Source organism: Gossypium hirsutum, chromosome A05 (genome assembly GCF_007990345.1).
Source record: "Gossypium hirsutum isolate 1008001.06 chromosome A05, Gossypium_hirsutum_v2.1, whole genome shotgun sequence".
In the NCBI taxonomy this organism is placed as follows: domain Eukaryota; kingdom Viridiplantae; phylum Streptophyta; class Magnoliopsida; order Malvales; family Malvaceae; genus Gossypium; species Gossypium hirsutum.
This window is the reverse complement of record NC_053428.1, coordinates 11,501,825-11,623,223: the sequence shown is the minus strand read 5'-3', so window position 1 is coordinate 11,623,223 and position 121,399 is coordinate 11,501,825. Positions and strand designations below refer to the sequence as shown.

The window sequence follows — 121,399 nt, the reverse complement described above, 5'->3', positions numbered from 1 at the left end:
CTCCATTTTCTGTTATATGATTTGATTTTTCCTTGTCCTGTATCATATTTTATGGGATTTGCTATTTAGGCAAAGGTTATCATGGTCATATTTCAGCCAGTCATTAACATTTGTTTCAATATAGACTAATCAGATGGACTTCAGCTTTGGAGAAGAGTCAGATCTTAGTGAATCTGAGATCAATGAATACAAAGAAAAACCATATGAAGAGATTAGGTCTGGGAAGTACAAACTAAAGGCCTTAAGTGGTAACTTAAGATGCCCCTTTTGTGTTGGGAGGAAGAAACAAGACTACAAGGACCTGCTTCAACATGCTTCTGGAGTGGGTAAAGGATCTGCCAACAGAAGTGCAAAACACCTGGCTTGGCTAAGTATTTGGAACTTGATTTAGCCAGTGAAGCTGACGAAACCTCGCGTCCAGCTCTACCACAAGTTGTGAACCAGACTCCAGAGCAATATGTCTTGCCCTGGATGGGAATAATCATGAACATACTTTCCGAGTCAAAGAATGTAGATGAGTTGCGTGATAAAGGGTATTGGTTGAACTGGTTTGTTAAATACAAACCTTCAGATGTTAAATGTTTCTGGAATGAGGAAGACTCCACCGGACAAGCTGTTCTAACTTTCACTAGTAAATGGGTTGGGTTTCTGAATGCAACTGAATTTGAGAAAGCTTTTGAATCTGAGCATCACGCTAAGAAGCATTGGAATGGCCGACAAGCACAGCTTGGTTCTAATAAATATGGTTGGTATGCACGTGCTGATGACTACCATTCCGACGGGCCTGTTCGGAAGGTGGGAAACTACAAACCATATCTGGCATTGTCCAAGAAACCGATCAAGATAGGAGTTATGTTTTGGCAAAATTGGCAGCTGAAATTGACTTGACAAATGAGAATTTAAATGAATTACGGTACAAATACAATACGACTACTACGTCCTTAAGCAGAACCCTTGAAGCGAGAGACAGGCTGCACCTCGACTTTATTGAAGGTCGACTGTTCTAGTTTCTTTCTTTCATATATTTAGTTGATCGTATTCGGATATGCCTTCTGAACAATGTGACATGCATCACTTTCAGATGCCTTCTCTTCTTGATATTATAAATTGGACTGTGTATTTCATATTATTTTCTTCGTATTTGTTTGTTTAGCTGATGCCATTTCCCAATCAAAACGCATCTGGGTTCTTTTTCGTTTTTTTGAAAGACATTCATGGACTCAATTAATCCATTATGATTATAGAATCAGAAATTTTCATGGTTTAAATAAGACACAAGTTAATTCCATTTTTGTAAATGGAAATTTTAGACTCGAGAGGAAAGCTACAAGTGATGGAGCATCTGAAACATGGTGGTGCTGCGGTAAAGGAGAAGATGGAAGAACTGAAGAATGAGTTGAAAGAGAAGGAAGAGAAGGAAGATGATCTGGAAGATCGGAAGGCGACAAACAAAGCTCTTATAAACAAAGAGTATCGAAGCAATGTTTGCTACAAGAAGCAAGGAAACTGCTAATTCAGGTACTGCATATTTGTTCTTTTGGCTCAAGACTGAATTACATTGGCCTAAGCCTTGTAGTACTAGGTAGACTCATGCAACTGGTCATCAAATCAATATTGTTTTCCTTCGCTATAGGGTTTACAATCGTTGTTGGGTGCTCGAAGTAATAATGGGAGAGCTTGATCCGAAGGCTTTTCATGACACTTGTAAGTAATGATTTCTTCCTGCTGAAGCAGAAATCCAGGCGGCTACTCTTTGCTTATCGTGGTAGGAGAAACTCCAGAATCCAAATTGGCATCTATTCAAAGTTATAATGGAGGGAGGGAATCATAAAGTATATCTAGCACAGCCTAAGTCATCAAATGGTCATCAGTTATATTTTAATTGTGGCTTCGGCCAGTATCAAATTGTTCATGGATTATACTTGTTGAATGTTGGCCAGCCATGCAGCAGCAAGAACTCTTGATGCACAACCATGCAGCTGAAGCAGTGTTACATGCAAGTATGACTGAATTGCATGGTGAACTTAACTTGGTTTGATGATGTATAAACACTAGTTGACTGATATGCTTTTTGTTAAATTAAATATTTAAATTATTTTTTTAATTATTAAAATTAAATTCATGATAATTATTTAAATAGATAGATGTAGCAACGAACCTTGAACATGGGTTATAAAACAGGCATGAATATACAAAAATATTTAGTTCAAAAGTCAATATGCAAACCAGTTATCTACAAAGAGGGATCTATTTCCAAAGTATAAAAATTAAAGTAATTTTACACACTTCCGTAAATATTTATATAGCTGTTATTTTAATGACCTAATCGTTGAATTTATCAATGTAATTGTTCTTATCATACATGAAAATTTTCAAAATAATCTGATATTTCTATCATATCGATCTAAAATACTCTATAAATTAATATATATTGAACAATTGAATTTTTTTTACATAAAACAAATAGTTAGAAGTTTAAAATTTACATCAAATTTGACGTGCATGATTCACATGAATAGACCATGAAATATAATGATTAGATCTTTTAAAATATTAATCATATAAACAGTTATTAAAGTGTGTAAAAATATTTTAATTTTTACACTATATAAATGGATCCCTCCCATTATTTATAATTAATTATTATTTAAATTTAAAAACCTAATTTTTTTTAATGTGAATTGGATGCAAATATGATTTATAATTAATTGTTATTTAAATTTAATGTGCTACATATAAACTTACATTTTATAAACCTATATATCAAAATAGTAAAAAGAAAAATTTTCGTTTATTTTAAAGAAGTCTTATTTTTTGTATTAACTATTCTTTATTTTATATCTAACTATTATAATACATACTTAATAAATAAATATTTTTTATGTTATTACATTAGTGATACATCTATAAAATAGCATATTAACTAACTCATAAACTAACTTCTTGTAAATATAACAAGAAACTAATGTGTCATAATTTATAGATATATAAAGCATCATATAACTAACATACAAATTGTTGACTGGAAGTCAGACTTTATTTTCTTTTCGAAATTTTTTTTGAAGTATAATCTGTTGAGTGCCTACGAATTTAATGATGGAAATAATATACTTAGGACATTTATGCTTGATTTTTTCTTCAAATTTAGTCTCTCAAAAGCCGGAACACCTCACCCATGAAAGAAATGTGATCTTTTGGCCAAATGTTACCATTCTTACGCATTAATGACACTAAAGGGCAAGGGTTCCAATTCAGCAAAAAAAAAAAAATCCCCAAATAGGATTCATAATATGCTTCTTCTTCTTTTTTATTCCCTCTTCTGAACATATTTGGTAGTTAGACATTAGGTTTTGGAAATGACATGACATGTTAGGCATTAATCACCTCTTTCTTCGGCCATCAAGTTACCAACTGTCAAATTCTTGTAATGAGTCAACTCGTTAGACTCCGATGACTTCTTACTCTTCTACATTATATAAATCTTTATAATAATGTGATTACTTGAAAATTAGACAGTGATCCAGAAAAGGAAAATAATTTGACGAAAGAAAATGACGATTGAAATTTATTTAAGGTGGCATACTCTATACTTGTCTGTTAAATAAGACCTGAAAGCCATTACCTACTTTTTCATTTGATTTGAAGTAACCCTAACATTATTCTTCATTTAACTTTGTTTTTTAAGGTAATGTATGAACATTTGGATTAAATTTTTTTTTAAATGTAACAATAAAAATCCAGGACAACAACAGGTGTGATTGCTAAATTTACAATAATTTATATCCTCAAGTTTAATATCGTCATGAGGTGGCTGCTGAAATGTTGAACAATGGGATTTTTATTCATTACACCAAAAATTATTAATTATTGACCAAAACGAAATGTTGAGATGGAGTTGTTTAAACATTATTTTATTTTTTTTACACATGTTTTTTGTTCTTATAATATGGTTACAACATATCAAGTTTTGTCTTTTCTGAAAATTATCTTTAAAGAATGCAAATTTAATTTGATTATTCCGTTTCAAGATGCCAAATTTTGGTATTCGGTTGTTATAAAAAAAAACAATAATTAAGAATATAGATATAAAAAATGATTCCATACACAGCTTACTTATAGAATATAGGTGATTCGAAACTTCTCATGCATGTATGACTAAAGTCATTGTTAAAATATAAATTATAGATAATATGTTCTAAAAATGCATAAATTTAATTTATATAATATAATTAGAATGTAAATAAATTAATTTTGAACTTTCATGGTTTCGTAGTTTAGAATTGTTGGTTGATTTCAATAAAAAAGAAATCCATTATGAAATTATGTAATTTTAGGGTAATATAAACAAACCACGTAGATATTGAGGCTTTTTAGTCTTAAAAATCAAGTAAGTATACATTTGACTTGACTTTCAACAGTAATTTCGGGAAGAAGAAGCCGAAGAAAACAATCTCCGGATCTGAAATTTTGAACCACACAAATTCCCTAAGTTGCCAGTCCAGGACGTCGTCGTCTGTCGGTGTTGCTTCAAAAACAATAAAAAAAAGGGGGAAATAATGGCTAATAAAATCAAACTGAAGATATTCTTTGTTGAATTTCCTTCTACAAGAACCACAAGGAAAGCAGTGATTGCTGCATTTACTTGAACTGTACCCTCAATTTCGATTTCTTGCGGCAAGTTTAACAATAAAATTTTTAAATTAAAAAAATATAGGTAGATGTTGACATGGAGTTGACAAAACTCATCAATTTTGACTCTTTCATTTAAATAACTTTGACTAATGAAGCACATTATTTTTTTTCTTTTTAATTTTATTTTCTGGATTATTATTTTAACAACGATGGAGTCTTGTTGAGAAAAAAGAAAATCTCTTACCAATTACAATCTAGTCTTTGTGTGTTTGCGTAAACTCTTTTATATATTTATTTTTTTAGGGGACATTTTTAAATTTTTCATTATGATTTATATAACTTTTATATAAAATATGTAAAAGTAGAACATAACCTACTCAGACGTCTCTTTACTGCAGTGAAAACACACATATATACATAAATAACTTTTATCTAATAAATTTATATGTTTAATTAATAAAATTTAAGGTTTGATTTTCATAGTATTTGTGCTTCAAATATTATCATATATATAAATTTTTACTAAAAAAAAACTCTCGTAATAATATATTTTTTTAAAAATTTATCAACTAAGTTGAGACCTAACTAACGAGTGACACCAACTATAATAAAGCCATAGTAAAACTCTTGATTAAATTGGCATCACTTATCAATTGAATCTCAAATAAGTTACAAAATTACTAAAAACTCGTTATTTTTATAAAACAACAAATATTATTTTAAAGGTATTTTTATTTTTTATTTATATAAAATATGAGAAATATATATATATAATGAAATTTGAAGTAAAAATATCGTAATATTCATTATCTTTAACTATGTTTTATAAATAATTTGAAATAAAAAAAATTATCGTATTTCACACAAAATTATTAATAAGAAAACATGTAAAGTTTAACAATTTTCAAACAATAACTTATATTTATATTTTTTATTGCCTAAAAATTTATTTGCCCTCCAATTTTATAAAAAAAAATTATTTTTGCACTTTTTTTTATCTCTTTTAGTCTTTAAATTTAAGTTACTTGTAAAATCACTTCAAAATGGATAAAAAAAAGTTAATGTCTGTTAACTTCGTTGACGTGGCATACACATGGATTGTCACGTATTGATTTTTTAAAATTTTAAAAAATTTAAAAAAAATTATAAAACTTATTACAAATTATTAAAATATATAATTATATATATTTTTAAAATATTTGTTTACTGTTAAAAAAATTAATTAATTGCTCACGTGCCATACAAGTGGACTATCATGTGAATGCCACATCAAATTAATCGATGTTAACTTTTTCATCTATTGTAGTGTTTATTTTAGTGTTAATTTGATAAATAATATAATTTAAAGATTAAAATAAATAAATAAATAAATAACTAAAATAATTTTTTTATAAAGTTGAAGTTGGAAATAAATCATTATTTTTTTATTTATTAATGATGGGCCGGTCATCAATAAATTGAGTTTGAATTTTTCCTTGCATTTACCGAACATTTGAGTAGTTTCCAAGAAAATTGAAACATTTTGAAAAACTATACCTACTTTATACCAACAAAAATTATACGCATCTCGGAAGCTAGAATTGGAAAATTCTGGTGCCAGTTGTCGCAATTTAAAGTAATATGAATCATGTAAAAAAAATCTATTTATTAATTTTCAACGAGATTAGGTTGATTTGGAAAATATAAAATAAAACTAATTTATTGGATATATAGGTCGTTATTTCATTTTAATTTTATTAATTATTATTTTGAGACTTTGGTGATCACAATTAGGGGTATTGAAATGGGTTGGTTTGATAATTAATCGAACTGAATTACTATTAATTGAATTACTTAAAATGTAAAAAAAATTTAATCGTTAATCAAATCGAATTTTTTTCAAATAAATTAATCAAAATAAAATGTTTCTGTTAATTCAGTTGGTTAACTGAAATTTATATGTTTTTGTCTTTTGGTTAAAATATGTATAAAACATATAAAAATGCATGCTAATATTTATTTCCTTTTTTTAATAGTTCAAAAAATATATTATATATTATTTATTTATGATTAATTATTTGATTTTGAACCGAATTAACTGGTAATCGAAATTTTAAAAAATCATTAACCGACCTCCAACCGAATTAGATTGGTTCGGTTGATTAATTCAATTTTAACCGAACTATAAACAACTTTAATTTAATGATAACAGTTTAAAAGGTAAGTAGCACAACTTAAAGATATTATTGTTAACTAATATTATTGTTTAGATTTGAATCTTATTGTTAACAAATGTGATATTCTGAAATCATTCTAAATATAAATCCTATAGATATTATTTAAAATTATTTTAATATAAATTGGAATATATTATAATTTTAAAGTTTATTTTTTGTTTAAATTGTGAGGTGACATATTATTTATAATTTGGTGTAAAAATATTAGTGCATGAGAAGTCTTTGGCAAGGAAGATTGTGAAAGAAAAAACAAAGCAGCATAAAAATGGTCGTGTTTGATTTTTCTTATTACTTACTTTCAATTGTTTTTTCTTCAATTTATTTAACTTCTATTAATACAAACTTGTATATAACAATGATGAAATCATGTTATCTTAAGTATACTTCCCTCACTTCTGGTTTTTCGACCTTTTGTCTTTCGTAAAGGAAAAAAACACGACATTAGTGTATTTTATAAACTTTAGTTTTATAAACTTGTTCTCCCATTAATTTCAATTAAAAAAATAAATTTAAGGAATGAAAATAAAAAAAAAAAGTAAACGATTGTATAAATATGATATCAAACGATAATGTTAGTTCATAAAATACTGTCATGACGTGTTTGGAGTCCTTTATTAGAGCTTTCATCTGTCACCTTAAACATTATCATCCTTTTTCATTAATATTGTAATAATAAATTATGTAAAATTATATCTATAAAATATATAAAAAAATTGATGAAGTTTTGGTTAAAATGAAAAATTGAGTTTTTGAAATTTTAATGTTTAGATACAAATCTCATTATTTTTTAAGTTATTTTAGATTTAAATTTATTTTTATATATTTTATGTAAAAAGATAAAAGAGATAAAATGCTCTCGTAATTAAATTTATTATTTATTGGGTTGAATTTGATTAACTTGTTAAAATTATGTAAAATAAAAAACTTTTTGGGTGTTGGTTTTTTCTTAAAATTAAAATGTCGACCAAATTTTAGAAATTACTGTACTACGGTTGACAAATTGAGTTCATTTTCAACCTTTTCAATTGTATTTCATAATTTCAGTATTGAAGAAACTTGTAAATTCACAGAGGCGGTAGGTGAGACAAAAAATATCAAAAGTTGGATAAATAAATTTATATAATATTTTAAAAGGTATTATTTGATTTTTTTTATTTTGTAGATAATTTTTTAGTATATTATTGTTGGTTTTTTTTAAACTTAAATTTAATTTAAGAATAAATGGTAATATCTCGACAGGCTTAGGTTTATAGAGTTATAAATAATTATTAGTTTCATTATCTAAAATAATATAAATAACAAAAATAAATTGGAGTTTGTAATGTGAGCAAATTTCTTTTTTATGTTATCTATATTTATTTTATTATTTATTAAAATTCGAATCTACATATTTTTTTAAAAAATACAATATATTTTACCATATTATTAAACTATTTTAAGCAAATCTTGGATGGAATAGAGTGGTTTGTGAGAGGGAACAATTGGAGAAAAATAATTACGAAAAAGAAAAGAGAAAAAGGCGATCCAAAGTGGGGGCATGACATGAGCATGACATCATTTCATTTTTGTTTTTTTTCTTTTTAATATAATATTATATTGAATAAAGAAAAAAAATTTATCATATTGAATTAAGAAACTATTGAGGCAATATAGAAATTGGAGTAGGTATATTTGTTCTGTTTTTAAAGAAACTAAGCGAATTTAATGTTAGATTGCACCACATGGTCTTCACTACATGTATTTCTAAACGAAACATGCATTTAAGAAATAGACATAGGTCAAGATTAAAACACAAATAATACAAATATATCCACCAACATAGGTCTTTTTCTATAAATGACCAAACATAGATAAGAAAATTATTAAAATAAAGTATAAAGCGTAACATCATGTATTTTATAATACTATAGATTATACGAAAAATAATTAAAATAACTTTCACAATATTTAATAAATTGGTTGAGTTAATTGTCAAATAACTAAGCCCTAAAATATAAGTAAATATTTAGTTTTTGTTGATTGCATTTCGTAACATTTTCGTTTACACTTTTATGCATAAACTTTTGAAGTGATTTAATTATCTATCAATTTCGATATTTATAATTATCGAAGTAGTCTTCTAAAAACCATATTTTTAGAAAAAGATTCTCGCAAACATAAAATGATGAATAATATTAAAATACACTATTTCAAAGTTTAGAAAAACCCAACAAAATCCACTTTCCCCTAGAGATGCAAATTAAGGTTGGTTGTTTGTGAATTGTAAATTTGGGTATGATATTCGGACCGCTTAACTCAACTAGACGTTCACTTGTACGTCATCAGTGACATCGCCACCAATTTTCTTCTTCCTTTTAAAGAAAACCCTCTAATCTTATTTGTTTAATTTCAATGCTTGGTCAATATGTGTAATAACACAAACAAAGATATTAATGGTCCAAATACATTAATTTATATTATTTGAAACTTATATTCAAGGTTAAAATTCAGTTATTCTGTTTTCAATTTTATAAACAATTTAATTCTTAATTTTTATATACTATATAATTTATATTATTTGATAATTAAATATATAATATTATATTAAAATATGTTGAACTCGTCTTAGAAATTTACGAGAAAAATATATAATTATTACAAACTAAATAAAATATCATATTTTAAAAAATATTAAAATAATAATGAGTAAACTAAATGAGTTGGCTATTTTCGTAAGTGAAATTCTACTTTTTCATATTTATATTTTTATCTGAACAAAGTTGTATATAAATGATTATCATATGTAATCAATTTTGACTAGGATAAAAGTATCATCAAGATTTCTATATTAAAAGTTTAATTGTATTTTATTTTTTTTATTAAAAAATATAAGTAAATTGATTTTTGTAAGTTAAATCAATTAGTTTGTTAAAAATTGATTCTTATATACATCGCACGTCACATGTAATTATCTGGTTATTTCATCAATCACGCCAATTTTTATAGTAGAAATTGATGAAATTTTTAATATAAATAACTAATTTGCTATTTGATCTAGTGTATAAGAGCTAATTTGCTCATTAGTACATTCACCCTCCGACTTGCCTTTTACTCTTGTCTTGTTAATTTTGTTTTTATTTTTTAAACTTGACAATTAGATTTGCTTTGATACATATGTATATATATTTTCTTTATTTTGAAACCTGAATTTATGAACTATATCAATTTTGATCTCTGAACTTAAACAATATTAAAATTTGATAATAGAACAATTCAAATATAAAAATAAAAATGTATCTAATTATAAGTTAACAAGAAAATATATAAATATCAAAATGTATTTAAATATTAAATTTAAAATATAAAATAATATTTTCTTTCCACTGATCTGAATCATCCATGTTATATGTATAGAATATTTTTAACTTAATGACACCTTGTGTTGTGCAATAAAGCTGGAGAGAGAAAAGGTTTTGCCAAAGACAGAACTTAATGACATCTAATCAATTAATAATAAAATAGAATATAATATAATAATTATATAATAGTAATTGGGTTAATATTTAATACTCTTAGTGTATTTTTTTTATTTCAATAACAATTTTAAGAACTTGTGATATATCTCTTTTTAAAGAAAAATATTTTTAATATTTTATTACATATCTATAAAACTCTATTTGTAAAATTTAAAAATTTTATTAATAATATTTTTTCATAATAATTATGTACAAAAAAAAATTATATAATGATTAAATATTTTCAAAACTCACATTGTTTACTTTTGTTTTATTATTTACCAAATGTAATTATACAACTTTGTTTTGCTATTTATTTCCAGCTCTAAATAAACAATTTTAACATAAATTCGTTGTGATTTTAAAATTATATAATAATAAAAACGTATTTTTAGTCACTTCATTAGTAAAACAAATTTTACTAGATACGCCTTATATATTGTTTCCGGACAATTCTCTCAATAATTAAAAAATTCATGAATTTTATGATAAGATATATTATATTTTTAAAGAGAATTATTTATTTTAACTTTAGAATCTGACATACCAACATGAGAAAATAAAAACTTTTTTTATTAAACTTAAACTTTATTTTTTTTATATATTAAATTTTTTGTCACTTATAAGAAGTGTGCCATAATATCCTTTTATCACTTACATAGTGACTTTTATATTTGAAAGGAGTTTTGGCATAACCGACTACCAAAGCATGAAGCAAAATCCGAAAATAGGCACTGACAAAAATTGGAAAAAAAAAATCAGATCTCCCATCCCTTTATTAAATTATATAACTATCATATGCAAAAATTGGTGTGGACAGATTTTGCTATTTACCCCTATCAATGGATATGTTTTTTTTTTCATTTTTCCTAGTAATTATGTAAAAGAAAAAAAGCAGAAAAATTCAAAATTCTTTTTATATGATAAATTTCCTTGTCAGCATTGTTAACAATAAACATTGATTGATGTTGGTTAAGACAAAAATTGTTAGTCTACACCCATAATGAAGTTTGTGAATGCAAGAATGGTGCAATTGTGTCTGTAATAAAGTAATTTAGAAGAGGAAAACGATCTTTTGTTACATATTATTACAATGGAATCATTAATTAATTAAGGTGGAATCATTTCTCCCTCAATAATATTCTTTCACGTTGAATTCAGATTACAAATTTAGTATGAAGGCCAATATTCTTCAAATTATTGTTAAATCCACATTTTTAGCATAGGCAGAGGAATAATAGCATCATTTCAGTGCACAAAAAGCACGTGGGCCATTGTTCCCTTTAAAATCAATCAATATTGCAATATAACTAATTATGATTTGATGTGTTTTTTTAAGAGGTGAATTTTAAAATTACATATAAATTTTAGTTCATACATAATATTATACATAAATTTTAAATTTGTATAATTTTATATATGAAATATTAATTTAACTTTCATAGAATTATTAACACAATTATTACTATAGCATCATTTTAAGCATACGTATTACAATATAAATAATTATATATTTTTAACATAAAAATTAATATATATATTTTAAATGTATATAATTGAATCAAATAAGTTTTATGTATTCATTTCAATTACAATCAAATTTTCATATATATAATTGCATCAAATCAAATTTCAATATATATAATTGTACCAAATTAAAATTTATGTATTAAATTACACATTAAATTAAAATTATTATATAAATTTGAGATTTATAATGATTCTATATTTTTAATATTTAATGTTTAATATTATTTATGTTGTATTGATATTACTTTAGGTTATATTTTTCGTATATGGAATCAAACCTAATCCATCTACTTACCAAATTCCCTCTCCTTAAAAAATTGTAAAATAAGCAAAAACAGAAATATTTAATACAAATTTATAATATAATAATAGCTTGCCGGAAACAACGTAATACATCACCCCAAAAGGGTATTGAAGGAAAAATAATAATAATTAACGCAAACATAATCATGATTTTAATTTTATTTACATACCTATGAAGCCACCTTCTCCTCTAATTATTGTTTTGCTTTTTATATTTATTGTAAATACATTTTTTAAAATTTACCTTTGGTTGGTGGGAAGGGTAAATTTTTTTGGCTTATAAATATCGACGCCTGTGCCAATTGGCATCCCAGCAAAACAAAGCATCAAAACCCCAAGAGTTTCACCTCAACAAAACACCTACAAAGCAAATATGCCAATTGAGAGCTCTTCCACTAATGGCCCAACCGTCTGTGTCACCGGTGCCGGTGGCTTCATCGCCTCCTGGATTGTCAAGCTTCTTCTTGAAAAAGGTTACACTGTCAAGGGCACTGTAAGGAACCCAGGTTGGTTGCTTTCCATTCTTTTTAATCAGTCTGAAGAAAGAGATTTTGCTTGTTGATCTTTGTTTGTGTTAATTTTTTTTTTACTGAAACATGGATTTTGGTCGTTGGTTTTCTGTTTAGACGATCCCAAGAATTGTCATTTGAGAGAGCTTGAAGGAGCAAAGGAGAGGCTATCTCTTCACAAAGCTTACCTTCTTGATTACCAATCTCTTAAGGAAGCCATTAGCGGTTGCGATGGAGTTTTCCATACTGCTTCACCTGTGACTGATGATCCTGTAAGTTGTATTTTTTTTACTTTCGCAAACTTTTTTATGTCCTGTTTGTTTGTAGAGAAAGTATGGTGAGGAAAAAAAAAAAAGAAGAATTGATTTTACTTCCTTTTGTCGAAAAAGTTGAAAGTTACAGCTCAACTAAGATGGAGATGAAATGCACTAGATAATGCTTTTTTAACCAAAAATATTTGGTCAGCTTGATTTGCCAACACAGTGGGCCACCATCCCAATAGCCTAAATACTTTATACTGTCAATTTTATCACCTACTCTTCTGATTCTTGTACTTACAAATTTTTCTATCAAATTTTTTTGTTCGTAAAATTCCGGTCAGATCATTTTCAAGTGAAAAATGTTGGTTGCAATTCTTTACAGAAGAATAACATTTTCCTAGGAAAGAATCATTCCTTCACAGTATTCGTTTTATTACAATCAATAAATGAGGATTTTGAAGTACAAGATGTGTTTTTCTTTTATTTTTTTAATGTAATATGTATACTGATGATTGGTGGTTGGGGTATGTTTTTTTATTAATAATAAATAAATAAAAGGAACAAATGGTGGAGCCGGCCGTGATTGGGACTAAGAATGTGATAATGGCAGCGGCAGAGGCCAAAGTTCGACGTGTGGTGTTCACATCTTCCATAGGTGCAGTGTACATGGACCCCAACAGGAGCCCTGATGTGGTGGTCGATGAGTCTTGCTGGAGCGACCTTGAGTTTTGCAAAAACACCAAGGTCACTTGGATTCTTCCTTTTAATTACTGCTTAAGGCAAACTCTAAACTTTTCCCATATATAAACTACCTGATTAAGGGTCCATTTGGATCCTGCTACTCATCACCAAAACCAAAACAGGATTCAAAATAAGGAAATATTGGGAATTGGAAATGAATTAATGATTGGTGCATATACGATATTCAAAATTGCAGAATTGGTATTGTTATGGGAAGGCAGTGGCAGAGCAGGCAGCCTGGGAAACAGCCAAGGAAAAAGGGGTGGACCTTGTGGTGATAACCCCAGTTTTGGTGCTGGGTCCATTGCTGCAACCAACTGTGAATGCCAGCATTGTTCACATCCTCAAGTACTTAACCGGCTCGGCAAAGACCTATGCCAATTCAGTTCAAGCCTATGTTCACGTCAGAGATGTCGCATTAGCACACCTTCTCGTGTTTGAGAATCCCTCTGCCTCCGGCCGCTACCTCTGCGCTGAGAGCGTCCTCCACCGTGGTGAAGTGGTTGAGATTTTAGCCAAGTTCTTCCCAGAGTATCCCATCCCTACCAGGTAAGTTTTTTTAGTCATCCAATTTGTTTTTTTTTTCCCATATGAACAATGACAAAACCGGTTCAGAAACTTCAGTCAAAAATCGACTGCTCCAAATGTATAAGTGGGGCAACCCCTTTGCTGTTTGAGATGAAGCTGATTCAGCTCTTTCAATCGGCAATTTGGGTAAAAATTATAACAAACATGAGGCATAATCACAATTTGTCAAAGATTAATCTTTTAATACAAAGAAAATAGTCGTCTGATTTTTTTTTTCAAATACAGAAATTGAAATTCTATTTCCAAGTTGTATTATATCAAAGATTCTGTTCATAAAACAATGAAATAATGATATGCATGACATACAATATTAATGGAAGAATAGGGGTTATTTTAGTTTAATTAATTAATTGATAAAGTGAACAAAATCTGAATTCAGTGCTAGCTAGTTGTTAATTGCATGTTAGTTTGTGCCCAATTGCATACTTTATGTATAGAATTATCTTAGTGGACGATCTCGTTTATTTCCAGTCTCTAACCTACTACAAATTTGCTAGGTGTTTTTTACTTGCTTTGAACGAATTCTCACGGGAGAATTTGAATACCCACTCTTCAGATAACCATGTATAGTAATATGTACATGTTGTGATGATTTGGAGAAGTTGAAGATGTGGAAAAGTTTTGGAAATTAGATTGGATATGCATCTTATTCATTGTTGTAATTGGCTAACTTGAAATTGTCAAATTGCTTGATGTATGCTTGCTTTGGCAATCTTACCTAACACTGGAAAATTTAACAAACAAACACCTTAACCCTCTGCTACACTTCAAATAGAGTTTATCCACAACGTGTTGACTGGTACATTTCGACCTTGTTGTTGTTGGAGGATAGTGACAGGAAGAATTGGTGCCTCTTCTTCAAGCATTAATCTAGTCCAGGAAAGTTACAAGGGCTTAATATGGGAATAGACTAGATAAACCATCTTTCAATATTGTAGAGCAACGGGGGTGGGGGTGGTGTGGGGTAATGGGTGCACCCACCAGCTTTGAAAAAATGACAAACATGTCTACCTAATTCTCCACGACGAAGTGAAGTTTTTTTCTGGTGAAGCTGAAAGTTGATAGAAATTGTGGTTTAGAAAGGATCTTCACCAACCCCATATGTCTTTGTCAGCTAATCTCAAGAAAGTTGGATAAAAATGGATATTATATTCAATCCACCTACTGAACTTCAATCATGGAGATTTCGCACTCTAGGGCAATTTACTTGTCTTTATTTAAACGGAAGCTTTCTTTCTTTTTGAAATATTCAATGGATTGTAATCTCGTGCTGCAGAAGCAAGGACAAAAATGGGGTCCCCCCTCAACTTGTTCCACCACCTATTTATTTATACTATTTTTGAGGATTTCATGCAAATCTTCTAAATATTTTAGGGGTTTTGTGTTTGAATGGAATATATATGCCAAGTGTAGAAACTAAAGATAGTGTATATGGAAAAGCAGGTGCTCAGATGAGAAGAACCCAAGAGCAAAACCCTACAAGTTCACGAACCAGAAGCTGAGGGATTTGGGGTTGGAGTTCACCCCGGTGAAGCAGTGCCTATACGAGACGGTGAAAAGCTTGCAAGAGAAAGGTCTCCTGCCTATACCAGCGCAACACCAGGAAGATTGTGGCCTTCGTATTCAATCTTAAGCCTTGTTCTCATACACTTAATACTCCTGCTTAGCTTACCTACCATTATTAAGGGAACCGAGACATGCACCCTGGATGGCTGGCATTACTGAATGCCAATGTGTTGTGTGCCCATTTTGTGTTGTCGTATCTAATTAATAGCAAAAATAGCTTATTGGACCCAATAATCTGTTGAACTTTTCCATCTTCTAATTAATCAATTATTTAAAATGAAATGTGTGGAAAATATTATATTTTCATGTTTTAGTTGTTAAAAACTTCTCACTCCTCTCTTTATCAATAGCTAATTAGCAACTCACGGATTCTAATGTTCTAAAATTTTTTAACTACTCATCAAATTAGTTACTAGTTTAATAGTTTTGATCCTTAATCTAATAATCATATTTAAATTTTTATAGGTTTCGAGTGATTCACTTAAAGACCAATTCAATAATTTTTCCCAAATTGATATACTAATTAATTCCGATCCAATCATATTCCAACAACATTAGCAAATTCGTATTTATATAATTTTAATTATATTATATTTGTTTATTATATATTTGTTAAAACTTCAATATAAATTTATTAAAATCATTATGATGATTGGAAATATTTTTATTAATTGAAAATTAGAGGCGAATCTAGGGGGCAGGGGTCCAACCCTTCTAAAATAGAAAATTGTTATTTTGGTTCTTTAGAAATTTTTAAAATTTTAAATTAATAAAGATAAAATTTTACTTTAAACCCTTAAAATTATAAAAAATTGATTTAATCATTTAAAAATTATAAATATATAGACTATTAAAAATTAAAATTTCATTTCGGCTCCTTAAAAAAATTTCCAGCTTCTCCCTTATTGAAAATATATACTGAAAAAACTATCTTTTTAGTAAATAAAATGAAAATGTAGTGATAGTTATAAAAGGTTTTAGTATAATAATGATTTGAATCTAGACTATTTTTGGAAAGGTGTGTAATACCCCGACAATTTCTATAGTAAGATATTATCCTTGATATAGAAAAAAAAAGAAAATAAGTGACAAAAAGGGAAGTTTTGAGTCATGAAAACATTGGGAAGTAAATTATGATATCTTGATTTAGAAAAGGACTAAATTATAAAAGTGTGAAAAGTTTTGTTGCCTAAGAGTAAATACTCAAAACTTGAGGGGTTAAACTGTAAATATAAAAAAGTAAAAGGACCAATAGTTTAAATATTTTAAGGGTGGAATGATCTAGAAACTAAGGAAAATGGATGAATTAGGACCAAATTGAATAGGTGACGAGCTATGAGGGACTAAATTACAATTTTACCAAATTAAATGATGACCCAAGGATAGAATTTTAAAAGATAATAAAGGGCAAAATGGTCAATTCAAAGAGAGATAAATCTAGAAAGTAATGATGATGTTGATGATATTTTATAATTATTTAATTAAGATAAATATTATTTTAATATTTTAATGAGACATTTTACTATTTATTATTATTTATTATTATTTTATTTAATATATAAGGAAGGAAAGATGAAAATTTCTATCATCTTTCCATCCATGCAATTCACTTAGAAGAAAAGAGAAGAAAGAAAGTTTTCTTTTCTTTACAATTTGGTCCTTCCACCAAAAATCCACCATTTTAACTTAGAAATTAAAAGAATTTCCTTAACTATCAAGAGAGAAAGATGACAAGGAGACTATGAGGAGCTAGAATATCAAGTTAGATTCAAGAAATAGAAGTTGGAGGAGAGAGAAAATTAAGTTAAAGATTGAAATCAATGAGATAAGGTAAGAACATCAAGATTTCAATATATTTTTAAGTTTGATACTATTGAAAAAGCATGGAAATGATGTTAATGTAGAGTTTTCTTATATAAGATTTTATGTTCTTGATATGTTAGTGAAGAGAAAATAAGAGAAAGTAATGAGAAATAGTGTAGAGAAAGAAAATAAGGTTGTTATAAACATGGTAAATAAATATCTTGCACTAAAATAGTTTTGGATAACAGTAGTAGGCTAACTTTGAAAAATCACCATAAATTTTAAAAATCGAATTAGAGGATGAAAAAATATGAAATTAAAGCTTATTAAGTCTAGTTTCTTATAGAAGAAACGGTATAGCAATGGAATTTTTAATTACGAGATATAATAAATTTTGTGAGATAAGTTCAGAATGATTTTGGGTTCCCCTATTCTGACTTTAGAAAATTATTAAAAATTGGATAAAAATACTTAAGAGCTTGAATTTATATGTTTAAAATCCTTAATGAGTCTATTTTGAAGATAAATAAGTGGGAACATCATCTAAATCTCGTACGATAAGATAATTAATTCTTAGCGAAGAAGCGTTGAAACTGTCAGACAGCATAACAGGGGTAACTTTAAAGAATAAACTGTACTTATTGGATAAACAAAAAAAATCTGAAAATTTTATAGTAAGAAGATATCTGAATCTAGTTTCAGGGAAAATTAGCAGATCTTAATTTGGAGTTCTTTATCTTAAGATAAAAATAATCTAGTGACTATGATACAGATGGACAGCTTTGAATAAACATATAAGTAAATAGTAAAATTATATATAATGTTACTTATAAGCATGTTGTATACATTAAGGATGTGGAATGGAGAGAAGGAAGAGGAAAATATATATGAATATTCAGCTAGTATGGTTAATTTGCATGTTATAGGCTCAAGGACTAAATTGAATAAAAGTAAAACTTTGGGGGTAATTTTGTAAAAATGTCAAAAATGACCAAATTGAAGGGAATGAATTGTTTTATTATATAAATTAATAAATTGAATGAAATTATTAATTTAAGATCGGGTGAAAATTGGGAAAATGATAAATTACCAAAATGCCCTTAAATCTTGGTATTTCTGCAATTTAGTTAGGTAGGTTCGTATAACTTGAATGAGCACCTAAATATGTCAATTTAAATATTGTATTGTATTTTATATGATATTTGAATTGAATATATGAAATGTATGGATGTTGAAATGAAGAAATAATCCATGTTCTGAAATTACTTGAAAATGATAAAAATCTGTTTGAATATTGGGTTTTAGATGGATATAGGTGATTTACTAAATGAAAGAGTTCCTGCATGTGTTGCAGAAATAGATAACCCGGACGGTTAATCTGACAAAAGCCTTCTCGAGAATATAAAGTGAATAAGATTTGTTCCTGATTCACTATGGTAATTTAAAGTGAATAGGATTTATTCATGATTCACTACGGTAACTTAAGGCGGATAGAATTTATTTTTGATTCACTACGGTAACTTAAGGCGGATAGGATTTGACCTGAAAAGGTAATCCTGATTCGCTACAGTTACATGATATATGATTCCTTATGATAACTTAAGGTGGGTAGGATTTGACCTAAAAAGGTAATCCTGATTCACTACAGTTACATAAGATGTGACTCGAGAGAGTGCTCGATGATTAAACGTCCTAAGGGTTATTTCTGAATATGAATTGATGGAATATGGAAATGTACGCTTCGAGTGTACTGTTGAAAAATCCTTCAAAACTCCAATGATTCAATGGATAAAATATTTGATATGATACGAGAATTATAATATGAAAAGGATGTTACATGAAACATGAAAATGAATACTAAATTATATAAATTAATTGAAATTATTTTGAAAATTTCGGAAATGCCTCGTATCCTATCCCGATCTCGGGTATGGGTATGGGGTGTTACAAGGTGAACACCTGACAATAGTCGACAACTTAGAGTTCATATTATATTTAAATTTATGATCTAGTATCTATACTTTAATTTTACATAATTTGGTTTCTTTACTTTTAAATATAATCTCTCAATCTAAATAGTTAACACCCTTAATTATTTCTATTAAAATGTTAAGGCCGATTTTTTTCTTCAAAATATTCATTCCAACTTATCATGTCAAACTAGATTTTTTTTGTTTTTTTTTTGTGTGTGTGTGCTATAAATGTGTGTGTCTTTTTTTTTTAAATCATGTCAATATTTTAACAGAAATAGTTAATGGTGTTATTGATCCAAAAAGAAGCATCAAATTAGTTGATCTACGAACTGAAACGGACCGGACGAATTAGACTAAAAAATAGATTTAATCGATTTTTTGTTTTTAAATAATTTTATTTTTATTTTGATTTAGACTAATTTAACCTCGAGTTTAGTTTTGAAAATCTTACTTAGAGTATATTTTAATTATTAAAATTTTACTTTATAATTTAATACAAATAAATAATCAATTCAATACAAAACATAAAATATAAATTAAAAGCATCACATCTCATTTTTCTCAACGAATAATGCAATGAAAGGACCGAAATAAAATTTAACGTTAAAAAAAGGAAACATGATTACAAAATAAATTATTGGTTTTCATTAAAAAGATTTCACTGGATATAAAATTCGAAGTATTTTTCTATTAAGAATAGTGGAAAAAATATTCATTTTTAAACTTCAAACTTAACACAAAGATTTCCTAGTTGAAACGATAGATAAGGATTTTGCTAGTTTAATAGAATGAAATAAAAAATAGAATCCATACTACTTTATATTAAGGGAAAGTGAAGGATTGTTTACTCTGTTAAATTTTTTTATGAAATTCAGGTCCATTCTAATATTATTTTATCATGTGAATACTAATTGAGTTTTTTTTTTAATTTTAAATTATCACGTCAATAAATTTAACAAATAAATTTTAATAGTAATAATAAATAGACGTTTATTTTTAAACTCAAAAAAGTCAAAGGGACTATTTCCTGAAAGTAAAAATATGAAGACTAAATTCTAAATATATGAATAATACAAAAATTTAGAGCATATTCCAACCTTTAAATTTTTACTCTATAATTAACAAATATATATATATTTATCCCAACACGAAAGAAAGCGTGGATGAAAATCATACTAGCTTGATAAAAAGATGCATCAATGAAACTGGAATTTCACCGTTCTATTAACAAATTGTAGGTATTGGTTAAGGTTAAAAAGAAAATGCTGTTAAAACCAGTATTTTGAACAAGAAGAAAGTGTAATCCATTATCAAAATATTGCACAAACAGGAGAAAGCCACATTAGAATCGGCAAGGTTTTCCGATTTGTACCCTTTTTCCTATCCTTCCTAGCGAGTAAAGCCCTTATTCTACTACTCTAAACGAAAACACGAAAAACTAGAGTAAAACCTGCCTTCACAATGTAGATAAGCTGGTATAGTCTGTTAGTCAAATGTCCTCTGTCTGCCGTCTCTGAGGTAACTGCATGCTTACTATATCTTCTCGAGGGAGACAGTACATTGATGTGTTGCCCGCATCGTCAACCATATGTTGATTTTCGGATGTTAATGCCAGAAGGTGCGTTGCTTCTTTGTTAGGCCGGAATACAAGGTATGCTATTGCAGCCAAATAGATCGCCACCCCTGAAAATCCAAATATTCCCAGAAACACAACTGCCACAAGCTCCCAGTGATTGTGAAGAAGCAAGTGGATGAAGTTCGTCATAAGATAGTATATGTTTATGCCCATGATCAGGGATCCGATGATCCACGTGATAGCTGAAACCTGCACACAACTTATCAGCTAACTAGATTGTTCGATAACACAAACCCAAGTATCTGAGTTAGGAAGTATCCCAATTCCCAAATGCTCAACTCCGTAAGATCACAGCAATATCAAGTCCCCTAACTCTATTTACAACTGAGCCTAAACCCTCATAAAACATAAAATAGTCAAGAAGATTACAATCAAAATAAATTCCTAAATAACTTGGTCTGTTTCAGGTAGCTCCCAATAATGTGTTGATAGCATTTAAGACAAAAAAACTCTCCGGGAAATTTCAGGTCGAACCAATCAGTTGAGCTAAATAAAATCATGTAAAACTTTATGATTTTTAAAGATTCTCAGCCAGATAATTTTTGTTACTGTTTAGTCAAGCAACTTTCCATAGCAAAGTCGGTTATAATACTTGTATCATATATGTAACTAAGATAACACCTTAGCCATAAATTGGGAAAGGAAGAAATAGTCTTTACCGCAATTGAGTTGACATATGCTCCCATTTTCGTCTTACTGCTGGTGAACTTGAGAAGCGGAATGAGTGCGAAAGGTAGCTCAAAGGATAATATCATCTGCAAACACAAAATCAAGGTATAACTAACTTGCTGGTGATGCAAACATAAATCATGATGCCTTTCCTCCATAACTATCAAAAGTTCCCCTCTTTATATTCCAACAGCTGACGATATCTAGACACATGTGAATACAAGTAAAAAGAAGAAGACGAAGAAGAAAGAAACAGAAAGCATTAAGCAAGTATTTCATACTGAAGCAATGATAATTAGCTTTCCAGCCCCAGCAGAGCCACCAATGATGGCAACAATTAAACTAGGGACAATTGCCAAGCATCGAGTAAGCATGTTCCGGATCCATGGTGTTAGTCGTAAATCAAGAAAGCCCTACAGAAAAGAAGGGGATCTCAAAGAGGGAGCAAATAAGATACGCAGGTTAAAATGCTACCATAGAAATAACAACTATCAAGTTACTTTGAGAAACAAAAAATATAGAAGGAAATGAAAGAGATAGAACAGAAGTAATTTTGTTCTCAAAGAGAAACAATAATGATTAAACCTGGTTGACACTACCATATCAAACTAACCCCTTAGTTTGTTTATGATCAAGATTTATTTAATCCGTAACCAATGGACCCATGACAGTCTAAGCTCCACAAATTAATTTTTACCAAAGTGATAAAAAGGCTAAGTTTTATAACAATAAAGTGACAATTTCTTTTAACTTTTCAAATTTTCAATATAGAAATGCTTAAATTGTTCAATTATGAGAACTTAAGGAAACATGAGCTGCAAAAGAATGCAGCATACAATAACAGAGTACCTGCATTACATATTGGCCAGCATATGTTCCCGTTATAGTAGAACTCTGACCTGATGCCAGCAAAGCAACTGCAAAAAGTTTTGAACTCCAACTGCCTAAGACATTCTGTAAACAACAATATAAACCATATTCAAACTCCAAATCGAACATGGTCAGGAGAGCGCAAATATGATCTTAGGATAAAGAAACATAAGCACTATTGATTAAAACTCAAAAGAGCCAGGGAAGTAAAGGGCAACTAAAGAAATCATAAAATGGCTTGGAACCACATACTCTTAGTAAGAATGAGGCCTTGTTCAGGTCTAAATCTTCACAACTATCTTGATCTTCTTGATTCAAATTTGATGAATTGCAAACTGCACCACTTACAGAGATAACTGATATGTTAATGAGAAATGCCACCATTAAAGCGAAGCCACTTTCTATCATATAAAATCTGCAAGCCTCCTGCAGAAGAAGTAACACATCAGATGTTGCTCATTGCTGCACATGACAAAAATCATCACTAACATGAAAGGTTTCCTGTTGTGGTGAATAATATCTTGTTGATTTTGTTTTTGCAAAATCAACTTCTAACCAAGTCTTTCAAAGAGTTTACTACTTGAGCAATTGATTATGAGCGTCGACAACTTTAACTGACTTCATTTGTTTTGTAAACTATACCATTCACCCTTCAAGGGAGGCTGATGTTGTACCATTCTCAATCATGGTTGGCATGCAAGCACATTTGGATCACATTTCTAGTTGCAAAAATGGAAAAGCAAGTTCAATACTAATCTGGTTAAATAACTTAAAATTCTCCTAGAAATCACCTTAATGCCCCGGACGGATCGAGGGATTTTCCTGGAAAGCACCAGTGCAGAGTGGAGAAAGAGGTTGTGCCTGCAAAAGGGCACAAAATCCATCCAACAGATTAACAGTGCGCCATATGGAAGGAATCACTAGAAACTCGTAAGAAGAAAGACACCTACGGCATAACCATAGCCCCAAGGAGTGAAATTGCTAGACCGGTGGCACCATTTCCTTTGAGTTGAGGAACAAAAAGCCCATCAAGAACTTCACTAGCCACAGGCTTCGCATAGTTCATCTCCGCAAAAAAGCACCCAGCAATTGTAAGTACAAGAAAAGCGATTAAAAACTCAAGTTTCCTAACCTGAAAAAAAAAAAAAAAAAAGAAAACAGGCAGAAAGGCTTGCGCTTAGTCCAACCAATCAAAATCTTGGATCAATTAAACATTCCAAAAAGATGCTTATCATTGGTCCGGTAACATAGAAAAACAAACCAGAAAACTGCAGTAAGACCTAGAAGCATAGGGCAGACAAAACATACCCCATATTGCTGCAATGCTAGAAGAACCAATGTACTGAGCCCCGTCAATAGGACACCAATCCAAACTGGGATGTTGAAGAGCATGTTTAACGCAAAGGCTGTGCCAATCACTGGACAAGGAACAGATCAAAAGCCAGAAGCAGTGAAAACAAATGAGAATTGAAGGAAAAAAAAAGACGGATAATAAGCCCCAGATTTCAGTCCATTGCTTCCCAACCAACTGTTATCAATAGCATTAGAAGGCCATTACACAAATGAAGTGGAAGCTTTATGAATCAAGCACAGCTCAATGAACATCAAAATGAATTGAAATGCCATATAATTTCAAATGATGATACAAAATATAGTTTTTTGTCTTATTTCACTTTTGAGATATTTCCAATTACATTAAGATCTTCATCAAGTGGCAATGAAGAACTCAGCTTGTTTAGCTTTTAAGATCTTATGGTCACCTTCAGGAATATCACATGCAACAATAGCGATTTCAGCAAGAACCCATAACACGAAGTTTGGGCCTCTAGGATATTCAGTTCTACAGTGCTCTGCTAAATGCTTCCCTGCAACAATGAAATCAACGCTAAAATGAAAAGAAATATCAGTAGCAAAATATAGAAACGGAAAATATGTAGTAATATATACCTGTGACAACACCCAAATTGGCAGCCAGGGACTGAATAACAAGAGCAGCACATGAAGCCACTAATATGATCCAAAGTAACTGCAAGAAAGATAAAATTAACTTAAGAGAAACCGAGGAAGTAAAATTTTGGAATTTTTCGAAAGAAAAAAAAGGTAAAATAAGGAGAAGCTAATATTAGCTTCGCCACAGGTACTCATCGTTAGCAGTGTCTATTGCAGCTCAAACAGGCTACAATAAGGGATACGAAGTGGCAAGTTTTACATAAAATGGGAAGACTTCCCGAGTATTGTCAATTTGTATTCCGAATCTCCACGAATGGGACATGCTATCAAGTTGTCTAATTCTGTCCAGAAAAAGACAATGATTTACAAGCCAAATAACTGCAGTAGAAAGTACTCACCCCATATTTGTACTGCGCTCCGGCTTGAAGATCAGTTTCAACTGTAAGACAAAGATAGTGTTAGAATATATGCTTAGGTAACTTTTTCAGAATACAAAAGAAAACTTATAATGGTCTTACAATTTCCAGGATCGATATATGCAATTGAAACAAGGAATCCAGGACCCATGTATGCAAAAAAGTTTTTCCAGCTTTTCCGCTGCATAAACAAAATGCAACTAATAAAAATTTATAGTTCTTGAAAGCATTAAATTATTAAACATAAAACCACAGTAAATTCTAAAATAAAAAAATACCATGAAAAACTTGTCTTTTAGTAATGACAGAAATTTATTCAGAAAAAGAAAAAAATAATGTAAATTTATATATCATGGTCCAGCAGGAACCTTATAGAATCCAAAAAAAATAATACCAAATTTCTATTAACCAGTGTGCAGTTACGAAGAGCAATATTCTTAGCAGACTAGATAATCTGTAGTCATTGAGGACCACACAGAGGCACTCTGTTTACAACATCCACAAGCCTCTAACATTTGGATCACTTCGGATAATCCTGATTGATAATTCCTTTAATGAGTAAAGATTTCACACATTGTGAAATACTCTTTCCTAAACAATAGCAATATTGAATTGGTTATGTCTATGCATATTTAAAGATTTCTCAGGCTACACTTTCATTGCACTTCTTAGATGAACTAACTAAATAGCAAAACTGTGATTCAATACTTGTTCTATTGGCTGCATCAAAATACATAAGAAGACATAGCGATAAGTGAATATGAATACAAAGTTCACCAGGAAATAGAAGAAACAAGAACTGAACGCTTTGTTAGTTTAAAATTGTAATCTTCAAACCTGGTGTCTTGAAGGAAATTATAGTGAAAGATAAAAGAACGCCGCAAATATTATCCATGATTTAAACATAGTCGTTCCAGCTGAGTAAGAGGCTAATAAAATAACGCATCTTGACAACAAAAGCAGACTTCGCTTAAGACTTTAAGCAAATCATAGTATGTCATGCAAATTTCGGAATCCATTGATATGTCATGCAAATTTCGGAATCCATTGACAACTCATCTCATCAGAGATTAAAATCAATATCTTAACTAAACCTTTTATGAAGTAAACAATTGAAAAGCTCATCCTCAGCTAATTCTTAAACTGGCGACCAAAGATGAAACTGACCGTCCTTCCTACATATACAACCCGTATTGTAAATTTAAAGTTCCTTCTAATGAGGACCTACATCTTCAAATAAACCCGCATTTGAATAAGACCAAATAATTCACACTCAAAATCTCATGTCAGTTTAGTCTTTCTCCCTCGAAATCTTAAACGGTGTTTCGACAAGACTTCCCCCCTAACTTAATCCAGCCAAGTTAATGCTAAGCAACTGTAACACCCTTTTCAACATTTAATAAAAAAAAAGTTTCGACGATTCTGAGGACCCTATAATTCGAGAAAAAGGAAAAAAAAGTATAAAAATTATATAATGGGAAAAAAAATCAGACTCACGTCAGGCACCACAATTTGATTAGTATCTGCATTCTGAATCAGCGGGGCATTTGAGAAACTCCGGTTGCCGGTGCTAGCTATGAACTGCGGCTGCCCGGAATTAGATCCCATCATACGTTCTTTTTCTTCTCTACCGTATCTGATTCAACTTAAAAAGCAAAAATATTAAAAGCCAGTCAGCAAATTAAATAACAAATGAGCATTAAAGTTGAAGCAGACACAAACTCGTAGTAGAAACCAAATAGTTTAAGTAGGAAAAAAAAAGTGTTTGATCCCCATCTGATGACGAAAAAACCAAAGGCTTAAAAACGCATGATGGTAGACAAAAGACAGATGAAAAAAAAAACCCGCAGCTTTGAGATTGAATCTTCAAATGTCGAATAAAAACAGCGTTCGAACTAGATAAAAATTGCATAAAAGGAAAATCAATTTTCTTATCATGTCAACAAACCAATACCAAAATGAAAAGACAATATATATAAATATAATGGTTATATCATGTGGGTTTATCTGTAAAAAGGGAAATCAAACAATGAAATGAAGATAGAATTTTTTTTTCTAGAAAGGCAAATGAAACTGAGCAAAGAAGCAAGAGTGAAGAACCAGACAAACCTGAACCTAAGAAAAAAGCGTATATAGGAAAGGAAGAGAAGGGAAAATCAGAGAGACGCAGAGTGGCTTTTCCTCTCAGTTTCCTTTCTCCTTAGTAGAGTATGGCTTTCCCTCTTCCTATTATATATAGAGAGAGTTTTTGTATGAATTGAATTCTTGCCTTTCTTAAAATTTAATACTGTTTCTTCGACAGCAACTTTAGGCTTTTGTTGCTTAGCTTTGACTTTTTCGTGGGGGCTCTTAGCTCTACTCCGCAATCTATAACTATTTAATGGTGTTGTTTTTTTTTTTTTTTTTGTTTAATTTCTGGAACAACAGAAAGGAGATCTTAGAGTTTCTTGTTTGTTTCTGGCACACTCTCTTTACAAAGTACAAAAACTGAGGGTGTTATCCTCTCAGTTCGCTTCTATAATAGTCCTGGTGAGCCCACAATATGGACCAACCACGCTCTCATCCTACACCTCTTACGACTTAAGTTTGATGAAGGCTAAACTAATTTTAATTTGAAGTCAGCTATCTGTCCATAGGTGGGCCAAGATCCATATACAACACATCTTCTTTACATAAGGTCCCGTCCACCATTTGAAATATTTTTATTTTTCTTAATCACATTTACATCCAATTTTGTGTTTACTATTCCAAAAATACCAAAAGTAAAAAATATTAAATATATTTAAACATAATTAAAATTATTATTTTCTCAATCTTTCTCCCTCTCCACACTACAATTGATAAAAGGTTTTCTAATATCTTGAGAAAAAAAATCATATTGAATAAAGACAATCCTTTCTCTTGTTTATCAATTGTTTTGTGTCAAGATTGAGAAAATAATTACTATAGTTATAGTTTATTTATATTTAAATAAAATTATTCATATTTATTTATAAATTTTTTAATATTTTAAATTTTAGTCATTAATGAGCTAACATAATGTGGATTATGCACAAGAGATATGTATTAATTGTACATCAAAAATATATTTTTTTAAATAAATAATCTTTTTTATTGTGAAATAATAATTGTTCGAATTTATAAAAAATTTATCCAAAACTCTATTTGTAAAAGTTGAGTGTATAAGATAACTCTTGAATAAGCAGAAATTAATGTATTCTAAGGAATCTCATCTTCCTCAATAAAATGGTTAAGTTTTATTTATAAAACATCACATGCTATTAGGCTTATAAAAGCCGGATGTATTCATGCGCACAACAACTGAGTCTGAAACAGTAGTTGAGTACAAATCACTTGATTTTCCTTCTTTCTCAATAACTTCTATTCCTTTCTTGGTTGAGTGTTATTTTCGTTAATTCAGGATTCACTTCATTTTTCTAAATTAAATTAAATTTATTTAGGGTTTACTTTTTTTCTAGAGAACATCCAAAAATTCGTGTTTCATTATCCTCCTCTCTTAATCAAATCAATTTACATTTGTTTCTTACTTAATTTTTCGTTCTATTTGCTCGCTGTTTCTTTTAAAAGCAGATATACTTGTTAAATTCTGGAATATATGCTCTCTGCGAATTATCCTTATATAAAGATAATGCCAATCATATCTCAAGTGATGATCCCAACTCTTATGTTCAATCCTCCTTTCATATTTTTACAACAAATTGTTGATATAAGGAGGATGCTGTAACAATTTAAAACAGTTCATTGAATGGGTGGATGATTAGAATATGAATATTGAGGGAAGTTCAGAGAGAAGAGAGTAGAACAAAATTGAGAACTTTTTGACGTGTAAATTTTTAAGGTAATTTTTTTTTATAGTTCTTGAAATACTACATATTATCTATGTGTGTCTTGAACTTTTTATAAGCTAACCGGTTAACAAGTGACTTATAATCGCAGATTATTTGGAATAAGTATTTAATTAAAGTTGTGATTAGACTTGATAATGGGCCTGGTCATCTCAGCCCGGCTCGAAGGCTCCCCAAAATGTGGGAGGTTTGGGCAAAAATATAGGCAAAAAAAATGAGCTTTGACAAAAAAATAAAACCTGTTTAAAAAATGAGCCGGGCCTCAAGTAAGGCATTTTTTGCCAGAACCCGGCCTAACCCTGCCTGAATCTACTAAAGGACAAATTTTTTTTTAATATTATTCTCTTATTGTTTGGTCCTTATTTTGCTACTATTTTACTATTATGTTGTTACTATTTTGTTGTTATGGTTTAGATATTATATAAAACTTATTTTATTGTTAATTTTATTATTATTTTAAAGACATTTGTTAATTTTATTATTATTTTAGAGACATTTGCTTGTTAAGTTGCATCTATCTTAATGTTATTTAAGTATATATATATTTTAAAATTTATTTTAAATTTGTTGGAAAAAATTTATTTTGATATTTTTAGTGTTTTTGATATATTATATATTTTTTAAAATTATATAAAAAATAATATAAAAATTAATATGGGCGGGTCAAATTAAGCTCTGATTTTAGCATTTTTATTCAAGTCGTACTTAGATAAAATTTTAGACTTATTTTTTGTTGGACCAAACTCGAACCTAGTAAACGAGCCGAAATCTTTATCTAGGCCCGGCCTGACCTATGCTCAACTCTAGCTGTGATATGTTTAAGGTGTGAATGAAACGTTGTATCCATGTCAAATAAATGACTCCAGTCGTTTCGGCCCGGCATCTCAGCTACAATCCAAGCTTTCCTTTTTGTTTTTCTCATGTTAGGATCATGTATTTGTCCCTTTGCCTCTTCAAAAATTTAAAATGGCACACACATCAGTGCAGTTGACCTACATTTATTTTAGTTACTTGCAATCGTTGAAAGGAAATGGAAATCTAAATTTTATGGGATTGACATAATTATAGAAGGTTAGTTTTCATTTCATTTTTCTTCCTTTGCCCTATCAGATGATGTAATAAGTTGACTTTAATTTATTTTTAAGTTAAAATATGTTGTTTGTTTTTGTATTTTCGTAGAGTTTGACCTATAGTCTTTATATTTTAAAAATTAAAAACTTAATCTTTCTTTTTTTAATTTAAAAATTTTAATTTAATCATTAAATTTATAAGTATTTTTTATCAAAATTTATTAATTTAGTATGTTAATTAAGCTATTTTTATATGACATAATATAAGATTATGAGAAATAAATATATTAATTAAGTTGATAATTTTTAATAGAAATTATTAAAGAATAATAATTAAACTATAATTTTTAAATTAAAAAAATAAAAAATTAAATTTTTTTTAAATATAAATATCAAATTCTATAGAATTGAATAGCATAGTTTAACATAATGTTTCTTACCTTCCATCAATTAACCTAATGTATTTCCTAATGTATTTCATATTTTTAAGTTTAATATTATCTTGTTAGATTATTTTTTATTATAGATTTTTTTACACTAATAATAATTTTTTAATTTCATAATCGAAGTTAACAATTACTACGTACTCAATTTTTTATATTTAACTTCTTTATTTCACTCATAATATATTAAATAAATTTGTTTGCTTCATTATGAATGCGTACCTTCTTATTTGTATTATAAAGTTGATGAATCGAACGGTGTAGAAAGAGTTAGATGAAGTGCAAATGTAAAGAGTTAGCAGTATAGGATTAATCCCCAGTAATATTCTCCAGCGTGTGGGCGAGGGAGCGTGACAGGTTTAAAAGACAGCATGGGACCGCTGCCGCATCACGTCAACCAAAGATCAAAACGGGACCTCCCACAGAAAAACGACCCCATGATTAAAAGAAAACGACAAGTGGCAAAGACAATAAGAGGTTTATCCATGGGCCCTTTGGCTGGTTGTAGTTGTACTTATAACGCACACCACCACCATTTCTTAGATAACATCAAATCTTTGACTTCTCCCACTTCCTTCATCGAGAGAGAACAATAAAGGTTTATACTGATTTTTTTTTTTAACTACAACAACAATTTAATTAATATAATTTGAACTTAGATCATACTTAAAATGATAAACATTCAGATCATCAAAGACAAACACTCATATATAATGTATACAATAAATTATCCCATCCATTTTTTCCGGAACTGTTACGCTACACGATCTAGTAACACATACCTTTTACCCTTTGATAGCTAAAAATATAGATAATATGTCCATCTGGCACTAACAAGAATTTGTTCGAGAGCAAGACAGGATAAGAAATGTAGTCAAAAGAAGGAATAATATTATATTATGAATAAAGCTGGTTAGGAAATAAAATGAGAAAATATTATGATTTAGTAGAATAAGTTGATGTATTTTCTATTCTGAATTAATAGTCTCCATTGATATATAAAATAATAAGGCCAAGTGGGGTTTACAATATCCATCCAATTCATGCACTATCTTCTCCCCCTTCCCCCCTTTTTTCGTGGAATATTGTTTTCTCTACTGTTGTTGGAACGCTGCCATTTATGCACCATTCATGTATAATTTATGGCAGTCAGTTTCAGTACTCGTGCTCCCTTTACTTAGACCTGCCACTGGTTGTGAACCGTCCACCAATTATATCAAAACAGAAATGAGGTATTCCACTACACAATTCCCCTTTTTAGGGCTTTGTTTTCTAATAGAAAGAGCTTCTTTTTTGGTTTGTGCAAAATTTTGAGACATATATTAATTAACTAACAAAGTGATGATTTGTTCTGTTTAAGATTCCCTTGGAAGGAGAGCATGAGAGGCCAGGGAATGGTGTCAACTTTAATGCCTTTACATCTCCATTAGCATATATGCTGTCTTTATAATTATGACTAGGAAAGCCACAAAGTTAAACATTTTACATTGAGTTTGAGATTAAGAAAATAATTAAATTATGACCTTTTTTTCTATATGCAACGTTTTCTTTTTTATATATACTTTTGTATATATGATGTCATTAAAAACAGAGAATTTGGGAAACAAGTGAACCGCTTACCTGCCCCTCCTATTGGCTTTTTAATTATTATAATTTATATTATAATAAATCCCACTTTTGTCTTCTTCTTCTTCTTTTTTTAATAAGAATAAGGGATAAGAATTGTATAAAAATTGAATTCAAGATTGGTACTAACAAAAAATTTAATAACAATTTATTTTCCACTCCTTGTATAGTTCAGCTAGCTCCTTTTATTCACCTGTAATTATATAGTTTGATGTTATAGTCAATATTGATGTTCTAATGTTCAGCAAAAAAAGAAAAACATAAACAAACTTTTAGGGCCCTTCCTTTTTTTTTAATTCTGGGCTTCACCTTTTGTACAAACATAATTCAGTTTTAATTTTTATTTTCTTAAAAAAATTATCAGGGTTATCAAAATCCTAAATCAGGGATAACAGGAATAAATGGCAGTCCATCCCAACACGAAGTAGTGCCCGTTGGAAGGCACAACCAATGGCTGAAATTGTGCTTAACCCTTGGAGTTGAATGGCTACAGTATCAGTATACTCACCCTTTCAGCAAACGACTTCTTCAGTTTAGCCACAAGTCCAAGTGCAGCAGAAGCCCAAGTCTCCTACAGCAGGCCTTAAACTGTTTAATTACTGATTAAAAAAATCAAAAAAGTTAAATAAAATATTAAAATAATATTTTTATAAAGTTAAAAGGTCAAAAAAATCATTATGTCATGTTTAAATCATCCAATTTAATTTAAGGGTCCGACCCGCCAATATATTAATCTGCTTTGAAAAATAAACTTGAAATCAATTGTAAAATTAAACTTATCTATTGATCAATATTTGTGAGTTATCTAAACCTTTCTAATGATATGGTTTAAAATTTCTTTAAAATATTTTAGGTTATATGATTGAATTATCATAAACAAATAAATAATTATGGTATAAATATTTTTAAAATTAAATAAAATTTTACAAATATTTTTATAAATTATTAGATAAATAGTTTACTTTTGAATTTTTCGTATAAGTTTATGATTGTTATTTTTTTTCAAATATTTAAATTTACATATGTAACCAATTAAGAATGTTTTTACTTTTTCAATCATAATATTTTTGAAATATTATAAATTTTATAATAAATAAATAAAATAAATTAATTGATACGTACAATTAAATTCATAAATCATACATAATTTTTATATTTAGCATCTTATCAACAATGTTGTAGATAGTTAACCACTAGCAAGTAGTATCATTTTTTCTTACGAACTGCAATTGTGACTTTATGGATGTTGATCTGTAGGAAATTATATCTCGACAACCATGAGCTAAATATTTTCCAAATATTCAATTTAAGTTTAACATTTCTATCTTAATACTAATTACCTTCTTCACTTTTAATATGACTTTTTGTAGCTTAAAGGTCAATTCTCTTGTATCCATCAATTATTACATATAATTACAAAGTTTGGAGAAGCTTAAAGATTAAATCTGCATTCAACGTTAACTACTATCTTTATTTTAAATTGAATTTTAAATCATTTTAATTATATCTTTAGAATATCAAGATTATATCAATTAAGTTATTTCGTTATTAAAATAATTATTTTAGGTAATATAATTTAATGACACATCATATATTGATAATATGCTAATTTGCATGATTTTTTGTGTTTAATTCGGTTAATTTTTGAATTGATCCCTGTTGAATTAGTGCATTTATATTTTAATATTGTCAGGGATGCAATTGGGGCGCTAAGAGTCAAAAACGAGCAAAAAAGGACCAAATTGAGACACAATCAATGAAATGAGGCCAAATAAAAAATGTGAAGAAAGCCAAGGAGTCATCAGATTTTTTTGACTTTGTAAAAGCCAAAAATAGAAAAAAATCTTATTTTATTTTTTATTTAATTTTAATTATATGTGGAAAAGATTAAAGCCAAAATTAGTAAATACCGACACATTTAATTTCACATTTTGATTTTAATCTAGAATTGAATAGAATTACCTTCTTTTTTTCTTCCAATTTGGGTGTTAGCATTCCGTTGCTTCCATTTACATTTCTTTGTTCTTTCTAAATTAGTCTAATTGCTTTCCAAGTACCTTTCTTTCCCATTCTTCACCATCATCATTAAATCACCTTTCAAAATCTACAAAACATGAATAATTTCATGCTTCACTAAATTCCATCTTAGCTTTAGGCCGATATTCTTTTTGGTCGAGAATCGTGAGATACATATCCATACTAAAAATTCTTTCAATCGGTATTCATATTTTTCCTAAGTATCAGGATTGACAACTTATTCCTTAAAGTTAACTCGATTTCAAGTCAAAAAGTGCACATTGGGTTGGAGCCGTGTTTGCTGACAGTTGGAGAAACGAGTCGGCCGTGCTATATTCGGATCTTCGAGAACAAATCAAGGAAGAAGTGATCGGGTTTAAACAACCCACGCAGTTAAAGCCGTTAATTCGAGTTGGGTTCTTCAGAGCGTAAGGCTACCAGAATCTTGAATCGAGAACACGTGTATCTCGGTTAGATTATCGGTAAGGGTTGGTTTGCAGGTCATATCGTGATCAGCTACAAGAGGAAGAATTGGTGGTTAGTGTAACACCCTTTAACCCCAAACTGTCACCAGAAGAGGGTTATGGAGCATTACCGGAGTTTACAGAATAATTACACACAATTCCATTATTTTCTTATGTTTATGTCAAAGTTGTCTTCTTGAGCAGCAGTCACTAAAATATTTATAACTAGAGCTACGAAACTTCAAATTAAGTTCCGTTAATTTTCCTTAAAACTAGACTCATACCTTTCTACCATAAAATTTTCAGAATTTTTAATATAGCCAATTAGTACAGTTTATTCCTCAAAGTTACCCCCGGTCTGCTATTTGACAACTTCAACCCTTTTTTTACTAAAATTTAATTATCTCATAGCATAGGACTCGGATGATGTTCCCGTTTATTTCTCTTGAAAATAGACTCATTAAAGATTCTAAGCATATAAATTATAGCTCATAATTATTTTTATACAATTTTTAATGATTTTCCCAATTCAGAATAGGGAATTCCAAAATCAATCTGACATTGTCTCACAAAAATTCAAATTCATATCAAATTAGTCAAATCCTATTTTATACCATAACCAAACCTAAATTTATTTATTTCATCCTTACATTTACAATTTCAAAATGACACACACATAAGACATCCTAGGTACATGCCATTACCCATAATTAACACACTTTACCTCATTGAATTCGGGATCGGCCTGGGATGCTGATTCAACGTTCTATCTTTACTTTACCTGCGCACAGAAACAAACCGTACGCTGAGTATGGTATACTCAGTGGTATTTCTATAATCCAAACACTTGATAATATAACAATTAAACTTAAAATCACAATAACAAATATAACTATTCATTTATTTATTTTATAGATAAGTTTCATTTACTTACCATAAAAATTCTATACAAGCCATATAACAAACACAACAATATATTTGCTCAATTCTTTTCATTTGCTTACCGTATAAATTCTTTACAATATATTCACAATTCATTTGTATTCACACTTTACTTCTTAACAATATACCATTTTAATTCATTCTAACATCAATCATCATCTATTTGAACTTCACTCATTTCATGAACCTTTTGGTTCATGTTTTCAATCTCATATCTCAATTTCAATTCTCAATTCAATTTCTCATTTCATTCCAATAGCTCAATCAATCAAATTCACTCGATTTATCTTTTCACTTATTTACCCCTATTAACAAGACCCGGACTCTGATAGATACACGGATTCCTCCCAAACACACCAGAATATCCAACCCAAACACACCCGGAATATTATAAATCCTCCCAAACACACCAGTATATCATATCCTCCCAAACACACCAATAATGCATTAAATGCCTCTTCGGATAAACCGAATAACAGAAACATCTTCTCGGCCGAACTACAAATCTCCCCATCACATCACAAATCCAATGGAATGCCATTTGTATCCAATCTGGTCCGATACTGTTAATAGGGTATTTGATTCACTTTCTCAATTTAATAAGTCTTTCATCAATATACCATTCTAATAATCACATATATTCATATCAATTCCCTCATATTTCCAATCAATATAATTTTTTTTCAATATAACATTCATTCAATATTCAAATTTTTACATAAATCATATATATATATATTATATATTATATATTTCAATCAAAATGATTTCAACCAATATAAATTTGATAAATTCATCACATACCAAAATCAATCCATTTCAATTGTAAAATATCATAATTCTAACACTAACAATTGTCATCTGTATATAAATATAACAAATAATGACTGAGTTCGGATTATAGAAATACAAACCGTATTTTCTCGAGCTAACTCCCGTTGTCTTTGCCATTTTTCCTTGCTTAGCCGAGATGTCCCGAGACAACATTAGCTATGGGAATTAAAACAATTCATATTCGTTAATTCTCTACTAATTTATATCTAATTAATAAATTTTGATTCAATTTCTACTTTAATTTCAATTTAATCTTAACTAAATTCACTTACTTTTTCTATCTCAATTCATACTTCATTTCTATTCAAATTTTGTCCAAACTCAACTTAACAATTAAAATTTCAGCATATTTTCCTAATTTCGAAAATTTCATCAATTTAGTCCTTTCAACATAAAACTTATGAATTACTTTACAATTCAATCCTTATTTCATTTCTAACTTGAATTCCTATCAATCTAACCCCTAATTCATTTTTTTATTCAACATGAACAATATTTAGAATTCTAATAACTTTCAAAATATTAATTTAATTTCATCAAAACTTTGTTCTAAAGCTTTTAAAACATCAAAATTAAGTAAAATAGGCTAAATTAACTTACCTATTAAACTTCCAAACCTTCAAATCCTAATTCTCCCTTTTTCTTTTCTTTCTCCTTTCTTTCTTTCCTTCCCCTGCTTTTCGTTTGCCTATTCTGTTTCATTTCTTTGTTTCCTTTCTCTTTTTCTTTATTTATTTACTATATATATATAAAATATAATAATAAAATAAAATATCTATATTAAAATCTATTTAATAACAAATATTTATTTAACACTTGTATGCATTTTTTATTATTACACATGTCACAAATTTTACCATACATTTGTCATAATTTAATATATTTATTACATAAAAATCTCATAATATAATTATTTAATTAATAAATATCTTATTTAATATTAAATACTAATATTACAATTGTACACACTTATATTTCACATTTGTACCAATAAATTCATTACAATTGTCATTATTTAATTTATTTATCAAACAAAAATCTCATTATTTAATTATTTAATTAATAAATATCTTTTATTCTAAAATTAAGTAAATATACAATTATATTCCAAGTGTTCAAATACATATATTACACTTGTACAATTTTATCATCACACATTTGTCTTTATTTCAATTTATTTCATAATATAATAACTTAATATCAATTAAATAATAATAACCATAATAATAAATTAATTAATTAATATAAGAAAATCCTAGAGTCTTCCATCTTTTGCCGCCTAAATTCATATATTAGGCATAATTGCCTATTTGGTCCCTTTTTATTTTCTTTTAATCTACAATTCAACTTTCATCATTTATTCAATTTAGTCATTTTTCCTAATTACTCTTAATTAAGCTAAGTTCACTTAATTAAAACTCTAATTAACCACTCGATTAACTTCATAAATATTTTTAATAAATATTTTCTAATCTATTTTTCAGAAACAGTGATCCGAAAATATACCTTTCTAATAACCTTAAAGTTCGGGTCGTTACAGTTAGAACGTTCTTAATTGCTATAACCAGCTTATTGTTGGGAAGAGAAAATTAATTTTTAAGGATCGATTCAAAAATTCAAAATCCATCGAGTCTTGAGCTAAGGCTTATTATTTTTTATTACAAAATTCGAATTTATTTTCCAGTTTAATTTCCAATTTATTTATGATGTTCAATTATTTAATTTCTAAACATTCCAAAACTCCCCTGACTTATTTGTTTATTTTGTTATAGGCCCGTTTTGAGTCATAAGCACGACTTTTGCCATGACAAAAATTCTAATCACAAGTTAAATGCGGAAGTTGATTATAACATCCAATCCCTGTGGACTTGACCCTACGGGTCTCTTACTACTATTTAGAGTTATTTTTGTAGGAATTATTTTTTATGGTTTCAACGCCCATCATATATGTAATATGATTTAGGGTAAATTACAAAAATAGCTAGTTTTGTTTGCCTTAAATTATATTTTAGTCACTTATGTTTGAAATATTACGTTTTAGTCACTTACGTTATTGTTTTGTTACGAAGTGATCACTCTACCGTTAAGCTTCGTTACCTCCCTAACGATGGTCTTATATGACAATCCAAATGTGTTTTAAATGCCAACTTGGATGTCCTACATGGTAGCCCAAATTAAATTTATTTAATTAAAAACCTATTTTCATCCTAACGACTGGACATCCAAGTTGACATTTAAAATCTATTTGGACTGCCACGTAGGACTACGTTAGGGGGGTAACAAAGCTTAACGGTAGAGCGACCAATTTGTAACAGAATGATAACTTAAGTGACCAAAATGCAATATTTCAAACATAAGTGACTAAAATGTAATCTGAGGCAAATAAAAGTGATTATTTTTATATTTTGCCCTATAATTTAAAATAAAAAATTTAAAAGAAAAATGAATGTTTTAAAAATAATAGGTTTGAGGTTTTCAAAATTTTTACAAAAGTTTTAACTTTTACTCTTTTTTCTTGGTTTACGTTTGAAAGTTATGTAATAAAATTCTGTGTCGTTTTACGACTCTAATAATGAAAAGACTTAATTGATATAACAATAGTTTGGGGATATAATTAGAATGTTTTAAAGTTTGAAGATAAATTTAGAATGAGGGTTATAGGGATATCTAATGCAATTAACTCTTTTTTAATCTAATATTTGTGTTTTTTTTATTTAAGATGTTACCTAAGTTCGATAAAAGTTATACATTTTAGTACACAAAGCTAATGTTGTTAACTTTTTAATATACAATTTATTTTTAAGGTTGATTTCATTAAAAGTTAATTAAATTTTATTAAATCCAACACTAAAACTTACAAAAACACCATCATATTCTTTTTAACAAAATAGGCATAGAATTAATTTTAAAATTAAATTTGTTGTATTAAAAAATCATTAAAATTCAAACATGCCATCAACGTTGGTCAAATTAACACCATTGTGTTTTGTGAAGGGGTAAGAAGCAGTTAACTAATATCAAAAGGGTCCTTAGATGCTTTCAAGCAATGTCTGGTTATAAAGTCTATTTTGATGAATCTTCCGCTATACTATTATAAAGTCAATAGTATTATGAGCAACTTTTTTTTTGGAGCGGCAACTCTACTAAAAAGAGGAGGCATATGGTTAGCTGGGCTGACGTTTGTGCTCCTATTCAGTCCGGTGGTTTAGGTATTGTCTTAAGAGTTAAAAACAAGTCACTCTTAACTAAATGGCTTTGGAGATATGAAAACGAGGGCGAAAGGCTATGGAGAAAGGTGCTGCAAGTCCAATATGATCCTATTTTGAACAATATCCTACCTTCTGTTTCTGCTTTGGGTAATTGATCATGGGTATGGAGAAATTATCACAAGAACACTTATCCCCTGAGATTCGAGCCACAATGATTTTTCCAATAATATTGTACTTTGTGTTGACGATGGTGGAAGTATTAATTTTTGGTCAGATAGATGGATTGGTAATCTGTCGTTAGAGCTCCGTTTCCCTAGGACTTTTTCTTTAGCAATCAAAAAGAAGGAAAGGTCATTGAATTCGGGGATAGGTCTAATGGTGAGTTGGACTTGGAACATCGAACTCTCAAGACCAACCTTTGATTGGGAAAAGCAACAATGGGAGGAGTTCTTGCAGGTTTTTGACAGTGCATCTTTGAATCGGTCTACTAAGGACAGTGTCAGATGGAAACCGTCCAGCTGTGGCAGCTATTCGCCTAAGTCTTTTTGTAACATGTCTTGGATAGAGCTTACCCAAAGGTTGAATACAGTAAATATGTTTGGGCAGGGTATGCTCCACCAAAAATCGAGATCTTTGTTTGGAGATTGTTAAAAGGTAGAATACCCGCTAAAGTAGAGCTTGCTAAGAGGAATATTATCCCATCTAACGCTTGCTGTTGCCCATTGTGTGGTTCAGAAAAAGAGACTATTTATCACTTGTTTTCTAGTTGTTGTGAGTCTTGGGCTATTTGATAGCATTGTGCTTCGTTATGAGAGATCCTCCAGGTGGCCCCAAACAACCCTGATATGTTTTTCATGGCATAGATTCCTGCTATTGACCCCAACTGTTGCAACAAGATCTGGTCTATGCTATTCTTTGTTGTTGTTTAGTCCATTTGGTCTCACAGAAATGAGATGATCTTCAATAACAAAATATGGGATAGGTTTCAAGTCATTGATGTTATATTTGCTAGGGTTGCTTGGTGGTTCAAAGCTAAGTGGCCTGACTCTAAGGCCTCATTCGATGACATTTTACGCTTCCCTCATTGCTAGATCATCCAAAAGATGGCAGTCTCCGCAGTCTGGTTTCCTTAAATTCAACGTTGATGTGCTGCATAAGGGAAGGACGGCCTCGCAGGTATTGGAGGTGTTTTTCATAACGAACTTGACGAAGTTTTGATGTCTTTCTCAAGAACAATCCATGAAAATGATTTCAACACAGCAGATGTGTTTACAATTAGAGTCGCGGTTATTTCCTTCACTGAATAAGATGGTTCATCTCGCATAAGTTTATCAGTGAATCAGATAGCTTGAATTTTGTCAATTAGATAAAAAATGTCGTTTTAATACTTTATCATCTCAAAAGCTTTGTGGACTACATTCTTATCTTTAAAAATCCTAATTATCTATGGAACATTATTCACATCAATAGGGAAACCAACGAATTTGCGGACAAACTGACTAAGGATGGTGCACTTAATGAGACCATCTTAAGTTAATGTCGCCTATTGCTTTGAGTATCAATTTGCAATTGAAGGGAGTGCTTGAGAGCTCCCTGGAGAAATATTTCTCGTCTTTCTAACTCGAGTACTAACCAAATGATTTTATGCTTTGTATTGATTTATTTTTGTTTTTTTCTCTAGAGTTATCTTGCCAATTTGTTCTCTATACTCGTTGTTGTCAATATAAGATCATTTCTTTCTTTTTAAAAAAAAAGTTTTAACACTATTATAATTTCATAATATAACATTTGTCAAATATAAATATTACATTAGACCAAAATATATATAATCACGGCTTTAAAAATATTACATTAGACCAAAATATATATAATCACGGCATTAAAAAATATCAAATTCGAATAAATTATTTGCTTATAAAACATTCCATCAAAAGGAAATTAAAGAGAGGTTAGAAAAAATGGAAATAAATCATAATGGGAAACCAACATGCTTTTGTAGGATAAAACATTGTTAAAAGCTTGTACATGTAAAAACAAAAAAAGAAAAGGAAAGGCATAAAGCAATAGGAAGAAACTTCTCTATAGTTAAAATATAGCACCGTGCACTGTTTTCATACTATATTAGCAGTGTTTAAATCTATGATTAAAACTACTTTATTGGCTTCAACCTAAGGGATGCTCAGGCACTCTTGGCCCGAGAAACCACTGGATCAGTTCCGTTGTTCGTCTTTTTCTTCTTTTCATTCTGGCCTATGCTTTCTAGGACCCATACAGTTAAGGACCATAATTCTAACTTCTGGGCTATTGATATAATGGATCAAAAAAGGGGCTGATGTCCGTGAGCCTGATATTGTTTTGTGATGGAAAGGTGCATGATTTGTCGCTGTTTCCTGATATAACCAAATACCAAATTGTCCTTTCTTTTTGCTTCAACCAAACTATCATCCATCACCACCCGGCCACCTGGCTAGAAACCGTAACAAAGTATGGCTGGTTATTAATTCAAGATTAACATCATCATTTTAGGCCCTATTTTGGAGTCATCACTCATCCAATGGTTCATCAAATGACCACGACGTAAATTAAAAGAGAGACATGCAACTAACAGCAAAAACTAATATTGGAACTACCATTCCTCATTCTTTGATACTAAAATAATCAAACTACCATTCCTAGCTCTTTGAATCTGTAAGTTAACCCCACTAGGTTCTAATCATTTTTGTTAATTATGATATCCTATAAATTTTAAGTTAAAAAAGTTCTCCTATCCCACGCTACAAATTTCTTTGTAAAAGAAAAAACCATATTTTCTTATTATCATTAATTACTGTAACAGCTCATTTACACACACATATATATATTCATGTACATATTTCATTAGCCCATGCCTCAAAACATGGTAACATTTGCTCATATTATACGTCGAATCAAACTAAACTAAGTAGACTAGCTAATACTGAGGCATATATAATTTAACAAACAAAAACTGGTTTACCGAGGCACAATTATTTGCGACAAAGAAAAGATTCCCATCTAGCTTGAGCCTCTTCCTAGCGACAGAAGCCATGTTACTGACAATTATTTTCACCTTGCCAACTCCAAACTATGTCTGCAAGGGCTGGCCTTAATTCTTCCTCGTAAAACTTGTTGTACTCAAGAGTGTCACCCGCGGACTTTGACAACTCCACCACTGCTACCTCCGGCGCCAGCTCGAAAACCTCCGCTGTTACCGCTAATTTCCCTTTCCTTCCTTCCACTTTGCCTTGCATCCTAACCTTGAATTCTTTCGTAGCTAACACCCTAAACTTCAACTTCTTCGCCGTGGATACAACCCTCGCCAGGGTTACCGAAGCCGAACACTTGAAAGTGAATAAAGAAGCTGGCTTTCTCTCATCTTCGAACAGATTCGACAAGTCAAACCCTGATGACATCGATGAAATCAATTCAAACGCGTTGTAAAATGGTGGCGGGGATGACTTCGTGGTTACCATTTCCAGCTCTCTATTGCTCTCAATCCCATTCTTGTCGCCGTTTTCATGTTCAACCAATGATGACATAGTCTTCGAAAATCCCTTCCGGAACCAGGGATTGCCGAAGATCCCCGGAACAGAAATCCTCTTATCAGGGTCAGCAACGAGAAGCTTAGAAATTAATCTCCGTGCGTCGTTTGAAATCCAGGGGGGAAACTCATATTCTGCCTTGAAAATTTTCCTATACATGTGCATAACATTTTCGGCTTGGAAAGGCAAAAACCCTGTCAGGAGAACAAACAAAACAACCCCACAAGACCAAATGTCAGCTTTGGCTCCGTCATACCCGTTCTTCCTCAAAACCTCAGGAGCAACATAAGACGGAGTCCCACATTGTGTGTGAAGCAACCCATCGTTTCTTAGCTGTTCAGGCAAAGCGGAGAGTCCAAAATCAGAGACTTTCAAGTTGTCATTCTCGTCCAGTAGCAGATTCTCAGGCTTCAGATCACGATGGTAGACGCCTCGACTGTGACAAAAGTCGACTGAGCTGACTAGTTGGTGAAAGTATTTCCTGGCTGAATCTTCCTTTAACCTTCCCTTAACTACCTTAGCGAACAATTCACCACCTTTGACGTATTCCATTACGAAAAAGATTCTTTTTTTGGTAGCCATAACTTCTTTGAGCTCCACAACATTGGGGTGACGAACCAGCCTCATGATTGCGATTTCTCGCTTTATTTGCTCCATCAAACCTTCTTTCTTGACTTGGTCTTTGTTGATAACTTTGATGGCTACACTTTCTTGGGTGGAAATGTTTTTCCCGTAATAGACCTTGGCAAAGTTGCCTTGCCCTAATACCCTCCCCATCTCCAACTTCCCAAAGATGATTTTCCTCGATCCATTCTTCTTCAAGCTGATAGTTCGATTCACACCTTGCTGTTCCATGTCTCAACTAAACTTCTCTCTAGTTAGGCAAAGGGAACATTTTTTTTTTAAACTATAAGAAAAGGTCATTTGGCTCACTAGAAGGAGGACACTTCCCCAGGGAACCGAAATGAGATATGGCTTGAAAATTTTTGGAATTTCTGAGGAGGTTGATTAGTGGGTGAAATAGGGGGAAATTGATGGGAAAAAACACTAGCGTTTGGGAAGGACGAAAACAAAGCAGTGATCGGTTGTCTTCTATTATAGCCATTGAAGGACATGAATTTTTGGGGGACTGCGGAAGGAGCGCCAAAGCCCATGGAAATGGAAGTTATCAGAGAAATTAACTACAAGGAAAATCGTGCCAATAAAATAAGGGACACGTAGAAAAATATTTGTGGGGTAAAGTTATATAACGACAAAACTTGGACTTAGGTCTGAAGCTTCCTCCTGTGTATAACCCTATTTGCCAAATGAGTACCCAATTCGACGAGACCCAATCTGAACGGCTCGATTAAATTGTTTATGTTCTAACCGATATCATGAAGAAATAAAATTTTACTCTTTAGTTATGAACCACTCGGCTGATATCAGTTTAATTATATGGATATTGGGTCTAAATTATACGACCTATTGCTTGTAACTTTGTACAATAAATGAAACTATGACCTTTGCTTTTTTTTTTTTAAATTACAAGAGGGAGGTAAAATCTTAATAATAATGTGATTAGTGCGGATCAGATTCATACTACATTTATGGCGGTATACATCTTAATTATTAGGCCAACATACAAGGTTTAAGTATGACAACCTTTTCAATTCATAGTTATGGATCCAGGCATCGCATATCCCATTTTAATTAAGATTTTAAGCAACCTCTTTGATTAAAAGTTGATGTTACACATAATTTAATAAATGTATATATAATCTCTAGTCACCTAAGTAGTTAAGAAGAAGAAGAAGGACTTAAATTAATAAACTAATTAATTGCGCCCCATCAATTTACTGTGTGAATGTGTGTAAATATTCAGCCTTTTTTGTTTTCGTTTCCTTTCTGGATTCATTTGAAGAGGAGAATTTTAGAAAATATATACCATGAAATTGAAATACTGAATTTGAACAATTGTGGCATTTCGGCTCTTTGGAATATATCTGGATTTTGGGCCTTTTGAACATTTGGATATCAGGTCCAACTCCCATTTTAATAGATAGCAATAATAATAAAGAAAATGATATAGGTTGAGAAAGCCGAATCAGAAAAGGTTATTAATTAGCAAACGATTTATAATTAAGATTTAGTTTATAACCAGGATCTTGCAGCAATACCTTTACTTAATTAAACCCTTACTGTTACTGGGTTTTTTTTTTATTTCTCAAATTCCTAATCAGTTTTCCTATTTGATGGAAAGACACATTAGAACAGAGATAACACATTTTATTTGACTCAATTATTCAACTAATATTTTTTTGTACTAAAATAGTTTACCATCTTGTATTCCATTCTTACTTGAGAATTTATAATTTATATCACCAACCTTTTACTTCATGAGTAAGATTAGAAATACAACTTTTGAATTTTAATCAAACAAATCATCTTTTAAATACATATAATTATAAAAATTCAAAATATAAATTTAATTTGTATAATTAAAAATTATAGGAGTGAGTATGATTTGGTTCGGTCCAAATCATCTATGATAATTCAATTCAATTCGCGACTTTTTTTTTACAATATTTTTGAGTTTTGGACTTATTTTAATAAAATTATCTATGTCTTTACAACTTTTGAACATTATTTAGTAGTCTTTTAAGTTTACTTTTTTTTTTAAAAAAAATTCAGTATAAGTTTTAATTATATTTATTATTATTTTAATATAATGTCTAAAACTATTCATATCCCTCTTTCAACCCATAATGTAATTCAACGCACTCAAACTCACGTTTTCATTAGCAATAATGTCACTTAACTTTTAAGCTTTCCTTTTTGTAAAAATGTGAAAGAGAGTTGTGAGATGTGTGATCATCCGAATACAATAAACGTGCTTCATATGCTCATCATCAAACTAATACTCAAACATCCCTCGTGTGACTACTTACTGTTCCTATTTCGGCTGGAAACATTTTTTAAAGAAAAAATGTGATGCACTTTTGAATTATTTCAGTAATAATTATAAAGCTAAAAAAATAACTATTAGGAGGAAGAAATATAAAACACAAATGACAAAACAAGTTGAAGGAAGAACGTAACCAAAGTCGTCTAGCGTGCGTTGATTTACAATTAAATTTGGGACGTTTATGATATTAGAATTGGTATACTACATTAAACATATATCAACAGAATACAAATTTATTTGGTCCCCAATAATTGGCTAGTTTTTAATAAATATATCTTCTTTTAAAAATAAATGACACAAGTATTTTTACGTACGAGGAGAGTGATTGACTTAAATCAATATAAATTCGAGTGATTTTTGATCATTCTGTAAATTTTTTTATATTATTACTATTTTGACAATACAATCATCTTATTTCATGCTCCATTCATGTAGATTATATATGTTAAGTTTGGTATAAACTAAAAATGTCTAACTATTCCTTTTATGTAAACAAAAAAAAAACTTTCAAATGTTAAATATATATTAATATATTGACAATATTTTACATCGATATGATAGAGATTCAAAATTTTACATGCATTTCAAGTATAAATATATTGATAAATTCAACATTTGGATATTATTAAAAATATTAATAATATAAAAAGTTACGGAATGATTTAAAACCACTCAAGTTTTATATGGATTTAAGTAGATCCCTCCTCTTTTTGTTAATATATATGGTACAAGTAAATAATTATGTTGCAATGTGTTGGGTCAAGACCGAGAAATTTGGACACAAATATTTACGTAGGAAACCCTCTATGAAGAGGATAAAAAACAATGGGTAAAGAAAACTTCACTATAACGGCAAAAATCGAAAAGGGGAGTACAAGATGAAGAAACAAATAAACCCTGAACTTGAAATACAAAGTTTTCCCCAAGTTCTCACAAATTCTCTTAATTTTTTGTTGTTGATTTTCTTTAACTATCTAGGGTTGTTAAAAGACTTATTTATAGCTGAAATCTGTGTAAAAATATGACAAAAACATCTCTAGAATAATTAGAGTTAGACTAGGCAAATATAACAGAGTTTAACAAGGAGAAGAAACTCAGTTAAGAAGGGAACACATCGCTATGTCGTGACGTCGCGTTTGGCTTGTTGGTACTAGTGTGTCGTATCGTTGGGACATCGACTCTTCCTTATAATGACGTCAACTCTGTTTTTTCTAAAATGCGAGGCACAATCCGTACAATAAATGAGAGAATGGAGTTAATACTAAACTTCATATTAATTAAGTTGAAATTAATACAAATTATTATTAAGAAAATAAATTTAGATAGTTAGCTATACTAATTAAAGATATCAAGAGCAATTAGAGAGTTGTAATAGTAAAAATATGAGTTATTCTTTTTAATTTGAAGACATAAATTATTTAGATAGTTTTTACAGTAAAAAGGTGTTTTTTCTACATTTTAAAACAATAAAGTAAAACCTAAAAATGTATTTATTTTTAACACTATTTTTTTAATTTGTAAGATTTTAATTAAACTAACGTGACTTTATTCATCAAATCAAACTTAATACATACATTCATAAAAATATTATGGATATGAAGAAAGAAAAAAAAAAGGAACAAGACAAAGAAAGCAGATGAAATTCATAATAAAGAAAAGAAAGTTGGAAAATTCAAGGGGGAGAACTTGACTGAGGTGGAATCGACCATATAACTAAGATAATTAAAATGATGGCGAAATGTTGGGTTCTTTCCCCACTGACTCCTCTCGTAAATATTCTGTAATTATTAAATTACTTAACTACTACTTTCTTATATGCATCATCAGAATACCATGATATCATGCATGGCGTCATTTTTTTTTTGAAACTTCCATTAGGGCAGCCATGCATGCATGTCTGTCTTTCTGCATATGTCATTGTTAAATCAAGAAAATGACTTGGTAAAGTTTTGGAATCTTTGAACTCCATTTAATTTAAGTATCATTTTTATATATTTACTTAAAAACAATATGTATAGATTCAAAATTCAAATATTTTATTTTTGTTTTTTTTATGCTAAATCATGTTTGTTAAAAAATATTAAAATTTTAAATTTAATAATTAAAGTTCAAAATTATATATTTCTATATTAATAATAATGTTGGTATTATTAAATTGAGTTAAAAATATAAATTTATAAAAAAATTGGGATTAAATTAAAAATTACGTTTAAAAGTTTTAAAATGAAATAATTTTTGGAGGAGCTAAAAATTAAATTTTCTTTTTGTTGATCACCGGAGGGAATAAATGTGTTTAGGGATTCAATCCAAAATTATTACATTCCAAACTCGATTGACTCAATTCCCCAAACAAATCCTACGTCATAAATAGTGTGTAAAAATTATGAATTGAATTTCCACTCATAATTCCTTTTATTTTTATTTTGTAAAAAAATAAAAAAATTGTAATATTGTAATGAAAGTTTTTAATTATCTACTAACAAATATTAAGTATAATGACAAGGTATAGTGCACTTTTAAGATAGATTCAAATTTTGAAGATAACATTATTTACAAAGCAACTACAACCCTAAATATAGATTATAAAATAAACATGGAAGTTGAAAAACAAAAGAGAAAATGTTTTATAGGAACAAAAAAAATAAAGATAAAAGTTGCTTTTGCTTTTAAATTTGAGATAAATAGTATTTAGTGTTTGAAATAGATAAATTTTTTTAATTTAATTTTTTAACTTTGATTCTGTTAAAGTATAATGAGGTGACATTTTGAGATTGTTTCACATTATTATTATCAAATTTCTTTATAATTTCTATATATTTTTATATTTATATAAAAAATTAAATTTAAATGCCAATATGGTATAATCTCATAGTGCTACATTATCACATCTGATGAAATCCAAGTTTAGTATCAACTTGAGAAAAAATACTAAATTTCAAGACTAATGTGAATTAAAAATAAGTTTAGAGATCAAATTGAAAAAATATTGTCAAGCTTAAGGATTAAGGTTTTGCTTGGTAAAATGAAAAAAAACTGAAAAGATGAAAAATTTAAGAGGTAGAAAACTAGAATAATGGAAAATATATATTTTCTTTCTGTGAGTGTGCTTGGTAGGAATGATGGAAAAATGGAAAGAAGTAATAATTTTATTTTTATCAATTACTTGGTAAAATTAAGAAATGAAAAAAAAAATTAAATAAATAATTTTGTACTAAAATACTCTTTTTTCTCATTTTATCTTCTCTTGTAATCTTAAAATAGAAGAATTGATTTTTATATATCAAAATAGAAAATAGTAACCTCTCCTAATTTCTTTCTTCTAACTTTTTTTTCTTACCTAATACACCAAAAATTCATTTTCTTTTAATTTTTCTTTCCCTTATCTCATTTTTTCACTTTTTCTTTAAAAAATATACCTTAAATGTTAATTTATCCTTTAAATTTTCAATAAGCCGACAGGAATCTCTAAAGTACCTTGAAGTCAAACTTCCTGTTTGAAGTTTAATACGGGAGTGCAGAGTTATGTGCTTTCTTTCAGAAAGGGTAAACGGTGGTTTTGTGCTGTGCTTTTTATAAATTGGAACTTTACGGCCCGCTCCAACTTTTCAACCACAATTCCAATTCAAAAACACGTGCAAAGAACTATGGCCCACCAGACTACCTATGCAATGCATCAGTGTACAGTGTACTCCGTTCTTTTCCATTTCCATTACATACATGTTATATAAATAATTACTTCTTTTTAATTAACTGATACTTTATTGTTGATTGCAGTAGTTAATTTGATAAAATTTAATTGATAATAGAAAGTTAATATATATAAAATGATAAATAAGAGTACGACACTTTTTATTGTTAAATATTTATTTGTTTATAATATTTTAATCATTATTGGGTAAAATTATTAAAATAAAATACTATTACCAAAGAATTAAAATATCCATCATGAAAATTAATTAGTGAATATTTTTAAAATTTTATATAACCAAATTTCTTAAGTTCCTTATTTACAAATATTAACATTGTGAAAATTGATAAATATTAATAGTGTATCAATATAATTGTAAACTATATTATTAGTGATAATTATGTCATGTTTTTAGTATATAAATTAGTGATAATTATGTCACACTCTTAATAAATTTGTCAAGTAGCATTTCAATTAATATAAAGTTGCATAAAAAATCATTTTGCACAAGTAAATTAAAAATAAATTAAGAGTATATAAATATTCAAGAAATAAATACATATCCAAACAAGTAAAAAAATATATTTAAAAATCACAAAATTATCGTCTAGCTGCCATCAAACTACTAGTGATGTTATTGCTTACTTTTGTCATTTCATTAGTACTCACATGCTTAACTTATTGAGTGGAAATTAATACATTTAGCATGTAAAAATATTTCGGGAGAAATAAAATTTGAATTTGCATCTATGACCTTAAATATTAGGTCAAGAACTTTACTTAATTTAAACTAGTTAATTGGATTCAGTTAACTAACTTTGAGTTTAAGTAAATTGGAATTGTAGTTTCAAACAAATTCACATCTAATTTCATCATAGTTAGGTTATTTTACGTGAGTCATTTTGACCAGAAGTCATTAATGTAGCCAGGCTAGTTAGATTAATACAAGCTTCATTGAATACCTTTATAAATTATGTACATCAAGTTGAAAATAGCATTTTATAATATTAAAACATCGACCTAGAATATGGATAACTGTTAGCTATATGTATGTTTTTCAATGAAGAAAAAAAGAAGAGGAGTAATATGTCTTCTCCAGACGTTTTTACGAATAAAATTGCTTGATATACTTAACATCGATAAAATTTGGATTCAAACAAAAATTTAAAAAGGTATTTTTCATATATAACCCGATGTTTGTTGATCCATAAATACATATGCTAATTAAATTTGATTAGAGTCAAGTTATTTATCCAATCCTAAAAGTAATTGCTTGAAAGTAAAAATGTTTGAATAAAAATGTATGCTCAAAAAATGGCTTTGGACAAAAAATAAAGTCCATTTTCTAAATGAGCCGGGCTTCGGATAGAAATTTTTGGTCTGGTCCCAACCTGACCATTTTGTTATTATTACTATTTTATTGTTATTATTTGTAATTTTATATTTTGTATAACTCTTATTTTATTGTTAATTTTGTTATTATTTTAAAGGAATTTACTTGTTAAGTTGTAATTATACTAGTGTTATTTAAATATAAAGACATTTTTAATATATTTTTAATTTGTTAGAAAACATATATTTTAATATTCTTAGTGTATTTAATGTATTATATTTTTTAAATTTATTTCCATATAAAAATAATAAAAATAATAATAATATGAAGAGGTCGAATCATATTCAAATTTAATATTTTTAACTTGGGCAGAATTTTAAGCTAATTTTTTAGACTAAATCCATCTAAACCATAAAAGATGACCACCTGACCTATGATGAATTGTAATGCTAACCCATTAATTAGTTGAAATTGGAAGAGAGGAGATAAAACGTGTCAAACTTTTGGTCTATATATCTACCATTTGGAATTCCTCTTTTGTCTTAAATATTCCAACTTGTATGTCTAAGGGCATCCATTTGATGACTTTTGCTCTCACTGTCAACTGTTTCATGCTCCACACCTAATTTATATTTAACATTTTTATTTATTTACGAATTAACTGCAATCATAAGAATTTTACAAATTTTTAATCTAAATTGGTGTTTAAATTAATTAAATTTTTAATTCTCAATTCAATCAATTAATTTAGTTTTAATTAAATAAATTAATAAAATCCATAAAAACTATTTTAAAAAATCAATTAATTTTTAACGATTCGTTAAACATTAATTTATAATTAATCTAAATTTTTATCCAAATCGATATATTGAAAACATATCCGCGGCTGAGCTTCTAAGACGATAAAATCATGAATCCTAACAAAAAAGAAAAAAAGATTTTCATTGAAAAGTTTGGAAGATGATGAACAATTTAAGATTTGTGTAAGAAATATAAATGTTAAACACGTACCCTCAATAAATAAAGAGATGTCACTATCTTACGCCGGACCAATAAAGATTTCAGAAGACAGAATCTAACTCTATCTTTGCTTTTCCGGGTGTAAAATTGGGGAGGGGATTCTCGTGAAAAAGAAAATTCGATTTTATACATGTTATATTATTTTTCATTAACTTATCCGAAAGATGCATGAACTTTTGAGATCTACTTGATGAAATTCAAAATTCTAATATTATTCTTCATATCAAACATACAATGCATTCTGCACCCATATGTTTTTTCGAACATATTCTTTTTTTCTTTTTCCTCCTTAATTTAATCTAATTTGGTTGGTATGATTATTTTTGTAATAATTTAGATACATAAATTCAAATATACTTAAATATATATTTATATCAAATTTTTAAATATAATTAATATTAAATTTAAACAAAAAAACAAAACATATTTACCAAAAGAAAAGATCAATTTTGTTAACAGCAGGTTTACTTAAATACAAATTAAAAAAAAGAGTAAAGAATTTATTCGAGTTGAAATGAGAAGTTAATAACTTTATTGAGATGAAAAGAATTTATAAGTAAACAACTTATATAATTTAATAAAAATCAAATGTTAATGACTTATTCATTCTAATACAAGTATAGGAGCTTTTGTAGACAAATGGTAAAATGATTTATTATTATTATTATTATTATTATAAGTGCAATTTCAAATATAATCACATATAATATATATTTGGAAAACCACAATCAAAATCAAATAATCACAATGCATTGATTTCAATCAATATATAAAAACACGAGGAATTTAAAATTTGATAAATGTAACATTTACATCGTGGAAAGAGAAATTAAAGAATAAAAAGGGTAATGGTAGCTAGCACCTTTACAGACGGGAGTGAGAGAGTGATTGGGGCGTAAAACTTAGTGAAAATGGTTATGTAAATTAATTGGACATAGACATAGAGCACCAAATGCATGAACTTATGAATTACTATCTTGGAAATTTAAAATTTACAGGTTCATTGAACCGAGCAAACACGAAATATATATACTCTTTTTTGTTCAAAGAGGAAATATATTCGTTGTCTAGTGGGAGTGAGTCATGGTCCACGCCCGAGTCTTGAGGTCTACGTACTTTTTCCCTTTTTTGTGTGTGTCGGAGTCGGAGATTGACTTTTGGAACCCCATTTATTTATCGTCTCCACCGTCCACTTTATTAAGTACAAACAGTTTAAACATGTGTTTGTCAAAGCGTTGACAATTTCCCATCTGTTTTATTCCAGAAAACAATCTTGAGTATTTTAACCCCAAAAGCTAAGTTTTTCTTTAATGGAATTTAACATTTGAGAATTTACAGAATCGGGTAAAAATAAACTGAAAGATTAGTTTTTTTTTTTTTTAGAAACCAATTAGTATTTTCTAATAAAACAAGAATCAATGTATTATTTAAAATTATTTTAATTAGATTAGTTGATTAATTTTTCTCCTTATCAAAACCATCACTATTTCTCTCCAGATTTGTTTTACTTGCCTAAATTTATTTTCATAAAGTTTAGATGTATTTAAGTTATTAATTTATTAATTTATGTATTGTAATGATTTAATTTTAATTTAATTATAGTTTGATTATAATTATATTTGCACTTGGAACCACTTAAAAAAATTTATTAATAAAATTTAAAGAGTTGTGTTATCTTGTAAATTTTTGAGATTTCATGTCATTATAAGCTAGACAATTTCTCTAATTATATTTTATACGAGCTAATAGTTATCAAAAAATTATTTTATATATTTTAAAATTGACTTTGACATGAAGAAAATAGAGTAGTTACCCTTTTAATGGACTGATAAAATATAATAAAAATATATAATTATATAACTTGGATCATCGAAATAACTTAGTGAAGATTTGGACCATCAAGCCTATGCCCTTTTTTCCGTAACATTTTTAAAATTTTATCTTCACATATTAAAAATTTTAAGTAATTGAAACCATCTAATTATTAATTTAGTTAGGGATAATAAAGTCAATCTATGGTTAACAATAACATTTTGTAAAATGATCCAAAAGAATATTTATATAATTTTAAATTTAATTTATTTATCGAGAAAAATAGCATATTAATCTACGGTTTAAATGTTATGTTTTGTTTATTAAAATTGAATCAGATTGATGAATTGAATATTGATTCCATCAGTATTATAAAATCGGGAAAAAATAAATTAATAAAAAATCAGTTGACTTGAGTGAAAATTTGGTTAAAAACTGTTTCAATAAAATTTAAGTTAATTTAAATATTTAAATTTTTTTATTATAATTTATAAAATGAATGCATATGGTTATTATTAATAATTTATGTTTATCAATTTTTTATTTTTACAAATTTTAAGATTTTTTGAAATAAAAATATTTTGATTTTTTATTTTACAATGATTGAGCTAATTATTTAATCATCTCTACACTCTAATAAATTATTCATTTTTTTATTTTTATTTTTTTGATAAAAATTCATTTTTTTATTTAGACACACACAAAAAATATAAATTAAGATGCAGAAAAAAAACAAATAGGAAATCCATAATTTGCAAGTTGTATTAAAAACAGACCTAACCACTTTTAAACACTCCAAGAAAACAAATAGATAAAAATTATAGAAATAAAAAAAATATAAATTATAAAAAATTGTAATGATATATAATACAAAACGAATGGAATAGAGGTATAAAAAGTAATATAATATGAGAAAGCACTTGAATGATAACAAAATTTCAATAGAGAAAAATTCTACTCACTCTAAAATAAAACATCATAAATAGGAGTGATTCATATAACTGGAGAATTCATCGTAAACATGACAAAAAAACAAAAATCCCATCACTTTTTTTTTTGTTGGAAGGAAAAAGAAAATAGATGTATTTAACTTTTTATAATAATAACTTAATAACTCTTTTATTATTACTTATAATAATTTTATTTTTATATACAATAAAAAATAATAATTATATTTTTATAAATATCATTTTATTATAAAATAATATAATCTCAATAAATATAAGAATTGGTCAACAATTAACTTCTTTCTCTCTCCCCAAAACAAGAAGAGGAGGAAAGAACACCCAAGGTTTCATTATGTTTATGGTGTGCTTGACTTTGACAAATACCCAAAGTACTTTTTTTAAGATTTTCAAACCAAATCGACAAGTAGTATCATCTAAATTTCTTATTTAGAAATTATTTTTTTGATGAGCACATTGTTCATGTTTGTGCTACTATATAATTAAATAAACCCCTCCTACTTTATAGCTCTATCAGGTTAACTCAAATCACATGCCACCTTCTTTCTGACTTGTTTATCTTATCTTTCTTTCTTCTTTCTTTATTTTTATCACCGTTGGCTCCAAATTTCCTCAGCCCTTTATTCTTTCTCTTGTTTTTATAGAATATATAGAATTCCTGGATTTGGTTGTTTTGAGCCAGTTGGGGACAACTTGAGTTGAAGGACTTCAAGCAAAACCTAGCTTCTTCTTCTTCGGAGAGTTTTGAGGCAATTTCCAGGTTTTTGGTAGATAAATTCGATCTGGGTCTTTGTTAAAAGGTTGAAATATAGCAGTCTTTTGTTGGGAGAAAAAAGCTATGGATACTTCTTCATGGGTGGATACTTCACTGGATCTAAGTCCTTCTTCAGATAGGCCCTTGCCACTTGACACTCCGGTACATCAAAATTTTGTTCTGGAAATGTTGTTGTGTTATTTCCTGTTTTCTTACTTGAATTTTCTTATACTGAGAAAGCTTTTCAATCTGTTATCATATGTTTCAGAAGAAGGAACCAAGTGGAAATGGCAACTTGATTGTGTTTGGAAAGAAACTTTCTATGAAAGAAGAGGTGAGTTTATGCATCTCTTATATATGGAAAAGTTCCAACTCCGAAATGAATTAAAATTAACATATGACTTTTTTTATTTTTTCTTGGGATGTGAAACTGAATCTAATGCTGTTTGTTTTGCAGAGTGGTGCTTTAGTGGAAGAATTGAACCGTGTCAACGAAGAAAACAAGAAGCTGACGGAAATGTTAGCAGCAATGTGTGAGAGCTACAATGCTTTGCAAAGCCAGTTGACGAATCTAATGAGCAAAATCCCAGTAAAAGAACTCAGCCCTTCAAAGAACAGAAAATCTGAAAGCAGCAGCAACAACAACAACAACGATAATTATAACTTTGGGATCATTGGAAACTCAGAGAGCAGCTCAACTGATGAAGATTCATGCAAGAAACCCAAAGAAGAAATTATAAAGGCCAAAGTTTCTAGAGTATATGTCAGGACTGAAGCATCTGATACTAGCCTTGTAAGATAATTTCACATAAAATATTATACTCTTCTGCGGATTTCAAGTACTCGAAGAAATTTACTTGATTTCTTATGCAAATTGGTTGAACAAATTCAGGTGGTAAAGGATGGATATCAATGGAGGAAATATGGGCAGAAGGTGACCAGGGATAATCCTTCCCCAAGAGCTTACTTCAAGTGTTCTTTTGCTCCAACCTGCCCTGTTAAAAAGAAGGTAAACCCTGGTTGGCTGGCTTCATTGCATTACAGTTTGTAAAATCAAAACTCTTTTGAAGTTCCAACCCACAATTCATCAAACATTTTCAGCTGAAAACAATTAAACTAAAGTTGATTTTGGGTTGACGTTTTTAGGTGCAAAGAAGTATTGACGATCAATCAGTGGTGATCGCAACATATGAAGGTGAACACAACCATCTTCCTCCTTCTCAAATGGAACCAACATCAGGTTCAGGCCACCGTGGTTCAGCCTCATTGAACCCATCTGGACCAACCATGACTCCAGACTTCGGCAAAACCAAGCCCAGTGGTAGTGATGTAGCTAGAATCTGCAGCTCCGGTCTGCCAAAAATGGATTCACCGCAAGTCAGACAATATTTGGTGGAACAGATGGCTACTTCTTTGACGAAAGACCCAAAATTCACAGCAGCATTGGCAGCTGCCATTTCAGGAAGAATGTTTCAGCAAAGTCCAGTTGAATAAAAAAAATGGGATGGAATTAATATCTCAAAATATAAGATCAATTTAGAGTTTTTTTTTTCTCGTTTCTATTTTAGGATTTATATCTGTCTTGCTGGGAAAATATACCGGCGGACAAAGAGTTGTTTCTATGATTTTGTCAACTATAAGTAGTAATTGTTATGAACTTAGAATGTTGTAAATACGACATTGCAGAAGAATTGGGGAAACACACAATTTAAAAACAGAATAGGACAGGAAATCTGTTCAAGCATCAGCTTCATGTAAATATTCTTTTCATTTTGTTTTTGTTTTTGAATAAATTGGTCTGTAAATTCACATTCCCTTCCTAACTTATAAATAAAAGAAAATACGTTTTAACGCACTCGAATTCATGTCCTCTTGCATTGAAAACATCATGTATACTAATCAAGCTAATATTTAATCTACATATTCTTTTCATTTTGAGTATAAAACATAATTGGTTCAAAAAAAGGAAAAAGAATAATTGAATATTTTCAGCTTTAAAATAAGTTTTGCGTACAAAAACTTTTGATAATAAATTCTATCAACATTTCTGCACTAATCGTTGTCAAATCACAAGGATGCTTGTGTTGGAGTATAATGAGGTTTTTCATTCTTGTTTTGATCAGCAACAGTTAAACATGCATGTGAATAGTTATACTATTATTTGGAATTTGTTATAATATAGTTTTTTAGGGAAAAGCGTATTTTATATATAAGAAATGGTAAAAAAGGGAGTAAAATGAGTCATTAAGTCGAAATTTAAAAAAGAAATCAAAGTTGTGTTGTAAAAAGACAAAAAGAGGAAGAAAATAAGAAAAGCCATCGACAACTTGGCTAAGTTGGATTCCAAGCGTGTGCGCCCCCACATGCTACAGTCCAAATTCCGTACATGAAAATTAGTCTAAAGCCCAATGACAAGGCCATCAAAGCCAGCTGAGGACCATAATTGCCAGTCAAATGAATTACCTTTAAGTTTTATTAAAATAACATCAAAACAATACAATATAATTATACAACTCACATAATTTCGCAAAAAACATATACATATATATTATATAAGCTCAAACTCAAATACGTGGATAAATTCAAAATCTATATAATATAAACATAAAACATAAAAAAAAAATACAAACAAACAAACAGCAATTAATTATTGTTACAATTACAAACAGCGGGACCATTAGCATTAATTATCAGTCCATATTCTAAAACACGTTTTGTTTACCCATGTCCCACGCCAGATTGCATTGCCAAGATTTTCCAGTTTCTAAGCTGAAGATGTTCTCAGCCGCCTCACCTGATATGACAATTCTTACAATTCTTCTTCAAAGTTGTTAAAGTTTCTTGAAATGAAGATTTCTACCGTATATAGGTCCCATTGGCATTTATGATATGCAACATGTTTCCCCCTATTTTTTCTACATAAGAAAACATTTTGTACACAAAACATTCCCCCACAACACCAATCATCATCCACCATATTCAAATGGTGTGAAAGATCTCAATCAAATAACAGTAAAAACAAGAAAAATACAAACTCTCATCCCAAACCCCCATACCAGATGAAATACTATATACTTAGAAACCCTGAGTCCAGGCAAGTTATCCCAAGGCAGTCGTCTCCTCAACTTTTTTAGTTTCATCATTTGCTTCATCATTGTTAACTTTTCCCCTTGATTCCACCCCTGTTATGCATTCTTGAAACCTAAAGCAACTCATAAGATGGTCATTAGTCAATCCAGCCACTTGCATGAATGAATATACAACTGTAGGCCCTACGCTTCGGAATCCTCTTCTGATGAGGTCTTTGCTTATCACCTCTGATTTTGGACTCTTGACTGGAACCTGCCGAGGGTACCGAAATTGACCAACTATTGGCTTGTGATTAACGAAGCTCCAAATGTACTTGTCAAATGACCCAAACTCATCTATTACCTGCATATAACAGAACTTGCTGTTAAATAATAAAATCTACTGTGAGTGTACTTTAATTCACTGTGTTGTAAATGAATCAGAGCCATTTATATAGATGGTTGTTTCACTATAATATGTAACTTAGCTAGGGCTTTCTTTGCTAAACACCGGTGAGTGGTGACAATAAGAGCTTGCTTCAAGAGTTTGAATTTTACTTCTGCAATTTGTAAGTAGAGATTAACAAATCAATCATGAGAATAAGTCCATGCCTTGCATATTTGGTGTCCATTTTCAATGATGCCTCGAATCTTGAGTTCTGATAGCAGAGAGCTGGCAGGGCTTCCAGGAGCTCCTATCTTTTTCTCACTTAGTTTAGAAACAGCCCTTGGATCAAACTCCAGAAAGGTGTCCCTGCATACAAATAAAAGCCAAATTTAGCATCAATCACAACAAAAACCCACCTATAAAAGTAAGTATTTTATACATAATACTCGCTACAAATACTTGAAAGCAAACGTGACAAGCACTACAGGCCTCACAGTTGACCGACTTTCAAACACAACTGTTCATAGAGTATGAGCAATACCTAAACAAATGTCTTTTGCTAAGGATGGTAGGCCATGTCAGTTCAGCCAAAGCACCTGATAAGCTGAGCAATTCAAACAGTTTCCTGCATATACAAAATAAACAAGCCAAGGAAGTTAACATCTGAAATTTCATGCAGAAATTAAAAGAGGAAACAAAGGTACAGCCAGATGAATAGTGCAACCAAATTACATACTTGTCATCATGAGCTGGAACTCCCCATTCTTCATCATGAAAAGCGACATAACAAAGATCTTTCAAAGAACAAAAAGCAGTTAGTATTTGCAAATGTTTATAAAATGATACAAGTTACCTGAAAAATACACTAAAAGCAAGTGGTACATCAGTAGAAGCTGTAGGACTTTCGTGGGGAAAGGTCCCAAAAGCCTTAAAGAACCGTGAAGGAGAAAACTATAGCAGAAGGACTTAGAATCAACAAAACAAAAACATACTTACGAAAGGGGGCAATGGATTTTAAGCAGCCGGAAATTGTAAAAATGAATGCAACTCGACATAAGTGTAATCAGCCTAAAGCCCGATGAAAAATTAGCTAAAGAATTTATTTTACCTACTTTACCCTATGACTGAATTCCAAAACCACTTACATTGTGATCAATGTTTTGCCCTTTTTGTCACTTAATTTGAATCAGATGCCCCTTTCTATCAACTGGATCCATATACATTAGATTGCCCCACCATATTTGTGGCCCTTTTCCTATGCAATAAAAAATCAATCTGAAATTGGCAAGAAAATTGCTAACCTTGGTCTATCTTTCTCAAGACCTCCATTTAACTTCAACCCAAACCCTTCCATCTGAACATCTCTAGAGAACTTAGCCTTAATTAAGAATAAAATATTATTCCATCTCAACCTGGGGCAAAGCCTCAAATAGTTCATGCACTCAATTAATTGTTGGATGCACAGCAGGTTTTGGGTTCTAGTCTTATTTCCTGCGAATGCCAATATTCCTTGTAATTAAAAAAAAAAAATTCAAATCCATCTGTAATTCTCTGTAATTCTTGACTAATAGCTTCAGGTCTAGCTTACCAGAACAATCATAAAATTCCATTCATAAATTATATTCATAGTATTTACAAGATTAGATCAATCAGAAATTACTAAGATAACATCAATTTTATAGCATTGTGAGTCTACTTGGACTCAGAGTGTCAGATATGATATGTGTCTGACACGAGTATGTTTATTTTTGTCTAAGTTTTTCCAGGTATTTGGAGGGTCATATCCTCATGGCTCATGCCCATGTACGGAAATGTGTTGGACACATAGAGATACAGGTACTTTAAGAAAAATGAAATATTGTTCATGGAAATTAAATGCAAGTTGTACTTTACAACTAGGAATCTTCAAACACACGCATAGCCAGACAGATATAACCTGCTGCTCTAGTTGAAACACTGCAGATCTAAAACAAGAAGAAAAGAGTCTACTTTTTCTTCACATGTAATATAAAAGGCCACACATTTAGGTGTAGCATGAAATATTGAAATAAAAAGCTTAGAGTTAAGATACACCATTTTCAATGGCTTGTTCTCTGATAAATTTGCTCAAAGTATGGGATGGTCCAGATCATTAATGTAGAAGTGTCAGGCGGGCCAAATTTACAGCCATGCTCAAACACTGAATGGTGTACTATTCAGGTGAGTCCAAAGTTAGGTTGAGATAAAAAGTAGCCATCCCATTCTCTAATAAAATGCTAAAGTTGCATGGTTTTAGACAAATGGTACATTCTAGCAAATACAACCTAAGCCAAAACCCCAAAAACTATCTGCCATAGCCCAAATATAATAAAGGAAAACAAGACTGTCCAGAATGCTTAAGAAAAGTTATGCTTTCACGATTGACATCCAAATCAAGAAAACTTGCAATTATTGCAAACTTCAAGATGTGAAAGAATATAGTATATAGGGAACGCAAACAGCCACTAAAGCATTAATCTTTCTCCCCCCTTTCATTTTGAAGAATGTACCAAATATATAGTACAGAGCTCTTCAATATTACCTATCTATTCCTTCCAGCATATGCAGCAGTAAATATTTGATGCTGATACTGTAAAGGAAAAGAATAAAAACAAACTACACCTTCTACACTAAAGAAAAAAGAAAGAAGCTATATCCTTCCTAGCAGCATAAGAACTTCTATATAGGATCAGATAATTAAATAGAAAGCTATTCAATCAAATTTTGCTTGCATTTCCAACCGAAAGGATAACAGCACTCTTAAATAGCTTCAAATGTCCTTAGAGTAAAAATCTTCTCAACCGTCAGAATGTTTTGTTATATGAATACCCTCTAATATAAGTGTCAAAATCAACAATGAGCCAACTTCAAACTTGGTTACTAAGCAACCAGCAATCTCCTTTCAACAACTACTATAAATGATACAAAAAAGATGTGTTCCTTGCTATCTATGATGACCCACGGTACATAAATTTATATACTATTAATGAACCAAATGATGCCATCCCATTAAAAATAAAATTGTCTGTATTTACTATTCAAAACTTTTAATAAAGTGTCATTATTTAGTTCACGATAAGTGTATAGATATATACACAAACAATGCATCAAATATAAACTCGTAAAAAAGTAAAAAAGGAAGGACTCGACTAGTGTAACCTGTGTCAAGTTGTTCCTCAATTCTTCTAATTAAAATCAAACCAACGTAAAGGGGTTACTACTTAGACAGAATATCTCCTTCAGCCAATTTACTCAAGACCGGTCAACAAGTTCTAACATGATTCAACTATTTTAACATAAAAATCAACTCCAAAGCACAAGATATATAAGGAATGATACCATTATTACGAATCATGAGAACCAAATAATCTAAACTTAAAGAAGACCAGAAAACATTAAAAAACATACCCGAATTGGTTGTGACCCATCCACATCTTTTCTTGTTATCCAAGCAACCACCTTCCCATGAATCCACCACAATCACCCCACTCTCCCCTTTCGGCCCACTTTGCTTCCTCCTCACTCCAACACCGATTCCATGTTTACCACCCCGCCGCCCTCCTCCGCCAGTCATCCCACTCGACGACGACCCTGCCGATGAAGACGATGCTCCTCCGTCCGACAAGCACGACAGACTCATCGAAAAATTCCCCGCCATCCTTTCCTGCTGCCTCAAAATCGATGCAGTCAAAGTCAACGATTGAGGGGCCGGCGTTGGTTTCTTCTGTGGAGTTAACAGTTCTTTAACCTTCTCTTTGTCTTTTCCCTCAGGTGTTTGCTGGACTGGTTTTTTGGTCGATTTTGATGCCGGTTTTGTCGGGACCTTGTTCCCAGCCGGACCCAGAACCGACCTCGCTTCCATTTCCGTTGCAGTGTTAGCCGACCTTACCCTCGGCGGTCCCGACATTTACGGCTCAATTTTTTTTATCATCTCAAAATTTCGCTACAAAAGTTTCTAATTTGAAGCTTTCTTGACTAAACAGTGAGCTTTGGAATCAGTAATTAAAGAGTAATGGAGTGAAAAGGAAGGTTAAGAATCGTAGGGCTAAGGTGAGAGAATGCTAGTGGAGAAGAAAGCTGGGAGGACACAAATTTCGTGCTGCATTGGTGATATTAGAGAAATTTTGTTACAAGCAAAATACTGGAAGTGGGTCAATTGTTGTTTTCGAGAATGGTGTTGTTTGGGTGGTAGGAAAATGAGACGAGAAAATCAGGGGGGAAAATAAAAGCTTGGTGCTTTCGAGGGAACTGGGTGTAATTTTCGGTGGTGAGGGGGTAGTTTCGGATATTGATGGCAAAAAGCAAAGAATCAGAGGGATCCGCCAATGAAAGAGCGCCACGTCAGATAGGGTTTGGGTTTTTAAAAGGTTGTTTTTTGTTTTGTCCTACTCCGACCCGAGTCCGCATTAGCTGCGAAAATAATTAAATGTATCTATTCTGTATATTAATTTTGGGAGTCCTACAAATTCAAAGGGTATTTTAAAATGTTTTTAAGGGTAAAATTACCAAATAAATTTATTTGCAACAAAAAAGAAAAAAAGAAAGATTATATGCACAAAATAATAGTCTATGCTCCTTTTTCCAAATTTATAATAATATGTATCAAAAGACAAATTTAATATTTTCTTGTTCTAACCTAGCTCACATATGAGGATTGTATTAAGAAAAACGCAGTCAAGGGTGGAATTGAGAGTCCTGAAATGTTGCAGTATTGTTCTGTGATTATCCAATAAAAAACAAAAAGACATACGCTTAGGTTAGGGACCCACTTATCCAAGTTCCTTCCACACATTCATATCCTAATGCCCGGAAAAGTTCACACAGGCCTAGAAAACCAGTAAAAAGAACTAAAAGAAATTGAAAAAAAATTAAAAATCAATGGCTACTACTGTACTACCCAAAGCTCTTTCTCCATTTCTTTCAAATCCATCTTCACTTCCTTCTGCTCACTTAACAGCTAAGCCACCATGTTTAAGGCCACTAGACCACTCTCCATGCACCAAAACTAAGCCAAGTGTTCGAACCCATGCTAAGAAAAAGAACCCATGGCTGGATCCTTTCGAAGATGATGTGGAAGACCCCTTCTCGGAATATGGTTCATTGTTCACTGATGGCAAGCAAGAAGAAGATCCTAGGCCCCCTGAAGACCCTGATAATCCTTACGGTTTCTTGAAATTCCCAAAGGGGTTCACCGTGGAGTTGGCTTCACTGCCTTTGAAAATCAGAGGTGATGTCAGGAGATGTTGCTGTGTCATTTCTGGTGGTGTCTATGAAAACTTGTTGTTTTTCCCTGTGATTCAATTGATCAAAGACAGGTATAACAATAACAGCAACCAAAATGTTGAAGCTCTGATTTTGGGTATGAAATTTCCATCTTTAATTGTTAATATATTTTGATCAGATACCCTGGTGTTCAAGTGGATATATTGGCATCAGAAAGAGGAAAGCAGACATTTGAACTGAACAAGAATGTGAGATGGGCTAATGCTTATGACCCTGACGATGACTGGCCTGATCCTGCTGAATACACAGACATGATTGGACTTCTTAAGGTTATTGGCTTTTCATGGATGAAAGTTTGGGTATTTAACAATGGTTTTCAATGTTTTCATGTAGCGTCATATTGGATTAAATTGAATGTAGGTTGTGAAATTGCAGAATAGGTACTATGACATGGTTTTGTCGACAAAACTGGCGGGTCTTGGCCATGCTGCCTTCTTGTTTATGACCACCGCTCGAGATAGAGTGAGCTACATTTATCCAAATGTGAATGCAGCAGGTGCTGGATTACTCCTTTCTCAATCTTTTCCTGCAGATAGCATGAATCTTTCTGATGCTGGATATAACATGTGAGTGAGTTTTACAACAAGCCACTAATTCATATACTTTTGGTGAATTAGAAAAGCTTTGTTTTAAGAGAAAATGATTACGGTTCGGAATTCAATGTTATGTTTTTGGTTTAAGTGGGGTCGTACTGCTATAGGTACCATCAGATGGTTGATTGGTTGGGAAGACCATTTAGGAGTGTTCCGAGGCACGAGGTTGGCCCCTTAAGAGTGTCGATTTCGAGGAAGCTGAAGGAGGTTGTGGCAGAAAAATACAGAAATGCGGGTGTAGAGAAAGGGAAATATATAGTGATTCATGGAATAGAATCGGATTCCAAGGCTTCAATGCAGTCTCGAGGTGATACTGATTGCTTGCTCCCCATTCAAGTATGGGCTGAAATAGCTGAGGATATAAGGTATTATTACCTGCTCTCAAGTTGTACGGATATGAGGGTAAATCGACATGCACTTTTGAGTTGCAATAACATAGTAGACTAGCTGATAAACTTGAGTTGAAAGAGCATGATCTCATCACTTTTGACAACATTGACTAAAACTAGTTATCAAGTTTAACATAATCAAATATCTTATGTTGTGCCAACAGGGGATTTAAGCCACTTTTTGTCATTCCACACGAGAAAGAAAGAGAGAATGTGGAGGAAGAAGTAGGAGATGATGCTAATATTGTTTTCATCACTACCCCAGGGCAGGTTTGCACTTTTTTCAACTCATTTTATAATCAGAGAAGCGTATACGAGTATTCTCAATGTTTTCTAAGGTTTTCATATACGTATAGAATCATATTTCTATATCCAGTCCAAATACTTTAGGAACAATGAAGAGTCAGGGTAACAACCCTTTTTAACTTGTCTGCAGAGATGAAAAAGAAACATACTATGTTTCAAAGTCTGACACTGGAAAGATCCATTAATTTAAGCTATGCTTTTGATGATTCTTTAGCTAGCTGCTCTGATAAATGATTCAGCCGGGGTGATCGCTACAAACACAGCAGCTATACAGCTAGCAACTGCACGAGAAAAACCAAGGTGAGTGTCTCTAGATTTATGTAAAATCATTTACATCAAAAATATATGTAAATCTTGAAAGGGGTTTTGTAAATTTGAGTGCAGCATCGGCTTGTTTTGCTCAGATGAAAAGGGGAAACTGTTTGTTCCTAATGCAGAAGAGAAGAAATGCGCCGTTGTCTCATCCAAGACAGGAAAGTTGATAGATATTGATGTGGAGGCTGTTAAACAAGCCATGCAAATATTTCAACGGTCCCTAGCTCTTGTATAGGAGAGGTGTTCATATATATATATATTTTTGGCTACACTCTTGTGATTCCTTTTCTTTCCTATTCTTTCCTTTTATATCTATCTTCAATGTTTCTATAGTGCAAAAGCAGTAATAAGTTACACACGTCTTCGCTTGACAAGTACCCAAAAATGAATTATAGTGTTAAATATGATCTCAATTCACGATTAACTTGGTTGGTTGCATGTTATGAAAAGGGTGATGTTCAGTGTTGGGTATAAAGTGGGTTAAAGCCTTATATCCCAAAACAATCGCATAAGAGTCGGGGAGTTTCCACCATTAATTCAAGCACTAAATTTAGGAAATTTGAGGGCCATGTAGGCTATTTGCTTTCCCTTGTGCCTGCCAATGTTGTGAGATTTTATATTTGGATACGAGACGAAGGGAAGAAGTAAATTTTACTAAATATTTAGTGACTTAACTATGAATATAATACAAAGGAAAAGTAAATATAAAAGACTGAGCTTTATGGGCTTTGAACTTCCTGTGATTAGGAAGAAGAAACTGGGCTATGACATTGACTGCCCTATTCACATTATGAAAAGCCTCTTCTCCTTTGCTTTAATTTAATAAAAACAGGTACGGAAATTGAGATTTCATAGTTCATGAATTCGTTTTATTCGTCTATTCTTGTACCTCATTATTATGTTTATTATAATGCAGATAATATAGATTTTAACGCATCAAATCATATCCTTGTTTTGTTTGGCGTCCAAATTGTTAGATTGACGTTTTGACTTTTTTGGATGTGGAGGTCATATCAGCTTAGCTCACTTGGATCTTTGGCCCAATCTTTATCCAAATCAAGTCATGTTTTGGGTGTTATATATTTATATTAAATTTGGATTATGGATCATTATCCTTTGAAAATGCGAGTGAAAAGATACGTTGGAGTTCGATTAATATCTAAATTGAATTGCTATTATTATTAATTGAATTAATTTTTTTCAAATATATTAATTGAACCAAAATATTTTGGTTAATTCGATGGGTTAATCGAAATTTATATATTTTTGTCTTTTGGTTAAAATAAGTATAAAATATATAAAAATATACATTGCTAATGTTCATTTTCTTTTATTTAATAGTTTAAAAAATTTTAAATGAGGGTGAAAATAACAAATAAAATATTAGAAACACTACATAAGTCTCGAAAACAACAAATATTTCAGTTAGTTGGTTAATTTGATTAATTACCCAAATTCAAACCGAATTAATTAACCAATAATCAAAATTTAAAAAAATTATTATCGACCTCCGACTGAATTAAATTCGATTACCGATCATTTAACCGAATTAAATCAATTATTTAAGTTTTAAATCAAACTGTAGAGACCCTTAAAAACACGTATAATAATGTTATATATACGAAGATGATGATAATTGTGAACCATCATTGGTTTTTGATTATTGCATGGCTAATGGCTACGTGGTTTTGATCCTTATCCACTTCTACCACTATCCCCATTATTTCCTTAATTTCTAAGAATATTCCACTCATTTGCCATTTCCCCTCTACCATAAAATCCTTCAATCTCATAAACTTGGATAAGATCAATGAAAAGAGTGAAGCTATGTATCAACTACTCTCTATTTTGTTATTTAATCACTTAATTCATCATTATGATTGATGAAGATGATCTATTTATATCTTCAACTTTAATGTTTGCAATTCTTTTTTTTTTTTTTTTTTTTGAAGTTCATGCAATATGTTTTCTTACTTAAAACCGCTTGCAAAGGTCAAATTCTTATTACTATAACTAAAATATATATAGTATAACAAATGAATAATTAACAAGGAAAAAAAAATGGGTTCTTAGTATTTCGATTTTGTTTGCATTTTTAAAGACATTTAGCTGACCTAATTAAATTGATGTGAGTCGAATAATAATTAGGTTACCTGAGAAAATGTAATTATCAGTATAGTATCTACATAATCTCGCTAATTGCATTTTAAAAAATAAAAAAATATCAAAAATAATAATGACTATCCAATTAAATAATTTCTCCTATTTTCAAATACCTAAAAGAATAGTACAAATAATTACACGTAAATTCAATTATTAAGATTTTTTGAATCATATTAATCTTCAAAAGTCTTAAGATTAATTTTAATTAGGTTATTTAAGTTATGAGGTAGAGTGATATCATGCAATTGACATCATAAGAATTTGGAAGGTATGAAATGGAAAAATAAATGATAAAGAAAAATGTAATGACTTCAATGGCTATAATTCCACCTCTGATCTTTTGTAAAGCAACTTTAACCACTTTATACTTCTTTTGTTATTATACCAGTCAATAACCCATCAAAGTTCTTGTAAACCTGAATTCTGATTCTTATTCCTCAATCAACATGTTTGATATGTATATATATATACATATCCAAATTCACTATTCAAAAACCTTGATTTGAACGAATTTCACTTTTGATCAAAAGAGTAAATAAAGTTTTTAATCGTGATATGTCGTTTGCTTTTTAAGCTAACCATGCATTGAATAATTTTGATTATGTTTATTAGAAAATTCTTCGACTTTTCATAATTTTTTTTTGAATATATCCTAAAATTACACATTAATTTTAATTCAATATGTAAAATTATACATAAATATTGATTTTTTGTAGTCCTATACATGATATTTTAATTTGATTTATTTTTCATAAACAACTAACAAGATTATTGATATTACGATATAATGTTTTTTTACATTTACGCATTACATACACAAATTTTTATACTTATCCATTATAAAAATAAATTGTAACACCCCTAACTCGAATCCGTCGCCGGAATAGGGTTACGGAGCATTACCAAAGTTTATAAACCAAACAGATAGAAAATGCAAACATTTCATATCATATAGCATTCAAGTAAAAAAGAAAAAAAGAAAAACCAATCAAAGTCATACATATTGTCCCTTATACGAGCCATCGAGCCCAAAATACATATTAGAAACAAATCGGGACTAAATTGGAAACTCAGAAAATTTTTCGAAAAACTTTCAAACTTTTCTCAAATGTGTAGGGGACACACGCCCGTGTGGCCAGGCCATGAGTCTCAGACGGTCAAGAGACATGCCTGTGTCTCAGGTCGTGTGGACATTCGAAGTAGGGACATAAGGCCGTGTCCCAGTCCGTGTCCAAAATTAGGTGCTTACCGACTTAGGTCACACAGACAAACCACATGCCCATGTGCTAGGCCGCGTGAATATTCTGTGTAACACCCCCTACCCGTATTTGTTGTCAGAATAGGGTACAAGGCATTACCGGAGTTTACGAATTAATTTTTTTTTAACTCAATATAACCTCTTTATAGATATCTAACCTTCCCTGCAATTTTAAACCAAGACCAATCCACATCGACCAATCCAATTCAACATATTTTCAAGATAGATTCATGCATATTTATAAGATAACCTCATCACATACCAAAACCAAGATTTGTTAGCCATACCAATGGCCGACCTTACATTCATTTCACATTAACATTTACTTTATTAGCTTATACATGCCATTGATTTCCAAAATAAAGTTTCTTTATATACCGAAATCTTGAGGTTGATAGTGTGATGTGTCTCTGACCGAATCTGACCTCCAAGCTCTTAACACTACAAAACAAGGGAAAAGGAAATAGGGTAAGCACTTTATGCTTAGTAAGCTCATATAGCAAGAATTATACTTAACAGGGGAAAAGGAAATAAGGTAAGCACTTTGTGCTTAGTACGCTCATGTAACAAGAATTATGCTTACCTAATATTTTCAATACAATGCAATAAACATTCATATATCCATTCAATGCATTATTACCCTAACATGCACAAACTCAACATTCAAGTTAGTCCAATAATTTCCATGTATCAATAATATATACCATGATTGATGAGCTCAACAATACCATGATTTCCATTCCCTTGTTATTTTTCCATCTTTATCCCGTTGAATTTCTTATAATTTCGATGGATTTTACAATTCCGAGTCTGTCAATTCATATTCATGTGCGCACATTTCCATTTCAGAGAGCACATTCCCGCGAACCCCATCCTTACAACGGGATTACCAGTCTAGGCTAAATCCCCTGTAATATAAACTCATAGAGTATTGTCGGTGTAACGCTCCTAACCCGAATCCATCACCGGAATAGAGTTACGGAGCATTACCGGAGTTACCGATTTATTTATCAGATATTTCATTTCATCTAACGTTCATATTTGGAACCACTTAAAATCAAACACATTGTCCCTTAACGTACTTATTTTTCTCGATATGTTTTACTTGAATTTATTACTCGTCTCAATTTAATTAATTTCCTCGTATCAACGTATCAAAAATAATTACCTATTTACATGTCATGATAAATATCTTTCTCTTGCCATTTCTTCATAAACATAAATCAGGTAATTCATTATATCGATATTTCATGCTAGCTGAATATTCATACATATTTTCCTCCTCCTCCTCTCCATTCCACATCCTTAATTTATATAACATGCAACAAGTAACATTATCAATACTTTCACTATTTACTTATATGTATAGTCAAACTGTCCATTTGCGTCATAGTCATTAAATTATTTATATCTTAAGCTACAGAACTCAAAATTATTTACTTACATATCTTATTACCATAAAATTTTTAGAATTTTTGGTTTAGCCAATAAGTACAGTTTATCCTTGTTCTGCTGTCTGACAGTTCCGACCCTTCTTCACTAAGAATTAATTATCTCATCATACGAGATTTGGATGATGTTACTACTTATTTCTATTGAAAATAGACTCATTAAGGATCTTAAACATATAAATTTAATCCCTTAATTATTTTTATCCAATTTTTTATGATTTTCCAAAGTCAAAACAGGGGAACCTGAAATCATTCTGACATTGTCTCACAAAACTTATTATATCTCATGATTTACAATTTCATTGCTTACACCGTTTCTTCTATAAGAAACTAGACTCAATAAGCTTTAATTTCATATTTTATTCATTCTCTAATTCGATTTCTACAATTTTTGGTGATTTTTCAAAGTTAGACTATTGCTGCTGTCCAAAACTGTTTTAGTGCAAAATATTGATTTTCATTTTGCCCCAAATTTCATAGTTCATACAATTCAGTCCTTGCTCAATTAACCCCTCAATTAAGCTAATTTTCTCAATTAATACTTTTCCTAGACATTATAAGTTATTTCATAACTATTGAAATTCATAATTTCCACATAAAACTCTAACTTCAAACTCTTTTACAATTTAGGTCCCAAACATTCACTTTCTATTCAATTCTTTCAATAAAATCAGTATATAAACAATTTAAAGCTCTAATTCCATGCCAAATCATCATATACTTCCAACACATATTCATAGAAACTTTAAATTTATTTCATAGAATCAAAAACTAATGAATTCAACAAGTGGACCTAGTTGTAAAAGTCACAAAAACACAAAAATTTCAAGAAATAATCAAGAATTGAACTTACTTGCAGTAAAAATATGAAAAACCAGCTTAAGGGAACTCTTCCATGGTGTTTTTGCTGATGAGAATGCAGAAAAATAAAGAGAAATCTAGATAATTCCTCTTTAGTCCTAGCTTTATTAAGTAAATTTTCCAATTTTCCAATTTTGCCCTTAATTCTCCTTATTTTCTTGCTGATTTCATGCCCTTGCCGTCCAGTCCAAATAGACCTTGGGTCTATTTTCCTTTTAAACCCTCTTACTTTTATCATTTAAGCTATTTAATCATTTCCCACAATTTTGCATTTGATACAATTTAGTCCTTTTTGTTCAATTAGCTATCAGTACTTTAAAATTTCTTGACGAAACTTTAATACTAACTTATTAACACTCCATAAATATTTATAACCATAAATATTTATAAAAATATTTATGGCTTGATTTAAAATTTCGGAGGTCTCGATACCTAGTTTTCGATTCTAATTTTTTTAATATATATATTTTTAGTACAATATTCATTATTTCAAAATTTTTCCTAACTTCACGTTTAACTTATACTCACTAAATTAATAATATTTCCTACTCATTTGTCGGATTTAGTGATCTCAAATCACTGTTCCGACACCATCGAAAATTAGGCTGTTACAGTCGGGATTACCAGTCTAGGCTAAATCCCATGCAACAACAATTACTCTAATGAGCTTGGATCTGAATTACCAGTCCAGCTAAATTTAGACCCTAATTCGAATTACCTGTCCGGGCTAAATCTATTTTACACATATTCTTCGAGAGGACTTATATCAGGATCACCCGTCCGAGCTAGATCCTTTTTATCGTCAATTCCTTTTCAATGATCCATCGAAATCCATTCCATCCAACAGGGATTTATTTTCCTTTTTTATCAAATATTATCAATATTTCATCAATTATCATACAATAAACGTTCAAATCATATTCACGTCAATAACATACATTTCAAGCATTTAAAAATATAATTCAAGTTACACGAACTTACCTTGATTCTTGTTCGTATACAAAAATCCACTAATCCCAAACTTTTTCCTTTCCTCGATCTAGCTTCGTATTTGAATTTTCTGAATCTAAATAAATAAATTTAATCATCAATTTAATACATTTCATGTTCATATGTAACATTCTCTATAATTCCGTTATTATTTATAGTTCATTCAAAGCTGTCTACTTGAGTTGTAGTCACTAAATTATTTATATCTCAAGCTACAGAATTCTAAATTAAAAACCGCTTGATGTTTCTGGAACTAGACTAAAATAGCTTTCTACCATAAAATTTTCATAATTTTTGGTTTAGCCAATAAGTACAGTAAAATCTTCAAACTTACCCTAATTCTGCTGTCTGACAACTTCAACCTTTCTTTGCTAAAAATTAATTATCTCTTAGTACAAAATTTGGATGATGTTTCCATTTGTTTCTATTGAAAATATACTAATTAATAATTTAAACATCTAAATTTTAACCCCTAATTATTTTTATCCAATTTTTGATGATTTTCTAAAGTCAGAACAGGGGAACCCGAATTCATTCTGACTTTATCTCACAAAATTTATTATATTTCATGATTTATAATTTCATTGCTTACACTGTTTCTTCTATGAGAAACTAGACTCAATAAGATTTAATTCCATATTTTGTTAATTCTAATTCGATTTACACAATTTATGGTGATTTTTCAAAGTTAGACTACTGGTGCTGTCCAAAACTGTTTTAGTGCAAGATGTTTATTACCATTTTTCTCCTAAGCTTTTAAAAAATGATAATTTCGTCCCTACTCAATTAGCCTCTCAATTAAGCTGATTTTTCTCAATTAACACTTTATTCTATCACTTTAAACTACTTTATAACCTTTGGGAATCAGAATTTCAGCTCTAGACTTTAATTCCAAACATTTTCATAATTATAATACCCCTACCCGTATTCATTGCCGGAATAGGTTACGAGGCATTACCGGATTTTACGAATTAATTTTTTTTTCAATTCAACATATTTTCATGATAGATTCATGCATTTATATAAGATAATGTCATCACATATCTATAACCAGGTTTGTTAACCATACTAATGGCTAACTTTACATTCATTTCACGTTAACATTTACTTTGTTAGCTTATACATGCCATTGATTTCCAAAATAAAGTTTCTTTATATACCGAAATCCTAAGGTTGATAGTGTGATGTGTCTCCGACCAAATCCGACCTCCGAGCTCTTAACACTACAAACCAGGGAAAAAGGAAACGGGGTAAGCACTTTGTGCTTAGTAAGCTCATGTAACAAGAATTATACTTACCTAATATTTTCAATACAATATAATAAACATTCATATATCCATTCAATGCATTATTATCCTAACATGCACAAACTCAACATTCAAGTTAGTATAATAATTTCCATGTATCAATAATATATATATACCATGATTGATGTACTCATCAATACCATGATTTTCATTCCCTTATTATTTTTCATATTTATCCCGTTGAATTTATCGGAATTTCGATGGATTTTCAGAGGTACACTTTTAGTGTACAATTCCGGGTCCGTCAATTCATATTCATGTGCGCACATTTCCATTTCAGAGAGCACACTTCCGCGAACCTCAACCTTGCAGCGGGATTACCAGTCTAGGCTAAATCCCCTGCAATATAAACTCATAGAGTATTGTCGGGATTACCAGTCCAGGCTAAATCCCCTGCAACGACAATTACTCTAATGAGCTTGGATCTAAATTACCAGTCTAGGCTAAATTCAGACCCTAATTCGGATTACCCGTCCGGGCTAAATCCATTTTACACATATTCTTCGGGAGGGCTATATCAAGATAGGATCACCCGTCCGGGCTAGATCCTTTTTACCGTCGATTCCTTTTCAGAGATCCATCGAATTTTCCTTTCATTCAACTGGGATTTCTTCCCATTTTATCAAATATATCAATGTTTCATTAATTTTCATACAATGAACATTCAAATCATATTCACATCAATAACATACAATCTCAAGCAATTTATGAATATAATTCAAGTTACATGAACTTACCTTGATACTTGTTTGTAAATAGTAAAAATCTATTAATCCCAAACTTTTTCCTTTCCTCGATCTAGCTTCGTATTTGAATCTTCTGGGTCTAAATAAATAAATTTAATTATCAATTTAATACATTTCATGTTCATATGCAACATTCTCTATAATTCAACTATTATTTATAGTTCATTCAAAGCTGTCTACTTGAGTCATAGTCACTAAATTATTTATAACTTGAACTACGGAACTCCAAATTAAGATCCGTTAATTTTTCCTGAAACTAGACTCATATATATTTTTACCATAAAATTTTTAAAATTTTTTGTTTAGCCAATCAGTACAGTTTATTCTTCAAAGTCACCCCTGTTCTGTTGTCTAACAGTTCTGACCCTTCTTCACTAAAAATAAATTATCTATTTATACAGAATTCAAATGATGTTCTTGTTTGTTTCTATTAAAAATAGACTCATTCAGAATTCTATACATATAAATTTAAGTCCCTAATTATTTTTATTCAATTTTTTATAATTTTTCAAAGTCAGAACAGGGGAACCCGAATTCATTCTGACCTTGTCTCACAAAATTCATTATATCTAAAAATTTACAAATCCATTGCTTACAATATTTCTTCTATGAGAAACTAGACTCAATAAGCTTTAATTCCATATTTTTTTTCATCTTCTAATTCGATTCCTACAATTTTTGGTGATTTTTCAAAGTTAGTCTACTGCTGCTGTCCAAACTGTTTTAGTGCAAGCTGTTTATTACCATTTTTCCCCTAAGCTTTTAATAAATGATAATTTCATCCCTACTCAATTAGCCTCTCAGTTGAGCTGATTTTTCTCAATTAACATTTTATTCTATCACCTTAAACTAGTTTACAACCTTTAGGAATCAGAATTTCAGCAATAGACTTTAATTCCAAACATTTTCACAATTAGGTCCCAAAAATCAATTTCCATTGAAATTGCCTAATAAAATCATCTCATAAACAAATTAAAGATTTAATTTCATTCTATTTCATCATAAACTTAGAGAACTCAACCATGGTCACTTTAAATTTCATCCATGAAATCAAAAACTAATGAATTTAATAGTAGGATCTAGTTGTAAAAGTCTTAGAAACACAAAAATTACAAGAAAAGGCAAGGATTAACTCACTTGGTGCAAAAATTATGAAATACCAGCTTATAGAACCCTCCTATGGCGTTTTTAGCTGCTGGAATTGAAGAGAAATGAAGAGAAATCTAGATATTTCCTATTTAGTCCTAGTTTTATTTAGTTAATTTTGCAATATTCCAATTTTACCCTTAATTTATCAATTTTTCTGCTGATTTCATACTCTTGCCGTCCAGCCCAAATAACTTTTGGGTCTAATTGCCTTTTATATCCTTTCTCATTAGACTAATAAGCTATTTAATCACTCTAGCAACTTTTACACCTATTACAATTCAGTCCTTTTCATTTAATTGACTACCCAAACATTAAAATTTCCTAACGAAATTTTAATACCACATTAATAACATTTCATAAATATTTATAAAATTATTTTTGACTCGGTTTTACGAGATAGAGGTCCCGATACCTTATTTTACCCAATTTCTTCAATAATTTCTTTTTCTAACTAATCACTAAATTGATAAATTTTCCTATCAATATTTTCATACGATTTTCCTATCATAAAAATTTTCAAGCAAAAATATTGAAATAAATTTCTCTTTAAATCGGATTTGTGGTTACGAAACCACTGTTCTGATAACATTGAATTTACGCCATTACAACTCTCCCCCTTTTAAGGATTTTCGTCCTCGAAAATCTTACCAGTAAAGAGGTTTGGGTATTGTTTCCTCATTGCCTCTTCCGGTTCCCATGTTGCTTCTTCAATCCCGTGCTTTTGCCACAATACTTTCACCAAATTTATCTTTTTTATTTCTAAGCTCTTTTGTCTCCCGTGCCAATATCTTGACCGGTTCTTCACTGTAAGTCATATCCGGTTGAATCTCTACTTCTGTCAGAGAAATAACATGTGAAGGATCTGATCGATATCGTCGTAACATAGATACATGAAAAACATTATGGATTCTATCAAGTTCCGGTGGTAATGCCAATCGATAAGCGACCGGTCCAATTTACCCTTTCGACCGAATCGAAGAACTTTCTTCCAAGGAGACACTTTCAGAAATACCTTGTCACCGACTTGAAATTTAATCTCTTTTCGCTTAAGTTCGGCATATGATTTTTGACGATCAGAAGCTGTTTTTATGCTATCTCGAATAACCTTTACTTTTTCTTCTGTTTCCCAGATCAAATCAACCCCATGTATCTTCCTTTCACTGAGCTCTGTCCAATATAACGGTGTTCTACATTTTCTACCATACAAAGCTTCATACGAAGCCATTTTAATACTAGACTGATAACTGTTATTGTAAGCAAATTCAGTCAAAGGTAGATACCTCTCCCAATTACCTTCAAACTCTAGTATACAACATCGGAGCATATCTTCCAATACTTGAATTACACGCTCAGATTGACCATTTGTCTGAGGATGAAATGCAGTGCTGAAATACAACTGAGTACCCAAGGCTTCTTGCAATTTGTCCCAGAAACGAGACGTAAATCGGGGATCTCTATCTGATATAATGGAGACAGGCACTCCATGTAACCTGACAATCTCAGATATGTATAGTTCAGCTAGTTTATCTAAAGAATAATCCATACGTACCGGAATAAAGTGAGCTGACTTTGTCAATCGGTCTACAATCACCCAAATAGCATCTTTTTTCCTCGGAGACAAAGGTAGCCCCGATACAAAATCCATAATGATTCTTTCCCATTTCCATTCCGGTATAGTAATTGGCTGAAGTAACACCGAAGGTACCTGATGTTCAGCTTTAACTTGTTGACATATTAAACACCTTGATACAAACTCAGATATATCACGTTTCATTCCCGACCACCAGTACATCTTTTTCAGATCATTATACATTTTATTACTCCCCGGATGTACAGACATAGTACTACTGTGGGCCTCGCGTAGAATCTTCTGTATGAGCTCTGAATTCTGAGGTACACATACCCTACCTCTGAATAATAAACAATCATCAGAACCAATCTGAAATTTAGAATCATTACCTGACTCACACTGTGCCCGTTTAACCTGTAACTTCTCATCATTCTTCTGAGCTTCACATATTTGCTGTAAGAATGTCGGTTTAGCTCTCAATTCAGCTAGGATTGAACCATCATCAGTCAATGATATCTGGGTATTCATAGCTCGTAAAGCAAACAGAGATTTCCAGCTCAAAGCATCAGCTACAACATTAGCCTTACCCGGATGGTAATCAATAATCAAATCATAGTCCTTTATCAGTTCAAGCCACCTGCGCTGTCTCAAATTCAAATCTTTTTGTGTCATCAAATATTTCAAGCTTTTATGATCAGTATAAATATGACATTTCTCACCGTACAAGTAATGCCGCCATATCTTCAGCGCAAATACAATAGCAGCTAATTCAAGATCATGTACTGGGTAATTTCTTTCATGTGGTTTAAGTTGTCTTGAAGCATAGGCTATTACTTTACCTTCTTGCATCAAAACACAACCTAAACCATTTAATGAGGCATCACTGTAAATAACAAATTCCTTACCCGGTTCAGGCTGCACTAATACAGGTGCTTTCGTTAATAGGTCTTTCAATCGGTTGAAACTTTGTTGACATTCATCAGTCCACTTGAACTTTACATCTTTCTGCAATAATCGAGTCATTGGAGAAGCTATCATAGAGAATCCCTGTACAAATCTCTGATAATAACCAGCTAAACCCAAGAAACTTCTAACTTCAGATACATTCTTCGGTGGACTCCAATTGACAATAGCTGAGATTTTACTTGGATCTACCCTGATGCCTTCGGCAGATACAATGTGTCCAAGAAAACTCACTTCTCGAAGCCAAAATTCACATTTACTGAATTTAACATACAACTGCTTCTCTCGTAGAATTTGCAACACAATTCTCAAATGTTCTGCATGTTCTTCTTCATCCCGAGAATAAACCAAAATATCATCAATGAATACTACTACAAATCTGTCTAAGTACGGTCTAAATATCCGGTTCATCAAATCCATGAATACTGTAGGTGCATTAGTTAGCCCAAACGGCATAACTAGAAACTCATAATGCCCGTACCTGGTTCTAAAGGCTGTTTTTGGCACATCTGACTCGTTTACCCGTAACTGATAATAACCTGATCGAAGATCAATCTTTGAAAACATAGTAGCACCTTTCAGCTGATCAAATAAATCATCAATCCGGGGTAACGGGTACTTATTCTTTATGGTTACTTTATTAAGCTGCCGATAGTCGATACACAATCTCAAAGACCCATCTTTCTTTTTCACAAACAGAACTGGAGCACCTCAAGGTGAATGACTCGGTCGAACAAAACCCCTGTCAACAAGCTCTTGCAATTGTGTCTTTAACTCTTTTAATTCTATAGGAGCCATCCGGTACGGAGCTATGGAGATCGGAGTAGTTCCCGGAATCAAATCTATAGAAAATTTCACTTCTCTTTCTGGTGGCAATCCTGGTAATTCTTCTGGAAACACATCAGAAAATTCACATACCACTGGAACTGCCTGTATCTTTGACTCAGATACCTTGGTGTCGAGTACATAAGCCAAGTAAGCATCATACCCCTTTTTGACATACCTCTGTGCTGCCATTATTGAAATCATATCAGATAACCCCTATGTCTGATCAGATTTAACCCGGAGCAACTCACCATTCTGACATTTTAACACAATATATTTTTGTTTACAATTTACTACCGCATCATGCTGGGTTAACCAATCCATACCCAATATCACGTCAAATTCATCAAATGGCAGTAACATCAAATCAGCCGGGAAAAAATAACCTCTTACCATCAGTGGACAATTTTTACATATTTTATCCACTAACGCAGACTGGCCCAGGGGGTTCGAGACTTTAACCACAAATTCAGTAGGTTCAACAGATAAATTTTTAACAATTGCAAGTTTAACACATATATATGAATGCGTAGAACCAGGATTAATCAATGCAGTAATATCAGTATCAAGTAAAGAAAATGTACCAGTAATAACATCGGGTGCTGAAGCATTTTCTCTGGCACGAATGACATATGTCCTAGCAGGTGCTCGTACCTCAGGCCTACCTATAGTATCTTTTGTAGCTCCTCGACTACCACTGACATTACCGGATGGTCGAGGTGGTCTACCCCTCGAAACTAGATTACTCGGCTTCGATATATGTTCAACTTCTTTTTCAACCCTTTCTGGACAATCTCTGAAGAAATGGTCAAAAAAACCACATCGGTAACAAGCCCCACTCTTAAATCGGCATTCACCAAAATGAGCTTTATTACAGTGCTGGCATCTCGGTTTAGGAGTGCCAACACTGCTAACACTGGTCACTGATGGAGTAGAAGGCCTTGGATTAGTGCGTTGAGAACCTCGTTCTTTGCCCGAATACCCAATGGCTGAAGTAGAACGATCCTGATATTTCTTCAATTTCTTTGAAGCAGAAAACTGAGATTTTCCCATCGGTCTTTTACTAAAAATTCGAGCTTCCCTCTCAGCCTGTTTCTTTTCTTTGCTCAATTCTTCTGCTTTATAAGCTCTCTCTGCCAATGTAGCAAACTCTCGAATTTCAAGAATTCCGATCAGTAACTTAATGTCTTCATTCAACCCTTCTTCGAATCGTTTACACATTTCAACTTCTGACTGTACCCATTCTCGAGCATATTTACTCAATCGAACCAATTCTCTTTCATATTCAGATACTGATCTATTGCCCTGTTTTAGCTCAAGAAATTCTTTTCTTTTCTGGTCAAGGAACCTCTGGCTGATATATTTTTTTCTGAACTCGGTCTGAAAGAATTCCCATGTAATTTCTTCTTTCGGAACAACTAAAGCTTTAGTATTCCACCAATGGTAAGCTGTATCTTTTAGCAGTGAGACGGCACATTTCAGACATTTTTCTGGTGTATAAGATAATTCTTCCAGAACCCGAGTAGTATTTTCTAACCAGAATTCAGCCCGTTCGGAATCATCATCAACTGCTGCTCGAAATTCTTCGGCCCCATATTTTCGAATTTTATCTACTGGAGCTTTCCCTTTTCTGACAGATTCAGTACCTGTACCTTGTGGGATCTCGGGAACCGGTGAAGGAGCAGGAGGGGGAGCTTGAACTTGCTGCACTACAGGGTTAGTTCTTAAGTATTGATTAAACCATTCATTCATCATTTGAAAGAAGGCTGTTTTTGCCTCCTCCCCTCGACCCTCTGTCTCGGGCCTTCTACTGCTAGTTTCTTCTCTTTGTACTGAAGCCGGAGCATGACTCCCAGCTTCCTTCAGATTGAGCTCGGTCGGATGACATTACTATAAGAAAAACACATTTTAAATGGTCAGGAGATATCACACTGTAATGGCCTAAATTCAAGGTTATCGGAACAATGGTTTCGTAACCATAGATCTGATTTAAAGAGAAATTTATTTCAATATTTTTGTTGAAAATTGAGATGGTAGGAAAATCATATGAAAATATTGATAGGAAAATTTTATCGATTTAGTGATTAGTTAGAAAAAGAAATTATTGAAGAAATTGGGTAAAATAAGGTATCGGGACCTCTATCTCGTAAAACCGAGTCGAAAATAATTTTATACATATTTATGATATGTTATTAATGTGGTATTAAAATTTCGTTAGGAAATTTTAATGTTTGGGTAGTCAATTAAATGAAAAGGACTAAATTGTAATAGGTGTAAAAGTTGCTAGAGTGATTAAATAACTTAAGAGTCTAATGAGAAAGGATTTAAAAGGCAATTAGACCCAAAAGTTATTTGGGCTGGACGGCAAGAGTATGAAATCAGCAGAAAAATTGATAAATTAAGGGTAAAATTGGAATATTGCAAAATTAACTAAATAAAGCTAGGATTAAATAGGAAATATCTAGATTTCTCTTCATTTCTCTTCAATTCCAGCAGCTAAAAATGCCATAGGAGGGTTCTATAAGCTGGTATTTCATAATTTTTTCACCAAGTGAGTTAATCCTTGCCTTTTTCTTGTAATTTTTCTGTTTCTAAGACTTTTACAACTTGGTCCTACTATTAAATTCATTAGTTTTTTATTTCATGGATGAAATTGAAAGTCACCATGGCTGAGTGCTGTAATTTTATGATGAAATAGAATGAAATTAAAGCTTTAATTTGTTTATGAGATGATTTTATTAGGCAATTTCAATGGAAATTGATTTTTAGGACCTAATTGTGAAAATATTTGGAATTAAAGTCTATTGCTGAAATTATGATTCCTAAAGGTTGTAAATTAGTTTAAGGTGATAGAATAAAATGTTAATTGAGAAAAATCAGCTCAGTTGAGAGGCTAATTGAGCAGGGACGAAATTATCATTTATTAAAAGCTTAGGGGAAAAATGGTAATAAACAACTTGCACTAAAACAGTTTGGACAGCAGCAGTAGACTAATTTTGAAAAATCACCAAAAATTGTACGAATCGAATTAGAAGATGAAAAAAATATGTAATTAAAGCTTATTGAGTCTAGTTTCTCATAGAAGAAATATTGTAAGCAAGGAATTTGTAAATTTTGAGATATAATGAATTTTGTGAGACAAGGTCAGAATGAATTCGGGTTCCCCTGTTCTGACTTTGAAAAATTATAAAAAAATTGAATAAAAATAATTAGGGACTTAAATTTATATGTCTAGAATTCTGAATGAGTCTATTTTTAATAGAAACAAACGAGAACATCATTTGAATTCTGTATAAAGAGATAATTTATTTTTAGTGAAGAAGGGTCAGAACTGTTAGACAACAGGACAGGGGTGACTTTAAAGAATAAACTGTACTTATTGGATAAACTAAAAATTCTTAAAATTTAATGGTAAAAATATATATGAGTCTAGTTTTAGGGAAAATTAACGGATCTTAATTTGGAGATCCGTAGCTCAAGTTATAAATAATTTAGTGACTATGACTCAAGTAGACAGCTTTGAATGAACTATAAATAATAGTTGAATTATAAAGAATGTTGCATATGAACATGAAATGTATTAAATTGATAATTAAATTTATTTATTTAGATCCGGAAGATTCAAATACGAAGCTAGATCGAGGAAAGGAAAAAGTTCAGGATTAGTAGATTTTTATTGTTTATAAACAAGTATCAAGGTAAGTTCGTGTAACTTGAATTATATTCTTAAATGCTTGAGATTGTATGTTATTGATGTGAATGTGATTTAAATGTTCATTGTATGAAAATTAATGAAACATTGATATATTTGATAAAATGGGAAGAAATCCCGGTTGAATAAAAGGAAAATTCGATGGATCTCTGAAAAGGAATTGACGGTAAAAAGGATCTAACCCGGACGGGTGATTCTATCCTGATATAGCCCTCCCGAAGAATATGTGTAAAATGGATTTAGCCCGAACGGGTAATCCGAATTAGCGTCTGAATTTAGCCTGGACTGGTAATTCAGATCCAAGCTCATTAGAGTAATTGTCGTTGCAGGGGATTTAGCCTGGACTGGTAATCCTGACAATACTCTATGAGTTTATATTGCAGGGGATTTAGCCTGGACTGGTAATCCCGCTGCAAGGTTGAGGTTCGCGGGAGTGTGCTCTCTGAAATGGAAATGTGCGCACATGAATATGAATTGACGGACCCGGAAATGTACACTAAAAGTGTATCTCTGAAAATCCATCGAAAATTCCAAGCAATTCAACGGGATAAATATGGAAAAATAACAAGGAAATGGAAATCATGGTATTGACGAGCTCATCAATCATGGTATATATATTATTGATACATGGAAATTATTGTACTAACTTGAATGTTGAGTTTGTGTATGTTAGGGTAATAATGCATTGAATGGATATATGAATGTTTATTATATTGTATTGAAAATATTAGGTAAGTATAATTCTTGTTACATGAGCTTACTAAGCACAAAGTGCTTACCCCGTTTCCTTTTTCCCTGTTTTGTAGTGTTATGAGCTCGGAGGTCGGATTTGGTCGGAGACACATCACACTGTCAACCTCAGGATTTCGGTATATAAAGAAACTTTATTTTGGAAATCAATGGCATGTATAAGCTAACAAAGTAAATGTTAACGTGAAATGAATGTAAAGTTAGCCATTAGTATGGTTAACAAACCTGGTTATAGATATGTGATGACGTTATCTTATATAAATGCATGAATCTATCATGAAAATATGTTGAATTGATTTGGTTGATGTGGATTGGTCTCGATTTAATATTACAGGGAAGGTTAGATATTTATAAAAGGGTTATATTGAATATAAAAAAAAAATTAATTCGTAAACTCCGGTAATGCCTCGTATCCTATTCCGGTAATGAATACGGGTAGGGGTATTACACACACTATCAATAATAATTTAAATGGCATGTATAGCTAATCCCGTATTTGCTACATCGGTCCTAGAATCGGCTAAACCGTAGCTCTGATACCAATAAATGTAATACCCCTACCCGTATTTATTGCCGGAATAGGGTACGAGGCATTACCGGAGTTTACGAATTAATTTTTTTTTCAATTCAACATATTTTCATGATAGATTCATGCATTTATATAGGATAATGTCATCACATATCTATAACCAGGTTTGTTAACCATACTAATGGCTAACTTTACATTCATTTCACGTTAACATTTACTTTGTTAGCTTATACATGCCATTGATTTCCAAAATAAAGTTTCTTTATATACCGAAATCCTGAGGTTGACAGTGTGATGTGTCTCCGACCAAATCCGACCTCCGAGCTCTTAACATTACAAAACAGGGAAAAAGGAAACGGGGTAAGCACTTTGTGCTTAGTAAGCTCATGTAACAAGAATTATACTTACCTAATATTTTCAATACAATATAATAAACATTCATATATCCATTCAATGCATTATTACCCTAACATGCACAAACTCAACATTCAAGTTAGTACAATAATTTCCATGTATCAATAATATATATACCATGATTGATGTACTCATCAATACCATGATTTTCATTCCCTTATTATTTTTCATATTTATCCCGTTGAATTTATCGGAATTTCGATGGATTTTCAGAGGTACACTTTTAGTGTACAATTCCGGGTCCGTCAATTCATATTCATGTGCGCACATTTCCATTTCAGAGAGCACACTCCCGCGAACCTCAACCTTGCAGCGGGATTACCAGTCCAGGCTAAATCCCCTGCAATATAAACTCATAGAGTATTGTCGGGATTACCAGTCCAGGCTAAATCCCCTGCAACGACAATTACTCTAATGAGCTTGGATTTGAATTACCAGTCCAGGCTAAATTCAGACCCTAATTCGGATTACCCGTCCGGGCTAAATCCATTTTACACATATTCTTCGGGAGGGCTATATCAGGATAGGATCACCCGTCCGGGTTAGATCCTTTTTACCGTCAATTCCTTTTCAGAGATCCATCGAATTTTCCTTTCATTCAACCGGGATTTCTTCCCATTTTATCAAATATATCAATGTTTCATTAATTTTCATACAATGAACATTCAAATCACATTCACATCAATAACATACAATCTCAAGCAATTTATGAATATAATTCAAGTTACATGAACTTACCTTGATACTTGTTTATAAACAATAAAAATCTACTAATCGCAAACTTTTTCCTTTCCTCGATCTAGCTTCGTATTTGAATCTTCTGGATCTAAATAAATAAATTTAATTATCAATTTAATACATTTCATGTTCATATGCAACATTCTCTATAATTCAACTATTATTTATAGTTCATTCAAAGCTGTCTACTTGAGTCATAGTCACTAAATTATTTATAACTTGAGCTAAGGAACTCAAAATTAAGATCCGTTAATTTTTCCTGAAACTAGACTCATATATATTTTTACCATAAAATTTTCAGAATTTTTGGTTTAGCCAATCAGTACAGTTTATTCTTCAAAGTCACCCCTATTCTGTTGTCTAACAGTTCTGACCCTTCTTCACTAAAAATAAATTATCTCTTTATACAGAATTCAAATGATGTTCTTGTTTGTTTCTATTAAAAATAGACTCATTAAGAATTCTAAACATATAAATTTAAGTCCCTAATTATTTTTATTCAATTTTTTTATAATTTTTCAAAGTCAGAACAGGGGAACCCGAATTCATTCTGACCTTGTCTCACAAAATTCATTATATCTAAAAATTTAAAGATCCATTGCTTACAATATTTCTTCTATGAGAAACTAGACTCAATAAGCTTTAATTCCATATTTTTTTCATCTTCTAATTCGATTCCTACAATTTTTGGTGATTTTTCAAAGTTAGTCTACTGCTGCTGTCCAAACTGTTTTAGTGCAAGCTGTTTATTACCATTTTTCCCCTAAGCTTTTAATAAATGATAATTTCGTCCCTACTCAATTAGCCTCTCAATTGAGCTGATTTTTCTCAATTAACATTTTATTCTATCACCTTAAACTAGTTTACAACCTTTAGGAATCAGAATTTCAGCAATAGACTTTAATTCCAAACATTTTCACAATTAGGTTCCAAAAATCAATTTCCATTGAAATTGCCTAATAAAATCATCTCATAAACAAGTTAAAGCTTTAATTTCATTTTATTTCATCATAAAATTACAGCACTCAACCATGGTGACTTTAAATTTCATCCATGAAATCAAAAACTAATGAATTTAATAGTAGGATCTAGTTGTAAAAGTCTTAGAAACACAAAAACTACAAGAAAAAGGCAAGGATTAACTCACTTGGTGCAAAAATTATGAAATACCAGCTTAGAGAACCCTCCTATGGCGTTTTTAGCTGCTGGAATTGAAGAGAAATGAAGAGAAATCTAGATATTTCCTATTTAGTCCTAGTTTTATTTAGTTAATTTTGCAATATTCCAATTTTACCCTTAATTTATCAATTTTTCTGCTGATTTCATACTCTTGCCGTCCAGCCCAAATAACTTTTGGGTCTAATTTCCTTTTATATCCTTTCTCATTAGACTAATAAGCTATTTAATCACTCTAGCAACTTTTACACCTATTACAATTCAGTCCTTTTCATTTAATTGACTACCCAAACATTAAAATTTCCTAACGAAATTTTAATACCACATTAATAACATTTCTTAAATATTTATAAAATTATTTTTGACTCGGTTTTACGAGATAGAGGTCCCGATACCTTATTTTACCCAATTTTTTCAATAATTTCTTTTTCTAACTAATCACTAAATTGATAAAATTTTCCTATCAATATTTTCATACGATTTTCCTATCATATAAATTTTCAAGCAAAAATATTGAAATAAATTTCTCTTTAAATCGGATTTGTGGTTACGAAACCACTGTTCCGATAACATTGAATTTACGCCATTACAATAATTATGTCCTAAAAATCAATTTCTATTGAAATTACATAATAAAATCATCTCATAAACAAATTAAAGCTTCAATTTCATGCTATTCCATCATAAACTTACAACACTCAACCATGATGACTTTCAATTTCATCCATGAAATAAAAAAAAACTAATGAATTTAATAGTAGGACCTAGTTGTAAAAGTCTTAAAAACACAAAAATTATAAGAAAAAGGCAAGGATTAACTCAATTGGTGCAAAAATTATTAAATACCAGCTTGAATAAACCCTTAGGATGTTTTTGGCTGATGATAATGAAGAAATATGAAGAGAATTCTAGATATTCCAATTCGGTCCCATTTTTATTTTAGTAAATTTTGTTATATTTCCATTTTGCCCTTATTTCACCAATTCTCCTGATTTTTCTTAGCTTATGCTGCCCAAAATATCTCCTTTTGGGCTTATTTGCAATCTATGTCCCTCTTCATTTAACAATTGAACTATTTAATCTTTTTAGTAACTTTTACACCCTTTTCAATTTAGTCATTTTTACTTAATTAATTACTCAAACGTAAAAATTTTCTGACGAAATTTTAATACCATATTACTAACATTTCATAATTATTTATAAAAATATTTTCTTCAATTTCTCCTATCATATCAATATTTTCTTCAATAATATCTCCTTTTAGGTCTTGATACCTTGTTTTTACCCAATTTATTCAATAATTTCTTTTTCTAACTAACCATTAAATGGGTAAAATTTTTCTATCGATATTTTCATACGATTTTCCTATCATATCAATATTCATGCAAAAATATTAAAATAAATTTCTATTTAAATCGGATTTATGGTTACGAAACCACTGTTCCGATAACCTTGAATTTAGGCTATTACATTTTGTTTTGCTTAATTTAATAGATATAAGGGACACATGGCCGTGTGTCACACACAACTGAGACACATGCCCGTGCCTCTGCCCATGTGGACAAAATTAGGCCATTTCCAAGCCATATTTCTCACCCCATTTGTCATCAATTTAAGTCAACACTTTTACACATCAACAACCTATATCATATCATTCAAATCAAGCTAAATCCAAGTTCTATACATATATTATCATCACATATACTCTAGTATTCAAACTTATCAAATTGACCAAATTCACATATATGCATACTTGTACTAAGTATTAACATATCTATAAGATTATCATCATTCAACTATACCAAACACTTACATCTAATATGATATAGCCTCTAACTTGCACACCAAAACATGTTCATCACAAGCCATCCCTATGGTTAGATATAACAAAACATTAATAAGCCAACATTGGCCAAATTAACTGCTACATGACATTATAACCAGAATCAAATCATCCAAAATTACCGATAGAACCAATGGATATTGTGATATAACTCCGACAAGCTTCCAACTCGTTTGAGCTTCCAATAATCTGTAGGGTAAAAAAAAACAAGTATGTAAGTAATGAATGCTTAGTAAGCTCGTGTAATCTTTAATCATATTAACTCATTTCAAATATGAAATCTACACATATCAAGAATAATCTAATATTGATACCACATTAATACTCATAAAGTTATATTCATCAATTCACAAGGCGAATAAATCCACAGTATCATTTATACATATTATCCTAAGCTTAATAGGATTTTATATAACTTTAACTCCTCCAAATTTCTTTATTTTTATTTGCATCTCTTTACTTTCCATATGCATGGCACACAAGTCATAAACATATCATTCAACCATGGTCACAAGCTAGTGCATTTAACCAGAGCCTTTTTCAAATTGATCACATGATAAGTCATTTCATAAAAATTTCATAATTTAAACCTTACCACTCTTCTGTGAGCACTTGCATATTTTCTCTTGAGAACTTACCATTTCAACACATCATGTAAATAAACATATTACCATTCAATCAATAGCTTGGCACTTGCCTAAGCATCAACAACAACACTTGCTAGCGTACTTTCACATATTCCATATAAATCAACATTGATAAACTTATTTTCTCAACATGTCACACTTGAGTTTATTACTCGACTCAATTTACATAGTTTCCTTGTATCAACATCTAAAAGATATTCACATATGTACATATCATGATGCATATCATTCTCTTACTGTTTCTTTATAAATATATATCATTCATTTCTTTATTTTAATATATCATGTACCATCATTTCCATGTATTTCGTATACATATATATTCCGGTAATAGTTCGTAATTACTAATGTACTTAGTCATAAGGCAAGTTTCATACACGTGTATCTTCTATCTCATATTTCAACATGTCATGTAATATCAGTTTCAGGTATATACTGGTAACAATTCATTTTGTACTCATATTTTCTCATGTCAGGATTTTGCCCACTAAATCATTTAAAATATTGATGGATACACTGGTAGTACACACAAATTGAACGAATCTGAAATCCGTCAAATAATATTTGGGGGTGCTTATTTGAGCACATAATCGGGAAGCCCTCTCTCGAGCCATATAACAGGAAGCTCATGTGAGCCATTAACGGGAAGCTTATCTGGGCTATATAATGGAAAGCTCATAAGAGCCATAATCGGGAAGCTCATGGGAGGCAATAACGGGTAGCTCCGAAGAGCTATTAACGGGAAGTTCCGGATAGCCATTAAAGGGAAGCTCACAAAGAGCCTTTAATCGGGACGCTCACGAAGAGCCATATAACGGGATGCTCATAAGAACTGTGGCGTGTCTACAACACATGCATGATCACAACTGATTGGGATGCTCCGATGAGCTATTAACTGGAAGCTCGCAAGAACCATATAACGGGAAGCTCGAGAGGGCTTATAACGGGATGCTCTTTCGAGATGTGGTGTGTCCACAACATATGCAGGACCAAAACCAATATAGAAACCCTGTATCCGATCGAATTTCATCTATTCAAACGAGACTTTATACTTATCAATCATTGTCGGATATGTGAATATTTTCATATACATGGCAATAATACAATCATATACATACAATTCAATTTAACACATATAAATTCTCAATTTAGTTACACAAACTTACCTAGCTAAATTGCAGAAATACCAAGATTCCAAGGCATTTTGGTAATTTTCTATTTTCCTCGATTTTCCACCCAATCTTGATCTAAATTAATAATTTCATTCAATTTATTAATTTAGACAATAAAACAATTCATTTCCTGCAATTTGGTCATTTTTGACATTTTGAAAAAATTACCCCTAAAGTTTTACTTTTATTAAATTTAGTCCCTAAGCATAAAACATGCAAATTAGTCATTTTTAATGTAAACCCATGATAGTTGAATATTCATATATATTTTCCTCCTCCTCCTCTCCATTCCACATACATAATGTATATAACATGCTAATATGTAACATTATCTATAATTCCACTGTTTACTTTTATGTTCATATCAAAGCTATCCACTTGAGTTATAGTCGTTAAATTATTTATATCTTGAGTTAAAGAATTCTAAATTAAGATCCGCTTGATGTTTTTGAAACTAGACTCAAATATATTTCCACCATAAAAATTTTAGAATTTATAACTCAGCCAATAAGTACAGTAAAATCTTCAAATTTATCCCTGTTTTGCTATTTGACAGCTTCGACCTTTTTTTACTAAAAATTAATTATCTCTAAGCACGGGGTTTGAATGATGTTTCTGTTTGTTTCTCTTGAAAATAAACTCATTAAGAATTTAAAAATATAAATTTAAACCCCTAATTATTTTTTTTACAATTTTTGATGATTTTCCAAAGTCAGAACAGGGGAACCCGAAATCAATCTAACCTTGTCTCACAAAAATTCATATATCTCATAATATGAAATTCTTTTGCTTACAACGTTTCTTCTATGTAAAACTAGACTCAATAGAATTTAATTTAATACTTTAATTAACCTATAATTCAATTTATACAATTTTTGGTGAATTTTCAAAGTCAGACTATTGCTGATAATAAAGTTTATAACACCCTCTTTTCTTTTCTCTACAATATTTCCAATCACTTCCTCTTATTTCCCTTACTAACATATCAAGAACATAGAAACTTATATTAGAAAACTCTATGTTAACATCATTTTCATGCTTTTTCAACAATATCAAACTTAAGAATATATTGAAATCTTAATGTTCTTACTTTGTCCTATTGATTTCAATCTTTAACTTGATTTTCTCTCTCCTCCAGCTTCTATTTCTTGAATCTAACTTAATATTCTAGCTCATCATAGTCTCCTTATTATTTTTCTCTCTTGGTAGCTATGAAAATTCTTTTGATTTTTAAATGAAAATGATAAATTTTTGGTAAAATGATCAAATTGTAAAGAAAAAAATTTCTTTTTTTCTTTTCTTTTCTCACGTTGCTAGCATGGAAAGATGAAGAGAATTCTTCATATTTCTTTCCTTATATACTAAATAAAATAATAATTAAATATAATTAAAAATTAAATCAAAATATTAATAAACTAATATTTATTTGATTAATCTAAAATATCATCAACATCATCATTACCCTTCAAAATTATCTTTCTTGCTAAATGACCATTTTGCCCCTTATGATTCTTCAAATTCCTTCATTGACTCATCACTTATTTTGATAAAATTATGATTTAACCCTTCATACTTTTTTCATTTATTCAATTTGGTCCTAATTCATCAATTCTTCATATTTCTTTCCTTATATACTAAATAAAATAATAATAAAATATAATTAAAAATTAAATCAAAATATTAATAAACTAATATTTATTTGATTAATCTAAAATATCATCAACATCATCATTACCCTTCAAAATTATCTTTCTTGCTAAATGACCATTTTGCCCCTTATGATTCTTCAAATTCTTTCATTGACTCATCACTTATTTTGATAAAATTATGATTTAACCCTTCATACTTTTTTCATTTATTCAATTTGGTCCTAATTCATCAATTTTCCTTAGTTTCTAGATCATTCCACCCTTAAAATATTGTCACTATTGATCCTTTAACTTTTTTTATATTTACACTTTAACCCCTCAAATTTTGAGTATTTTCTCTTGGGCCACAAAACTTTTCTCACTTTTTTGATTTAGTCCTTTCTTGAATTAATATATCATAATATACTTTCCAATGTTGACATAACTCAAAATTCCCCTTTTTACCATTTTATTTCCTTATTTTACTATATCGAGGATAATATCTTAGTATAGTAATTTTTGGGGTATTACATAAATAGATGTATGTATTTTTTAAAATGTATACAATTAAATCAAAATCAAAGTTTATGTATTCAATTACACAATAAATCTAAATTAATGTATAATTTTGATTTTTTTATCTATTTATGATGCCAATAGCCATATAAGTGTATTGGTAAAATGTTGAAGTCTTGAGATGTACTTAGAAGAATAGAATGAAAAAAATAATTAATAAATATTGGAGGTAGGAAAAGAAAGAAAATGAACTTTAGGGGCTTGATAGACATATTTAAAAGTCGGGTTATTCGTAAAGTTTAAAAATTCTTTTGAAATATGAAAAGATTTGGATAAAAATATTAAACTTACAAATTGGTCTAACAAAAAATTTAAGCTTGTCTAAAATATCAGTCGGTTGTGGCTCTAATATTTCTATTCTAAGCCTAGCATTGGTCAACCCATTTTCTATTAAAAAAATGTTAAATTGTTTATGTTTAGAAATTTAATAAAAGACTGAGTATTAGCTCAGTTAGCATCAACATTATTATTAGTACGATATTTTAAGTACACTGAAGCGCATTTATTCTCTTATTTAAACAACTGGATATAATATTAATATCATGCATGAACCTAGAGGTGAGCATGGCTCGGGCCAGGTCCGACTAAAAATTCAAGCCCGTTTGCTAGGCCCAAGCTTGGCCTGAAAAATGGGCCTAAAATTTTTTTCAAGCCCGATCAAGATAAAAATGCTAAAATTCGGGCCCAACCGGCCCGCCTATATTAATTTTTATATTATTTTAAAAATATATAATAAATCAAAAATACTAAAAACATCAAAATAAATATTTCCCAACAAATTGAAAATAAATTTTAAAAATTTTGTATACTTAAATAACACTAAGATAAATGTAACTTAACAAGCAAATGTCTCTAAAATAATAACAAAATTAACAAATGTCTTTAAAATAATAACAAAATTAACAATAAAATAAGTTTTATATAATATCCAAACAATAACAACAAAATAGTAGAAACATAATAGTAAAATGGTAGCAAAATAGGGAGAAAATAACAAGAAAATAATATTAAAAAATTAGATTTTTTTTGTCCTTTAGTGAATTCGGGTAGGGCAAGGCCAAGCTCGGGCCAAAAATGCCTTACCCGTGGCCCGACTCGTTTTTTAAACGGGCCTTATTTTTTTGTCCAAGCCCATTTTTCAGGTTTATATTTTTGTTCAAACCCTCTCACATTATAGACGAGCCCTCGGGTTGGGCCGGGTGGCCCGACCCATGGTCACCTCTACATGATCCCAACCAAACCCAAACCAAAACAACTTACGAACACTCTTTTTTTGTTATCTTCCATATCTATTTTAGAATCCATATTTGAAATTGGTATTGACACTCTTAATAAAATCATCACCAAACACTTGTAATATACAATAAGAGAGAGAGGGGCATAAAATATTCATATTAAATAACAAAACATCCACTATATAAGATATTGTTAAAACAATATGAATAAAAAACTGCTTCAAATAAAATTTTAGTGGACAGTTTTTAATATAAAACTATAAATATAATTTTAAAATTATATAACTTTTTAGTATAATTTTATAAAGCTTATAGATATATCTAATTAATTCATAATATTAACTCAATCAATCATTTTAATATAATATAGCCTATTTCTTTAGTTCAATACATTTTATCATCTTAATTAAATTAAAAAATTATATTTTAATCACTTATAAAAAAATAATAATTCAATTTTAATCGTTTTAATATAATTTTTTTGTCCTAATTATTTTTTTAATTTATTTCGTTCTCAACATAAAATTCCTAATTCACCAGTTATTTAATATCTAGGTTAATTTTAGTGTTTGTACTTTTTCAAAATTTGAAATTTTAGTCCTAACCCAAATTGTAAAAATTAAATATGTTTGATTAAAGTCAATGACTAGTCTTGTACTATGTGTACAATTGTAGATTTAGTCCATATTCTCTAATTATATCATTCTAAGTCCCTATACTTTTCAAAATTTAAAATTTCAATCTTAATGCCAATGACAGTCGTTTACCCATTAACTAATTTTTTAATAAGTAACAGGTGAAAAATTACAAACTAACAAGGTGAGAATTGAAATTTTAAATTTTGAAAACATATAATAACTAAAAATAACCAAGTCAAAGTACATGGATTAAATCCATGACTTTCTTAAAGTATAGAAGTTAATAGCAGAATTTAACCAAATTCTAATCTCTAGTGAAATGCAATAATTAATAACGATTTACCAAATGCTCTTGAATTTATGTATATTTACAAGTATATTACAATTAATACATGTTTTAGCAACTCACATACAGTAATTGTAGTATTTGTATCTGAGTTAATCTCATCATTGTTGCAACATCTTAAAATACATGAGCTTAAATGTATTTAAACACATAATATCTTTCACATTAGAGATTATGGGTGACTTGATAAACAAATATTTTTAACGATATTTAAACTAATAATAAAAGAGAAAATATTTGGTGCACTATCAATAGAGTTTTTAGACACCACAAATAAAGTTAGGAATTGACAAGTGTTTATAAGGGTATAATAAAATATTAATAAATATTTAAAAAAAATGAAATGATAATTTTTTTATAACTGCTTGTAGAATAAAAAAAATATACTCTCAGTATACCTTTAAAAAATTGATATTTGTTTTTTTTAATATTTATTTATTTTAATACCTTATAGGTACTTTTTGACTTTTAGCCCTACTCGTGGATTTTAAATATTCTACTAGTAGTGTACCCATTTTCATTAAATGATAAATAAGTTTTATCTACTTATATTTTTAATAATTTTTATTGATATTTATTATTAAAATTTTAAAAAATTAAACCAATTTTTTGAATTGAGGTATAATGGAGGAACTAAGTAAACAAATTTATTAAAAAAAAACCTACCAAAAAGAGCCAAATAAAAACCCACAATTCCAAAATAAAAAATCCAGATTCCAACCATTTTAAAAAAATAAGAAAAAAAAAACTCAATTTTCATCTGATCCTTGAGAAGGACAATCCTTTAAAATAAGAAATGTTATTTTTAAAATGATAGTTAAACTTAAAGGGACTTGCATTCATTATTAGTAATTAATAATGTTAATGTACGGTACCCTAAATTTCCTTTGACCTTGCAGCTTTTTTTTTATTTTCTTTTTTACAGTAAAATGGTTTTCCTAGAAGTTGCTTTTTTTTTTATGGTAGTAATAATCAGGTAATGTAGATTATAGCAATGATTATTAAAAATAAATAAATTTATTAAAGTAATATAGAGGCATTATTTAAAACGGGACCAAAATATTCTTTAGGTTAAGGACCACCCCACATAAAACTCCATGTGATGCCAAGTGCCAAACCAAATAATAATAATAATTAAAAGCCAATGGCTCTTTCCATATGTCATAAAAAATATACACATCACTCACCATAACAAAAACAAGCCCTTCATCTAATTTTTTGTTACTTATCTAGAATATGCGTTTATTATGTTTGAAAAGCAATTCTAAAATTTTAATTCATTAATTTTTAAATAAATAAGTAAAGGCTTAAATTCCAACAATATAATATAATCTAAATTGAAACACGACATGAAAAACAAAATAAAACTAAAGCATGAAAATATTAAAAAAATACATTAATTTATAAAAATTTATAATAATAAAAAAAGGCTGTTTTCCGACACATGGTAATCATAGTTATAGTTTTGAAAGATTAGCAGCTTCCTTCAAATAATCTATAGCTTCACCATCAGATATGTTTCATGATTATACTACTTTAATTCAGGCATGGGGTGGCTGTTGTTTTTTAAATAATCAACCCAATAGGATTTGCTTCTTTGCCTTTTTATTACTATATAATAAATATATGCTTCCTCATTCATTACTACATTCTAAAACCAAACATGTAATATGTTACCAAATAAATTTTAAAAAAAAATCAAATTAAGTAGTGAAAATGTTGAAAATTTAAGAAATTGTGGTGGACTTAAAAGAAATAAAAAGAAACATGTCAGAAATTGGTAGATAAAGAAGATAATAATAAAAAGACCAGAAGACTTGACATACAACGAATGGTAAGTAGTTCATTGTACCACTTGGAGTTTGGTTTGATTAATATTATTTTGGAAAACGAGATGGATTTATATAATGTAAAGCGGAAAGATTGCATCAATTCCTTAACACTGATCCCCTCTTTCTCTTGCATGTTTATCAAACTCCCATCAACAATTCCTCATCTTACTCAAACGAATGATTCCTTTCAATGCCATTAATATTCAGGAAAAATTACACCATATATAAGAAAGAAAGTTGCTTCACATTGAAAATTTGATGGACAAATGGGTTGATAATAACCACCAGAAGAAGAGGCAAAAAAAGGGTTTGCTTGAATTTAGTATCCCTCAAAAAGTGGAAAAGGAAAGGTTTTTATTTTTTAACACAAAATCTTCAAACAAAGATATTATGGAACCATTTTTTTCTTTATACCAAAGACTCCATTATTTCACCACAACAGGAATATGCTTTCATCTTTTTATTTTATATACAAGTTAAAACTATACCATAATATCCGAATTTTGAATCTGTTACTAAACCAGCTAAGCTAAATTATTGGGACATTCTTATTCATCTTGAATTACACCAACTTGGACCATATCAGCACAATTTAGATGGCATTAGCTTAGAATTGGACCAGCCTACCACCCTAACTATGCACTATTTTATAACTAAAGTAATAAACAGGGAGTTAAACTAGCTGTACAGATGCCCTTTTCAGTGTGTGTATGTATATAATATGAAAGATTACTTTGCTAAATCCCTGAGATTGTTCTGGTTAAAGGGGTTGTAGTTTTTAATTTCTTCTTCTAAAACTTTCGAAAGCAACAAGTTGGAGGAAAAATTGACTGATTGGCATGGCAGAATTGAGCAAATGTTGAGTGGGAGGAACATGAGTCTTGTCTGATAATTTAAGGTCCCCAATCTTGAGAATCTTATTAGTACATTTTTCACCAAATAATAAGGGTTACAAAGGACCGACCATGAATTTTTTGGTGTAAGCATGCATGATCTATTTGAAGCTTTTTTCTTCTTCTTCTTTTTCCAACTCATTACCTAATTATCTGTTTCCACAAGTACAAACACTTGTACAAGTATTTTCAACACTCCCAAATCATTTGAAAGTTAAAAGGGCGGATTGGATATATATTTATGGAGGGTGAAGTTACACTTCCTTTTAGTAGTAAATTTTTATTTATAAAATTTTTAGAGTAAAAGTGTAATTTTATTATTATTTTTACTTGGATTAAATCATAAATTTATCATTCTTCAAGCTAAAATTAACTTACAATTTTACAAATTTGAAAGAGTGTAAAGGGAAATTTTCCCATTTTAAGGGAACTAGTTGACAGTTTTTCCTTTTATTTGAATAATATTGTAAAAAAAATTTATGTGGATTTATTGATTTGAAAAAAAAATTACGTTGAACTTTTATTGACTAGTTTAAAAATTCATTGATGGTGTTAACATCAGGTACCATAATAAATAACATACTAATAGTTTAAGTGTCAAATTATATATTTTTAAAGTACAAGTATCATAATAAAACGCATATTAACATTTCTAAAATATAGATACAATATTAAATTAAATTGGGAGTATATTGAACATATCCCATTTAAAGTAAAATAATTAAAACTTAAAACTTAAGAAATTAAAATAATTTCAGTAACAATGCACCTAATACTCAAATATATGTTACTTCCCATCCCCCTATTGCTACAATTGATGATGATTAAATGGGTGAGAATCACTATAATTCTCCCACCCCCAACCTTTTTGATATTTTGTTCCCTTAAGAGATAAGTCACATCAATTCAGATGTAAGGCTTTATTTGTATGCATAAAATAATTTAGATGATGAAGCGGAGCAATAAATTCAAAGGACAAATTGTACAATTCATCTCTCACAAATTAAGGATTGTGTGAACTATCCATTCCTTGTTTAGAAATGTGGGTAATCTTTTTGAGTGCAACAAATTTCTCTTTTGCTGCTTCGACTATCTGTTGTCCCACTCCTGGTATATCCCATCCCCAAAAAACATTAAACCACTCATCAACATGTATTACGTATATGAGGTTTCTTTGGTACTCTCCTTCTGCATCATCATGTTTCAATTTTAAGTGGGAAAAATATAATATTTGTGCATTACCCACAATTTGGACAGAAATTAAGTGGAAGCTCCCATGCTCTTCACTAATCTTACAACTGTCTTAATTATGTACCATAACCACCTTTCATTTAAATAAACAAAAAGCTAAGGTTATTATTAATATCATCACATATTACATGCTTCTTTCTTTTTTCCCCAATAATTTGGTGAAAACCACTATAGTATTTTATCATACTAAAAGTTGCATCAAATGCTAAATATGAATTAATTTAAAATTTAAAATTTAAATAATTTGATTTATATGGAATGGTGATTAAAATTTTATCAAATATTTAAAATTGTATTACCTCTCAATATTATTTGTATATAAATTCTAATTGACGAAATTAATAAATAAATAAAAACCATTTTCAGGTCTCCACATCATACACTAATACCACGTTTCACAATCTTTAATCATTTGGGTGTTTTTTTAAGAACTAAATTTTTAATCATATCTACTATGCATGCAATATATATTTATTGTACATAGAGATTATATATAATCACATATATTTATTAATTAGTTATGTTGTCATGATTTTCATCATCATATAGTTATCATAGTCACCTAATGAAATATCACATGATCATAAAGAAGCTTGGAACGTTACAAAGCAATAACTGTAACCTTATAAACTTATCCACCATTTTATATAAAGCCAAGTATAAATTGGGGAAAGGATTACAGGACTTAAACTTTAATAATTAATATATTAATAAGAGGTTTAATCACAATTCTCTTATATTGTTATATTGTTATGTTATAATTAACGTCGATAATGGTAGTAGGAATAATTGCAAAGCAATAAGAAAGAAAAAATAATAACACAGATTTTATGTGAAAAACTCTTATTGTGAAAAACCACGGGCAGAGGAAAGGAAAGTCACTATGTTGAAAACACACACTATAAGAAGAGTTTGACTACATCTATTTTAAGGGTTAAACAACCCTATTATGATCAATGTTTAATAGAAGAAGTATAGCCCTCGGCCTTTCAACCCCATAGATCCCCCTATTTTTCCTCTCTATTTTATTTCTTTAACAAATGACGAGATTCGGGTTACACAACTCTAACAATCTCCACCTTGACACAAATTCTCGACGAACAAGTTCTCCATCTCTTCCATGAAATCCCGTAAAAGGTATTCTTCAACAATGAACACCGATCAAGTCCAAACAATGTTAAAACTTGGCTATAGGAAGTGACTTAGTCATCATATCAGCAGGATTATCACGAGTGCTAACAACAATATCACCATGAGCCATGGGCGAAGCCAGAAAATTTTTTTAGGGGGTTGAATGAAATTTTAATTTTTAATAGTCTAAATCTTTATAATTTTTAAAAGATTAAATCAAAATTTTATAATTTTAGGGGGGTCAAAGTGTAATTTTACCTTTATTAATTTAAAATTTAAAATTTTTTTAAAGGGCCTAAATAACAATTTTTCATTTTAAGGGGCCGGTGCCCTTACCAGCCCCCTATATTTGCCTCTGCCACGAGCAATAATTTCACGCACAAAATGATACCGAACATCAATGTTATTCGTTCTCTCATGAAATATTTGATCATTTGTAAGGAAGATGATATTCTGACTATCACAAAATATTTTAATGATCTGAAGGTCTTTACTGAGTTCAAAAAAGAGTCTCTTCAACTAAATAGTCTTTTTACAAGCCTTGGTAATCGTCATGTACTCAACTTCAGTAGTAGACAAAGTAACTGTAGTCTGCAAAGTGGCTTTCCAACTAATGGCGCAACCCCTAATAGTACAGACGTACCTTGTGAGAGATCTTCTTTTATCAAGGTCTTCAGCAAAATCAGAATCAACACACCCAATGACTCCATCTCTAGTTCTTCCAAACCGTAAGCAAACATCAATAGTACCTCGTAAGTATTTAAAAATTCACTGAATTACTTTTCAGTGTTACTTATCGAGATTCGCCATGTATCTACTAACTGCACTAATTTCATATGATAAATCTGGACGTGAGCAAACCATAGCATACATGAGAGATCCTACTACACTGAATATGGAACCCGTGACATGTAGTCAATCTTATCATCTGATTACGAAGACAAGACCGATGAAAGTCTGAAGTGGGCTACTAAAGGAGTACTAACAGGCTTAGCACTCTGCATATTGAGCCTGCAAAGAACTTTCTCAATGTGCCCTTTTTGACTTAGGTACAATTTACATGCTTTTTATCTCTGAGAATTTCTATCCCAAGTATCTTCTTTGTTGCTTCCAAATCTTTTATCTCAAATTCTTCACTAAGCTGGGCTTCAACCTTTCTTATCTCTCCTTTATCTTTGGCTGCTATCAATATGTCATCAATATGAAGGAGTAGATATACATATGAACCATTAATACTTTTTTTTTAAAATAAATACAACCGTCAATATTGCTTGTTTTGAAATCGTGATTAGTCATAAATGAACTATACTTCTTGTACCACTGCCTAGGTGACTGTTTTAGGCCATAAAGAGACTTTTTCAGCAAGCAAACATAGTCTTCCTTTCTTGAGACTATGAAACTCTCTGGTTGTTGGATGTAAATATCTTCCTCAAGTTCTCCATGCAAGAATATTATTTTCACATCTAATTGCTCAAGCTCCAAACCATACATGGCCACAATACCAAGTAATGCTCGAACCGAACTATGCTTAACAACTGGAGAAAACATATCTATGAAGTTTACACCTGGAATCTAATTGTAACATTTTGCAACCAGTTTTGCTTATATCTAGGTTTTTCAACTCTTAGAGTCCCTTATTTCTCCTTGAACACCTATTTACAACGAACAACCTTTTTACCTTTAGGAAGCTTCACTAGGTTTCATGTACTATTCTTATGAAGTGGTTCCATCTCTTCTTGCATAGTAATCATCCACTTGCCTAAATCTTCACAACTAACTGCCTCGAAATAAGTAGACAACTCTTGATTTGCATCTATTTTTTAAGCCACATTTAAAGCACAAGTAACGAAATCAACCTTAGTGAACCTCTTTGGAGGTTTAATTTCTCCTCTAGGTCTGTTCTTGATAATAGAATATTGTAGTGCTGACTGTGGTGAAGAAAAAACTATACTTTGAGTTTCTATACTAACCTAAGGAGTAGACTTTGTTGTAGATCTTGGAACAATTTGAAGCTCCAACTACTTCGCATGTGTATTTGATCTCTGCTGGTTTTTTATCAAAAGAGTCTTTAAGAGGTAAGTTATGCAACATAGCAGTCTCATAAAAAATAACATCTCTATTAATTACAACTTTCCTAGTTTCAGGGCACCATAATTTATACTCTTTAACACTAGCCTTATATCCAATAAAAACAAACTTAATAGATCTAGACTTCAATTTACCATTATTAACATGACGGACACCCAAAAATATTCAAATCAGAATAATTAGCAAGAGTATCGCCCATATCTCTTATGGAGTCTTTTTCTCAACGGCAATGGACGAAGACCAGTTAATTAGAAAATATGTTGTAGAGTCCGCTTCAGCCCAAAACAATTTCGATAAACAAGCATTCGGAAACATGCATCGAACCTTTTCCATTATTATTCTATTCATTTGTTCTACCATACCGTTTTGCTGTAGAGTATGGTGAATTGTCAAGTGTTTCATGATTCGTTCTGATTTGCACAATTCATTAAACTCACCAGAACAAAATTTCAAGCCATTATCTGTGCGAAGGTGTTTTATCTGTTTTCTTATCTGCTTTTTTATCATAGTCTTTCAATCCTTAAACATGGACAACACATCATTTTTCTGCTTTAGAAAAAAATGCTCAAACATTTTTGGAAAACTCATTAATGATTGTTAGCGTATAATTAGCGCCACTCCTAAAAGGCATTCTAGATGGTCCCCAAAGATCAGAATGAATATAATCTAGCGTTCGCTTCATGTTATGGATTCCTTTGGTGAATCAAATTCTCTTTTGCTTCCCAAAAACGTAGTGTTCACAGAACTTTAATTTGCTAACGCTTTGTCCATCAAGAAGTCTTCTTTTACTTAATTCTACCATGTCGTTTTCACTCATATGCCCCAGATGCATATGCCAAAGCCTAATAACATCATCATCTGACAAGGAAGAGGAAGCGATGACTGCACCACCTATAACTGTTGAACTCTGCAAAACATATAACTTGGCAATCTTTTTCTACCATTTCATCACAACGAGAGAATCATTGCTAATATTTAGAATTCCACTTTTAGTTGTGTACTTGTGCCCTTTTGAATCAAAAGTACTCAATGAAATCAAATTTCTCTTCAATTTTGGTATATGTCGTATGTCACCAAGTGTTTTGACGACTTCATTGAACATCTTAATTTTGACCGTGCTAATACCTGCAGCATTATTTTCCATTAAAACAACACCTTCATACACTGTTTCAAATGTTGTAAACCAATCCTGGTTGGGATTTATATGGGAAGTGCAACCAGAATCGAGGATTCACTCCTTTCTTACTTTAAAGTTGTCAACAGAAGCAACTAGGAGTTCACCATCACTGTAGTCTTCTACTACATTAACTTCATCGAATTGTTTGAATTATTTTGGTTGTTTTCCCTTTTGATTCACAGCCTCTCTTTTGATTTTATTTTGCAACTTCGTCTCTACAGATCTCATTTTTTGTCTCTCTATTTTATTTCTTTAACAAGTGACGGGATTTGAATCACATAACTCTAACATGATGAATATTTTATAAATATATAAATAATTCATACTTTTTATGTTAATAATCGTGAAATATATTATAAATATTTTAATAATAATATGCCCATTATATTATTTTTATATTTTAAATGTTATGACTGTTAGCAAGGAAAGAAAAGTATCATTAAATAAAATGTGACTCAATATGATTCATCATCATCATCTCATCCCTAAGAAATAGAATAAACTCCATTAAAACAGCTACAGTTACTTTTGACACATCAGACAATCCACTCTTTATATATGGAGAGAGATAGAAAGCAAAGCAAACGAAGCAAACTATATAAAACACATAGACAAGTAGTTGACTAGTATATATTTAGTGCTACTTCCATCACCTTGATTACATCCATCTATTCTTGTTTCTTCTTGTTTCTTTCTTGCTTGCTAATATGTCAGTGAAAATAGCGGCTGTGAATCCAGCACCGACGGTGGGGGTGGGGGTGGTGGTGAGAGAGTATGATGAAGAGGAAGACAAGGTGGGAGTGGAGGAGATGGAGAGACGATGTGAAATTGGGGAAGGAGGAAAGCCTTCACTTGTGGCTGACCTTTTAGGTGACCCCATTTGTAGAGTCCGCCATTTCCCTTCTCACATCATGCTGGTATATATGCTTTATCAATTAATCCCATTACTTCTCATTCCCAATCCCAACATCATTCTATATATATATATATATGCATGTTCAAAGTTTTCTATGTGAAAGTTATGATTACATGATTATTTCTCCTTACTTTGCTGATGTCACTTTGTCTTGGGGGTTGAAAAACAGGTCGCGGAATATGGAGATGGAAGAGAGATAGTAGGAGTTATAAGAGGATGTATAAAAACTGTAACAAGAGGGAATTCACTTTATGTAAAGTTAGCTTATATTCTGGGTTTAAGGGTTGCTCCTTCCCACAGGTATATATTATACATGCATATATATTTATGGTTGCCTAAAATAATAAAAAATATATACATCTTTGAATTTGTTTTGGTTTTCAAGTACCTAAATTTTTATTGTGATTCTTTATTTAATATAGATTAGGATATAAATTAAACATATTTTATTATAAATTAAAATTTAAAACATATTCAAATGCAATAAAAATATAAAAATTATCTGAGTGAAAATAATAAAATTTTTGCATTTTTTTAGTATTTTTTTTTTGTAAAGAAAGGTGATATTCACATAATCTCTTTTTTCTTATATGCAAGTTTTTTTGAAGAAATCTTATATGCAAGTTATTAGCAGCTAGTACATGAAGGCAGGAAACAGGAGAGAACCTGTTCCGTTTTGCCTTTTCTACTGCATTTTCTCCTGAAATTCTAAAACTGTTTTTCTTTTCTCGTGCTTTCTTCGAGCCCCATTTGGCACTTTTAATTCAGGGGTGAAGTTAATAATTTTTCAATTTAGTCCCTAAATTTTTATCATTTTCCCAACAAATATGAAATATTCCTCGTATGTAAAATGGAAAGAGGAAAAATGCCAACTAGTTTTGCACTGACACTTGTATTGAATCCACTTAATTGTAAATGACTTATTCCAGGAAAGAAAAAGGGAAAAAATGTAGAAAATGGTATTTATTATCTCATTCTATGCTTTTAGTGTAATGGTCCACCCAAATGTCTCCTGAATTCTTTTGATGCTGCCGCCTTTTCTTATGTCATTCTTGAATTTTTATATGAATTATTCTCTTGTTTTATTTCCCTGAGGGTGTCTTTTATTATTTTTTATTGCTTAATGCTTCTTATCATTGTGTTTTGGAATGTTACTTTGTGTGATTCACTTTATAATTAATGCAGTCCACAATGCCTTCTTTATTATTATTATTATTTGTTTTTCTCCTGTTTAGTCACCATGAAAGATTTTTGTATGCATGTGTTTGTTGATTATTTCAATCTTATTAGGGGTTTCTTATTTTGTCTCAATGAAATTAGTTGAGGGTTCTAATTATTCGTAAACGCAGGAGGCTTGGCATTGGGAAAAAACTTGTTCAGAAATTAGAAGAATGGTGTAAGAAAAATGGAGCAGAGTACGTATATATGGCCACAGATTGCACCAATGAAGCATCCATCAATTTGTTCACTAGAAAATGTGAATACACCAAATTCCGCACCCCAACAATGCTAGTGCAGCCGGTTCATGCTCATTACAAATCATTAGGGTCAGGCATAGCCATCGTTCAACTCAATCCAAAGCTGGCTGAGACCCTGTACCGACGGGCATTTGCAAATTCAGAATTCTTCCCTAAAGACATAGAAAAGATTTTGTCCAACAAGTTGAGTTTGGGCACATTCATGGCCTTACCAAAGAAAAGTCTCCCCAAATGGGATCCCAAAACAGGGATTCTTCCTCCAAGTTTCGCTATCATGAGTGTTTGGAGCACCAAGCAATTGTTCAGGTTGCAGGTGAAAGGGGTGTCAATGTTGACGTACGCTTGTTGCATGGCTTCCAGGGTGCTTGATGCCTGGATGCCATGGATGATGTTGCCTTCATTTCCCGATGTGTTCAGGAAGTTTTGGGTTTATTTTCTGTATGGTTTACACATGGAAGGCAAGAATGGACCCCGTCTTATGAAATCTCTATGTGCCTTCGCCCATAACATGGGTCGAGATGATGATGGGTGTGGGGCAGTGGTGGCGGAGGTGGGGCAGAGAGACCCTGTTCGAGAGGTTATCCCACATTGGAGGAAGCTTTCTATGTCTGAGGATTTATGGTGCATCAAAAAGCTTAATTATAGATCAGACGAAAAATGTGGACTGTCTGATTGGTTGAACTCTCGACCTTCTTCACCATTGATTTTTGTCGACCCTCGTGATATTTGACATTTTCTTTTTAAACTTTTGATAATGATTATCTTAAATGATCATAGTTTCATTACAAGAACAACATTTAATTGTTTATTACCATATCAAAGAAATCAATTGAATGGTAATAATTAATCATTTTATTTTTTTTAAGTAACAAATTAAATATGGCTATCCTAATTTAAGAACAAAAAGGTTTTTATAAGCGGAAAAAACATTATCATGCCCAGCTTAAAAATTTTGGTTTTTGATGTTATGGTGAGGTGAGTGTAGGGAAATATAAAATTAATTAGGACTCAAATTCTAGAGATTGATAAAAGGTACGTGGTTTTACTTTGCTTTAAATAATTCAATGATCTGTTGTCATCCAAATATTAGTATTATAGTCTAAAGTAGAGACACTTTCGGCTGAGAATCCAATTCAATAAACAAAGTTTTAAATTTAAATGTAAAGGTAGAATTTCACATTAACTTTTATGTATTAACTTACAATGCAGATTAAAAGAAATCAAATCCATCTCCACCCATTTGTCAAGTTATGAGCTTCGCTATTGCAGGGACCACTGCTCTCCCTCACTAACAGGTGTCCTTTTGAAAACAAATTGTACGGCTTAGGACCAACATTGCAATAATAATATCCCAAGTCGGCAATTGGCAAACACATACCCAACACTAGACACACGGAATCAATGGGTGGGTATGTTCGATCTTTGAGATGATTTGGTTATGATACTTTTTGTGATCGTCCATCTAAAGCATTTATTCATCCAATTTTGAATACCCGGTTTCATTTGGTTTGCCCATTTTCATTATTTACTAAAATGTTTTTGTATTAATCTAGATATGTTTTTATAAATTAAATTTAAATAAAACATTTTTTTTATTTTTAGAAAATAATTAGAGAATATTGAGAAGCAAAAGCTTAGCTAACCCTTAAAGAGGTCTACATTATATCAGTGCTTGCAATCAAATAAATATTCAAAATATAAGCCGAATGGGGCTACTACTTACAGAGTGACTAACAGTTTCCTTGAAATCCCTTTTTTTTTTTTACTTTATTTGGGATGGTGATGGATTGCTTGAGGAATGACCTTAGTTTTCATCAATAGTTTATGATTATAACTTCTTGATCAATGCCTAAACTGATTCAACCATTTAAATATGAACTTACTACCAACATGTATCCTGGAACATCATTTGCACAGCTCAATCCCTCATGAAAAATTTATGGATTTCAAGTTTTGGGTTCAAAATTTCAACAAGTTAATAAGCAAACCAGTTCTGCTAGTTCCAATGCCTTGTGGAGTAGAGGGTTGAGTCAGTTAGTAGAACACCGTCTGGCTTAAACTGTACAAAAATCAAAGCATGTTGCCTTCTCTTGTACAAGACCCTCATCATCTTCTAATGAACACTTATAATTTTAATCTGACAAAAAATAAAGGGTCAATATAAAATGCTAAAGAATGGTGCAATAAAATGTAAATTTGCAGCAGTCTTGAATGGCAAGAGGAATAGCCTAATTTATCCAAGCAGCAGTAGTTCTTCTGGTAACCAGACTTATTTATTAGTAAATGTTTTTGGACTATAGCTAGATGGCTAAGACTCTTGACTCTCACTCTGTCAAAAGCTCATGGTCAACTCTCTGGCCAAGATATGACATTGTTAATTCAGTTGGTCATGTTAAGGTTAACCTGTGTTCTGTTATGCCACTATCTCAAAATCACAAAAGACATGTCATTACCACAAAGAAGCAATCCCCATTCAGTTATGTGCGCTTGACAGCTAACTCAATTTAAAGAGTTCATATTATTCCAGAGAAAAGCTAGATGCAAAAGTACGGAACAGCAACAGAGAATTCATGCTTCATTAATACTTCTATGATGCATAGGGCTACTGATGATCAGAATTCTTAAGCTGATATGTTATCTCGTTAACACACTCTGTCCCTATTTTCATTGTTGTTCATGCTTTGCATTGTTTTACAACCGATGGCAACATGTTGCTTTATTCTGCATCAGTTTCGCAAAAGCAGGTTATCCTGCTTGCTGTTGGAGAAATGAAATTTCCATCATAAGAGAAAAAACTAGGTCTGGACTTCTAAGATGAGCTGTAAGAAGGGAGTAGCAACTGACTAGATTGAGACGAATTCAATGTTGAAAAATCTTTGCAAAACTGTTGCTATAAAAGCTTAAACATAAAACCAAATGATTATACCACTAAACTAACACGATATATAAATAAGAGGTAGAGTTCTCAGGAACCAATATGATAAACAGTAGCTAAATCAGCATTTGAAACCTTTTTAATTACTTTATACCAGATATATGACAAAGAATTAAAGTGTAGCAGATACCTTGAAGGAAAGAACTGTCATGCAATAACTCCTTTTGCTTTACTAATTTGGGTACTCACTTGCACGGGTCAAAATAGAACTAACTCTCAGCTTATACAACACAGAGTTCAGATTACAAAAAAGAAAAGAGCAGTATGCTTACACTGAGAGGAGGAACTTTCTGAAACCAGTGATGGCAGCTAACATCTGTATGTGAAGCCTTTTTATTACTTTATACCATATGCATACCAAAGACCATACTAATTTGGGAGGGAATGAAACAGTTATTGTTGGAAATAATTCAATCTGCTTTACTAATTTAGGTCCTCAGGTCAGAATTGGAGAAACTCCCAACTTACAAGACAAATTTTAGATGACATTTCCAAAAGGAGTATGATAATTATTCTCACAAAGACTTCAATAATGCTCAGTATAATGATCCTAGATACTAACAACACTGTACATGGATGTACTTATCCAGTTCTTATCTGGTTCAGTGTTTCTTTAGCTATCAAGAATGAACCATATTAGAGCAAAGATGTCAAGACTATTTTATCTTTGGTGATACTGGTTGTCAACAAGGGGAGCCTGCATAACTATAGCACAGGGGAATATGATGTAAGCAGTACAGTTGCTTTCATACTGAGGATAAATAGCTCAGCTATGTCCGACATGAGTATGTTCAATTTTTTCCAAGATTTTAATGTGTTTGAAGAATCATTGGAGGATCATATCATCGTATTCACATCTGGATAAACATCGGATATAGGTGATGGATACTGATGCTTTTAAAGGAACATAAAAGAGTATAGATGGAAAACAAGGAATACGGTATCACTATCATATAATAAAACCTAAAAACATAAGTTTCATATAATATAAATCACTTTCACTGCATGATGACTAGAGCTTGTTTCGTGTTATTCACCACATTTGAACACACGGAATCTTAATCTTAAATAAACCCAGAAGAAACTTGGTTGGAGAAAATGAGGTTGGCATCATTGTCCGACTGTTGTAGCAACAAATTGTTGGAACCGGATATTGCTCGGAATGGTTGAGTTTGGGGGTGTTGGGTCTGGGATTTCATAACTGCAATCTCGGCTTGAGTCTTAATTAGCTGACTCTCTGCACTATGTATCTGTTGCTGCAACAGAAATATGAGGCCAACGCAGCCATAGACAGGGTCTTCAAGCCGACATTGTGCCTCGAAATATAAGGAATCCGCTGCTTCAGATCGCAAATGGGTTGGAAGTCGCTGGATGATCAGAGGGAACTAAGTTAAAAAAGAAGTGTTCCATTCATTCACCCTCAACATTATTGTTCCTTCAAAAACTATTAAGTCTATGCTTAAGTCAATCATCTCCCACTGGTTGTCCTATGACACTAGATATCTAAAATCTTTATCAAAATCAATGTCAACAAATATTAAGCAACGCCACCCTTTTCATTATTATTATTATTATTATTATTATGTTGAACATAACATTTTTAAGTACACAGAGTTTTCAAAATTAAATGCAATGTTGAACTTGCAAAAAAAAATTGTAAAGACAGAAAGAAAGTTTGACAGTTAAAATCTAATTTTAAAAAATCTAAAGACAAATGTAAAACCCACAATCAGGAAATCGATATATATATAGATACCTGAAGTAGTTTTGTGACATTACTTGCACCATAGATTCTATGAACAGAAGCAAATCTTTGGGGATTATTAGAGGGAAAATAAGGTGAGAGAAAGCAATCTTGGGTGCATCTTCTCCTCAAATATCTACAAGCAGCACAACGACCAGAACTCATGGCTTAAAATCTATTGAAACCCAACAAAGATTTTCCGAATCTCAGTTCTCGGGAAATAAATCTAGTGAAGATTATAGTTAAGAATATATAAGGGAATTCGAAAGGGTTAGGGAATTGCAGTCGGAAAAGAGAAACGGCTAGTTTTTTCAAAAATTGAGAAATGAAAGGGAAAGTCTCTAAGGGGGAGGGGATTGCCATATTTGCAGAGAGCTTGGACTTGGATAGAAGAAAGTATGGCAACTTTTTTATTTCATAAGAATATAAAAAATAAACAAAACCACAAGAAGAAAATTTATAGAAGAAACACTAATGCTGTTTATTATTTTGATTTCTCAAATTCTGCGGACAAAAAGCTTTGGAGCTTCCCAACGGTTCTTTAATTAACTGGGGAACAAAAAGGGAGAAACAATTATAATATATATACATATATAGCTTCTTTTGGGTGTATTCTCGCTAAAATCTTTTTAACTAAACAAAAACTTTTATAATTTATTTATTTTACATTTTATTCTTATCTCACTTAATATCATAACAATATAAATTATTTTATCTTAAAGATATTTTGTTATCATTAATGAACTCAAACTTTAATAATTTTAATATTTTTATTTTATCATTTAATTGAAATCTCATTTAATATTTATATTAATTTTTTATAAATATATTTATCATTTTAACCAAATCTTTGTTAAAAACACGAATTATCTCACATATTTGAACTGATAATCATATCTGTAAGGGGGGGGGGGGTTCTTGATTTGGCTATCTCGTATATGCGTCAGTATTTTTTTGAAAGGAAATATCGTGTTAGATATCTTATATGTTGATTAATGTTGATATGTTAATAATTAATAGTAATTTTATGTATTATTATTTTTAATTTCTACAATAATATATTTTTTCGTTAATATATTGTGCATAATGTCAGGATTGCAAGGACTAAGGAGTAAGGAGCCCTTACGGGTATTTCATAAATAGTGGGATTCTATATATGGGCTGCTTGTATCTGTCTCCAAGCTTAGACACGAGAAGAGTGGAGGGATCCAACGAGCTACACAACTAGTTTTTGTTTTGACTCATTTATTTCTGCAGCATATGTGATTGATTGATCTGATTTGATTTTTGACTATCACAGTTTATTTCGGGTCAGAGTTTCTTGAAAATGAACTTTTTGATATCTACTGATTTCAAAGTGCAAATCATACTACTACTACTGCTAAAATTTAGAAATTTCAACCCACTTTTGTAACCAAAACCTATCGGTCTTCAACAAAAACATTCGATTGTAGTTCTCTCTTCCACTCTCCTTTCCAACCTGATGTTACAGAAGATTGAAGAACTAATCTACCAAAACAAGTTGTGCTAGCTGCTTTCAAGTTTCCAACTGCTTAAAACTTACATTTGGAGTGGTAGTTTTAGTGAGTTTGGAGATCAACCATCTATTACATTGTAGACGCTTTAGCAAAGCTTGAAAATATGGAGGATTCATCTTGTAGAAGCGCATTTGGGTTACCTTCCTCCACCTGTACCATTATCAAATTTGAAACAGTTGTTCAATCATTTGAGATACTAAATTTCTAAAAATATCCAAAAATAAAATTGAATCTAATATCGAGAAGAAGCCAGACTATATTTTGTAAGTAATGCTAGAGGGGATCAGGAAGGAAAGAGGGGGATTTAAATGAATAAAACAATTAAGAAAATAAATAGAAAACGCACCAGAGTTCCTTGATTGAGAACAAATACATTGTCCATATTCAAAACTGTTGAAATACGGTGTGCGATTGTGATCACCGTCATTCCTTGGCATTCTGTGGATATAGTTTTCTGTAGAATTGAAGCTGTCTGCGTATCCACATTTGCAGTGCATTCGTCCAAACAAAGAACCTAAGATTTTCAATATTGTTAGTGCCTTCCAATCTCGGATTTAATTGTGATCACTGATATTATTATTTTAAAAGGGCAATACTAGCATTCTTTCTTTTGGAATATTATGAAGTAAAATAGAATTCTGCAACTCAAGTTCTATCTTTGGGGGAAAAGCCAAGTAAAAACTATTAGCTTGCTTCCCACAGTTATCCAAAGCAGTGTAACACATTGGTTATGCGTAGTGTTTTACGTTTGAATTTAATTTCATAAAATTTGAAACAGAACTTCAATAATAGAAAATTTGATGAAACAGCTATCATCTCTTTCTTAAAGTTAAATCCTCCAAAAGAAAGGAATCCGAAACAGTTGAAAATCTAATTTTTCATGCAAAAACATTTATAGTCTGACGAAATGAAAACATTTTGACACCAAGCACGTAGAACCGCACAAAAAAACTTAGTTATAGTTAGCAACCAGTTTATTAACTAGACTTGGATCAAGTAATTTTATTTAGTATCAGAGCATCATCTTTTAATTTACCTTAGAAGACTTGAGAAGAGCACGTGCAAGGCAAAGAAGCTGCCTTTGCCCAACAGAAAATGACGTCCCAGCTTCCTTTACCTTAGCTTCCAGTCCTCCTGCCACTTCTACTTCCTCCTTAACATGACATTTCTCCAAGACATCCCATATTTTCTCGTCGTTGCTCATCCAGAGAGGATCTAGGTTGTCCCTAGAGATAATAAGGAAGACAGCAACAAAACTAATTAAGTTGTAATGCAGTAAAGGTTAAGTACAAGCTGAATGTTATTATTTTTATATGGTGTACTAAGAAGACAGCCAGAGAGAGAAATGATAGCAAGGGGATAACATCAAATGACCTTCAATCCAACCAAGATTTTACGATTATATATTACAAAATCAAGAGAATATGCTGACCAAATTGGCCTTGAAATTATCACAATATATGTCAGACAAATGATCACAAAATTAGATTGTAGAGGAGTACCTTAATGATGCTTCAAATAAAAATGGGCTCTGGGGTACAACAGCCAAGCGTGCACGAAGATCTCTAACTGGAATATCAACTATGTTCAAGCCATCCACCAAAATCCGTCCTCCGCATATTGGGTTTAGGCGAAAAAGGGCATTCAAAACACTAGATTTTCCAGCACCAGTTCTTCCAACAATTCCAACCTGAGAATAATTTTATTTTATTTTAAAGGAGAAAAAACACCTTCAGGGAAATCTATCCAATCTGAGGACTTGGTCATAGATTGATCAAGTTGCAACAAACAAACTGCAAATCGCTTTAACCTGTGTTCCTCTTGCTATGGTGAAGGTGATATCATTTAGTGCTGCTGGTAAAGATGGGATATATTTCATGGTAACATTCTGAAATTCAACCACTCCTTCAAATGGCCAACTCGAATTTAAATACTGGAATCCACAGAGTTCTTCTTGAGGCACGTCCATATACTAGAAAGAGTATATCAGCATATAACCTGTAAATAGAATATTTATGAATGATAAAAGGAAAGAGCTATCTCACCTGAAGAGCTCTCTCCATTGAAACCATTTCTTTTTCTGTTTCAGTAAAACTTGTCAAGAAGCTTCCCAACAAGGAAACAATTGGAGCTGCATATGAAAGGGCTAATCCTACCTGTAGAAGAACATGGGACACAGATTATCCATTTGGCTCCCAGATACAAGGAAATACTAAAGAGCTTCAACGATTTCCTTTTATTCCTAAAATGAGTAGCCTACAAGTTCAATTTGAAGAAATTCAGGAATATACCAGCCCTGGGGTACCAAAACTAATTGGTAAACTTCCATAAGATCGAATGATAGCCATCACAGCAATAAATGATATTATGGATGCAGCTAATAACTGTTCAACACGAAAAAAACAATACCGATTACAAGCATAACTTCAGAATATAACTTTCACTGCATAAAGTTTTAGAATATACCTGAAGGCGCAGGGAAAGCCACAAACTTGCTACTAACTCTGAATATGAAGTTCTCTGATACTGTGCTACAAGCTCAGTGAATCTAGCCAAGAAATAATCCTGTTCAGATCCCAGTCATAACCGTCAATTATGTTCTTTTCCTCTCAAATTATTTATGCTTTTCATGTCATCTATTCATTTTCTTTGCCAAACTGTATATACAGTCAAGGTTCAGTCCCCAAAAATTTCAGGAAATTCAATGTGTAAACAACTTAAAGCTAAAATCAAGACACATATTTCAGGAAAACAAATTAAGGTTTGGGGATAGTTAGAGCATATGTAGTAACTGAGGCTAGAATGGACGTCAAACTGCATATGGTACTTTGCCCTTGGACATTGGCTCATTATATCAGTCCTATGCAGCTTCCATGAATAAATAGCAGAGTAATTATGAGCTCTCTAGCTGCTTTTTAAACAAACTAGAGGGCTTACACCTTCAGTTCACCTTAACGTTTCAACATTGAAACCCAAGTCACAAAGTACTTCAATGTATAGGGGTGACAGCTCAGTGTTCCTTTTTAAGACAAGCACTGTTATTTATTATGATTTTTCTTAAAATAATTCGAGATTCCATAACTAAAACAATTTGGAAATGGATAGAACTCTTACAAAAGGCAAGAATTCCAATTTTTCCCCTATGCAGGTTAAAACCTCACAACTCTCTGTAAATAAACAGCAGAATTGATGACTGTTATATCATATGTGACATACATTGAAAAGGTGAACTCCTTTCTATAGGAAAGAACAACAGCTAATACTATCTCTAAAATAATCAACACAAAATGAATTCAGAACCTGACTCTCATGTTCTTTAGAACATTTGAGCTTTTCTCCTTTGACCTATGAACATCTAAATGAACTAATAAATAAGGGATTACTAAAATCTGAAAATCTACCTCAGAATGGAAAGCTCGTATAGTTGATGATCCATCGAGTGTCTCTGTGAAGGATGCATAAATTGGAGAGCGTGAGACACTGTCCAACCTTCGCAGTTCTCTAGATGTCGACCTGTAGAAGAACTACAAAACTTTTGACTGAATAAAGAGAACCTATATATACAACCTCTGCAAACTTAAAATGAGCTTATTGTTAATTAATAGGTTCCACTCAGCTCTACCCCATTTCAAAGTCATTTTTCTTTTTTTAGTCTCGTATAAAATAGAATAAATATAATGAGTTCTGGAACCAAGGGTTTCACATCCACCTTAATACTTAAAATTGTCCGATAATTTCTAGATCTTCAGCTCCATTTCTTCCTGTTTTCAGCCATTTTGCTTCTTGAAATTTGAAATTTTCATTTATTCCCCACTATTCTCAATTCAAACAAGTTTGCATTTATGCATCTACTCAGATATACAGATACACCTCCTTAAGTTCTGTAAGAATCGATAAACCATAAATATGTTCTAAAGAATGGACATGACAAAGTCAAGCAAATACCTGCAGCTTGCTATAGATGTACCAAAATGGAAATAGTAGAAGCAAGAAAAAGACCTACAAAATTTAAGCAAATTGTTTCCATCAAAATTTCATCACTAGGGCTATTTAATTTATTGAAATCTGGAAGACTGTAGAATCAAAGTAATGGATGTCCAAAATACCTGAACATAGGACAAAACTACCGCTATTCCTAACAGGCCCACAAAATTAGCCAGGAGAATGTTGAGGATGAATGGGAGAGAATCATCAATTGTATAGAGATCCGATGAGAACCTATATGGTAAACCAAATAAGTTCTATATCTGCTAATACATCTTAAACTTACATGATCTCCAGTAGGCAACTGTGTCTAACCTGTTAAGTATTCGTCCACCTGGTGTTTGATCAAAGAACTGGGCAGGTGCATTAATAACCTTATTAAGCAGTGTATTATGCACCTGAACTGCAGCTTTTAGACCGCCAAATGCAAATGAGAAAGCCCTCACCAAGGTCAGAGAAGAATTAATGATGCAGAAGATGCAAAGTACCAGCTGTACCACCATTTAATACGTCAATCAGAAAACAGAAGAAGCCTATAAATGACTGGTACCCTTCTCTCTATACCACCTCACACCCTCACTTCTTTCCCTTTCTTTTCTGGTTGCTTTATATTCTCCCTAATGCAGAACTACCATAACATGGCTATATCTGAAAGGTGCATATATCACTTATTATGAGCTGAATGGGAGGCTTAGACCATATAGAATTTGTAGGATGAAAATCCAATAGTAGTCGGACAAGAGGCATAATGAAGTAGTTAGATCTAAGGACAGGAGTTTCAATCAAATATCACACCATGAAAAGATTTTGGAGACTAAATGTTCTAATGTTTAGGCTGTTGCCTTTCCAAGTCAACTCAAGTTGGTCTGGGTTGAATTTTGAGAAATCTAAGACAGGCTGCTGGAATTCAGATCAGCATTTGACACTTCTGCTCTGCCAAAGATGGCAATTAGTGAAGTCTTGGATTGGATAAGGTTTTGGTCATTCACTTTTCAAGTTGGTTGTTGAGTGTTTGGATAAGTTTTAACAAGCACACTCCTGGTGTCAATTCAGGATTTTATTTAATCAGTGTATAACCCGAACATGCTAATTGTTGGAGAATCCACCTCTAAATCAACTGGGAATAACTGAATTATTTCCATGGGACAAATATTTTTTCAAAAAGTGTGCGCGTGAGTGAGAGACAAAAAGGGACTCCATTACCAGGTTAAAGATAATGTAACATTCTGAAATTATGCTCAAAAGAAAGAAAATGCTATATATGATATAAAGTTTCACCTAAGTTGTGCTCAAAATCACGGCTTACTTCTTGTATAATAACACAAAACGAAAAGAACCCATAAATTAAACTATTGACAGTGGAATTATGCAATATTTTACTAGACAAAATTTTTAAAGAGAAAAGTATGCATGGCTATTGCAATTCTCTATGCGGTGATGGGAGCTACCAGATAAAAGGATGTTGAGTATTTTCCTTGACTGATCCCTGTTGTATCAACCCAATATGATAGCCACAAATCATTTCCATTTCGAGAAGCTTGCATTAAGATTGCAGAAAGCAATATCACAACTGAAATGAACCAACCAGCAAATCCAGCATACTTTCTGAGAAGGAAACAGATTATAAATTGTAAAAATCTAACAATCAAAGGGAAAAAATGGAACCTAGCATCACAAATGGTGAGCAGAAAATACAAACGACTTACTTGTAAACAATAAGTTCAACTTTACCCTCTTTCCTCTGCTCAGCTTCAATAATATCTTGTGCTTCCAGTGGGACATCCAAAGTATTATTCTCCAACAGGGGGCTTTGTTTGTCCATGTAGGAAGTATTTGTGCTGTATAATTTACTATGAATATATGATGCATCAAATTCATTAACTGATGCGAACCCCGAATATGCTGAAACTGCCAAGTCAGACGAGTTTCCTACCCACTTCACGTGCCCTCTTTCCATTACAACAATCATGTCAGCAGAAGATATTGCCTGTTAGGGTTGAAAGAATTTATCAGATAGCAAAAGAAAATTTACTTAAATTACGCACAAATTATTTCCTTTATGATCACATTCATTAATATGCATTATCAACCACTACATTCAACATTTAACTTTATTCCAAGAACCAAACTTAGTGAAAGACTAAAATTACAAATACAGCAACAGACAACTCATGCTCCATTTGCAGCTTCTTTAAAGAGTCTACATATGGAAATTTAACTTAAGTTGAAATAGAAGTTTTCAAAGCTAACAATTCTGAGGTAATTACAGACCATCCTAACCTGGAAATCCATATATATGAGTTTCAGGGTAATTAATGACTTTCTAAAGTGTTTCAAAAATGCTTATGTTATGTTAAAATCAATAGACTTATGCCGCTGTCTATGCAAATATATGGCTGATAATCGAGTAAAACCAACAGAAACCACACAATAACCTGGACATTATGAGTACAGAGGATACGAGTCTTATGTTCCACAAGAGGACCAAGAATAGCATTTTGCAAAATCCATTTAGCAACATGTGCATCAACTGCACTAAGGATGTCATCAAGCAAATAAACATCGGAACCCTGATACATGGCCCTGCTTAAAAAGCACAGTAAGCACCGATTATTTGTCAGTATAAATAACAATATTTCGTGCTAATTTCTCCAGAAGCTAACATCAACAAGCACGCAACGATTATGAACCTTGCTAAAGCAAGACGAGCTCTCTGTCCACCTGATAAATTAGTTCCTTTCTCTCCAATATAAGCCAAGTCACGTCCAGCCATCAATGAAATATCAACATCTAGAGCACATGCCTCTAAAACATCTGCGTACCTGATCAATGTATAAAAAAGATATACATGATATAAATGAGAAATCTGGTTCTACATGTGTTCTCTCTCATGATATAGCATACTCAAATGTTAGACGAAAGATTGGCACTCATTTAATCATTGTAGATCACAATAATATATAATCTTAGATGGATTACTTTTACAGTCTCAAACACAAATTTAAGCATCTGTAGAAACTAGGATCAATTTACACCAGAATAAAAAATTTCAACTGTTTCGCCCTTTCATATCTGCTTATGTAATTCACATTTTTCTGAATTAACTACTGGATTTGAAACTTTGTTCATGTAAATAGAGCTTCCACACTTGCCAAGTTGATTATGAATATCAATCTGTCTCCATTCCATGATAGAATTTAACTGTTACACACGCACATACCATTTAAGTCATTTTTCTAAAATTTGACAGACATGATTATTGGAAAGTTTAAATAATTCAGTCAATTAGATTGAAGCATTTCAAATGTTCTTTTTTTTTTTTTTTTGGGCACTCATCATGTATCTGTTTCATAGTCTTAGTCTGACTAAAATACTTATTATTTATTTATTATGAACCTTAGTTATTATAAATCTGTATATGAATATCACTTTTTACTTGTATATAGTTGATGAATATAGCATAACAGTGAGCTCATTCTTAAGAAAAACTATGTTACCAATTTTCATAGATGGTATCAAAGCTAGTGCAATTTGATTACAGTAACTGTTTTTGTTTCTGGTTCTACTTTGTTATTTATGCCAAAAAATAGTATTTCCTGCAAGCTTTTATGCTGATTAAAAAGAAAAAAGAAAGATCACAGACTTATTCCTCATTTCACCTAACCACTGACAACTTGTGTCTACCTGCAACTTTTCCATACTTTTCTTACATCAATCATATTTTGTCATTTCAACCCTCTGCTACTTCTACCTTAAAAAAAGGACAAAAATCAAGTTTACCAATTCCAATCTTATCCAAAGTTCTTTAGTTCAATGGACTAGATCAAAGCATTTGGGTTTTTCTAATTCTCTCAATAGGATGATACCTTTGGGAATCTAGATTCTTTCCAAACAATATATTGTCACGTATTGTTCCAGATAAGATCCATGGAACCTACAATATCAAAAAATGAAAATATAAGAACATATTATAGAGTATAGGAACCTGAAGAACCTAGTGAATATACTACTTTTAACATTGTCAATACCTGTGGTGCATATGCAACAGAACCACTTGAATATATTGATCCAAAAACAAGCCTCATTTCTCCCAATATAGAATTTAACAATGATGATTTGCCTGAACCAACCTGAACATAGCATATACCAGTGATGTGGATGTAGGAAACATTGGATCCTCCAAATACAGTTATACTAGTGCAGATCTATAATTGTATCTACTACTAGGTTCCATTTCATTTTTCTCCCACGCAAGCAGCAAGTAAAAGAAAAAATATCTACAACTAAATCACTTTTTTCTGTCACTTTTAACAGAATGAATATGATGCAAAAGAAGCTGCAAATGATAACTCTTAATCTCTTCTTGGGACGAAGGATGGAAAGGAGTAAGGATGGAAAATTTGTTAATCTAATGGTTACAATACAAAATAGGAAAGTGGTCATTAATCTTAACCATTTGATTAACTAATTTTCCATCCTTCATACCAAGCAAAGCCTTACTGATACAATAAAAATTAATACATAAACTGTAGATCTCTATATGTTATATCGCATAAATTCGTAAAGCAATTGAGTTTCGCTAGGAATCAATAAAAATACTAATATATAGTAACACTACTTCAGGAGGTAGAATCAGAACTAGCATGATCTCATTTATCAACAAGTTTTAAGCCAGAAAGTAATAAGTTGAATATTATGAATATAATGGAACATGGAAAGCTCATGCTATCATCCAAAAATGTTAGATAAGATAATTTCTCCCACTAAGGATTTGAAACTAATCTGTGCTTTCCTTGTGGCAGGAAATGCGTGTATCAGTTAGATGATTCTATTCAAAATTTCTTCATAAACCTTTTTTTGCAAAAAAAAAAAAATAGAACCAAGGTAAAGGATTTCAATCAGAACAAAAGAAAGAATGAAACAGTTGTCATCACATTTTAATGGCCACACGATAGTACACCTAGCAATACTTTGACAGTGCCCTTCTGTATACAATCTTGATATGCAATCCCTTCTCACACTATGAATGAAAATGCACCTATATATCATCTCTAAAGAGAAGAAAAAAAAGAAGCAATTATATAGGGGGAGGGAAAGAGGAGAAAAACTAGAGAGCATATGCATGTAATTCTGACCTCCTGTATTTCTATGAAGAGGCATACTCAAGGAAAGACACTATGTTTCTCAAATTAAATAAACCTGATAAGTATCTTGTGTCAAAATTAAGAAATTCTACTGTGCAAATATTTTGTATTATCTTGTGTATTACTTGTGCCTGCTGCTTAGTAGAATAGTGTTGTTCACTATTACCAAGAAATGAAAAGGAACCTCTAGAAATGCAGGAATATGGAGACGCTAAGTAACAAAGAGACATGAATCTGAAAATGGATAATCAAATTAGCTTCTCCAAAATTTTGCACAATAGATCCCATTTCTTACAAATAGTCTTTTTTTTATGTTAAAACTTTCTACTTTCTTAATGTCCCCTAAATCCACGTTTATAATTTTCCATTGAATGCAGGCATAAGTACCATTTTTGTAGGAAATTACGTTTACTAGTTTGTTCATATCCTTACTATGTCATGAAACACTCAGAAAGAAAAGACGGCACTTTAAAGATAGAGCAGAATAGTAAAATAGCCTCAAGGAATATATTGCACCTCTCCAACTACTGCAACCA

At 30.9% G+C, this 121,399-nt stretch overlaps 9 protein-coding genes and 1 long non-coding RNA gene across 15 annotated transcripts in view; 4 read left to right on the top strand and 6 right to left on the bottom strand.

Annotated features, from left to right (window-relative positions):
• Window positions 1-12,475: 12,475 nt before the first annotated feature.
• On the top strand, window positions 12,476-16,121 carry LOC107958455 (cinnamoyl-CoA reductase 1). Its single transcript, XM_016894232.2, has 5 exons — window positions 12,476-12,681; window positions 12,802-12,956; window positions 13,503-13,688; window positions 13,882-14,234; window positions 15,717-16,121. Exons 1-5 carry the CDS (start codon window positions 12,549-12,551, stop codon window positions 15,904-15,906), a joined length of 1,017 nt encoding a protein of 338 aa, XP_016749721.2. The 5' UTR covers window positions 12,476-12,548; the 3' UTR covers window positions 15,907-16,121.
• A 4,774-nt stretch (window positions 16,122-20,895) lies between these two features.
• LOC107958456 (metal transporter Nramp6) lies at window positions 20,896-27,541 on the bottom strand. Of its 3 annotated transcripts, none has more exons than XM_016894233.2 (14): window positions 27,266-27,539; window positions 26,654-26,801; window positions 25,259-25,337; window positions 25,139-25,179; window positions 24,738-24,816; window positions 24,551-24,655; window positions 24,099-24,208; window positions 23,741-23,922; window positions 23,582-23,651; window positions 23,043-23,216; window positions 22,770-22,874; window positions 22,202-22,333; window positions 21,911-22,006; window positions 20,896-21,440 (listed from the first exon to the last, which is right to left on the bottom strand). In XM_016894233.2, exons 2-14 carry the CDS (start codon window positions 26,765-26,767, stop codon window positions 21,105-21,107), a joined length of 1,623 nt encoding a protein of 540 aa, XP_016749722.1. In that variant the 5' UTR covers window positions 26,768-26,801; window positions 27,266-27,539; the 3' UTR covers window positions 20,896-21,104. The 3 variants fall into 3 exon arrangements, with proteins under 3 accessions (XP_016749722.1, XP_016749723.1, XP_040969310.1); XM_016894234.2 differs by having other exon boundaries at window positions 26,654-26,792; XM_041113376.1 differs by lacking the exon at window positions 22,202-22,333 and having other exon boundaries at window positions 27,266-27,541.
• A 7,671-nt stretch (window positions 27,542-35,212) lies between these two features.
• On the bottom strand, window positions 35,213-37,059 carry LOC121229332 (uncharacterized). The gene is made up of 3 exons (XR_005927066.1): window positions 37,018-37,059; window positions 36,498-36,573; window positions 35,213-35,422 (listed from the first exon to the last, which is right to left on the bottom strand). It is a non-coding gene; the product is annotated as an uncharacterized lncRNA (long non-coding RNA).
• Window positions 37,060-42,415: 5,356 nt separating this feature from the next.
• LOC107958457 (CBL-interacting serine/threonine-protein kinase 25) lies at window positions 42,416-44,643 on the bottom strand. The gene has a single exon (XM_016894235.2). The coding sequence runs from the start codon at window positions 44,039-44,041 to the stop codon at window positions 42,695-42,697; it is 1,347 nt and encodes a 448-aa protein (XP_016749724.1). The 5' UTR covers window positions 44,042-44,643; the 3' UTR covers window positions 42,416-42,694.
• Window positions 44,644-55,453: 10,810 nt separating this feature from the next.
• LOC107958459 (probable WRKY transcription factor 40) lies at window positions 55,454-57,560 on the top strand. The gene is made up of 5 exons (XM_016894236.2): window positions 55,454-55,867; window positions 55,974-56,039; window positions 56,163-56,498; window positions 56,598-56,714; window positions 56,852-57,560. Exons 1-5 carry the CDS (start codon window positions 55,790-55,792, stop codon window positions 57,197-57,199), a joined length of 945 nt encoding a protein of 314 aa, XP_016749725.1. The 5' UTR covers window positions 55,454-55,789; the 3' UTR covers window positions 57,200-57,560.
• A 718-nt stretch (window positions 57,561-58,278) lies between these two features.
• LOC107958460 (probable GMP synthase [glutamine-hydrolyzing]) lies at window positions 58,279-63,509 on the bottom strand. Its single transcript, XM_016894237.2, has 5 exons — window positions 62,588-63,509; window positions 59,898-59,955; window positions 59,703-59,786; window positions 59,386-59,527; window positions 58,279-59,137 (listed from the first exon to the last, which is right to left on the bottom strand). Exons 1-5 carry the CDS (start codon window positions 63,084-63,086, stop codon window positions 58,805-58,807), a joined length of 1,116 nt encoding a protein of 371 aa, XP_016749726.2. The 5' UTR covers window positions 63,087-63,509; the 3' UTR covers window positions 58,279-58,804.
• Window positions 63,510-63,968: 459 nt separating this feature from the next.
• LOC107960754 (photosynthetic NDH subunit of subcomplex B 1, chloroplastic) lies at window positions 63,969-66,334 on the top strand. Of its 4 annotated transcripts, none has more exons than XM_041113373.1 (7): window positions 63,969-64,494; window positions 64,581-64,731; window positions 64,838-65,028; window positions 65,163-65,420; window positions 65,609-65,714; window positions 65,965-66,050; window positions 66,135-66,334. In XM_041113373.1, exons 1-7 carry the CDS (start codon window positions 64,058-64,060, stop codon window positions 66,298-66,300), a joined length of 1,395 nt encoding a protein of 464 aa, XP_040969307.1. In that variant the 5' UTR covers window positions 63,969-64,057; the 3' UTR covers window positions 66,301-66,334. The 4 variants fall into 4 exon arrangements, with proteins under 4 accessions (XP_040969307.1, XP_040969309.1, XP_040969308.1 ...); XM_041113372.1 differs by having other exon boundaries at window positions 64,002-64,494; window positions 64,823-65,028; XM_041113375.1 differs by lacking the exon at window positions 66,135-66,334 and having other exon boundaries at window positions 63,992-64,494; window positions 65,881-66,039.
• Window positions 66,335-103,710: 37,376 nt separating this feature from the next.
• On the top strand, window positions 103,711-106,425 carry LOC107958461 (probable N-acetyltransferase HLS1). The gene is made up of 3 exons (XM_016894238.2): window positions 103,711-104,041; window positions 104,210-104,340; window positions 105,390-106,425. The coding sequence occupies exons 1-3, from the start codon at window positions 103,832-103,834 to the stop codon at window positions 106,246-106,248; spliced, it is 1,200 nt and encodes a 399-aa protein (XP_016749727.2). The 5' UTR covers window positions 103,711-103,831; the 3' UTR covers window positions 106,249-106,425.
• Window positions 106,426-109,377: 2,952 nt separating this feature from the next.
• On the bottom strand, window positions 109,378-110,811 carry LOC107958462 (LOB domain-containing protein 24). Its single transcript, XM_016894240.2, has 2 exons — window positions 110,210-110,811; window positions 109,378-109,820 (listed from the first exon to the last, which is right to left on the bottom strand). The coding sequence occupies exons 1-2, from the start codon at window positions 110,360-110,362 to the stop codon at window positions 109,518-109,520; spliced, it is 456 nt and encodes a 151-aa protein (XP_016749729.1). The 5' UTR covers window positions 110,363-110,811; the 3' UTR covers window positions 109,378-109,517.
• A 703-nt stretch (window positions 110,812-111,514) lies between these two features.
• The window catches only part of LOC107958463 (ABC transporter C family member 13), a 26,566-nt gene continuing 16,681 nt past the window's right edge, over window positions 111,515-121,399 (bottom strand). The window contains 19 exon segments of the mRNA XM_041113371.1: window positions 111,515-111,885; window positions 112,082-112,249; window positions 112,772-112,961; window positions 113,238-113,425; window positions 113,546-113,707; window positions 113,781-113,891; window positions 114,027-114,119; window positions 114,202-114,300; window positions 115,137-115,259; window positions 115,681-115,734; window positions 115,842-115,953; window positions 116,035-116,210; window positions 117,168-117,324; window positions 117,426-117,706; window positions 118,155-118,302; window positions 118,410-118,541; window positions 119,586-119,653; window positions 119,748-119,849; window positions 121,380-121,399. The exon segment at window positions 121,380-121,399 is cut by the window's right edge and continues 229 nt beyond it. Of these exon segments, the coding sequence (XP_040969305.1) occupies window positions 111,805-111,885; window positions 112,082-112,249; window positions 112,772-112,961; window positions 113,238-113,425; window positions 113,546-113,707; window positions 113,781-113,891; window positions 114,027-114,119; window positions 114,202-114,300; window positions 115,137-115,259; window positions 115,681-115,734; window positions 115,842-115,953; window positions 116,035-116,210; window positions 117,168-117,324; window positions 117,426-117,706; window positions 118,155-118,302; window positions 118,410-118,541; window positions 119,586-119,653; window positions 119,748-119,849; window positions 121,380-121,399 (2,465 nt within the window). The 3' untranslated portion in view covers window positions 111,515-111,804.

Bases quoted from the DNA above. Each gene is read 5' to 3' on its own strand.
- LOC107958455 (XM_016894232.2), top strand. From the start codon at position 12,549: ATGCCAATTGAGAGCTCTTCCACTAATGGCCCAACCGTCTGTGTCACC. The intron at 12,682-12,801 runs GTTGGTTGCTTT...TTTTCTGTTTAG, and splicing joins GGGCACTGTAAGGAACCCAG to ACGATCCCAAGAATTGTCAT. The intron at 13,689-13,881 runs GTCACTTGGATT...TCAAAATTGCAG, and splicing joins AGTTTTGCAAAAACACCAAG to AATTGGTATTGTTATGGGAA.
- LOC107958456 (XM_016894233.2), bottom strand. From the start codon at position 26,767: ATGATGGGATCTAATTCCGGGCAGCCGCAGTTCATAGCTAGCACCGGC. The intron at 22,334-22,769 runs GTACTCTGTTAT...TCTTTTCTGTAG, and splicing joins CTGGCCAATATGTAATGCAG to GGCTTTCTTGATTTACGACT. The intron at 22,007-22,201 runs GTATGAAATACT...TTGTGTTTGCAG, and splicing joins AGCTAATTATCATTGCTTCA to ATGATATTATCCTTTGAGCT.
- LOC107958457 (XM_016894235.2), bottom strand. From the start codon at position 44,041: ATGGAACAGCAAGGTGTGAATCGAACTATCAGCTTGAAGAAGAATGGA.
- LOC107958459 (XM_016894236.2), top strand. From the start codon at position 55,790: ATGGATACTTCTTCATGGGTGGATACTTCACTGGATCTAAGTCCTTCT. The intron at 55,868-55,973 runs GTACATCAAAAT...CATATGTTTCAG, and splicing joins CCTTGCCACTTGACACTCCG to AAGAAGGAACCAAGTGGAAA. The intron at 56,499-56,597 runs GTAAGATAATTT...GAACAAATTCAG, and splicing joins AAGCATCTGATACTAGCCTT to GTGGTAAAGGATGGATATCA.
- LOC107958460 (XM_016894237.2), bottom strand. From the start codon at position 63,086: ATGTCGGGACCGCCGAGGGTAAGGTCGGCTAACACTGCAACGGAAATG. The intron at 59,956-62,587 runs GTATGTTTTTTA...GTTCTTTGAAAG, and splicing joins ATGGGTCACAACCAATTCGG to ATCTTTGTTATGTCGCTTTT. The intron at 59,528-59,702 runs GTATTGCTCATA...ATTTGTATGCAG, and splicing joins AGCAAAAGACATTTGTTTAG to GGACACCTTTCTGGAGTTTG.
- LOC107960754 (XM_041113372.1), top strand. From the start codon at position 64,058: ATGGCTACTACTGTACTACCCAAAGCTCTTTCTCCATTTCTTTCAAAT. The intron at 64,495-64,580 runs GTATAACAATAA...TATTTTGATCAG, and splicing joins ATTCAATTGATCAAAGACAG to ATACCCTGGTGTTCAAGTGG. The intron at 64,732-64,822 runs GTTATTGGCTTT...AATTGAATGTAG, and splicing joins ACATGATTGGACTTCTTAAG to GTTGTGAAATTGCAGAATAG.
- LOC107958461 (XM_016894238.2), top strand. From the start codon at position 103,832: ATGTCAGTGAAAATAGCGGCTGTGAATCCAGCACCGACGGTGGGGGTG. The intron at 104,042-104,209 runs GTATATATGCTT...GTTGAAAAACAG, and splicing joins TCCCTTCTCACATCATGCTG to GTCGCGGAATATGGAGATGG. The intron at 104,341-105,389 runs GTATATATTATA...TCGTAAACGCAG, and splicing joins AGGGTTGCTCCTTCCCACAG to GAGGCTTGGCATTGGGAAAA.
- LOC107958462 (XM_016894240.2), bottom strand. From the start codon at position 110,362: ATGAGTTCTGGTCGTTGTGCTGCTTGTAGATATTTGAGGAGAAGATGC. The intron at 109,821-110,209 runs GTATCTATATAT...CTGATCATCCAG, and splicing joins ATGTCACAAAACTACTTCAG to CGACTTCCAACCCATTTGCG.